We start from the raw sequence: 144,179 nt of genomic DNA, 5'->3' as shown, positions 1-144,179 counted from the left end.
AAACCTGTCAAGTCTGAGCCCAATCATGGATGCTTGGGGACAAAGACAGGTGTTACTCACTTGAAATTCCTCCAGAGGTCACTCCCTCCAGTGCAGGGTCTTGTCCAGGGCTCTGTGTCCAGAACACAATGGTACTCACTATGTGGCAGATGAATGTGGTTGGAACATTTTGAACATCACACAAGGATGAATCATATCTGACCGAGTCTTCTATGTAGGCCTTCTGTGCAGGTGACTTGGAGCAATCAGGGCAGGGCTGTACTTCTCTAGGAGAGGCTGCACCTCAGCAAGATCAGCCTCTGGCCCTGGTATCTACCATTTCTTACCTGACTGTAGTATGAGCTCTGTCACCTGGCAGGGAACATCTAGCCCACCCACTAAGCTGCCCCCTGAACACAGGGCTTCTGCTTCACGTGGTGTCCTGCCCACAGCTGAGGCTGCAAAAGCTCTGGGGAGTTGCCGTTGTCTCAAGAAGCTTTGAGAACAGGGGCAGGAAAACAAAAGGGAGGGCGAGGTTTGTTTGTCTTGACTTTGCAATTACTGGTTAAGCAGCCATAAACAAGGAAATTTACCGCAGCCCTCTTTAAGTGGGTAAAGAACAACCATGTGCTTTAAGGTAGTTACTTTTCTCTCGCTGTGACCAAATTCCCAGTGAGAAGCCACTGGAGGGGAAAAGGGTTCACTTTGACTCACAACTTGAAGATACAGTCCAGCATCATGGTGACGAAGTCACGGTGGCAGGAGATGTGTGAGGCGGCTTGCTCACATCCAGGAGAACAGGAAAGCAGAGACGGGGGGGGGGGGCAGGAGTGACATCTGCTATAACCCCAAAGCCCACCTCCCAGTCACCCACTTACTCCAGCAAGGTCCCTCCACCTCTTAAAAGTTTCACCCGTGAGCCTGTGTAGAAATCACACCCACACCACGACCGATGATCTGCAAGGCCAAATATTTCATCCCCATGGCAGACATACAACTAGGAAAGGGTTATTGAAATGCTGTGTCAGCTGGATCTCAGTAACAAGCTCACTGTTTCCTCTTTAGGGATGTGTACGTGGTAGCAGAAGAGATGCTAGCACATGGTGACAAGCAAGGTGGAGTTTCCTGTGACCAAGTGGCTCCTCACCCCTGTAGTGGCTGCACCAGAAACAACTGATGTTAGGCTTCTGAGCCCCACGTTTGGACAAACCCTTCCAAAGCCTGGTCCCTAATTTTCTTTTTGGAATTCTCTTTCTCTAATGGCTCCACATTGTGCAAGCTTCTGACAACCACAAAAAAACTACCTCTAAATATCTAAATACACTATACTCTGTATAATTGCTTGTGTGCGCATGTATTATATTTAACAACAATTATTGAAAAGGAGGCCCTGAATTTGAAAGAGAGCAAGTATATAGGAGAGTTTGGAGGGAGGAAAGGGAAGGAGGAAACGATGCAATTATAATATCAAAAAATAAAAGAAATAGTTTTTAAAAATCCTGCTTTGCCCGTTTTTACTGCCTCATGCTACCCACACTCCAGTCCAGCACCTCGGAGTAAAATGAATCCAACTCTTGAACATTTTCCTTGCTAGCATTTGCATAGCAAGATGCTTAAAAGCTGAGCCTATTTTAAGCCTTACCATATCAACTTCTACTTAGAAAGGTGGGCGGGGTCCTCTCCCGTTCCCACTGCTAACACACGTGCGTAGACGCATACACACACACACACACACACACACACACACACACACATTTCTCCTCCTGTCTTCCCAATACGGTCATATTATACATGTTTGGGTATATTGCTCTTTATATGTCTTGGACCATGTACATGTTGTTCATGACTGAGACAAAGAGCACATTGTAATTACTTTATTTTCTCACATCTTTCATTTTTACTGGCATTGAAATTAACCTTACCTTTTCATTTGCTTAAATTCCGGGATTTTGCTTTTTTGTTTGTTTGTTTGGTTGATTTTGTTTGTCTGAGCGTCGGTCACTAACTCAAGCTAAGCGCAGTCCAGATGTAAAGCAGTTCTCATTAGAGTCAAGTGCATAAGACAAATCACTAAGTTTCAGGACTTTTCTGGTCATCTCCTGGATCCCTCTACCTGCTGCCCTAGTCTGCAGAACAAGTTCCTTGCTCTTCTGCACGACTGTCATCCCAGCACACACCTGTCACCAACCTGCCGGTCCCCTCCTTCCTCCTCAACCTCCTGGATTTTATTATTTATTTATTTATTATTTATTAGCATATTTTTACACCCTCCTTAAAATTCAGAGGGATCCCCAAGAGGCAATTGTTTCATTCTTGACAGTTTGGTCACATGGAGAATTCTAGGTGGGTAAGAAGTCCCTTTAAGGATCTTGAAGTATTATAGCTTATCTGCCAACATTCTGGGCTGCACTTTTAAGTCTGGTGCCATTTTGATTCGCACTTATTTTTAGAGGACTCTCCTTCTCTCTTCTCTCCTCCTCTTGTCATCTCTAATACTTTAGCCATCATATAGATAATTCATCCACAGTACTGAACACCTGCCCAGGCCTTCCTATCTACAACACGGGTCTTGCAGTTGTGTAAATTATATAAATATATTTATATTAATGACTCCGCAATGATTTCCTCCCACCAATCCTTTGTTCTCTAACTCACTTTTGTTCTCCCTGGCCCCCTTCTCTCCTCTCCCATTAGTTGAGTTAATATCTCAGAATTCATACATCATATATTGAGCCCATAGCTTCCTTCTCTTTCCTCTCCTCTTTGTTTTATTGTTGCTGTTGTTGTTTTAGTGAGAGTATTGTGTCTGCGCTTATTCTCTGTCCTAGAATATACCTACACGGGAAATATTTAGAACCACGAAACGTTAGAGACCTGACAGCTAAGCAGTCAACATTCCCACGGGACCTGGAAATGGAGGGGGACGTTCTTTCCGATCTGTCTCTGGTGTCATCCTTAGAGCCCCTTCCCCTCAGTATTGGATGATCTTATCAGGACTTCCCTATTAGGGTTTCTACACACTAATCTCTCATGATTAGCTAAAGAAGACAAGGTCCAGCATCCACCAGCAATCCAGCAATCTGTACATACTTGGGGATCTGTCCGTCTGCTTCAGACCGGGCCTTGGAGGCATCTGAGCCTCCCTTCCTGAGCCCCTTACCTCTATGTGAAGAGGCATCAGGTCCTCACTGGTTCCTCTGCAGTAGACAGAACATTCCCACTGTCTCTACCACCCACGTTCCCACACTCCCAATCGTGTGACCCTTTTCCTTTGTGGTCATCTTTGTTTCCATTCGCTAGTCTCGGCAGATTTACATCATTTGAATTTCCTCTTCCTGCCATTGTATTGGTGTCTCAGGAGAGACTAAGAAACACGCATGTGTGCAAATCACCCTGCTCAACTCAAATCTCTATTTGTACTTCTTTTGTTTGAAAAATTGCAATTTTATGTTGCTTCATACCAAACAGAGTTGTGATTTGTGTTTAACAATTTAAAATGCCAGATCTCTTACTTTTGACAGTTCTAGCACATTTTAAAGAGCTTTTTAAAAAAGTCTTTTCTGGGAATTTCACAGATACATTCAGTTCTCCCCACCCCAATGAAAACCCGATGTGTTCCACATAGGATGCAACCATCAAACGCGTGCTAGGAGCCAGCAGAATTGTCATTATATCATTAAACTAGAATCCTGGACTCTGCAAGATCTCAGGGGGTACAGTGCATATGGAAAGATGGGTTCCAGGCTGGCACAAGGAGCCACCTGATGGGAGTCTGGATGGGACATAAAGCAGAAGGAGCACACAGGAGGGACGTAACATCTGTCCGTCCACTGCCACTCTCACTTGGCCTTCAGCAGGTGAGCCAACCACATCTGTAAGGGAAGAGTGGAGATGCTGAGTCTAGCTGTGTCTGACTTCTCCAGAAAGGAAGTGGTCCATCAGTTCTTAGCCACTGGGAGACTAAAGTGAGCTTATAAATCTAAGTGTTCTTGGAAAATAAAAAAGTTATATAGATGCACAAGGTCATTATCAGTCCCAGGGCAAGGCAAACAAGTCCAGTATTAACCTATAGCATTATCAAGTATGCCACAATAGTCAGTTGTGGAGAAAGGTCAAACCTCTGGGAGTGTCTGTGAAGAAAGCTGGAATTTATTAAAGAACTTAAAATCCATGGCATCTGAGACTCAGGAAGAGGTCTGTCCCAACCCTCACCTACCTGTGGGGAGCTCTCAGAAGACATTCCTGAAGATGATGGCATCTTAAAATGATATACTCCATCCCTTGAGTGACCAGGTGGTGCTTCTCCCTGGCTAACCTGCATTAGACTTTGAGTGAGAAGTTAACTCACGCAAGGCTAAGCTACAGAGATTTGGGTAGGCTTGTCACAGCGTGGCCTGTCCTTCCCCAGATGAGGAGCCTGTTTCAGAAGGCTGCTGCAAGGCCCTGGTGGCCAGGGGAGGGTTGTAAAGAGAGGAGGGTATGAGGGTTCTGAATGGAAAGTTCTTCTCTTCTCCCTGGGGATGAGGTGAGAACAGGAAGAGACTCCCAGGGTTTTGGCTTCTTAAACCTTCCTGGGTAGATAAACAAGGAGTAAGGGGTCTAGAGACAATTCATCATGAAAACATTGTCTCCTCAGTGTAGAGCCCCAGGCAGAGGGACTGCCCCATCTCATGGTCCCTCCTGTGGAAGAAGTCCTCCAGTGCCCTCTCTTAAACGTGTCCTCAGAGGTCCTTTTCTGGCTTACCTGTTTAGGCAGAAGGCATGGCATCTCTAGAAATCGTACCCCCTGGCCAAGGATAAACTTGTCCTAGAGGCAACTACATCTCCAACTCCTGGGATCAGAAAGAGGAGCACACACCTCCTTCCCTCCTTTGGGTTAGGTTTAGGATTTCCCTAGGAAGAACAGAAACTTGAAACTGGGTGCAGCATCTAATAACACCTGGGAGAGGCAAGAAAGTAGTGGAATATGGGTGAAGGCAGAGAAAAGAAACCATGATTATCTTTAACTCAGTCCAGGTGAATTAAGACTGTTCAACCAACCACACAACCCTCTAAAATTTGCCTCTGATTTCAATGTCTTTATAAACAAGCCATTTTAATAACACACCTTGTTTTGAAAACTCCACCCACTCATTTTATAGTTGAGTCAAACCAGAGAGGATATGACATAGCCAATGATACATGTCAGTTAGGACTCTGAATAGCTTTCACCCATTGATGCTGGACAGAGCCAACAAATGTGCCTGTGCTTGACGTGAAACTCGGCCGATGCAAGGGTAGCACTTAGCATCCAAACCACCCAGCAGCTTCTCTCATCCTGGATTAGTCTGCCCAGCATAAAGCAAGCCTAGACTGCAGAGAAGTAGATGGTGCTTTGCATCCATCTGAGACGTGAGGCCAAGGATGTGGGGCGGTCAGATAAGTGCTTCTGTGCACAAGGCCCATGATACTCACATCCTTATCCATACAGACAGAGTTGCCGCTGTGTTGGCTAAAGTCCAAAACAAACCCTAAACTGTGAAGGGGTTTTAGTGCTTTACCACTTGGGACAATCTACCCACTGAGTATTGAATTTTAAGATTCGATTTCCCAAGACCTAATTAAAGAAAGAACTAGAAGAAATTGTGAATAAAGAATAGAAATCCCAAGCCCAAATCTTAGAGGGGGGGGCATAATGTGTTTTCAAGTTTATCATAAATATCACAGAATTGTTTCATTTTTCAAAAATTACCAGCCTGCTTCCTCTTCCTGTAGAAATTGAGCAAGCACAGCACATCTCTGGCATGCCTTGCTAACCACAGATTCCATTATGTGTTTAATAATTGACTATTCAATAGAGCATTGATGCATTTTTGTCTGGAACTAATTCACCTTTGTCTGTGCCTCGGCATGGATGTTCAGAGAATCCCAGATGGGATGGTGGAAGTGTTCTTGCTCAGGCTGCCCGACACAGGCCCACATCCTGGGCATTATTCACATCAGGCCCTGCGCTCAGAAATGCTCTAGCATGCTAAAACCACCTGAAGATGTGATTTATGAACGCCGTGGAAAGTGGGACTACGTCTCTCCCCTTCTAATGAGAACTAACCAATCTCGGTCTGCGGGCATCTTAAACCGGCAAAGAAATTGTCAGCTGCAAAATTAACAAAAACGAACATCCTTAGAGCCCTTTACGGCCCTGGAGCTACCCAGTTGGACGCGGAACTATGGTGGGTTGACTGGGGGAGGGGACTTAGCCAATGTGTGTGTGTTGACTTCTTTGTGGTGAAGGGGAAATCCCTGACCCCCTGAAGAGTTTCTTTGCCTTTCTCTGTTGGGTTTATGAATTTGAACAGCACAGTAAACAGCTCAATCATTTAGAGCTTTGAGATGGCCCTAGTGCTCCATCTTGCAGGGAGTTTGTGCATGGACTCAGAGGCTGAGCAGGGATGCTGTGGCCTGGATATCTCAGATTTGTAAAGGGCCAGGAAGAACATACTCCATGGCAGCCACCTTGGCTGTGTCTGCAGCAGAGCCGAAGACACAGCAGGGACTTGTGGGAAATCCAGCCCCTGAGAGAGGGAGAGAATGTACAAGAGAATAGTGGCCCGGGGTTACAGTCAGCTGTGAAATATTTGGGATACAAAAGGCAAAGTGACTTTGGGGTACTCACTCTTCTATTGAGCCTTCTTGGAAGCTAGGTATATAATTTGGTAGCTTATGTATTATTTTACAAAATTATTTATTTGCTTCAAAAGTCCAGGCAGACTTAGCTGTCTGGACTTCCTCCTTCCTGCAGCTTGAGTTTTCTGATGAAATTTCCATTGCTTGAGATGCGGAACCTGTTTTATTCCTTACCGAACGCCCTAAAGTAATAACAGCAGGATCTCTTTATCCCACCAAGGGATTCAACGCATTTCTCTCCAGGCTCTGACCTGTTGTGTTCAGTTGACTCAAGTGCAGACGTGGAAGTCAGCACACACCCTCAGGCCAGCGCTAAGGCGGGCTGTAGTTCCTGAGTGACCGGGAACTTGGAGACTCAAACATGATTACAACCAAAGCTAATACCTGAGTCAAGACTGGAAAGATTTGGCCTGATGATCCCTTTCCTATTATTTTCTTAAAATATTCTCAAATGCGTCGCCCCAAAGGTCTCTTGAATGAACAGGAAACAGCTACCTTTTTATCTTTACTAAAATAGCAAATATCTTTGTCAAAATAGCAAAGTCAGAGAGCTCAATATCCCCAGCTATAGCAATAACTTCAGCTGGGTGTGATGATACCTGCTTGTAATCATGGCACTTGGAAAACTGAGGCAGGAGGGTCACCATGAATTTGAGGTTACGGGGCAACAAAGCTATATAATGAGTTCAAGATTTGCTTCTCCTCCCGCCAGACTACACTGATAGACAATTTCTATAAATAAATAAATAAATAAATAAATTCAATTTGTATCGTGCTTTCTAAAGAGAATGTTCTGCTGTTACATGTGTGTGTCTATTATTTAATCATGACAACTATATATAGTACCGCCCCTAAAATTACAGAAACAGAAACTGAGGCATGGAAAGGTTAAGCAACTCGCTCTAGGCTGTGCAGTCAGTGATAGAAGAGCTTGGTACCCAAGCCATCTGTAGCCATAGTCCATGCACCAAGACACGGCTACCTCTCTTGGGGAGGGAATCCTGCCCCATCACTAGTGACCTGAACTGGGCCAGAAATACCTTTATTCAGTCTCTCCTAACTGCATGACATTGTGACAAGCCTTAAAAAACAACAATAAAAGATAGAGAGTACCATCTTCCTCTCTGAGCTCCAAATGAAAGATGAGCACCACAGCATTCTGAAGGGCGTGTTGCCGGCCATGCCTCTTGGCAGGTGGATGAATTTGGCAGTGTACCTTCCATTTATAAAGGAAGATGTTGAGCATGCCCCATGACATCCCTCTCCCTGGTATCAGGGCTGCTCTGCCGAAGACCCGCAGTGGGAGGTCCCTGCTAGAGCGTGCTTGAGCTATGACGACAGCAGGTCCAGTCTGGGATAGCTGTACCTCATGGCCTGGCTGTAGGATGCTGGTATTGGGTTTCTTTAGAAGGTATCGTGAGCCTTTCACGGGAGACAGGGAATTATGATTTGAACAGAATCCCTGGAGTTGTACATCATGGAGGCTTTCATATAAGAAAGAAAGGCACACTTGGAGAGGCTGAAAAGGGAAGATTTAGGGAGAGGGGGGTGGGGAGGACAGTCACAGAAAGTTTTAAAGGGATACCTAGAAGAGTTTGTAGCAGACACAGGGTATGACTGTCCCCCCATGACATCTTCCTGTGAGACCATCAGGGGAAAGCGTGCCACTTGTCAGCGCTTCTTAGAGTTGAATAGCTGAGTGACTTTCAGTGGGAAACAGCAAGAGTTGGAACAAAGTAAACTTTCAGAAAAAGCAGAGACATCCAGAAGCCCAGCCTCAGTTCGCCACAGAGATGGCTGTCCAATCACACCCGGTATCCGTGTATCTGAGCTCACACCAAGTGTCAGCATGAGTGTCTGAGATCACACCAGGCATCAGCACAAATGTCTGAGATCATATTGGGCATCAATGTATGTTTCTGAGGTCCCACCAGGCACCAGTATAAGTTGTTGAGATCATACTAGGCACCAGTGTAAATTTCTGGGATCACACCAGGCACCAGTGTAAGTTGCTGAGATCACTCCAGGCACCAGTGTAAGTTGCTGAGATCACATCAGGCACCAGTGTAAGTTTCTAGGATCACACCAGGCACAAGTGTAAGTTTCTAGGATCACACCAGGCACCAGTGTAAGTTTCTGGGATCACACCAGGCACCAGTGTAAGTTTCTAGGATCACACCAGGCACCAGTGTAAGTTTCTAGGATCACACCAGGCACCAGTGTAAGTTTCTAGGATCACACCAGGCACCAGTGTAAGTTTCTAGGATCACACCAGGCACCAGTGTAAGTTTCTAGGATCACACCAGGCACCAGTGTAAGTTGCTGAGATCACACCGGGTATCAGTACAAGTATCTGGAAGCCCATGCTACAGAAAGGAGGAAGAAGACTGGGAGAAATCAGGACAGGCTCCTCAGAAGAGGACACATTGGGTGGAAGCAGAGAGTAATGTACATGGCTTTCAGAATATTTGGAGACAAAACTGTCCTGCGGTGTGAGCTTTGGAAACTCAGCCCCCATCTATCCCAGGCCTCAGTGACCTAACAAAACGGTGCCATTCACCCTAAGCATGAAAAGAAGTTCTTCTAGAAAGATATGTGTGACTAACACACCTGACCAAACCTATCACCGTTTTTTCTAGATGTAATAAAAAAAATTAAAAGGCAATAGGCAGACAATTGTAGGATTATGGTGTCCCCAGTCCTATAATTTAAGCCTCCCTACAGAGTGGAGTTGGTAACGATTACTGGGAAGAAACAGAAAATGGGGTGGGGGAGTATGAGGAGCAGATGGCACATGTGCTGATTCAGTCACCTACTTCTGAGCTCTGAGTCAGACTCTGAAAGATGCCGGGGTGCAACCTGGTTCCCCTCAAAAGAACTTCTGCTCTAATACAATACATAGATACAGCCAGTACATATGTGCACCAACTCTGTGATCCTAGGAGAATGCCCGCCCTCCCTAGGGTGGTCACACAGCATTCTGCCTGGTTCTAGAGCCTACTCTAATCTGCACAAATGCAGAAGAGACCCTCCAACTTTACCCCAACAGAGAGGTTAGAAGTCAGAGACCACCAGCTCTTGGTGAGTTCTCTCTGGTTCTCATGTAGCATGGATTTCAAAGGACTTGACAGTTTCAAAGGACTGGTCCATTATCCTTATGCCTTGGTTTCTAATCCCACAGTGGTCTACTAACCATGCCTGGGGAAGAGAAGGGGGTACTATCTATAAAAGTCTGTGTGAGCCACACACTGCCTTGGAGGGGTGCTATACGCCTGACAAAAGCAATTTAAGGAAGGGTTTGTTTTGGCTTAGGGTTTGAGGAATACAGTCCAATAGGAAAGTCATGGCAACAGGATGTAAGGTCACACTGGACCAGTTGGAGGGAGGCCGCTTGTTTGTTTCCCAGCCTCCCAGACCCAAAATAACCACACAAAAACTGTATTAATTAAATCACTGCCTGGCCAATTACTTAAGCATATTGCTAGCTAGCTTTTATATCTAGAATTAACCCACCTCCATCATATTATATTTTACCATGAGGCTCGTGGCCTACAGGCAATGTTTCAGCATGTCTGTCTCTGACAGCGGTTCCATGGCTTCTCTGACTCCACCCTCTTTTTCCCAGCATTCAGCCTAGTTTTCCCCACCTAGCTCTGTTCCACCCGGTCAGGTCAAGCCAGTTTCTTTATTAACCAATGGTATTCACAGCATACAGAGGGAAATTCCAAATCACTGGGCCCATAAACAGCAGAGTAATAAAGGCTCATGTGCAGCTCATTTTCTCTTTTTCCTTATTTTTGGCATGCGCATACATGAGTGGTATGCACATGTATGTATACATGCTTGCATATGTGCATACATGCATATAGTGTGCTTGTGCATGTGGAATCCTGAGGCTGACACTAGGCATTTCCCTTGATGGTTCTCTGCCTTATACATTGAGGTAGAGTCTCTCACTTGAGTTGATAACTTGCCAGTCTAGCTAGCCTCACTAACCAGTTCGCTCTGGTGATCCTATGTCTGCCTCCCCAGAACTGTGGTTACAGTCAACTGCCATGCCTGCCTGGCATTTCCATAGGAACTGGGAATCCCAACTCTAGTCCCCGTACTTACCTCGCAATCGCTTCACCCACTCAGCCAATTCCCCAGCACCCTTCCCCCCTTTTTCATTCAGATCAGGTTCCAGCACCCAGGATAATGACACTCATATCCAGGGAAGGTCTTCCTGATGCAGTTAAACTTCTTTGGAAATACTCTTAAAGGGACGCCCTGAGGTGTGTCTGCAGGGATTCCAAATGCAATCGTGCTGACATGAAGATGCACCATGCCGTGTGTGTTATGAAGCAGAGGTTGGATGTTAGACTTGCCATTGGGAAACCGAGTGTCTCCACATAACAAACACACTCACACATCCTTCGGCCTGACTTACAGATTCTCCTCTGGCCTCACCTTTTCTACGCTGTCCTTCTGCCCTTCATTCATGCCAAATGACTTCTATCTCCCGTGTGTCATCAGGCCATTGCTCAGGTTCTTCGAAACCCCTCTGTGTCTAGCCGGTACTGCTAATAGCTCGGTCAGTATGACATTTCTCCTGAAATGTTTGGCCCTGTGGCGTTACCCACCAGCAAGGTCCACTGTCATGACTGGTCAATGGCAAGACATGGTCCTTTGCTTCTCTTGAGACCACAGCCAGGTGGGATTCATCCCTGACTCAGACCCTAGACCAGGACCTGGCTAAATTGAGACTCTATAATTCTTTGTAGGAGAGAAGAAAAGGAGGGGGAAGAAGGAAAACTCCCCTCAGCCACTGGTGTCCTATGCCATCTGACCTTCCACTACGACCACCACCTCGCTCTCGGATCTGACAAAGACAACGACGTCCCCATCCCAGCATCAGGGCACAGATTCCCGGGCTGAGGCAGTAAATTGACTCCGCAGTCCATTTTTAGTCTTCCCAAAGGGCACGGTGTGTTAGCTGGGGATCTGCAGCGAATCTGTAATCACAGATAAGCCACTCCCCCACTCCCACTGCCCTGACAGGTCTCGGTGCTGCTGTGTGCTGAGTGAGGGACCAGGATTCTGTTTGACTAGGTCCTGCGGAAAAACTAGTCAGAAAGGGGATTGTTGCTTAAGCCTCAACGCTGGCTGCTGAAGCCTTGTGCAAACATTTCCTCATGATAACTGCTCTCTCAGCCCTGAGACAATGCAATGTGGAGAGTGTAGGGACTCTGAACTACAATGGAAGGTGGCCATTAACACCACAGGGCCATAGAACCAGATGGCATTATGACAGGGGTCAATCTGGATCTAGGGCTTCCTGGATTTTAAAGTCTTTTGTGTCTGTGACCTCAGTGAGTCCTAATAACAACATCATGAGGGATGATGTCACAAAAGTTACTGCCCCTCTGGATGTTTAAAAGATGCCAGGTGGGACAACAAAATGGCTCAGTGGGTAAGGGCACTTGCTGCCTAGCCTGGCAACCTGACTTCAACCCCCAAGATCCTCATGGTGGCAGAAGAATCTAAATCCTGTAAGTTTTCCTCTTCTCTACACACACACACACACACACACACACACGTAAAAACATTCACCAGGCACTGCATACACTGCCTTTAGAATGCTGTCTCTTTTAGGAACAAGGCATTTTGGAGGCAGGTGTATTTATATTTATTTGTATTTATAGTGGGTACTTTGGAGATGCTAAGTTCTTTGTCTGAAGCTGCACAGCCAGAAGAGAAGTCTAAAGCTTCAAGTCTGGTCTGTCTGAAAACAAGGGCCCTGTGCGTGACCTCTTTGACAAGTTCTAAGTCCATTTCACAGATGAAAAGTTAGCGTCTGGAAGTCAGTACGGGATTTGAGCAAATATGCAGAGAAATGAGCATGGAGGCTGGGCACATATGATATGGAATTTAAATCTATGTTCAGCCACTGACAAGGACTTGGGCAAGTTGTTATGCCTGCATAAGACTGGAACAATAGTTCGTGTAAGATGATTCACTGCAAACCCTTTGAAAAGAGCTGTTCTGAGAAAATCCAGACTCCCGTTCTGATGGTCTTCTAGGTTTCTGGAAGTCCCTTTGAGCCAATTAGGCCCTGTCAGCTCACATTCTTTCAATGAACTCACTCATCCAATGGTTACAAAACAAATATGGAGAGCTGCTGAGGCCTGACGGTGCTTCCATGTGGTTGAAAGCAGCATGCAAGGTAGGGATATTTATGCACAGATGAGGAAAGTGAGGCAGAGAGAAGTGAGATGCTAGCCTTAAGTCTTATCTGGGCAGTGCCCACCCCCTTGGTTGACCCCTTTGCCTGCAATTTGTCACATCAAATGTCAGTCATCTCCCCCCAAACTTTCCCTAGCCTTGTTCAGTGCACTTGCTCTCTTGCTAACAGAAAATCTTCCCTGGCCAAGGTTTGCTAAATTCTAAACAGCATGACTCCAGTATGTTAAGAACTTAAATACTCACCTTTTTCTTTTCATAGTTCAAGATAAATGCATTCCATGTGTGGAGGGAGGAGGGAGAAGTAGGGAGGAGGGTTCTTCTGTTTGCAAATAGTATTACTCAGCCTTCTTGTACCAAAGGGAATTTACTAGAGAGTAGAAAGGAAAGAAAGAGGGAAAAGAGAAAAAGAGGAAGAAATTACAGTGAACAAAAGACCTGGGGGACATAATTACAGAAACCCTGCAGGTTCCGCACTAGCTGGAAAATTGCAGCCATTTCATCTTGGGAGCAAAGCTATTTTCTTTTATTTTAAAGTGGATTCTTCACCTTCCAAAGGGCTAATTATGGTACTACCTACATGTTGTGTTCATAGGCTCCAATTTCATCTTTTCATTAACCACGCCAGCAAATAACAAAATTGTACCTGCTCTCTGGAAGCATCTTCACGCGAGTTCCGAAACAGGGAGAGGACATGGAGATCGCTCACTTGTGACTCGGTCCATGTTTTCCATAATTGGCCTCCCCAAAGACCTTATCAATGGTTCCTCCTCCAACTCAGCCAAGAGAAAGTCATAAAACAAAGCAGGTGGGTGGCAAGAGCCAAAGGAGGTATAGTGAGGGTGATCTTTCCTAAACACTAAATGATAACGCAATGTTCGTGGAGGGCTTTTGATGATGTAGGCGATCCTCAATGTAACACATTCGGAGAAGAAGCAGACTACACATCATGTAGACAGAAGGGTTTCAGCTGTGTTGATCACACTTATACACATGTCATTGCAGATCATTACAATGCTTTGTGCTTACATGTCAATGAACAGAATTCTTCATTTTTTTTATACACACTCAAGCGCCAGCCACATAGGAAAGATGGCATCCAAAGCCTCTACCTTGAGTTTTCAAGGACTGGGCTCCTCACTCCCAGTGAGAGACCTCAACATCCATTGAGTGTGTGTCTTGTCCCACTTCACAAACACTTCATCCTTTTTAGGATAAGCGTCCCTCTCCTGCATTCCCCCAGGGCACCTTCCACATCAGGTTGCTGGGTGGAAGAGGCTTTACAAAAAGTCTTTAAACTAGCAATGACTAGGGCTGTGACCTGGGCAGAGAAGGAAAGCTCTTTCCTGCCACCGTCTTAGGATTTCTATGTTGTGATAAAAAACACTATGACCAAAAGCAGCTTGTAGAGAAAAGGGTTTATTTCACTTTAGAGCTTGCAGTCTGTCATCCGGGAAATTAGAGCAGGAACTCAAGGCAGGAACTTATGTGGAGACCATGGGAAAGCGCTGTTTACTGGCTTGCTCCTCATAGCTTGCTCGGCCTGCTTTTTCAAGTTCACAGATGGTCCCACCCACAGTCATCAATCAAGAAGATGTACTGCGAGATCACACAAACCAGTCTGGTGTGGAACGGGGGAGCATTTTCTCAATTGAGGTTCCTTCTCTAAAGTGACTGTAGCTTGGGCCTAGTTGATGTAAAACTAGCAGCACGGTCCCCTGTCCATTCCCAGTCTATCTTGACCTCTGCCAGGCTCACCCTCTCTCTGCATCCCTCACCTGCTCCCAGCACACCTCTGTCTCGGGTATCTTTTAGGCATCCCGGCATGCTCCATCCTGTCTTTTCCAGTTTCCAGAGCCCCAGCTTTGGAATATCTCTGCTTTTAACAGAGGACTGAAAAACTTGTTTGATTAATATTCAGAGAACTCAGAAAGCACTTTTATCCAATGCTTCCCATGCAGACTAGCCAAGCAGAACAAGAGAGGGGAGCTAATGAGCCCATTAAGGTGTCTTCCCAAACAAATGCTTTCCTTGTCCTTCCACCCCAAAACAGAAACAGCTGCAGTTTTAAAAATAGCATGCTTCCATCCTTTAACGGAAATATGCCAAGTTTTTAACACCCGCTATCTTTAGGTGACAAGGAACAGTTTAACATCATTTATTTCTTCCTATTTTTCTGAATTTTCCAGAGTGTCCCTGGCTAGCATGAACTGCTTTATCATAATAAAGTCCCCAATGGTCAATGCATCTGTCCAATATCTGATTGAATTTTCACAGAAGCCCTAATCACGAGGCACGTCTGCTCTCGTTTAGAAGCTCAGAAAGGTGAGGCAACTGTTCAAGGTCAACAAGCAGAAGTAGGAGTCAGACTCTTTGGCCTCTCAGCCACTAAAGGACAAAAGTGTTGTGCAGAGCCCTCTGTCTCCTTCACCTGCAGGTGGCATGCTCAGGCAGGCCTCACCAGATCGCCTGGGGCTAGTGGCAAGTGTGAGCAAGTCTATGCAGTGAAACTCACAAGATGGTCCCCTCTAGAGATAGTTCTGTCTTCCTATGTCATCCAAATCAGACTCAGAATTGGGTGGGTGGGTGATGGTGTGTGACTGGGTACCTTGATGTGGGATCTATCAATAGCACCGGACTTGATTAACAAAAATGTAGAGGAAAATGACATGTCACTTCTGTGCCAAGTGTTGGGGGGGGGGGGTCAGTTTATGCTTCTCCACGCTCCTCTCCTGCTTTCACAAAGCAATGTCCCCAAGAAAGGCAGTGTATAGACAAGGGACAGGTGACTTGTGTTACTTATGTGTCCTCAATTAGAAGGAGAAAGCAGGGACGTCCTCATCACATCATTAAAGTGAAACTCTACTTGTGCCTTTTGAAAATGATCTCAGGACAACTAACTTATCACAGCTACACTGGCCCAGCCGGCTTCCTGCCTGCCAGCACCCGTCCTATCACAGGCTCTGGAAATGCCCAAGGAAGAGCATGACAGCTAGCGAATGGCTCTAAGTCATCCCCAGACTGTGAGGAAGGAGTGCTTGGCCCCTCTCCTCCCTTCCAGGGACATGAACTCCCACCAGCTGCAGCCACAACTGGAAACCGCAGCCTCAGGTGCCATCTGGACACAGTGTGAAGCAATGAAGACCAACATAAGGAAGTGCTAGGTAGCAGTCAATTACCACTTTCTGCCTGCAACCAGGGGAGCCGCATGCCCTCCCAAGCAATCTGTGCTCTCTGTGCCATTAGCCACCACTGTCTTCTAGGGAAGAGTGGGCGATTTAAGCCAGGAGCCCCATGTTTCAGTCTGAAAACAAGAGCCCTCTGCACTGAGAAGAGAAAGCTGGCTCTGCCCTGCCATCAAAGGAGCCAGTCCACTGATCCTGCTAGGCATCCCCAGCAGGGGGATTCAATGGCCTCATCTGCAGGCACTAGCTGGTGGTCGGCTGCTGAAGCGGCTGCAGTAGATTTGCTCTTGTCTCATCCCTTCTTCCAGTCTTTTGTCTGGACCATCACTCCTTGCCTCATTTATTTTGTGATACATTCATTCCCAAGTTTACTTACCCAGCAGGTGATCTGAGCACTCCATCAGGAGCACTGAGCACCACGGGATGATGGAGGGAAGAGGTCTGGAAGAGGATGGAGCCTCCTGCTAGGTGGCAAAGTCTTCTGTTCTAGCATTTGGAAGGGAGAAACAAAACTAAACATGTTTTCACTGCAGATATAACCCCAACTACCCCATTTGTCAGGAAACCCCTTGGCTAAGAGCCATGTGCAGGTAGTGACCAAGGCCCCTCTGTAAGTGCCTGTGAACATTCCCTTTTTGGTAGGTGTGGCCCACAGAGATACTCCTCATACCTGCCTAAAAGGTTTGACCTGAGAGCTGAGTGGTCTCCTGCTATGAGCGTCTTCATATCTCCCTTGCTTTCACATCAAGGCCATTAGGCTACTGAGCAGCTAGTGACCAAGCATGGGTGAGGTCATGGCCAGGCCACAGCTGCTCAACACAGGTCTTCTCTTGGGGGGTCTGTATCCAAATCCCCTTCCCAGTCCTGATTTCTTCTTTTGCCTTCTGAGTGAGTTATCCCTTGTAGACTTTTTGGGCGTCTTTGTCCACCTCAGCACCTGTCTCCTGGAGAATCAAGCTAGCCCAGGAGGGGGTGATAGAAGGAAGAAAAACATGAGTTGCTCCTTTTTTTTTCCCCAAGAGCTCTATAGTTTGAGAGTGGGTACTGCTGCTAATCATAAAGTATTTTTGTTGGTCAAGGATATGCCTTGATGGAAGCAAGAATCTTGCAATCTTTTTACACCTCTTGCCTGAAGCAGGACAAGGCCAAGTGCTCTGAGCTGGTAGGAAAGATCAGCACAGGTCTTGTGGCCCTTCCAGGTCTGGACTGACTGGACAGGGTCACACTTCTGTGTGAGAATGAGTGTCAATAGGAAAATGGTTCCCGAGTGTTCCAGGTCCTAAAGGATCATTGGTTACTAAGGGCCTTGTCAAGGCAGTAGAAAGCAACATGACCTGTCCACAAGCATGTGGCTCTTAGATGGCTGCATGGAGGAATGGGGGGAGCAGGGGAAGGTATATTGGAACACAGTCCAAGAACGGAATCCTGTCAAGAGAAGTCTGAGTGCTTGTGAGAAAACTCCAAGCAAACAAGACATGAGTCTTGTGACCTCAGTTTCTCCAAAACTATGTAATTGTTCCTGGATTATGCTTTCATGCACTTCCCAGGAGTAGCGGACAGGAAGGAGTTTACTTTAGACTGTTCATCACAACCAGCTATTGGGATTTGTTTATATGCCTCTATGGAAGAACATGTTTTTGCCGCATGCAGCTTGTCCTTGTGGTTGTACGCTTTACTCAGGGGACTTCTTAACCCTCAGAGTATAAACTATCTGATGCTCTGAATAAAGTTAACTACTGCGTGAGACTTTAGTCGGCCTCGTTTTTAGGCTCCATCCTCCCAGATTCCTCCGCCTCTAGAGCAGTAACAGACCTGTGCTTTGATAAGGAGTTCCTTCAGGACCTAATACAAACCAGGGCCTGTGGTGTGCTTTGTATCCGCATGTTTAGATAAAGACCAAATGATCACCAGGGCTTCTCTAGACACCAGCAAAAGAAGCAGCTTCTGGCTAAAGAAATAGGAAAGGAAAGTTTCTAGGAGGTCATTGAGAAGCTGAGGCAGAAGCAGGCAGAAGAAACCCAGTAGCTTCCACAATCCCACCAGAGCATGGTGTGGAAAAGAGTGAATGTCACCATTTTTAGTGTCTTTGTTTCTGTGTTCCTGGCTTGATTTCTAAAGAGGGGTACAGAACCTTGCTAGATAGGGTAGATGTGGGACTTTGATGGACAGTCTTGATGCTCTGTAGGGTCCAGAGAGTAATCTACAATTGCCAGACTTCCCATTTTGAATGAGTGAGTTTATTAACTACATAGAAAGCAAAAGTTAAATAAATAAATAAATAAATAGCTAGTAATAAATAGATAAAAAAAATCATCAAATCAGGGGCTTGCAAGCATCCATCAGAAACCAACTAGGAAAGCCCTATTAAGGCAGCCAACTAGAGGGTTGTATCAAGGGAGAAGAGCAGAATGTCCCCTCTGGTAAGGTTTCCATGTAAAGTGACAAATAGTACCACAGAAAGACAATGTTATCAAATTGGGTGCTCACAACACCCAACAGAAACTTGAGGCAGTCAACTGGAGTCCTCAACTGAGCTTTCTCTCCACAGATGAGCTCTATGGCTGGACACCCAGCTTCTATTTGCCGCTGGAGGCTCATTTTTATCATGGGATAAATAATCGTAACCTTTGTAGCTTGCCTTCTAGCTGTGTTTCAAGGCTGTGATGTTTTCACTCTTGGACAGTTCTACTGTTTTGTTCCTTCCCTGTCGTGGAGTGAGGGGCCCCAGCCCACACTCAGACAAGGAGGATACTTTGAGATGAACATACCTGGGTCTGAAACGGGGTGAAGTAACCTTGTTTCCAGAGCCAACCTCTCAGGGAACTCAAACAACACATGACAATTTACCAAGATCATGTATAATTTGATAAGATAAAGGGCATCTCAAGACACAAAAAGAAGAGGAAGAGAATGCAAGGCCACAGCTAAAGGAGGACTTGTCACCTACAAAGCCAGGGACCACCGGGTGTGCAGGCTCAGGGAAGGGAGGACAAGGATGTACTGGGAGGAACCGACAGACACCAAGCAGGGCTGGGTGCAGGCAAGGACAGTGGATAGATGCTGGGAACCAAAGGATTAGGTGGAGGAGAGAAGATGTGGGCAGAGCCCTCCTCTGCAAAGCAAAGATTAGAAGAGGAGGTGAGGATGGAAAGAGGTCTCTGGTAAAGGGAGGGTTTTTTCCCCATGAGGTAGGAGAGACTTAATCCTCTTTATGAGCTGCGAGGAGAGAACAGGAAAGATGAAGATACATCAGAGAGTGATCACAGCAGACAGAGGACAGGACCCAGAGAAAGGACAAGAATGTTCGGGTCAGTGCCGCCCTTTGAACTCCGTCATTGCCATTTTAGTGTATCCTAGCTGCTAAGGATGGATTGTAGGAGCAAAGGGAGTGACTCAGCAGATTAACATACCTGCTGTCCTTCCGGTGTGACTCCTGGCATCCATGTTAGGTGACTCACAACCACCTATAACGCCAGCTTAAGGTGACCCAACACTTCCATCTGAGCTACAAGGGCACCTGCACAGTGAGTTTGTAAGCACACATTTTCAGAAAATGGATTGTGAATTAATTTCTTGCTTTTTAGTTTCTTTTACTTTAACCTCTGTGATGGGCAACTTTGCCTGTCAATTTTACTTGAATACATGATAGCCAAGGAGTAGGTAAAACATTATTTCTGGGTGAAATGAGGATGAGGGTACTTACAGAGGAGACTGCATTTGAATCAGGGACCTTCTTCCCTTCCTCCCTGTTCCCTCCCTCACTGCCTCTGTCCTTCCTCGAGCAGACTCAGAAGCTTATCCTAGTATTCTTGTTGTCCGACCCCCACCTGCTCCCCACCCCCACCTGTTCCCCACCCCCAGGTGTTCCCCACCCCCAGGTGTTCCCCGCATCCTCTCTGGCTCTCAAACCTTCAAACTCACACTAAATTCCACCAGTTTTTCTGTCTCCCCCAACTAGCAGAAGATCGACAGATTGAAAGACTTCACAGCTTCCACAGTCACGGGAGCCAATTCCCATAATAGATCCCTTCTTCTGTAACTCCAGAAATCATTCTGGATCTGATCTGATAGAGAACTTTGTATAATGCAACCTCAACTTGACCTTAAAGTCAGGAACTGTGTGTCTTTCTAAGTAGAAAGAACGATACTCCCGTCTTAGGGTTTCTATATCTGTGAAGGGACACCATGACCACAGCAACTCCCTTATAAGGGAGGGGACAGACATTTAACTGGGGTGGCTTACAGTTCAGTGCTTTAGTCCTTTATCGTCATGGCAGGGCATGGTGGCATACAGGCAGACATGGTGCTGGAGAAGGAGCTGAGAGTTAATACGCCCTGGTCCAAAGGCAACAGGAAATGAACTGAGACACTGGGCAGTATCGTGAGTACAAGAGACCTCAAAACCCACATCCGTAGTGACACACTTCCTCTAACAAGGCCACACCTACTTCAACAAGGCCACACCTACTTCAACAAGGCCACACCTTCTAATAGTGCCACTCCCTATGGGTTTATGGGGGCCAATTACATTCAAACTACCACAACTGCACAGAGTCAAAAGACCAGAATTCTAGGACCCGTTTGTATTACGGGATCCTTCTCGACTGTGGGTTACTAAGTTCGGTGACTTGGTCAAGAACACGTTCAGTTTTCTTGTAAGAAATCACAAGGCAGGAAGTTCGAGGTGGTGCATCTGCGTATGCTGTTTCACCCACGTGACTTCAGTCACCCACTCCTCCATTCTCAGCAAAGAGCTGTAGATGTTGTTTGCCATCACATTGACTTCAGATGGATGGATGTCTGACCAGGATCATATCCACAGTCCATGGCCAAACAACCAAGAAACAGAGCTAGGCACCCTGCCTATGGAAAGCAAAGCCTTCCTGATTGACCTACCAAGTCCAGTTTGCATGTAGTGGCCCCTTTCAGCTGCAAGAGGGCTGTCACTCTAAACTAAATAAGGTTGTCATTGCACCTGGCTTCTCTAGTCCTTGTCTTCCTCTAACCGCTTCCTGGGCTTCTGCTGGGGATATCCCCCAAACTACCCCCGCCCCCCAACTACGCCCCACCCCCGCTGTCAGCATACTCCACCCACAACGAGTCTCAGAAGGAGAGTAAAGTAGACATATCCCACTCAACATCCAAAGCCAAACACCTTTCCCAGGCGGTGGAGTGGATCCTAGTATCCATCTATAGATCAGAGGGCCTCTCTCAGGATTTACCCCCATGTGTGAGTGTGACAAGACCAGAAGAAGCACCTGGAGATTAACTCTCTCTCCTTGTGCATATCCCAGTTAGGGCATCTCCACTTAGGGCTCCTTTCTTAACAGTGCACATTCCAGCCTTCCAGAACTGCTTCCTCCCACCTCTTTCTCAGTCCAGATTGCCAGTCTGCCTGTAAGTGCTGAGAGGACATTCAAACCAATATGGTCCCTTCTACTCTGCTGCTTGGAATACACAAGCAAATTCCCTACTGGCACACGAATGCCATCCCTAACCACTTGTGCGTGACCTTGAGAAAAATCGCCTTCCATCATCTGGCGCGAGTGTTCGTCTCCAAATGATAGGTTGGCCCCAACCTGTCTTCTTCTCTCTCACAGATGACGGTATCGGTAACAAGGGGGTCCGAATGAACGTCAAAGAGAGGATGTGGATTTCAGCAGCGGCTTCATCAGGAAAGCTAATTCAGAAATGGGGTATTGCTGAGACTAGAACAATTCTGTAGGACAACCAAGCCTAGGTAGCGTCTACGACCCTCTTACCACAGTCCAGGTTTCCCGGAGCAAATCTGCACTACTTGGTGCTTTCCTGCCTTAATTGCAATGCAATCATTTCAGCGGTGTCTGATTGTAAGCGTCTGTATTACATCCACGGGCAGGTCTCAGGGAGCATGTGCTGTCCGCCGGAGGGTGTCCTCCTCAGCTGACTTCTGTCAGAAAGCCTTATAAAAGCTCAGCATGGAAGGAGAGCGCCTCCCCTGTAAACTCGGAGTCTGAGCCTTCAAGGAAAAATTATTTTGTTAGAACAGCCGAGCGGCCTCAGTCTGGCCTTATGTTCTAGAAAAGGCTCACTGCTTAACTGCATTTAATAATCCATGAAACATCCTATTAGCTTTGGTGTGAACTGTGCGATTGCAGGGGTAAAAACAAAGCGAGAAGCCGAAAAACAAAATATGCAAAAATGAAAATAAGTGAGATAATAAATATTTGATCAGGCCTCTATTTTCAGGTAACCAGTTACCATCGTGGGCTCTCCAACGCCAACAAAAGTCATAGAACACCGTGCTGAATTATTCAAAGGACCAGGGGAACCTTTCTTTTTTTCTCTCTCTCTTTACTACCTTTAAATAAGTATGCAGCCTTCCAAGCCAACCTTTACTTAAATATGTAGCACAGACACTGGGTCAAATATAAAACAGCAAGATTTCTCAAAAACTCAAGCTGTAATTCTAAATCAGATCAGGGAAGGCAGTTCAGTCTCTTCGTCTTCCCCTTTGTGCCCCCACAGATTCATCTAGTGTGTGAAGAACCTGTTGGCGTTAGTTGAAAGTCTGATTTTTAGCATGACTTTTATGTTTGTGTTTAGCCATGATATTTTTAATGTCATTTACTCTATCCACCCAGTTCTTCATTCATTCAACACACACTTTTTGAATACTTGCTGCTTCCCAGGTGCTGTCCTAGGTGTGGGAATACATCAGGAGGGGCCTGACCTCTTGACCTTATACTACAGTGTGAGAGACAGATTAAAAGGTAGAAATGTGCTCCAAAGGCAGGTAAATGAAAATACTATGAAAGGGTGGCGTGTGGGAATGCTCCCTGGTTTTGAGGGCAGCCTGCCTGAACGGAAAGCTAAGGAGTGGGTGGTGGGCTTGAGAGTGGGAGGAGCCTATCCCACCCATGAGTGAGAAGTGCCATACTGGTGGGGACAGGGCCAGAGTGCCTGTCTTAGTGACTCTTCTCGACGAGACTGTGACTACACGCCTGACATGGACGACTTAAGGGAGAAAAGAACTACCTTGGCTCACGGTTCAGAGGGTCAAGGCAGTGTGACGTGTGGTGGGGAGGCACAGTGGTCGAAGCAGATCACGGCGGAGGCTTGTGGTGTGGCTTTGTTCATAGCTTGCCAGATCAAGAGAACAGAGGAAGGCCCAGAAGCCCGTTACTACAATAGTCACTGTCTGCCCTTCATGGTATGTCTGCTGGCTAAGCACCATGTTTCTAAAATTTCCACAGCCTACCAAAAAGACACAAAGTAGGGATCAAGTATCTAAAACACAAGTGCTTGGGGGGTGAGGACCATTTCCTATTAAAACCCTCTACAGTGTCCGAGAAAGAACAGCAACATCCAGGAGACTGAAGATGAGGAAGGGCCGGTGTGCATGACAATTCATATGGGCCATGTGGGCCGTGAGGAGCCTTGTGATTTTAGACTAATTGTGATAGAAACCAGTAAGGCCTTCTGTGTGGTGTGAACTGATTCAGGGTTTGAAAGGATTGGTCTTGTTCCAGAAAGGCTCTCTAGTGAAAGCCTGCTTCAATAGCTAGAAAAGAAAGACTTGACATGAATATCATCTCTCTTGTCTTTGGTTCTAAGTCCGCACCCACCTTCTGAAGCACTTGCAGTGGCTGAAAAGCCTGCCATCTTTGGTCATTTTAAAAGTCCACCAATCTCCTTTCACACATCCTTTTTTTTTTTAATTCAGCCACAGCTTGCTTTTCTGAATGAGGGCTTAGAAGACAAGTTAAGAAGGGCTCATCCAATGGCAGAGGTTGGCCAGGCAATGGTCCCATGCACAGTACTTCTAAGGGCCAGTTCTTCAGAAGGTCCTCAGAACACAGCCTAAGACCATCACTCTGAGCTAGCTGTACCTTGCTGGCCTCCTAAAGAGCTCCTACAGAGGGAGACAACCTCAGAACCTGACGGCGACAGAGGACAAGATCAGGGCAGCGTGGGACAACTGTTGCTCTCATCTGGTATCGGAATTTTATGCCTGGAAATAATCTCCAAATTGTTCACAAATACAAGCTAATTTGAGAGCTCGTTTCTATTCCTTGGGGACCTGCCTCCTGCAGATTCCCCTGGGAGGGATAACCCCGAGCCATGTTCTACATGCTGCTTTCTAGAACATTCCTTCATGATCACTCTCTGACTCTAGTCACCTGTGAGACAGAAGTGCTGGCTTTACAGGACCTCCTTCCTGAACATTTCCCTGTCCTCTATGCCTCCTCCTTACTTGTATTCTCATCCATACCTCATGAATAAACAGCTTTTCACTTTCCTTGTGCTGTAGATCGCTTATGAAGGCTCAGACAGACACATCCTCTACAGCAAATCCCTGTCCTTCTGCGAGGTCATTTCCTAGGCGTCTTCCTTTAGTGAGCAGAGCGGTAAGAGACATTATGTTTACCCATAAGCCCCATTACACGTATACCCTAGTAGTCAGCTGTGACCACAGTCAAGGGATGCAGTTACTCCCCTTCAGAATGCCCAGACTGGATTTCTCAGGCCTGTCTCTCTCCTTATGTTCGCTAAACCTGGCTGTTCTGTGAATGTTATGGCTGTTACTGCCTTCCAAAAGCACACACTACTTCTTGCCCAGGAAGCCAGGGTCCTCTTCAGCCAGGTCCTGGTCTTCACTGTTGCAGGATAGAGCACTTGCTCTGCAGGAGTCGTTGCTCAAGATCTCCTCTATCTAGTCTCTGCCTTCCCAGCCCCAGGTCCTGACTCAGAAAGACTTGGCCTTTGATTAACTTACGGAATTAACCTTAAGTGTCTTTTGGCCATTTGAAGTTCTTCTGTTGAGAATTCTCTGTTCAGCTCAGTGCCCCATTTTATAATTGGGTTGATTAGCCTTTTACGGTCTAGTTTCTTGAGTTCTTTATATATTTTGGAGATCAGCCCTTTGTCAGTTGCGGGGTTGGTGAAGATCTTCTCCCAGTAAGTGGGTTGCCTTTTTGTCTTAGTGACAGTGTCCTTTGTTTTGCAGAAGCTTCTCCTGAGAACTCAAGAACAATGGCAATGGGTTTTTGATCCTACTGCACGTACTGGCTTTGGGGGAGCCTAGGCAGTTTGGATGCTCACCTTACTAGACCTGGATGGAGGTGGGCGGTCCTTGGACTTCCCACAGGTCAGGAACCCTGATTGCTCTTCGAGCTGATGAGGGAGGGGGACTTAATCAGGGGAGGGGGAGGGAAATGGGAGGCGGTGGCGGGGAGGAGGCAGAAATCCTTAATAAATAAATAAATTAAAAAAAAACCAAACTTACGGAATTAACCAACCTGCTGTAGCATATGCTACCTATATTCACAAAAATCCCCAACTTGTGATAAACCACCTACTCTGCAGGCACAAAAACTAGCATCAGTAGGAGACCAGCCAGAGGGCACTGTACACTCAGCTATTATGCCGCTTAAACCTCCAACTCCAGTGTGGTAGGGGGTTGTGCCTGCTGATTACAGGGAAGAAAGCAGAAACCTGCGTAGGTAAAGCTGCTTGCTCAAGGTCACCTTATGGAGACACATTGCATCCTGTGACCTGAAAAGAAACCCAAAGGGCGTAGAGTCTACTACCTGAGTGGGGAGGTACCCTTTTCCTGGGTACTTAGCGGGGGTTGCCTGTGTGCCCACGTACTGATTAAAGACAAAGGTGTGACCCTTTCCTGAGCATGGGAAGAGTGTAAGGGGCTGGGGGCAGAAACACGGTCCAGAGCCAGCTTCATAAAGCACTGCCCACAGCCAGGAGCTGATTTGTCGCTGTGGTTACAAAGAGGGGGAGATTAAGAATTCAGCAGTCACAAAGCCTTGACATTATCCTTGATGTCATTATTATTATATTTATATTTTGTAGTTCCAACTCATTCCATTAGAATTGACAGACGCCAGTGAACTTGATCTTAGAGACTCCTCTCTGCAAGATCCCTGTGAGTATTGGGCAGTTATAAAGGGTTATGGGGAGGCTGAAAAGCTACACTGTATTAGCAAAGCAAATTAAGGTCCTAAATTACACACAGACCTCAGGGAATAAGAGCTGATCTCTAAGGATTTGGTTGTAATTTCTTGCTATGAATAAATACACTCACTAGAAAGCCCTAATTGTATCTTCTTTCTAAAACAGCTCTGATGTCTCCATCCCCCAAAACCATGTCATCTTAAGGACCCCACCCCCCCAACCTTCATCCTCACCAGGGCAGAGCTGGAGAAGAGGGGTGTAAATGTGTCAGAAAAGGGAAGTGGGGACGCAGGGAGAGTAAATCCTCATGTAACACGGCAGAAAGTCAATAGATAAATCAAGAAATCGCTATGTAAGCTCTTTTCTCTCTTTTTTTTTAGCGACAAGAAGTGACCATCAAAAGAAAAGAAGGAACTGATCAAAAAGGGCTATGGGTAGAGCGGAGCAAGAGGGCTTGTTGCTTTCATTATAAGTGGTTATTTTACACTTTTACACTTTCATTATAAGTGGTTATTTTAACATTTTACACTTTTATTATAAGTGGTTATTTACATACATTGCTTGATAGATTTTTAATTCAGACCTTTAAAAAGGAGAGTAAAGTTATCTAAAATAAATAAACGGAACACAAAACCGAAAAATAAAAACAAACGCGGAGCAAAGGCCAACCGTTGTGGGTTGTAACTACTGTGCCCCTGAGGAGCAGGGGCGGGGCATTGGGCGTGGCCTTTGGCCTGTGAGGGGGCGGTGCTTCATTGGACAACCCCCCCCCCCCCCCCCCCCCCCGGTGCTGGGGCCAAGCTCGGAGCCTACTTCCTCGGGCTCCGCCCACAACGGGAGCGGGGAGCTCAAGGTCAAGTTCACTCTGGGCCCCGCCCCCAGCCTAGGTCAAGGCGAGTAACCCGGGTTGATCGTTAAGTCCACGGTCTCTGTTGACCCCCCGAGATTCTCCGGGTGCCGCTGTGGAGCCCAGCGACGCGCAGGTAAGCACAGCCAGCGGCCTTGGCCGCCTGCTTGGGTCCCGCGTTCTTCCGGGACCCACGTGACTCGAAGTGTCTGCTGCAGCGGCGGTGCCGTTTTAGGCGCGCGCGCGCGCGCACACACACACACACACACACACACACACACACACACACACACACACACACACACACACACACACACACACACGGGCGTCAGGTTACGGAGCGCAGAAACGTGCCAGTTTCACGGTCACGTTTCTGACCCACAGGATCGAGCTGACACGGGTTCGGATCCCTTCTGCATCATGTGTATACCCAGTTAAACATAAGCGTGTAACAGTTACGGTGTGTTATGCGGTGTTCTCCTTCCATTGGCCTAAGTACCGGGGTCCCAGGGATAATGTGCAGCGTGCCACCCGGTAGAGCTCAGGGGAGACCCGCTGCGAAGATAAACCACACACGTTAAAGTATGAACGTTCTAGTTAGTAGGGGCTGTGGAGATAAAAAGCCCAGAGTGCTGGAGAGGTTTTATCCAGTTCACTACCTGCAAAACCTGTTGAATTAAAGCTGCCTAGTGAATCTCTGAATTCCTGGGTAGAAAACGCAGGGACACATTTTCTCAGGTGAAAAAATTATGGGCTGGGGAAGGAGGGTCAGTAGGACCGGCCTGCAGAAAGCTGGGATCTGCAGGGTCCTGTGCTGGTCAGTTTTGGTCAACTGGACAGGAGCGAAACTCATCTGGAAAGAGGTCAAAATGCCCCCATCAGACTAACCTGGTGGCCAGGGTGAGAGGGCGTCTTCTTGTGTAAGATAGACGTGAGAGAGTCCAGCCCATAGTGGCGGTTCCACCACACCCTTCCAATTTCCCTCACCCGGAAGGTGGTCCTGGGTTGTATAAATTGTTCAAGCCCTGGAGAACAAGGCAGGAAGCCGCAGTCGTCCATGCCCTCTGCTTCAGCTCCTGCCTGGATTTCCATCATCTGATGAACTGTGATGTGGAAGCATAAGCCAAATAAAGCCTTCCCTCCCGAGTTGCTTTGGACTTGGCGTTTGTCACAGCAGTTCCTTAACCTCGCCTCTGTCCTAGAGTGGCATTGCTTGTACCACCGGGAAATGGGTTTGTGGAATGCAGCCGCCAGAGCTGTTGAGGCAGATGCAGCATGGGGTACGATGTCTTGCAAGGAGGCTAAGCGCCTCAGGACTGAACTTGGGTGTCTGTCCCTGAGGAAGCATGCCTTCCCTTCCTTAATCCTTTCTCCTCTGACGCGGAAGACACACAGCCTGCTCTTTAAGTTGAGGACAGGTTCAGTCATTCCTTTCTGAAACACTTGACCTTTCCTTGGCTCTTAGGCTTCTGAGAAGCCCTCCTGGCGTCTGTGCAGGGTTGGCCGTGTGGCCATGCTGACCCTGAGGCTTGTGAGGAAAGCTGTCTGCCTTCTGTCTGGCAGGTTTCCCAGCAAGCTCCACCTGGTTCTGCCAGCCCCAAGAGTCCCAGAATACATGCCCCCACACTTTCCCAGGTGACTCCCAGCTCTTTGTGTCGCTCTCTAAAATTGCCAGATGACTCCCCAGAGGGAGCATCTCTTCTGGTCCCTTCCTGAGGACCCCTTGGAACTTGACACCAACACAGATTTGAGAGAATGCTCGGTACTTTGAGAAACACCTGTCAGCCACTTGCTATCTACATGTGTGCATTTAGATTATTTCCTTTATTTTTTTAAGATTATAATATAATTACATCATTCCCCCTTCCTTTTTCCCCCTCCAAACCCTCCCATAACCTCTCCTTGCTGTCTTTCAAATTCATTAATTGTTGTTACATAATGTATATATGTATGTAACAATTAATACATAGATAATACGTACATATATGTCTGTAACAACAACTAATAAAGAAAGAGGCTTGGTATATTCTATGCCTTGAATGATCCTGATGTCTTCTTGTCCACACTATTGATATAGACTTGTGGTTTTCTAAAACTAAGATAAGAGAATGGGGAACACGGTTAAGGGAGGAACCTGGTAGCATTGGAGGGCTGTGGTCAATAGATGATTAATAGGGTGTTGGAAGGAGAGAAGAAAGAACAGCCATGGTGAACCCCCCCCCCTTGTTCCCCTCACAAGCCGTGGAAGCATGCTGGCCAAGACTGGAAGAGAGGCTTTATCGTGGCGGCCATAGACCTGCGGCTTCCCAGCTATGCAGCTGGTCTGAAGAGGTTGCTTGTCCTCTGAGTCATGAGGAGCATGCAGGTTCTTGGCATATAGTTCTGCTCTGAAGAAGTACTCATCCTGTCCTTTTTCTTTCTCCAAATAAACTAAAACAAGAATGATGGTGCCTGCTTTAGAGGCCACTGGGATCTCGAGTACCCAGAATACTTAGCGTTGTATCCAGCATGTAGGAAGTTACTACGCTGCTGGCGTTGCCCACTCCTTATCTTGGCAGACACTGATGAGGTGGGGAGGGAAGTGTGGTGGGGGGATGAGGAGCTGGGCAGGGTGATTAGTGGCGGGTGAGTTATCTGTGGCAGTGGTTTCCCCCAGAAAGCAGCAGCCTCCAAATGAGAAGCGTGTTCTACCTGATAGTGAACCTCTATCCACCCGCACTTCAAAAGACCCAAGAGTCTGAGAAAACCTGGGCCAGAGAAGAAATAGAAGAAAGAAAAAAGTGGAGAAATTAGTCAAAAGGTCTAGAATTGCCTTTAGGGCTTGTCTTTAACTCCCGACTGGGTGGGTCCCCTGCAGTGGGCTACTGTTGCTCTAACTGACCTCTGTAATCTTTGTGACTTAGGTAGAATGGCTATAATAATTGCCTGAGACTGATCTCATTCACCAAGTGGCATGGGAGCTGTGGAACATTATAGCCCCTGCACTAGGCAGTCATGCTCTAAGTAGACACACAGATGAATGAATGAACAAGTCTGTGTTTGTGTGTTTGTTTGTGTGTGTGTGTGCTTTAATTAAGAGTATGAAGGCAGAGAAAAATAATGTGCTTTAAGCATTTGCAGAGGACGGAGCCCTTTCATGTAGGAGGCAGCCTCATGGATAACTCCTTGGCTTTCCAATCACATCGCACAGCCTATGACTGAAGCCTTAGCATCTATATTTTAATCCGGAATTGTACCCAGCTCATAATAAGCAGGTTAAGTACCTGAAGGGCTTACCTCAGCACACAGACGGGGTATGGAAAAATCCTCAGTCAGTGATAGCTATTGGTATTGTGTGGTGTTTATTAATCCTCCCATAGACTGCCACTACCACAAGGAAAATAAAGGTCACAGATGGGTGACCCCAGTTCCGAACCAGGCCTGTGTGGTAGCAGAGGCACTTTAGACGACCAGACCATGTGTATGAAGTGCAATCAGCCTCATGTGTATTTCTTTTATTACTTAAAACACCTAACTATGGGATTTCTTTTCTTTTTAAGATTATAATATAATTCCATCATCTTTCTCTTTCCTTCCCTCCCTCTAAGCCCTCCCATATATCCCTCCTTGCTCTTTCAAATTCATGGCCTCTTTTTTTCATTAATTGCAGTAACATGCATATATATATATATATATATATATATATATATATATATATATTCCTAAACATAACCTGCTCAGTCTGTATAATGTTACTTGTAAAGGAAAAATAAAACCTGCAAAATCATAATTTATGTGCCTTTGAGTGCAGGTGTTTTATCATCTAGATAAATCTTCCATGCATCTATGTTAAACCACTTTGGGCTGTCAGAGCTCTTAAATAAAGTGGCTTGTCCTGACCAGTGTCTGTCTGTGCTCGTTTATCATTGCTCCCTAGTAAAGATGGACAGATCCCATTGCACAGGGCAGGCCTCGGGCCAGCAGCTCCCACCCCATATATTAGCTGTGCAGACCCTGAATGGAGTGGTGTTTAACAAGTCACAGTGGACTCCACCCTCCCTTGTAGATGGGGATTTTTCTTTCTTTTTTTTCTCTGTGGTCCTAGGGATTGAACCCATGACCTTATGCATCCTAGGCAAGGGCTCTTCCACCGAGCTGCATCCCCAGCCTCAGACAGCCAGGTATTCTATGACCAGTGTGAATGTGGGAACACACAGTGGGGAAGTCTTAAGTTCTTTGAGGTGATGGGTTTGAGGGTAAATGTGCCTGACTGGAAGGTGCCCACATCATCTAAAAGTCATAACTGTCTGGTCTTGCCAGCCAGAGGCCTGGCCTCTTGCCCAGGGAGGCCTACCCTGCTCTTTGCTGCCCTGCCTCTGGCCACAGTTACTCCTAAAATCTTGATTCATAGGCAGTAGAGAGGCACAGCTGAATCAAGAGAGCCTTCCTCAGTCATCTCTGACTTCATGGTGATGGGACACCTGTCTGCAGGCCGCAGAGCTGCCTCTGCTGGCTGGAACTCTTCCACTGCAGTGCAGGGTCCTAGCGCTGCGCCTGACCCAATGTCCTGCCTCCCTCTATTGTTTCCTTGTACAGATACCTTAGCCAGTATCCTAGGGATTTCAGTGGGGACTCAGAAATGGAAGACTTGACCCTCATGAAGGCCAAGTACAGGAGGCAGGTTTAGTAAAGACAAATGTGAGAGCCCGTAAGTGGACAGACAGCCTCGAATTGTCAAGGTGGTCATGTGCTGAGCAGGAGAGGCCTGGGGAACCAGGTCAGCCGGTGAAAGCAGGCCTGTAAACACTGCTGGTTGGACATGGTCACACACCTTCGAAGAATACTGCAGGGCATTTTTCTACAGATGCTGGTGAGCAGTGATTTGCAGACCGACCGAGAATGTACGCTTTTAAAGTGGTGTGCCGCCAGCTTCCAAGCAGGCCTCATGTTCCCTGCCCGCGTTGGTGCAGCTCCTGGTTCCCTGTTGTCTCCTCCTAAACCCCAGGTGTCATTACTGCCCGTCTCAGGCAGGTGGCACTGACTCACCCAAGGGCATATCTGGTAAGCTGGCTACTAAAGCCCTCCTTCTTTTGAGGAGCAGCATGTCCAGAGACCCTGTTGTATCCTATACCTAGGCCTATCAGGCTAAAGGCCCACATAGATGTTAGCATATGGTGGCCAGTGGCCTGTTGTCTTAGAGGAAGGGAGGGCAAAGGTACCTGCTGCTGACCCCCTGGGTGGGCCTTGTATGTCTGCATCTGTGTGAGCTGGCTAGGCTAGTGGTATCAGGGTGAGGCTAGCCTTCCTAGAGTGGTCACTTGTGAGGGACACCATGCCTACCTTCAGCTGATAGCTCTGACAGAAATGCCTATGGAAAACATTATCTCTGTATGCCTGAATATTATTAGACTAACATAATTTGCTTGTCCAGGGATGTTGACAGGTGGCAACTTTATTTAGAGAGCTGAGCCGCCTGTTTCACTAGAGCAAAGGACAGAGGCACCGGAGGCCCCTGACTCCTGGTGGGGAGTGTTTGACTGCCACACAGACCAGTGGGGAAGGGCTGGATTCCCAGGGCACAGCTTTAATAGGATTGTAATTGTGTGGCTCATGGCCATGGAGCAAAGAAATAGCTCTGGCAATCTCCCTTCCATAAAGGCTGACATACAGGAGGTATTTATGCCTCCTGAAAGTGCATGTTAAGTGGTAGATATTTATGAAAGGGGTGCCGAGGAGTAAATGTGTCCATCAGTCAACCTGGAACTCTTTAAAGCTCCTAAGATGCTTTTAAATTAGAGCCAATCTTCCCCCTGCCTTCCACCTCCATCACCCACCCCCACCCCTGTTCCTCTTGTAAAAACCAAGTGCCAAGGCAGGGCCAAGCACAGGCAGGAGGTTGGAATTCCCGTGCAGAAGAGAGTGAGCACGTGTGTGCTGATTCTTCCCCATCTCAGTGCTCCGGAGATTGGCAGAATGTGGGAGGGACAAGGCTGACAAACAGGGTCCAGCCTAATTGCGTCCTACCCTAGCCATCCGCACTCTGCCATCTGCACTCCACCATTGGCCAGGGCCTTTGCTCCTGAGGCTGCAGAGGGAGATGGTGAAAACAAGTGATACACACAGCCTCAGTCTGAGCTCAGAGAGGGGCGGGTGGGAGAGAGAATGTCGTTGTTGTAAGAAGCAGCCGTTGACAGAGAGAAGGCTGCAGAAGGCTGGGAGTTTGTGAGCAGGTGATCATTAGCACCAAGTACCTGGCATGAGGAGTCTAGCTAGAAATTATTATTGACTTCTCAGTGCTCATTTTAAAGATCAGAGGTAGGAGTTTGTCATAAGAAGCCTATCCTTAGTAGCCAAGCCTGCTTAGCGTCTAATTCCCATCTGGCCTCTTTTATGAAACTATTATTGGCCACTTTTTGTCTTACTGCTTTTTTGTGTGTGGGAGAAAAAGGATGCTAATGTCTGCTCCCCACTACATGTTTTGTTAAGAATTGGAAGAGCTGTAGATGGTGGAAGGAGAGGGGCTCTCAGCTTCGCCTGGGAAACAGTCTGAAAGTGGAAAGTGTCCTGCATGATGACTCTCTGCGCATCTTCACTTGTCATGGTGAAAACCTGGGCATGACCTGAGTTAACTGTTCAGGGAGATGGTGAAATTATGGGACACCACACTGGTGAGGCCGTGTGCATGAAGCTGAGTACCCAGCTGCAGAGAGAGCAGAAGGCTGTTAGATTGATCATGCTTAGAAAAACAAGTCTGCCAGGAGGTCCTGGAACAATGGATACTTCATTTTCATGACTTTACATTTTCTGTGTTGCTATAGCAGTTCTGTTAGTTACTTTTGCCTCTCTGTTACCACAGATTCTGACAACTTAATGGAGGGAAGGTTTCCTTTGGCTCGTGGTTTTGTGGGTCTCAGTCCATCATTGTGGGAAAGGTGGAATCAAAGGGTTCATGACAGTGGGAGCATGCAGTAGTGGCTGTTCACATGACCTCCAGCCAGGAAAGAGAAAAGAAACCACCAGAGTTCCTTCATAGTAGAACAGTAGCTGAGGGGGAGGGGAAGAAACCAGAGCGCCGGGGTCTAACCTTCAAATCTTTGCCCTTTTAACCTGCTTTTGCCAGTTTGTTCCTACTTTTTCAAGGTTCCACAACCTCCCAAAGTACTGCCCCTGGCTGGAAACAAGAGGAATGGTGCCGTAGAGAGGAGTAGTTGCCGCTAAGCAAGGCTGAGATGCAGCAGGGCAAACTGAACTATTGCACCTCCACTGCCAGCTTCTGGGGCATGTGGTGGCATCCACTGCAGCCCCACCCTCATGGACTTGCTGTTTGAAGACTGCATGGCCTCTCTCTTGGGCTGACTCCACTTGGTGCCTGTGACTTTCATCAACCCATGCCCCATATCCCTGGCATCTCTAAGATCCCTTGGGTTTCCCTGGCGTAGGCTTTACCTTCGGGTCTCTATACATCGCATTATCATGAGCTTCTCTCTGTGTAGCCTGACCCACTAGACTTTCCTTAAAAATCTGAGTGCAAGTCTACATGACTTTGTAACTTACATTCCGCTTGCTTATAAAACTAAGACTATATGGACAATGCCAAATTCTGACATCACCTGGGTCTCTTTGGACCATACAGTGGTTTCTGTGTCCTTCAACTGCTGGGCCAGGAAAAGCACTTCTCTAAGTATCTCTGAGTGAGCGGGGTACCCTGGAGTCCATGATAGATGAAGGAGTTGCCATCAATCCCCAAAATCTTCTCAAGGCACATTTCCTGTGGTTCCAGTACAGAGCACAGAGTGTTGGCCTCTCTTTAACGGTGCTAATCTTTTGAACACTTCCAGCCTCATTCTCTGTAACTGTAAACACTCCCCTTTCCTAGCCAAACTGCTCTACATTTTCATCCCAGTTTTCATTGTAAACTGGATATAAGTCAGCAATAACCATGCTAAAGCCTAAATGCTATCCTGTTTTGAAATTTCCTCTTGTCAAATTAATCAGTCTATTACTTTTTAAAACCTTGCTAGTAATTATTATTTTATGTGTATGGGTGTTTTGCCCATATATGTGTGTGTATGTACAACACGTACATGCCTGATGCCTGTGGAGGATATCGGATCCCCTGGGGTTGGAATTACAGACAGTTGTGAACTGCCACATGGGTGCTGTGCTTCGAGCCTAGGTCCTCTGCAAAAGCAGAGCCCACTCTCCAGCCCCCTAGTTTATTACTTGTTTTTTAATCGGGAGGGAGTTTTCAGGGATCTCTCATGAAATCCTGAGTTCATATTTTGAAAATTTCACCTGTGATTATTCTCCAAATAGCTTTTATACAAAAATGTAAAGTAAGGGGGAAATTCATTAGCATTCTGTTTCCTACCTGCGGGACTTAGGTCATGTCTGCAACTATGGCTGATCTGTCATGTAGACTGAATTAACGCCTCTTTCCCAGGTGTCCTCCCAAGTTACAAAGAAGGAGCTGAGCGCCATTAGCATATTCTTACCCTTTGTTTAGGATGGCGACAGTTGGTCTGGAAAAGTGTGGCCAGGTACAAACTGTGGCCTGAAAGTCTGGCCACCATATAGAGTAGAAATATGGGCCTGTATAATATGGCCCTACAATCCACTCCCTCTTATTAATTTTAATAAAACCTGTGCTTCTGCAACAGGACAGATTATCACTTCTGTCTTAGGCAAAGACTCCTTCATTTACCCAAATTTACCCATCCTTGGAACAGGCATTCCATTTATGCGAGCTCCTGTCTTAGGCATCTGGGGAGAAGAAACTTCAAACTGGTCTCTGACTGCCGACCTCTGTGAACAAAAGAGATTAAGGGAGAGAGATACCTTTGGGCTTTGTGTCTCGGAGCCATACTTTCTTGTCAGGAGAAATCCTAATCTTATGTGAATAATCATGCTCCTAAAGACTATAGTCTCCTAGTTAAAGGAGAGGAGGATCGCCTGAATTGAAAATGTTTCTTCAGCTGGTTGTATCAAGATCTAAAATTCTTAACATATTCATTAAGCCCGAACATTTACAGGGTGTGTCAAACTTTCCTCGACATCTTATAAGCAGTTATAAGCATTATCAGGTCAATACGAAAATTAACAATAAATCCACAATTAAATCCAAGCATTTACAGGGCACATCAAACTTTTCTCAACATATTACAAGCAGTTATAAATATTATCAGATCAATACCATAATTCTAGAATGGGAATTAACAATAAATCCACAATTTAACATATCACAATTTTCTTAAATCCATATTAATCAAAAGACAAGAAAAGCTTTTCTGATGGCTGAGAGTACAATGACATTACTGTTATCAAATACCAGTTCCTGTCTCTGAACAGCAGTTAAACCCTTAGGCTGCCCCCCTCTTAAGTGTAGAGGGGCTTCATTCATTCATTCTTTCCTGAGGGGAAAGCTTAGGTCTTAGTTCTCAGGTTCAGTATTTTAATCAAAATGAGTTCTGTGTCCCAAAGAGTAAAACAGCAAATGATCAGCCTGCGTTTACTGTAAAAAAGTTGTCGTCATCGTGCAGCTGGGCCTCTGGGACTCGTCTGCTACTTTCTAAACTCATCCTCACTCAGATTTTCTGGACATGGACAGAATGTAGACTTTGCTTCTTTCCCAAAATATTATACAAATGGCTTCTGCTGTTTCCCAATGGAGTTTGTAATCCTGTTTGAACCCACATGAACCCTCACACTGTATCTGACAGAAACAACTTAAGGGAGAAAGACCGACCACTCTGATGAGGAAGTCATGGTAACGCAGTTCAACTCCTGGTGATGCGAGTATGTTACACGGGCTGCACACGTCATGGTGGACCAGGAAGCCGAGGGCCAGGAAGAAAGCAAAGATTGGATATAATCTCCAAAGGCCCATCCCTGACATTCTCCTCTGTCCGCTAGGTGCTACCTCCTAAACATCTCAGGCCTCTTAAAATAACACCATAAACTGGAGATTATCATTCAAAACATGAGCCTATGGGGGCCATTCTAGATTCAAAACTTAACATTATTTCTATAAATGTTTTAAATGAGACAGGTTAAATAATGTTCTTTTCTGCTGTTTGTACCCAGTTGTGGCTTTATCCTGAATTAAATCTTCCAATCAGCTATTATTGTGTGTTTGAATTAAGGTAGCAAAGCTTTGTAGTCATAGCTGGGCTGTAACTTGCTGTGTGCAATAAGCTAGTCTTGAACTTGTGACGATCCTCCTGCCTCAGGCACTTGAGTGCTAGGATTAGAAGTGTGTACCACCACATCCAGCTCAATCAAAGCAGGTGTGGCTTTGTGTCTCCAGGTCTATAATTCGAGGTCATATTCTGTGTTCCCTGAATGTATTAACTGTGGATGTGCCCAGCCCCATGAACTTAGAGCCTTGGGGTTTTAAGGTGAAGAAGGCTAATGCCTGTCCTGGTATCCAGTGGTTTGGGAGGGGCTAATTTGTGTTTGTAACTTTTGAGAGCATCATTAGTGAAGTTTTAGCACTCCCTGTCTCCAAGATGTGTACAAGTGTGCACGCAAATGCACAGACACACAGAAACAGCAGGAGCAAGAACGCTGGACCACACTTGCGTAATTCTGTCTTATGGTGCAGGCTTTGATACCGCAGGAACTGAATGAATGCCGTGTTCTGTAGTCTTTCATGTATCCATGTATACCTGTGCTGCCTATTGCTGGCCAAAGTCTAGTGCACAGTTTGTCCTAAGCAAAGTGTATTCAATCATCCAGATGCTGGGGAGTTCCCGTATGTCTTTATTTGAGACATGGATTTGAGTGGTTTATTTGGGAGTCCAGGAAGTGCTAGCACGAAGCAGGGGACTGAGCCAAAGATATCATGAGCCCAACCTGAACAATTAGAATCTAACCAGAGGCTACAGATTATCTGTCCAGGGGTTATCATCTTGGAAAGGCCCGAGACCGAGCTTACCCACCCCAATGCTGTCAGTCATTGGTCGGGCATCATTTCTTAGGGGTGAGTTAGTGGTCAGATTCTAGGTACCAGGGAAAGCACCTAGACAAGGAGCTGTAGGTCCTGGTGGTTGGAAGTCAAGCGGGTTTGCCCCAAGGTGGCAACGCCTGAAGCAAAGGCCATCTCCCTGGCAGTGCCTGCTGCCGTGCTTAAGCCACAGCAGCACCCGTGTGCAGGCTGAAGATAATCCAGTCCGTCATTCTGCACTAAGTCACAGCCAGTCACGCCAGGTTGAAGGCCACGTTAAGTAGTAGGTAACACAACATGTATGCGAAAGACAACCTTAAGAAGAATGTGATCTTTCCCAGCGAATAGGGCTGGAGTCCCAATATTGACTTAAGAGGCAGAATGCTAGTGTTCTTCAGCTGTACGGTTTGAGACCCAACACCTCAAAAGCAGGCCTGGTCTAATCAGATTTATCGGTTTCGTGGCAGTGTTTCCCCTTCTGTTGATTACTCCTGCTATTTCTCTAGTACATTGAGATGCATTCAAAAGAAAAATTCACTGGGAGAAAACATTTAACCTCATTTGTATCAACTCACAGTTAAATCTCCCTTGCCATGTTTTCCTATTTACTGGATTTACTACACTGGTGCTGATTCCAGAGTGTCAGGGAATTTCTGTAGTTATGGCTTTTGGTGCCCTGATAAATGATTTGTAGTCACTGCCTCTCTACTGAAACAGTCTGTCTCCAATTAAAGATTTAGTCAGTTCTTTATTGCAAAATGACTGTGCACAGTTGAGGTATGGGCTATGGTTATGCTGATATTTTGACTTAATTCTCCAGGTAGTGGTGTGTCCCTAACCCTCCCATCTGTTTTGTTTTCCTAAACATAGAGGAGGAATATCAATGGCAGCTTGAGACATAAAAAAGATCCTAGGAACGCCACATCTGCTTATTATAATTGAGTCCACCGGAGTATTTATTACCACAGCAAGGGCCTTACTCAGTGAGGCTAGCGGCTAAAGTTCATATGCTTTAGGTTATGGATACTTTAGAATTTATATTGGAAGATTTCAAGATTCCACTGTTTTAGAAAAATGAAGCCATTTCCCTTTAAATTGTGTTCTGGGGTACATTCCACAGAGACCAAGATGACAAATATTCTATTTCATGCCCTATTGCTATGCCCTGTGCACACGCAGACAGCACTGACTGATGCTTGGGCCCAAACCCTGCTCTGCAGAGGCCTCCAGCAGCCACTTAGTAAATCATAACTGGCTCACAAGCTCCAGTCTGTGGCTGCTCCCTGCTCTACTCTGTACCCATCCTGACTACTGGTTAAAATAGTTACTGCAGGACTGACTGAAAACATATATACAACTAACATTATATAGGCCGAGCAGGTTGTGTTTATGTGTACAGGAGTGTGTGTGTGTGTGTGTGTGTGTGTGTGTGTGTAAAACAACAATTAATAAAAAAAAGAGGCTATGAATTTGAAAAAGAGCAAGGGGTATATGAGAGGGTTTGGAGGAAGAAATGGAAGGGAAAATCGTGTAATTATGTTTTCAAAAATAATTTTAAAAATAGCTACTGTACACACACATATAATGTATACGTGATTGCATATATATCTGTATAGAATTAGCTGTGTGATGGGGGTCTATGTATGTGCTCTCACCTTTCCTTTGTGATAATTATTCAATTTGCCATTGTTTGTATCCCTTCATTTTTTTCTTCTACCATGAACATTTTATTTCTTTTTCCTTCTTTGCTTCTTTTCTTGTTTAGCCAAAAGATTAAACAGTCAGCCCCAATATTACATGCTCTTGTTTCATACAGACTAGAGTTGATGGGAATGCACTGAGATGCTGAATGCTCTGACTCAGGGTAACACATCTGCTGGAGGTCACTAGTGACCCCCAGATTGCCAGGTCTCACGGTCATTCTCCCATCCAAGTCTTCCAGCAGCATTTAACCCCTTAAGCTGTTCTTGTCTTTGGAGCCATTGTTTCTGGGCCTTTCTCATTCTCCCTGGCCATTCCTTCTTTGCCTCGCCAGCATGCTCCCTTTTCTTTGCTGTCTTCAGTGGGGACATTCTCACAGCACCCTTTATCCACTTCATCTGGGTGACTTAATTCATCTACAAGCTGGGTATTAACGGCCATCTTTCCATGAGTGCCTTGGACATCCTATGGCCATCACCTCTCCTCCTTAGAGTCTGTGTCCAGCAGCCTGTTGTGTGCTTGCTCTCGTGACACCCATGGGCATGCACAGTCAGAATGTCTCATTTGTTCTAGTGTATTCTAATGGGGTGTTTCTGCTACTACTACATGAGGTGGTCAGAGGTAAACGTGTTAGAAAGCTCCTGCCCTAGGAAGTCAAGCATAAGTTACAACTTAGAAATTCAAATAGTCATTTTACTATTATGTCACAGTCTGGGGAGGTAGGGTTGGCTGGGCTCAGGCAGTTTTGCTCTGGGTCTCTCATTCAAGTAGGTAATGACTGGCTGAGGCTGGAGCCGCCTCACAGGCTTTCTCACTCTGTCAAGATGACAGTGGCTTCCATCTGGAACCTTGTCATATGACTTGGATTTCCCTAGTGTGCCATCTGGGGTATGGGGACAAATCCCAAGTGTGCCAGGTAGAAGCTGGATCAATCTTCTCCATCTACCCTTGGAAATCTCATAGCATCACCTCTGCCATGTTTACTAGCCTATCTGGTTTTAAGAGGATAGAATTAGACCCATCCCTCCATGAGAACTATCACTTTGAAAGAAAAGTTTGTGCATGGGAAATTATGTCATTGGGGTAGTATAAAACCCATAACCCCTCCACCCCCATATCTAAAAAAAATAGAAGGTTTCTAGTTGGGTTTACTTTTTGTTTGCTTTCGTCACTAGCGTACAAATGGGAGCAGGAGAGATGACCCCATGCTACTCTTGCAGAGGATTTGAGTTTAGTTTCTGTCACTCATGCTGGACAGCCTACAACTACCTGTGACTCCAGATCCAGGGTAGCTGATGCCCTCCTCTGGCATCGGCAAGCACCTGTGCAATGTACACACACACACACACACACACGCACGCACGCACACACACACACACGCACGCACACACACACACACACACACACGCACACACACGCACACACACGCACACACACACACGCAAGCACAAACACACGCACACACACACACACGCACACACACACACACGCACACACACACACACGCAAGCACAAACACACGCACACACACACGCACACACACGCACACACACACGCACACACAAGCACCTGTGCAATGTACACACACACACACACACGCACGCACGCACGCACATGCACAAACACACACACTTAAAAATTTAAAAAAAATTTAAAAAAAAAGGAAAAGCGTACAGACGAATACAATGAAAATGTTCTGCCCCTGCTGCTCCATGGACAATCACTGTTTATTTTTATATCTTAGGAGTTTTTATTCGCATACATCACTTTGTAACTAAGCGCTTCGCTCCCCCCCACCATCTAACAGTGTATCTGGGATGGGCTGTCTTTTCAGTATGCAGAGGATCTCTCTCCCCATCTCCCCCTCTCAATTACAGATGCACTCTATTCTGTAATGAATAGTGCTCTACCTTAGCTTATTTCATCAATTCTGTGGGTGTGTTCTGAGCTGCTTCCAGTCCTTAGTTACTGCAGACAACACTGCAGTGGATCACATATATATGCCCTCCTCCCTGAGGAAGAATAAATCAAGATGCTTCCCTCAAGTGCCCCTAGACATAGGCCTCTCTTCGCACCCCCACCTTACATCTGATCCCATCACACAATTTTTGTTGTTGTTGTTGTTTGTTTTTCAAGACAGGGTTTCTCTTTGAAACACCCCTGGCTGTCCTGGAACTGGCTTTGTAGGTCAGGCTGGCCTCGAACTCACAGAGATCTACTTGCCTCTGACTCCCGAGTACTGAAATTAAATGCATATGCTACCATCGCCGGGTCACACGATTCTTGTGATGATTAGTGACTTATCCTGTTGTCACCAGGTCTCCAAAGGAAGCAGGTTTACTTTGGCATACAGTTCAAGGAAGTGTAGTCTAGGGGTGGTGGCAGGAGTGTGAAGTGGCAGGTCCCATTGCCCCCACAGGAAGGAAGCAGATGATTGCTTGTGCTTGGTTCATCCTTTCCATTCCTCTGGACTCCAGCCCACGCGGGGATCCTCTCTCCTCAGTTAAGCCTTTCTGGAGACCCCTTGTAGGCATGTCCGGAGTGTTGTGTTTCCATAATGGCTCCAGTCCCATCGACAGTGAAAGCTCACCCTAATACCAGGCCTCCACTCAGTGGCCATGAGCTTCCAGAGATCATGCAGTATGTCCACCATAGTCCATGTCCTTGCCGTCCAACACAGGAGCTGGCGGTTCACACCGAACAGAGGAGGCCAGGCAAGGAGGAGGGGCAGGTAACAGGACACAGGTGACTGGGTGGCTATACTGCCTAGTTTCTATGTCAGCTTGACACAGCTAGAAGAGGGAACCCCGAAAGAAGAAATGCCACCGAAAGATCAGCCTGCGGGAAGCCTGTGCTGCATTTTCTTAATCAATGACTGATGTGGGAGGGCCCAGCTCACGGGTGGTGTCACTTCTGGTTTGGTGGTCCTGAATGCTGTTAAAAAGCAGGCTGAGCAAGCTATGGTGAGAAAATCAGTAAGTGGGACCCCTCCTTCCAGATTCCTGTCCTGACTTCCTTCTAGAATAGACTCTGATATGGAAGTATACTCGACATAAACCCTTTCCTCACCCAGTTGCTTTTGGTTATGGTGTTTTATCGCAGCGACAGAAACCCCAGCGAAGGCAGTGGCTCAGGTTTGGCCTCCCTGGTTGTGTCTTCACTGTGTTTCAGGAGTAGTCGACACTTAAGGCCTGTGTGGCTCCTTCCTTAGTTCATTCCTGAACCTGCTTTGTTCTCATGCATGGGCTGAAGGAGGTTCAAGACCAGTGTTGATGCAGACAGGCTCCTTTGTCAGCTCAGGTGCCAATTGTACCACACTGGACTTGGTGGTACTTGACAGTGGAAATGGTAGACCTAAAATATTGAGGACTTGCTGTCCTCTATAGAGCCAGGAAAATGAAATTTCTGCTGGGCTCTCCTGACCCAAGCGTTTGGAGGTGTGCAAGTCTTCAGCCATTTTGATGTCAGACCCTCCAGAATCGTAAAGGGCTGCTAGCCCGGCAGTTCATACACAGCGGGAGGAGCTCCACACACAAGGGAGGCTCACATCCTGGATGGTGTTCAAAACCTGAGTGCGGACTGGAAAATACCTGAATTGCAGATGCGAGTTGCATGCATGCGTGTATGTATGTGTGTGTGTGCATTTGTGTGTGTATGTGGTGCACACGCACGCGCGCGTGCGCACACACACACACACACAAGGGGGGGGAGCAGCGGGGATCAAGGAAAGACTTATTATGTTAATCTTTTGGCTTTGGTATCTGTTTTAAAAGTTCTTTCTTAAAGTGTCTTAGCAAGAAAGGGAGCCTTTTCTTCCTTGAAATGAGGACTCTCAACAAACCAATCTTCCTGGCCCAGATTGCTTACTGTACTGATTTTCTCACTGTTTTCCTTTTGATTGTACAAAGAAACCTTAATTCTTCCTTCCGTCTGGCTGAGGACAGGGAGAAAAACACAGTGCTTGACTTCAGATCTTTGCAGTGTGCTTACAGCAGTAGAGGAGACAGAGAGGGGCCCTCAAGCCGCCACAGGTTCTGGGACAGAAGTGTTGACATTGGGGAGAAGCTGAGCCAGAGTGCCTCACCTGAGCCAGGTCAGCGTGGAAGGACACACAGGTGCGTGCTTGGTTGTGTCCTGGACTTTCTGCTGCAGACATGAATGCACCCTGATGCTCAGCACTCCGTGACATTTGCTGATGCCAATGATGGTTGCTTTCTTACCTAACCTTCATGGCACTGCCCAAAGTAGGTCCTTTTTTTAAATTTATTTATTTATTAAGGATTTCTGCCTCCTCCCCGCCACCGCCTCCCATTTCCCTCTCCCTCCCCCGATCAAGTCACCCTCCCTCATCTGCTGGAAGAGCAATCAGGGTTCCCTGACCTGTGGGAAGCCCAAGGACCGCCCACCTCTATCCAGGTCTCCTAAGGTGAGCATCCAAACTGCCTAGGCTCCCCCAAAGCCAGTACGTGCAGTAGGATCAAAAACCCACTGCGATTATTCTTGAGTTCCCATTCTTTCTCATTGTCTGCTATGTTCAGCTAGTCCAAATTTATCCCATGCTTTTTCAGACCCAGGCCAGCTTATTCACATTGAAAGGCCTGACCCGAGGCACCAAGAGTTCATGCTCAGGGTTACACTGGGGTCACCAAGTAGGTGTGCCTGGCTGTAGAATCAGCCTTGACAGAACTGGTCACTGGTGTGTTGGTAGAGGGAGACAAGTGTCATATCTTCCACTGCCAAGTGCAGGATCCTGGAGCAGTTGAAGATGTTGTAGCCTATGCCAGGCAGTGCTTGTGGCCCTCCCATTTTCCTGCATCTGGGAATGATGAAGCCTAGATGAGACAGGATGGGACACACGTTCTTTTTAGGGACTTTATGGACATAAGTCAAATCTTCCATTCACTGGATACTCAATGACAACTGTATCTACATCTTATTTTATATAAGACACACAGTAATATTTAACTCGTGTTAGATAATACTGGAAAATTTTGTGAATTACTAGTTTTGTTAGGTGTGAGCATGATGCAGAGATAAAAGAAAGTTTGATGTAGGAGGGTCATCTGTCTATGTGTTACTTTCATTGGTTAATAAAGAAACTGCCTTGGCCCTTTGATAGGACAGCAACTTAGATAGGTGAAGTAGACAGAACAGAATGCTAGGAGAAAGAAGCATATTCAGGCAGTCGCCTTGATTCTCTGACCCAAGACAGATGTAGTCTAGAATCCTTCCCAGTAAGCCACCACCTCATGGTGCTACACAGATTATTAGAAATGGGTTAATCAAGATGTGAGAATTAGCCAATAAGAGGCTACAGATAACGGGCCAGGCAGTATTTAAAAGAATATAATTTGTATGTTGTTATTTCTGGTGTAAAGCTAGCTGTGAGGGTGTAAAGCTAGCCATGTGGGAACTGGACGGGAATGCAGCCGGCCGATCCTTCCACAAAAGTTTCATTATTTTAGGGTGTATCTGTGCTTTTGAAGTATTTAGAGACAAAAATATCACACTATTTTTAATGGGCTTTAATATACTTTAGGCACAAACAGTAAAGTTTAACATGGAAGTATGTTTGTGATTATATGAAGACCTTTTGTCACATTCATTATACTGTTTATTTTTGTATGCTGGTAATTTTTTATAATAAAACACTGTAAAAGACATTCTCTGTCCCTTAGGATTACCCTGTCCAAAATAGACACGGCCCCCATTATCAAGGAGAAAACACACAGATACGTCACTTTGCTGTGGTGGAAGAAGCACCTTGAGGGACTGTGGTTAGATGGTGGCTGGGAGAAGAGGTGGGACATGGCCTGGGAGAATGGGCTAGGAAAAAGTAGGTGCCAGAGGGGTTCAATTCCAGGTCTCCCAGGCGCTCTGGCATGTGTTGAACAGTTTTTAGTCAGTCCTGAATCTTATAAGAGAAAGCAGTTGCTGCTTTGATGCCGGATCATTGTCCTCCAGGAAGGGCGGACCCTTGCTCCTCTGCAGCGACAGGTATTCATGTGCTTTGCTGTGACATTAGAAGAGTTCCACCATGGTAGTTTGTCAGACACCTTCCCGGGTGTGTGCCATCTCGGATTCCCCATGCTTTCTTTTTGGGAGGGGAAAGATTCTGTGATCTCATCAGCTTTATGTGAATGTTCATTTTTCAGACATAGCCCTGCAACCGAAAATCAGATTCTCCCATCTCCGAGTAGCTTCTTACTTTGTGTTTTCCCTTATCAAAAAAGCCAGCAGGAAGAGGCACAGCCCTGCAAGTGTTGCACTTCTGTTATCTTCTCTAACTGTAAGCTTAGAACAATGCCAAGGACTCTACCAAGTTGAAGAACTGTGTTGGGCATCTTTGAGTAGAGAGAGCACTGCTAACCGAGAGGCCAAGCTTCACGCGCATTTGTTTAGCTCTCTAAATTTCCTGTTAGCCTTCAACGGGATTCCATTCTCTTCAGCTAAGTCATTGGCATAGGAACACAAACCCAGCAATCTCAGTAGTGATTTCCTAAGTTCTTGGGGGAGATGAATTGTGTGAATTGTATCCACAGATGTACCACACTTTTTGAGCTGTGGGGGACTACAAAATGAATCTGGTACAGCTCTGTTAGTGGAAGAGACATTCACTTTTACTGCAGAGTCAATTCTCAATTAACAAGGGTAATGGGGTGGAAGGAGGTCACTGATAATCAAAAATCATGGTGAACAGAAGATTATAGTCAGCACTCGGTTTTCTGGGGCCTGATTAACTGGTTTTCGGGTTAACTGTGGGTAAGGCATAGTGGACCTTAGGATGCCATCTGGTTGCTAATTGGCCAGCAGCTGCTCAGCACCTGACACACACACACACCTCCCTTATCCCAGAGAGAAGAGAATTTCCCTTGGGGAAATCATAGTGGAGTCAAGTGGGACAGAAGATCTTGGATGAACTGGACTACTGACAGAGATAATGGTTGGGCGGTAAGGAAGAGATAGCGTTAGGGTTTGTCCCATCAGCCACTTGAGCAGTGACTTCCAGTGCTATCCATCAGAATTGCTAGAGGGCTTTGTAAAGCTCCAGACTGCTGGACCCAGCCCTGCCTCCTGACTGAGTAGATGTGGGCTGCGACTTCGGTATTCACAGTCCTCACAAGTGCCCAGGTGATGCTGATACTGCTGGACTTGGAAACCTGCTGTAGGGAGAGAGAGCCTCTTGTTGGTTCCCAGCCACTCAGCCCCGAAATAATCACACAGAAACTGTATAATTAAATCACTGCTTGGCCCATTAGCTCTAGCTTCTTATTGGCTAGCTCTTACATATTAATTTAACCCATCTCCATTAATCTGTGTATCACCACGTGGCAGTGACTTGGTAAAGTTCTGTCTGGCTCTAGCAGGGCTACATGGCTTCTCTCTGACTCCGCCTTCTTTCTCTCAGCATTCAGTTTAGTTTTCCCCACCTACCTAAGTTCTGTCCTGCTATAGGTTCAAAGCAGTTTCTTTATTCATTAATGGTAATCACAGCACACAGAGGGAAATCCCACATGAAGTTGCTGCTTCCTAACACATTCTTTCCATGCAGGTTGTACATTAGCATCCCACAGGAGCTTTTAATAGCTACCACTAGCTGATGCTCTTGGCCAGTTATATGAAAGGCTCCTGATGTGGACCCGGGCAGAACCAGTGTCAGCACTCCCTGGGTTTCTGTTGTGCAGCAGACATTGACAGCCATTGCTTCACTGAGTGCTGCTTACACTTTAGACATCCATACGCCATGTCCACAAATCTGCACCTCAGACACTCAGACCACATTTTGTGTTATTTTTTTCCTTTCCATGGGTTATAAATGGGGGATAACTGTAAGTACAATAACCAGCTGTTGATGTAAGGTCTATTTTGGAACTACCCTGCACCTCATCACACTTTGGGGGTCTCTACTCTAGAGCTGTGCTTTTCAGTCCCTCTTCTATCACAAAGGTGTGATATACACCATTTGTGTTCTTTGTCCAGGAAGGGCTGTGCTAACAGACACCCGGCCTGCCTCAGAAAAGACACATAAGAATGGCTGTGCCCAATAGGTCAAAACCCTTACTGTTTAAAAGGGAACTACCCAGTAAGAGCATAATTATGGTATGGCTGAATAGTGGGATAGCACTCAGCAATGAAAGACCAACCTATGGATTCAAACCACCGTGTGGATTGCCCCAAGTGAAATCAGACAAACGGAACTGTGTGTGCAATTTTACTTCTGCTTAAGGTTCTAAACAACAAATCCATGATGGGAAAGCAGAGTAGTGGTGGCATCTGGGAGGGGGACAGTGATATTGAATGGGACTGACGTGGGGTCTCCGGGATGATGTGTGCCCATCGGGAGGGGCGGCGGACATGGATGTATTGATCAACATTCATAGAATGCTGCCTTCCAGATTTCTGCATCCCATGGTAGGTAGAAAGGGCAGGAGAGTGAATGCCAGCATGTAGCTGTTGGGAGCATGCAGGTTGTAGGGCTAAATGTACCACTGTCAGTATCTAACTTTGTTAAGTGTAAAAAAAAAGTAAGCTGGATTAAAGAATGGATATGAGGCAGATTAACAATGAAGTAAAAGTTGTGTATGTTGGGACAAGCAGGCATTCACTTTACAAGTCTTTGAGCTTTACATTGTGTTTGGAAATCTTGTCATCAGCTTAGTGAAAATTGACACATGTATTCAAAACAAGCCCTTCACCCACCTGCCTCACCTCTTCTGGGTTTGCCACCTTCTAAGTCATGCCAACAGTGGCTGTACATCCAGGTATGTATGGGCGAGAGACACAGGGACTGAGCCTGGAGTGCAGAGCAGAGTCATTCATGAAGAGCTGCCATGGGGGTGAGGGCAAGTGTCTTAGTTAGGGTTTCTATTGCTGTGAAGAGACACCATGACCAGGGCAACTCTTATAAAGAAAACATTTAATTGGGGTGGCTTACAGTTTTAGAGGTTCAGTCCCTTATTTATGGTGGCGAGCATGGTGGCAGGCAGGTAGACATGGTACTGGAAAAGTAGCTGAGAGCCAACAGGAAGTGGACTGAGACACTGGGTGGTATCCTGAGTATAGGAAACCTCCAGGGCCACCTCCACAGTGACACATTTTCTCTAAAAAGGCAATACCCACACCAACAAAGCCACATCTCCTAATTGTGCCACTCCTTATGAGATTATGAGGGCCAATTACATTCAAACTGCTGGGACTCCGCTGCAGAGAGAATTTCAAGGGTATCTCCTTCTGTCACCCCTGCTGGTTCCTTAGGGGTTCCCAGAGAGGGCCACCTGGACAGCTAACCCTGGAGGAGGATCAGAGAAGAAGCCATTCCAGGTGTGAGCTACACAAGCCCATAGGGTAGTGGTGCTCAACTTGTGGATTGCGACCTCTTTGGCAAACCTCTATTCCAAAAATATTTGCATTACAATTCATAACAGCAGCAAAATTACAGTTATGAAGTAGCAACGAAAAAAGTTTTATGGTTGGGGGGGTCACCACAATGAGGAACTGTATTAAAGGGCCACAGCATTAGGAAGGTTGAGATCCACTGTCCTAGGGCTTTGTTACAAATGGAACTAGTCCCCATGCCTCTCCTAAACTCAGGATATGCTAAGGCTAGCAATGTTACGGTGGAAGTTTCCTCGCCTGACGATTAGGAAAGAATGACCTTAGGCGCAGTTGGGTGCTTCCAGTGTGATACTGTCGCACTGCCCAGAGACCACACTGAATCCCAGCTGCTACCTTACCTTCAGCCTATCACAGCTCGCCCACAGACACCCACAAACTCACAGCACACCCATGCACCCTACAGCATGCTTGCACAGAACTCCACAGCACCCCCCCACACCTACCACATGCCTGCCGCAGCCCATCAGACTCGCTTGTGTCAGACTCTCCTCCTTCCCTGCTATGCTCCCAGAATGTATCCCATTTACTGTGCACAACGTAATACCCATAGTTCACAACAGAGCATCTCTCTCTGCCCTCTGCTCCACACCACGCTCATAGAACACCTTCCATGGCACACCCGGAAGACCCATCCCAGCCGTCCTTGTCAGACTCCTACCCCATCCCTCTATACCGCAGACTCCTGGGGGACACCTTTGTGACTCGTGCTTCCAGCAGGTCACAGTACATTCCCCGTGGCACATCCCAGAGAAAGCATGAGAGGCCCCTGGCTGCACCCTTGGAGGAGGCATATCCTGGGATCCAACTGCAGGAAGAGCTGCCTGCTTTTCCATCCTTACTTTTGCAGAGCCTGAGGTACTCCTCAGGGAAGAATTTATGATTGATGTCTAAAGGACTGTTAACATGCTGATTACATCTTTTGTTTCCGACAAAAATGAATGTGCCCATCATGAATAGCAGAGAGCTGATAGCTAGGGTGGGCATCTGGGCTCTTCAGGGCTCCTATCACCTTCAGAAATAGTGGGAGTAAGTGGTCCCTCGGGTGCACAGGAACTGCACATGCTCTGTAGAAATGAATCTTTGAGCCAGGCCTTCAGCCTCTGAGCTTCCATCAGAAAGAAGATAGCCTAACCATTTTCTCTGCATAGAGTCAGCACAGAGGGAAGATAAAATGCAGGGCAGTGTAGGTACAGGCACAGAATATGAGTTCAAAACCATAAAAGTACCTCTTAGATAGCATAGCGTTTAGCTGGTTTTCCTATTGTTGTTTATACCGTGATTTGTCTTTATTGCCATAGGAGTTCATTCCTGCATCCCATTCCCCTTCTACAAGACACCCTGAGATCAGGAACTGGATGTACCCTAGTCATCTTCATCCCCCAGGACCAAGTAGTTGCACACAGACCTTAGGAATCTGGATGGTGTGTGCAATGGCACAATTTCTTGGTGAGCAAGCCATCCCAGGAACAGCATCATTTAGCTTATCTGAGCGACACTTAACAGAACGATGGAAGCAGGAATTGGGGTTCCTTTGCTGTTTTAGGCTGATTTGAAATTAATTATTCAAAATTATATATCTTAATTAATATCTTATTTTTTTGTTACACGATAAAGTCACTTTAAAAAGAAAAAAACCAGCTGTCATCAGAGCACATTCTGTCTTACATCCGCTCTGCCAGTTAATGTCACATGCTAATTAAACGGGTCATTAAGAGGCCAATAGGTCTGCAACTCCATGTGGTACAATCTTTTCACTTCCAGCCAGTGACCTGAACTCGGTGCTTCCTATCCATTACCAAGGCTTGTCCTCAACCCCATTCCCAGCCACCCCCTACCACACATGGCCCTGCCCCAGACCTATGGGGAAGAAGCCCCATAGTAGTTTGCACGACTGCTTCCAATCATAGTATGGACCAAACATTGGAGTTATGAGCGTGCATCTGAGTTATAGACATAGGCGTCTTTAAAATGCCCCCCTAGAGGGAGAAAACACAAAATCTAGAGTGCCCATCTCTCCGGGGAAGGCTTGCTTGTCACCTAGGGAAGTCCAGCTTCCAGTGAACTGCTCTTGGAGTTACAGTTCCTGCCAGCAGCCAAGCCTTTAACTCGCTGCAGACTCGATTAGGTTTAAGGCAAAGATCGCTGTGAGCAGATGCAGTCCTCTGGAAGGCTGCTCCAGTGCAGCCCACGGCTTGCATGGCATTTTTTGAACTCTTGCTATTTTATTGCCCCGGGCACAAGGATGTGGCGGTACTTACTTCTTCCCTCCCTCTGTGGCTCGAGCACTTTAGTAATTTAAAAATGCATTCCTCCTCCTTCATCTAAAGAAGTAAAAATAATTATAATAGAAAATGGGTAATTTGCAGCTGCAATGCCAGGCTGATAATCAAAAACTTGTAAATGGAAACATGAACATATGTTTATCACTTCTTGAAATTAGAATGCAATTGCACAGAGCTGTGGCCTCTGAGAGGGCAGGAAGGCAGGGGAGGCAGGTGTAGCTGTTAGCTGGAGGCCCGCCTGCTAATGAGGCTTTCAAGCTGCCTTTGCCTCAGGAGCAGTGAGTAAAGAAGGCGTCCCAGGAGAGACCCAGCTGTCCAGTGGACCCTCAGGTCCCTCAGGGGACAGCTCACCAGCCGCTGCCCCCAGGATCAACGTTTGCCTTAGCAAGCTAGAACCCTCTCCGCCTGCCTACTCTGCCTGCCCTTGCATTGTCCCCAAGCCCCAGAGCCTCCCACTTTCCCAGATTTCGCAAACCGTGCATCCCTTATGTATCTGCCTCAGTCCTCTTCCTCTTCAAAGCACCTGTCACTTCCTCCTGGCCTCTCTTTCTCAAACTGACTGGGCCACAGCCCTCTTCCATGCATCCGGCCTCTCTGATTTCACTGTGCCAGCTCTTTCCCGTGCCCTGACCCTCTAGCAGCTGGCCTGTCTACGTATTACTGTCACAGACAAGCTGCTGGGCAGAGATGCAACTTACCCTCTGGCTCCTGGCACCTAGTAGGTACTGTGTGAATTTTGTGATATGAAAAGCCAATTAATGGCCGCTAAGGACTTTGAAATGATTTTAAAGTCCTTCTTTGAGAAGGAGCTGTGGAGACTTAGTGTCACTAATAAAGTAAGCCCACAGTGCATTCCACAGCCAGGTGAGCAGTTCAGAGCCCCCATGTCCATCTTCACCTTGGTGTTGGACAAGAGACGGATCATGAGGTGCACCTGCCCAGTCTTCAAGCCAAATAGAAAATTGGGTGGTAAACGCCTCCCGCCGTTCTGCTGTAATCAGGACAGCAATGTGTTTGTTGCTCGCCTCTTCTTGTGATATTATTAGAAGCCTGAAGGGCTCACAAATGCTTTCAGCATCTGAAGGAGGTCAGTCCTATTACTGAATTGGTTGCAAGCCTAAAAAACTTTTTTTTAAAAAAAAAAATCCTATTTATGCCCTTGCTCTGGAGCCCAGTGCTTAGCTCGCTCTCCCTGATGGGTCCCCAGACTCAGTGTCTGTCTGTAAGAGGCACGTCTGTCTGTGGACTGGCTTCTCACCCCTGCCTATTGCGGTTTCAGGCCTGTGGATGAGGGAGCAACATGTTTACTTCTCAGTCCACCCTGGTTTGCACTCGGCTTTATTTTTGTCAACAGTTCATTACATGCGATTTGTTCTTCGTTCCGGCCTTCTGTTGCTCTGAGCCATGGAGAAGACAAGAGTGTTGAACCAGGACTCCTGCTTTTATCATCTCACCCCTCAGACCAACAGCGAGGACATTCCAGAGTCATCCTTGCTGGATTCCTTAGTTAGGATTTCTATTGACCTGATGAAACACCATCACCAAAAGCAACTTGGGGAGGAAAGGGTTAATTTCATCACACATGTTCTGACCACGGTCCATCACGTAGGGAAGTCAGGGCAGAAACCTGGAGGCAGGGACTGAAGCAGAGGCCATGGAGGAGTGCTGCTTGCTGGCTTGCTCCGCCTACTTTCTTGCAGCACCCAGAACCACCAGCCCACAGGTGTAATCGCCCACTGCCATCTGGTCCCTCCAATATCAACTGTCAATCAAGAAAATGCCCACAGGCTAATCTGGCAGGGGAATTTTCTCAGCTGAAGTTCAGTCTTCTAAAATGACCCTAGCTTGGGCCAAGGTGACACAAATCTGGCCTGCACACTTGTTCACTGCCCCAATCCAGAACCCTGCTGTGTTAGCTATCAGAAAAATTAATCTGAGGGGGAGGAGCTGGTATCATGTACTCTTGGTCAGATACTTACCTTGTCTCCAGTGTGCTGACATACAGACCAGCAAGAGCCAGACACTGCTGTGGTCTGGTCACTGTCCCGGCCCAGGATGTCGTAGCACTCTGGGTCTGAGTCAGAACATGTACCCTCATGATGCAGGCATTCAATGAATGGATAGAAGATGTGGAAGGCCGGTAGCCAGTCTGGATCCATCTGCTGTAGGGGTTCTGGGGAGGAACTCAGCTAGCATTCCCAAGCCCAGGCTTGGAACTGTGCCAGTTCTGTGCAGGGCACAGAAATGGGAAGGCAGCAGGCTGAGTCCTCTGCCCACACCCTGCTGCTCCTATCGTGTGGGCTCGTGCTTACCAGGCAAATGTGTGGTTTCAGAGTGTGTGGGAGCCAGTTGTACTTAATAAATGTAGTCATACAACCTTATTAAATATCACAGAAGCTGATGACCTGTGAGTGTGGAAAAGGGGTTCTCAGCACTGAATTGAATGCGGTGGAGTCAAGCTGCGAGCGGCTGCCCTCTTCTGCCCCTTCTCCCCGCCAGGGGCTCGTGAGGGTTCTAGTTCAGAAAGATGGCTGGAGATAGAGGAAGGGGCTAGGAAGCCTCATGTAGACTCTGGTCTACTGTCGCTTACATTTCTGTAGGCCACTTCTCTGTCTCAAACAATCTGAAGCAGGGAATTGCTGCCGATAGATAAGATTTGTGAAGTCCCATCCTGGTGTAACTCAATACCTGGCTCTGGATCCAGTGGTCTTCTTGTGTCTGTTTTAATTTTAATCTAGAATTCGCTTAGACTTTCTAAAGAATTCTCTATTTTTCCCATTTCCTTCTGCTGTTCTAGTCCAGAGGAGGGGGCAAGTGTCACTGGGGTGGAGCTGAGAGGCTAAACTGCTGAGAGCTGAGGCTTTTACGGGGTCACCAGAGCCAGCTCAGGGCTCTCCTAGGCGCTGGACTAGGAACGTGCGATGATGAACAGTGTTGAGGGGTTTCACAGAGTGGGAAGCCCCAGCCCCGGGAGGAAAAGGGCCTGGCCTGGCATTGGGAGGGAGTAGAGGAAAAGGAGGACAGATGTCCCAGAAGGGGATATGTCATTTGGTATGGAAGCATTGAGAAAAGGCAAGTGTGGTATGGTGGATATTCTTATGATGGTGTTTCATTGTAGCAATAGCAATTCTAAGGGTCCAAGATGAAGGTGTCATTTATTCAGGATGCATTTATTAAACACCTTGGAAGGCATGGATACAAAAACAGTAGATTGATCTCAGCTGCAGGACAACAAGAGACAGGGAGTCCACTTACTGTGCCTTGGGCAGAGTGGATCAAGGACAAAGCCGTCATAGTGAAGGAGTGCATCGTGGCAGCTTGAGATGTGGGGTGTAAGGGGCGGCCAGGGCCTGGGCAGGGGCCCGAGTTGGCAGGGAAGTTTGGCCTGAAGGAGGACTCATAAGGACTAGACCTTGTTGGTGTCTCATAGTGCAGATGTTTTTATGTTTGAAGCTGATTTAGGAAGATAGTAGCCACTAAGTTATCTAGTAGGTACGTAGAGAATAACGGCTTCAGTTCACACAACTATTTTATGACTTCTGCTTTCAATTAACTGAACAGATTTTAAAATGATGATATTTTTTAACAACACCCCCCCTTTTTTGCTGTTCTTTGACCCACTGAGAGGTGTGAGATTGTTTGCACTTGAATTTAAAAATAAAAAAAAGCATTCCCGAGTCCCATTTTATCTGCAAGATGCGTTCTTAAGGACCAGTTCATCCCAACGTGTGTTTTTATAGGATGCAGTGGGAACGGAAAGTTACAGAGTGACACCGATCAGTTGTGACATTTGTGAAACAGCCAGTCCTTGAACACCGACATTCCTGGCTTCTGTCTTTTCCTCTAACATTTGAACTCTGCCATTTTGGGAAGATAGGAAGAGGGTCCTCTCCATGACACCCATTCTGTATTTTTAATTCTTTTCTGGGCTAAGGACCTACTGCCCCTCTGTGATGAGCATCCTGCAGGTCTCTCTCCACCTTCACCTTTGAACACGAGAGTTCCAGCAAAGGAAAGCAAAGCTAGACTTAGTTCTACAGCACCCCCAGCCTCTCTGGAGGGTGGGTGGGCAAACATGGGTGGGGCCTATTGGTCTCTATCCCCTCTCCTAGGGAAAGAGGCTATGGGGCATCTTTATGGTCTTGCTTTCTAAACTAAAACGGATTTCATTTGTTTTGGAGAGTTTTGTGATTTCACTGAAGCATGGTGTAGTTGAAAACTTGGGAGTAGAAGCAGCCACGCCCTCCTTGGAAGCTGAGAGGAACAGTTGCCATCCCTAGTGTCCCAGCCAGCAGACACCTGGAGAACCTGCCAGGTAGGGTCCAATCCTAGCTCATCTTATCATGCAGCCTTAAGCAAATTAGCTCACAGCTGTGGGTCCCAGTAGCCTCCTGCCAAGGTGGAATATCGGCATCTCGTTGAGATGGAAAGTGTAAAGCAAGGGCAGAGTGCCCTTTGTGTGGCTGGTAAAGGCTCTGCCCAGGTTACATACCAACTCCACAGCTTTCCTCCTGGACTGAGAATTACTCTGCCTTTAGTCACTGACAGCTAGGCCATACCGGAAAATGTGGGCCACCCTCATTCTGAAATTGGGCTTGGAGATGTACCTAGGATCTTCAGGAATCTGGAATCTCATCATTTCTGATGGAAAGTAGTTCAAAGCCGCAGAGGGTCAGCTGCATCGTCTGCAGATAAAGTGCCACATGTCACCAGCATCTGCCCTCTTAGCATCACAGATGTTAGGCTGACCTCTCAGCACAACCTCTGGCTTTTTAATTATTGGAATCAATGGATGTGGAATCATTGGTGGAGTTTTTAATCTATGTGGTTTTTACTTAGCACAGACACTACCCTATGAAAAGTGGAACCTTCTTAGTCAAAATGGAAGCCATGTGGTGGTTGCCATTATTTAGTTTCTTACAGGCAAGTTTTCATGTCTGAAGTACTTTGTGCTCAGCGGGTGTTCATACCATTCCTTCCATGCAAGTTCTCATACAGTGACCCGAGTGTCCTGTGTCCTTACTATTTCCTATAAAAACCCAGTTAAGCTTTGAGAACATTTGAGATGAAGGTGCTAAATTTTCTTAGTTCCCCAAATGTCTTCCTTTTACAGCTGAAATGCTCGTGCTGAATTAAAGCAGAAATAATCATTTCTGAATTAGCAAAGTGAGAGGGATTTTTTTAAAAAGCCACGTAGCACTTTGCTCTGGTTATATCTTGAATCCTGCTGTTGAGGGGAAGTCAGACCTTTCCATCTGTAAGTGGTTGTGAAATCTCTGCAGGGCTTTAGATGGACCGATCTCAGAGTGATGTCAGCAGCTTCGCTTTCCAGGAGGAAGGGAAATGGAACAGCATTGCCCTGGGTCCTCTTTATCCTTGTACTTCTCTCAGTGTCCTGCCTTCAGGGAGAGGCTCTTCTGTGTGTGTCCCCAGGTGCCTGTCTCACTGGGCCTGGTGTGGGGGCATTCTGCAATGACATGGCCCTCAGATGTAACTCCCACAGTCTAGAACTGAAGCGCTTGCTTCATGTAAGGCCATGTCACCTGTGGTAAATTGCCAGTGCTGAACCAGAACGCTGAGCCTGGAGCTCCGATCTCACTGGCTTCTCGGACAGCCCAGACCAGGGAGCATCACGTCAGTTCTTCAACAGCAAGATGGGTAGAGTGTGACTCCGGCGCCAATGCTGTGAATGGAAGCACAAAATAAACAGGGCTGAAAAGTTAATTCATGCGATTCACCCTTTAAGATGGAGTCGCTCCCCCATGGAAAAGCCCAGATCCCAATCCTGGGTGTCTGTGTGACAGTTTTAAATTCGGGAGATGAACGTCTTGAAATTTTATTAAGGAATCTTCAAGTGTCACTGCTTTTAAGATGTGTGGCAAATCTTGGCAAAATATACTTTGAAGAATAAACAGTTCATCTTTTATGGGAGAAAGAGGGCCTTGGTTTCTTTCAGTAGGCAAAACTCAATGATTTCACAAAGTGCCGTCTTAAGCAGTGTGTAAGGACTGTGTCTGTCAAGTGGATCTGTAGCTTGTGTTGCAGACAGCAGTGATGCATGTCCTAATGTATCCTAAAGGGACTAGAATCATAGTTTTATTTATTTGTTTTGAGGCAGGGTCTTCCTGTTCTACAGTCCTGGTTGGCCTAGAGCTCACCGTGTAGACCAAGCTAGCTCTGAACTCACAGAGATCCACATGCCTCTGCCATGAGAGAGCTTAGTGTCCTTTTCCTGGCCACAACTATGGAAACCAAGAAGGCTATATACAGTGACCAACCCTGCAGGGACTGTTGGCTTACTAGGGAAAAAAAAGCCTTCCTGCCTGGGGATGAAGGGATCTTCAGAGATATCACAATCATAGCTCCCTTCAGCTCTGGGGCGAAATTGCCAAATCAGTAACTAGGGGTACTGGGACACAGTCACTGGGAGATCTCCATTGTTCCCTGGCTCTGTGCCACACAAGGACCAAAAGGTTTCTGTTTATACCATTTTTATCTTTCTGTTTCTTCAAATATATGGAAAGACTTTGGCAAGCCCCCCTACTGAAGTGATGTGTTAAAAGACACCCAGTGGCCACTTTAAATGGCACAAGGCACATTGTGCTGCCCTCTAGATGTGATCTGGCTTCCTTCTTAACCAAGCACTTCCTGGGTGCTGTGGCCAGGACTGTTGTTCTTTGATGAGCAACAGCAAAAGCTATCAAGGCTTTCTTACTCCTACTTCAAAGTTTTACAGAGGACATTTGTTCTCACTGTAGATCTCTACATGGCTTTGTTTTAAGATTTATTCTTATTTATGTGTGTGTGTGTGTGTATTTGTGAGTATATGCTACATGTGTGCAGGTACCCACAGAGGCCAGAAGAGGGCATCCGCTCCCTTCAAGCTGAAGTTACATGCAATTATGAGAAGCTTAGAATGAGTTCTGGAAGAGGAGCAAGGACTCTTAACTGTCTCTCCTGCCCAAGAATTTTTTGGGTGTGTGTGAGGGAGGCATGTACATATGCATGTGTATGAAATGTTTATGGGGGGCAGTGCCCATGCCATGGCATGCATGTGGAGGTTACAGAACCTCAAGGGTCAGTCCTCAGCGTCCACTCTGTTTAAGGCGGGGTCTTAGTTCACCTCTGGATGCCAGGCTAGCTGGCATGTGTCTCCTGGGCATTCTCCTGTCTCTGTCTCTTATCTTGCCATAGGCATGTTGGGATTACAGACAGACACCACAGGTACTTTATCCACCAGGCTGTCTCCCCAGGTCAGGATGGTTTTTGTTGTTGTTTTGCTTTGTTTTTTTTCTTTATTGAGAACTTTCACTGTATCAGTAAAGGAAGCACTATGCAGCTTTAGCATACCCGAATGCCAGCCACCATCACTCCACTTATACATGGGAGCCATTACTTGAGCACAAGCATTGTGATGCTCTAAAACCAGACTGATAGAGCAGATGGCTACTGAGTGGGTGGTGGGCAGGTAGCACATACAGGATAGCTGGTCTGGACGAGGAGATGGTTCCTGTGATGGTAGAATGGAGCGGAATGGCACAAAATGGCATATTTCACCACGTACCACAGAATAACATAAAATAGAACCCCATAAAGGATTTCTATATAAAGAAAACGCATTTCAGTTTGAAATGACATGGCTATAGCCCAAGTGAGTCCACTCCTCTTGCCTTCTCCCAGCAAGCCTGCTGCTTCTGGAGAGACAGTGAGTTACTGGACATTGGATATATATAAATTTACCTACCCAGTGAATTTATAAATGTGTGTAGATATATGTATGCTGTGTATCATTTCCATATATTATACTAACATAGATTGCTTTGTTTAACATGAGACAATGCTATAATTCTGCTTCTAACTTGCATTTCTTAATCTAATATTTACTCTTTAATAATCTGCCATATCAATATATAGAGAAACAGGTCACTCTTTTTAACAGCTATATAAAACTCTATGTAATCAGTCCTCTCCTGGCAGGCATACAGGTTTCTGACTTTTCATTATTGCAGACAAACCCCCAGAGAACAGCCTACTGACATATTCTTATAGCTAAGTGGTCGTGTTTATTAATAATTACACTTCATTTGTTGAAGATGTGCTTCCTGCGTAGACACCCACACCCACATACGTACACAGACATAGCTGCACTGTGAGGTTAACTTGTGGGAAGTGTCTTAACTCTATCCACTTCACATTCACCTGTTGAGACGTTAGCTTTAAGAACCAAACACCCTCTCTTCATGCTCTCTACTTCCTGCTTCAGGGGAGACCACACCCAGAGCTGGGAGGTAGGTGCCTAATGGTCAGCGCCTCGTAGCCCACTTGCTAGAGACTGAAGCTGAGTTGTGTTAAAATTACCAGAGAGGGCCTGTGGCATCGGCTCAGCTGGCAGCATACCTGCAACATTGTATGAGACTCTGATTCTAGACTGTAAGCACCCATACGAAAAAGCCAGGCATGGTCATGCATTGCTAATGCTAGCACAGGGAGGGCAGAGATAGGAGGCCCCTAAAGGGAGGGGAGGAGATAGGTGACCCCTAAAGTTAAGCCTGGAGATAGGAGACCCCTAAAACTAAGGGTAGAGATAGACCCCTAGAGCTAAGGGCAGAGATAGATACACCCCGATATCTATGGACAGAGATAGGCAGAACCCTAAAGCTTGTGGGCCATGTGGTTGAGCCAATCAATAAGTACTAGGTTCAGTGAAAGACCCTGTCCCAGGAGATAAATAGACAGCTACCAAAGGAGAATCCTGACGTGATCTCTGGCCTCTACATGCACCCACAGCCATGTGGTGTGTAAGCTTCCTCCAATGACAACATGACCTGATGGGATGGAGGGTCAGGAGACTTGGGAAGTAAACTCACAAGTCTCAAGAAGTTCCTGAAACAAGGTTCACAAAGCCCTGCTCAAGGCCACACAGGTGTAACAATTACTGGGAGAGGAGACTCTAACACATCTAGTTGCCTGTAAGTTTTGCAGAAAGCTCCATGGTAGCAGCATCCCAGAGAAGTCACCCATACTAGAATGGACTTTTCAGTGACCCTGCTGCCTCTGAGTCATTCAGAGTGACCCCTTACCCATACTTCTCTAAGTAAACCCAATAAAACCTATTGGACTTGGGTGAAATGGTTTCTTTGTTCTGTCAACAGTGCTCTATCTGGAGTGCGTAGATGTTTGTTCATCACTCCTGAGAACACTCAGTCATGCAGCAGCAGCGTGTGTGTGTGTGCATGTGTGTGTGTGTGCGCACGCATGCGTGTGCACTCACATGCACATACATACATGATCACTGAGGAATCACAGAGTGTTTGGGATAGCTGTTATACGAAGTGACATTCTTCCTATCAACATCTCCGTGATACACAACAGATAGCTGGTACAACAATGACCACAAACTTGGCAGTTTAAAACAACGAAAACATACATATTTACTCACAGTGCTGGAGGCCAGAATTCTAAAATCAGGACCACAGAACAAAAATCACAGTATCAGGGGACACAGTCTCATGGGAAGCACCAAGGGGCATCTGTCCTTTGTTTCAGCCTTGATGGCTTCCAACATTCTATCTTGATCAGGGTTTTCTGGAGGAGTAGTACCACAGAATGGACGTGTATTGTAAGAGGGAATTTATTAGACTGACTTATAGTACAGGCTGGAGAGTCCAGTAATGGCCGTTTGTACACTGGAAAAGTTGGAATCACCAAGAAGCCAAGGCAAACAGGCTCACATTGCTTTTTTCCCTCAGACCTCTATATCCAGCCCCCCAGTTAGATGGTGCTGCCTACTGTGAGGGAAGAAGAGCTTACCCTCTCAGCAAATCATTTTTGGAAGATTCTCACAGACATGCAGAGTGTCTTTTAGCTGACCTCACACTCCATCAAGTTGTCAGTCAATATTAACTGTCACACAGCCCTTAGTGTGTGACCTTGTCCTCAGTACCAGCAGTCCCTAGTCTCCCCTGCTGTTTGTTTACACAGCCTCCTCTCTGTGTGTCAGATCCTCTTTCCTCTCCCTCTTACAGGGATACACAGCACCCCCATCCCAGTAGCCTCAATGACATCTGCAAGACTTTGTTTTTTTCAATAAAGTAGTGTTTGGTCTGGGGTCTAGAGTATGGTATCTTTGGGGGATGCCATTCTTTGTGGGGCTTTGTGTCTCAGTTTCCTGTATATGTTGTGACAGGGACATTTTGCTATTTCCTTTGAGCCCTTTGGAAGAATGCATGTTCGTTCATGGAGAAGCCAGGTGCTCTGCTCTCTGCACTGAAAAGTTGGCCTCAGGGGTGAGGTGGCAGAGCCAGGGTCAGATAAAATCTCTGGCTGACACACTCCTTGAACCAGAGAGTGCTGGCATGAGCAGTGTGCACACCTCAGCACACGGCTTTCTGCTCTTCAGTTAGGGCTTCATAGCTAGCTCCACACTGTGTGTACAGACTAAAAGGAAGCTGAGAAGCTGCCTGACTCTTTTCTTGTAGAACAAGCTGTGCTCAAACAATGAGGTAGTTTTCAGACTATCCAGATGGACACAGGGGTGTTCTGCTGTTGTTAAGAAACAATGGAGGGTACTAGACAGTAGTGAGGGCAGAAGGCCAGGAGAAGTATATGCCTTGTTAGGCAGGAAGCGCCATTAAAACATAGGATGATCTTGTGAGCACACATCGATCTGACAGTGCTCAGCGTCTGCACCTTCTACCTCTGATCCTCCCCAGGAAAGCCTGGTTACAGTTTTGGAATTGGCCCTGCCCTAATCACGTGAAAGCTAATGTCTTATGCTTCCACTCCGCAATTTCACAGCAGACCCACATGCTCCTAAACTGTGAAGCTCAGCACACTGCGTGCATTCTAGGATTTGGTCCAAATGACTCAAACTATTGCCTATTTCAGCAGAACTCCCTTTGGCCATGGCTTGTTAATACATTATAGAGACATTAGGACAGCCGTTCAGGAGTGTGTACAGGCAGGTGCAGAGCATGTTTCTCTAAAGAGCTTCCTAGCCAGACAGGAGTGGTCTGAGGGATGAAGGGAGAGAGATTACTGACCATGTCAGTTCAGAGGCTGAAGCGCACAGGGACCCCCAAACCAGAGGGGGCTCCTTGCCTGAGCCCCCATATTTGTAAAGAGCCTTGGTTATGAGGCTGAACTTTAGAGATACTATATCATCTGCAAGACGTTTGTAGAGGGCTGGAAGACTTGCTCAGAGACATGGGTCTTGAGAATGACCACATCTGCCTGTGAAAGGGCACAGACCATTGTGCTCACGAGAAATGTGGGCCTCTGCCTAGGGTCTAGTGGCATCAAGTGTGCATTTGTAATCTCAGTGAAGTCAGGGCATGCTAGTGAGTATCGCTAGTGAGTCCCAGAATAACTGAGAAAGAAGCTAAACTGGTCTGCTTCAGGCTCAGGCTGCAGTCACGACTGAACTGCCCACCAGCCAGGTCTCATTTCCATACAGCACAGCAGTTATGCATAGCATTGAATAAATGTCGGTGAGCACAGTTAAAATTGTTAATTAATCACAGCCCCAAACTGGCTCAGGTCTCTGATTTCATAGATCGTTGTGTGGATTTGCAGCTGTCTGCTCATCACCATGGCAGTCTGTTCATAGCTGCATCAGGAGAAGGTAGGCTGCGGGGCTTCTCATTTCTAGAGGAAATGGTGTTGTGGAATTCTGGAGAGAATGACTCTGTCCTTGGTTATGTTGTCCCCAGCAAAGCTCTTAAGCGAACACCTATGGTTGAGCATCAGGCTTTTGTCTGCTTCTCCACCACTGTGTGTGATGCTCTGTTCTGCCTTTATGGAGAGCGTGGCTGAGTTTCTACCTCCCTGGGATTCTGAGGTCCTTGTACTGTCTTCTTGTGGCCATGAAAATTTTGGCAGCAGTAACAGTTTGTTTTATATTGGGGCAAGCAAAAGAATGAAAAAATTAAAACAAAGATGTTCTTTTTAGAATGTGTGTGTTATGTATAGAGTATGTGCATATATATATATATATGTTATGTATAATGTGTATGTGTATATGATGTATGCGATGTATAGTATGTGTGATATACAGTGTGTATGTATACATGTGTTAAGTATAGTGTGTATTTGTATGTGATATGTGTGTCATGTGTGGTGTATATGTGTATATGATGTGTATATAGTGTATATCTGTATGTTTGTGTGTTATATATAGTGTGTATGTGTATATGATATATGCATTATATAGAGAGTGTATGTGTATATGATATGTGTTATATATAGTGTGTATTTGTATATTGTATGTGTGTTATGTATAGTTATGTATAGTATAGTATGTATATTATTTATATAGTGTTTATCTGTATATGATTGTGTGTTATGTATAGTGCATATTGTATATATGATGGGTATTATGTATAGTATATAAGTGTATATGATGTGTGTGTAAGAGTGGGTGTTCTCATGCCACAGAACCTGTGTGGAGGTTAGAGGACAGTCTTGGATGTCCGTCCTCCGACCTCACCATCCCCTTTGTTTGTGTATCTTGCTTACAGCTGGGCACACAAGGCTAGTTGGTCTGCAATCTTCTAGGGAGTCTCTGTTTTCTTCCTCCCATCTCTGTAGGAACACTGGGATAACAGACCCACACTTCAGGTCTGACTTTTAGGTGGGTTCTGCAGATTCGAAAGCAGGTCCCATACTGGTATGGCAAGCATTTTGCTCACTGAACAATCTCTTCAGCCCCTCTTACTTATAATTCTTATATTTCTCTCTTAGGGTCCTCATTGTTGTCTAGGTTCTCTGGAATTGTGAATTGTAGGCTGGTTTTCTTTTCTTTATGTCTAAAAACCACTTATGAGTGAGTACATTTGATAATTGTCTTTCTGGGTCTGGGTTACCTCACCCAAAATAATGTTTTCTAGCTCCATCCATTTTCATGCAAAATTCAAGATGTTATTTTTTTTCTGCGGTGTGGTACTCCATTGTGTAAATGTACCACATTTTCCTTATCCATTCTCCGGTCGAGGGGCATTTAGGTTGTTTCCAGGTTCTGGCTATGACAAACAATGCTGCTATGATCATCTACATGGGAAGTAGGAAAAGATAAGATCTCATTAGTAAATTGGGAGCATAGGAGAGGGTTAAAGGGGAGGGGAGAGAAAGGGAGGGAAGCAGAGAAAAATGTATAGCTCAATAAAATCAATAAAAAAAGGATTCTTACATTTCATTTTAAAGCTTGTCTGAAAATAACCAGTGTAAGAGGATTTGAGATCATATAGGAAAGACGGCTGTCACACCATATCCCTTGGCAGTTTTTGTTTCTTCATTGCCAGAATCCTCCTTCCTTAAAACAAAAAGAAGCCTTGTTGACCTGTGAGTTCATGGGACCGACATGGCCACCAATGCCTTCTGTCTGTCAGGGACCCACATGACCACCAATGCCTTCTGTCTGTCAGGGACCGACATGGCCACCAATGCCTTCTGTCTGTCAGGGACCGACATGGCCACCAATGCCTTCTGTCTGTCAGGGACCCACATGACCACCAATGCCTTCTGTCTGTCAGGGACCCACATGGCCACCAATGCCTTCTGTCTGTCAGGGACCGACATGGCCACCAATGCCTTCTGTCTGTCAGGGACCGACATGGCCACCAATGCCTTCTGTCTGTCAGGGACTGACATGGCCACCAATGCCTTCTGTCTGTCAGGGACTGACATGGCCACCAATGCCTTCTGTCTGTCAGGGACCGACGTGGCCACCAATGCCTTCTGTCTGTCAGGGACCGACATGGCCACCAATGCCTTCTGTCTGTCAGGGACTGACATGGCCACCAATGCCTTCTGTCTGTCAGGGACCGACATGGCCACCAATGCCTTCTGTCTGTCAGAGACTGACATGGCCACCAATGCCTTCTATCTGTCAGGGACTGACATGGCCACCAATGCCTTCTGTCTGGCCCCATGCTGTGGTCTGGAACCCACTCACCAACAGTTGCTCTAACTCCTAGAAGTGTTTGAGGTCCTGGAATCAAGGACAGCTCTGGGTGCTCTGTCTCCTCTCTAGGCTCAGGACTCCCTATTCACCTTCCATACATGGACAGCTGGGCCACACTTTGTGTACAGTCTCTTTCTTTCTGTCAGAAGTAAAATAATTGTGTGGCATCTGGAGCAAGTGTGGTCACAGCCTCGAAAGGCTCTCCTGACGGTCCTCCTCAGTTGTCCTTAGTGGGTCATGGGGCAGTCCAGAATTTATTTTCATGTTTCTCAAGAGTGGTAAAGGTGCTAAGAGTTCCCTATCCTTACAAATCACTAAATTGGCATACAGCGGCCTCGTGAACTGGAAGAAGACACAGGAATCCTGGCCATGGACCACGGCATTGCAGCCATAACAACGGCTGGGCAACAGGATTTTCTTGTGCCACTAACCTTGACTGCAGTTCCTGAGGGTGAAGGAAGGTCAGGTGACATCTCCATAAGTAGCGGATTTGGTTACAAAAGAGGAGCCCTGTGCCAGCTAGTTTTATCAACTTGAAACAAGCTAAAGTCATCTGAGACGGAACCTGAATTAAGAAAATGCCTCTAATAAGACCAAGACTGTAAACAAGCCTGTAGGGCATTTTCTTAATTGGTGATTGCAGCCCATTGCAGGTGGTGCTATCCATTGGTTGGTGGTCCTGGGTTCTATAAGAAAGCAGTAAAGTAAGCCATGAGGAGCAAGCCAGTAAGCGCTCCTCTCCATGTCCTCTGCATCAGCTCCTGCCTCCAGGTCCCCATCCTGTTTGAGTTCCTGCCCTGACTTCCCTCAGTGATGAACTGTTACCTGGAAGTGTAAGCCAAACAAATCCTTTCCTCCCCAAGTTGCTTTGGTCATGGCTTTCCATCATAGCAATAGACAAGCCTTATGCTTAGGGAGTCCAAATATTTTGAGTAGCAAACTTGCCTGTCTTTTGTTCCGAAGATAGACATCACCTTTATTATACCATTCAGTAACCACACCTGCTTCTGTCCAGAAAGTGACAGTGTCTCCACGTTCCAAGGCTGCTGGTCACTGCACAGTGTCCTTGAGCATTTGGTGCCCTGCATCTAAAATGAGCAGAAGCACAGTGGTGATGGGTAATTGGCCCTCAGTGCTGTCCTGTCTGAGCTGCTCCATGCACTCCTAGTCCACACGTACTGTTCTCCTTTACCTCTTTGTTGCTAGGATAAAGCACTAACCAACCAAAAGCAACTAGGGAGGAAAGTGTCTAGCTTACACTTCTAGGCCAGAGACTGTAACTGAGGGAAGCTGGGAGGAACTCAAGCAGGGACTAGAGCAGAAACCAGAAGGAATTCTGCTCACTGGCTCACTCCCTGGCTCATGCTTAGCTAGGTTTCTTACCCAGCCTGGAGTCCCCTGCCTAGTAATGATGCTGCCCACAATGGACTGGGTCATCAGTCAAGATAATCCCTAACAGACATGGCCACAGACTGATCTGAGCAGTCCTTCAGCTGAGACTTCTTCCGATGACTCTAGGCTGTGTCAGCTGACAGCTGAAGCTAACTAGGGCATATCTTACACCTGCTCCAAGCATGCCCTGTGTTTAGAACTGGGGATAATAATAAAACACATTCTCTGCCCTCAAAGAGTATACTGTCAAATTGATAGAGAGTAAAGTATTATGGGATTGGTTATAAGGGGAAGGATTCAAAGACCTGAAGACCAGGGGAGGGTCCCTGCCTCAGCCTGGAAGGAACAGGCCTTAGGAGCCTCCTAGAGTAGATGGGCCCTCAATGCTGTGGCCATTATCCTTGTCTGGATATATATGAGTGGACCCAGTGCTCAGGGCGGGCAGTAAGCATAGAGGGTGTCAAGGCAAGGGAAAGGTGCAGCTGGCTACCAGTTCCACTTTGGGCGCCAGCTGGCACATGGCACCATCCCCTGCTGACATGAAATGGCTACTGCATTTCTCTGACATACAGAGAAAACCCAGAGGTATAGAAGTGTGGGGCTTCTTTCCTAATAGTAAATATGGCTTTGTGCCCACTGCTGGACCAGAGCAGAGGCCCTATGCACAGGCTCCAAGATAGAAATGGGCATAGGCAGGAGAGGGACAGAGACTCTGCTAAGGCCTTTGGCTGTGACTGGGAATCAAGGTCCCAGGATGGGGTCACCCAAGCAGTGACCCATTTATAAAATTAGGACAAAGTGTAGGTTCAGAAAGGAATTGGCTCTCAGCTTAGGAGAGAGGAACACTAGAGGAGTAACACAAATTGAACAAGGTGTGTATGCCCTGTGTTGAAAGTGAGCTAGAAACAGGAGGATGTTTTGATTGGGGGACATTTCTTCCTTGGTGACCCCCACTGCTCCATGAAGGTCTTCTCTTAATGGACAGTCATTCCAACTAACTCATCTAGGAAGCTCGGTCTGGCTTGTTATTAAGTTGGTATGGACCTGTAGGGACTTGTAAACAGAGTCAAGACCAGAGCTGTCTGCCCTGGTGTCGTCTGCACAGATGTGGTGGAGAGCAGGTAGAAAGGCATGTGGTTTATTCCATGAACCTTGGAGCCCGACTTCTCTCTCCCCCAGCTGATGGTCCCCTCTGCATGGCCCTCTGCCAGACATGACTGCTGCCCACAGGCTCTGGTGGCTCTGAGATTTGGCTGGAGCTTGTGGACAGCTGAACTCTCAGAACATTGCTAGAAACTGCATAGTCTCTGATGTCTGGAAATAGCCCAAGTAACTTGAGGTTGTACTCACTTGTAAATGTTTGAGTATCGTGTCCACAAATTGAGAATTGAGTAACTCAATTCTGAGGCACAGCTGTTATTTAGAAAAGACCCATCTAGGAGTACAAGCTCCTTGCAAAATGATTGTGCTTCATTTTTGTCAAGTACCAGGAAATGATTAAACCACCACGCCATATGGCAAATGCCCACTCGAAACAGTGCAACAGCAGTGTGGAGCGAGTCTGCTTTGGGGGAGTCGGTGGGGCAGCGTCTGTGATGTACACGGAAACAGACTTGCCTCTGCACAGTTCATGTTTCTACAGCCCTGAGTAAGGGCTTTTCCTCCCATGAAAAATTCATAGAAAAAATTAAGTTACAGCAGACTTTTTTCCTTAGGTGTATTTTTCCTTTTAAATGATATGCACTTGGATTACTGCATATAAAATGAGTTTAACTAAGGCCACAGGAACTTGTAAAAATTTTACGTTTTCATTTCTTTCTATGCTACTTAGATCAGCACTCTAGCTATCACTCTCTCGGTTAGAATCATGTTCAGTTGGACACAACAGGAAAAAAGAAAGAAAACAGTAGCAGCTTAGAAGATTATTTCTCCTCCTGATGGAAGACAACAAGAAGTAAACAGCCTCGGGCTAGTGTGGTATTGGGATCCTGGTTTTTCTTAGTTTGTTTTCTGCCCAACTGGAGTTGACCCTTGTCCTCAGCATCCGGTATAGCTGCCATGCTCTGGCCGTCACAATGCAGGCAGCAGGAATGGGGATAGAGGAGACGTGCTTTGTTGGTTTTGCTTTGCTTTGCTTTGTGACAAGGTCTCACTATATAACTGAAGACAGCCTGGATTTTGCAGGATGTGGTTCTGGCAGCCTCAAGCTCACCGACCCACTTCCACAGCCTCCTGAACACTAGGAGTATAGGCATGGGCCACCATGTTCAGCAAATAGCAATAAATCTCTCATTCTCCCAAATAGGTGTACTAGTCAGTCATCCAGCCTACCCCTGCCGCCCAGGGGATTGGTACAGGTAGCGGTTGCCCAGTTAGAGGCAGGTTCAATGACTAACAGGAAAAGGAATGAGTCTATGGGGGTTTCTTGTTTCTTGTCTTCTTGTCTGTTAAGAGACATAGTCTATGGGCTGGTGAGATGGCTCAGAGGTTAAGAACACTGATTGTTCTTCCAGAGGACCTGAGTTCAATTCCCGGCAACCACATGGTGGCTCACAACCATCTGTAAAGAAATCTGGTGCCCTCTTCTGGCCTGTAGGCACTCATACAGACAGAATGGTGTAAACATAATAAATAAATAAATAAAATAAATAAGTAAATCTTTAAAAAAAAGAGAGAGAGAGAGACATAGTCTAGGGGAAGGATATAGTTCAGTGGTAGAACACTTGCCTAGCAACCACATGGTCCTGGGTTCATTTCCAAGAGGCAGAGACAGTTGGAGGTTTTGTTTTGTTTCACTTTTTGTATTTTTTTTTTGCTTTTGTTTTTGCTTGTTTTGTTTTGTTTTAAAGACAGGGTCTTACTATGTAGCTTTGACTGTCCTAAAACTTGCAGTATATACCAGGTTGGCCTCAAACTCGCAGAGATCTACCTGTCTCTCTCTCCCAAATGCTGGGACTAAAGGAGCTTGCCACCATGCCTGGTAAGACATTGACAGTTTAAGCAAAGGTATACTTAGCAGATCAAAGCATACATTCTAAAGTCAGATAGGAGTGGGCTACCCTAAAAGTGGGAAACAGCTCAGTAAGTTCTACAGTGTGGATTTTACAGGTGTTTATGACTATAAGGTGATTCCTTTCCTTCTAGATCCCTGGGGATCCGAGCTCCCTTTGTGGTACTTATTTCCATGATCCTCTAGAATAGCCCATGGTAAGGGGCAAACCACAGTCCAAATGATACTCTAATGAAGTCAGGGTTCTCTAAGGATGCAGACCCTTCATTAGTGCGTGTGTGGTAACTGGGTAAGTGCCTTGCACCTTAGTTTCAAATTTAGCAGGAAGAACCTATCTGAAGCTTCAAGGATGTTTAAAGACAAAAAGAGCTAGGAAACAGGGCTACCAACTGCAATGTCCCTTGGTCACTTCACATCCATCCCCCTGCCTACCTGATGTCACCAGGCATGCAAGTGTGAGTGGCCTGTGTGGCAGCAGGAGGATGCAGGGTGTGTGCCCAAGGGCTGCCAGGCTTCACACACAGGCAACTGGAAAATTGATGGGATCTTTTTCAAGCGGAATAAACAAGAATCTGGAGGCAGGTGCAGAGAGGGGGAGTTATGCGTTAGACATCATTAAAGGGAACAGGAGAGGGCTCTGGAGAACCCTGAAAGGGAAATAGGAGGTAACCAGACTCCAATCAGGAATGGAGTCACTTTCTCTTTCTTCCACCTTCTTGTCTTTAGTCCATCCTTTTTGCATCCTTTTCCCACCAGGACGACCCTGGAAGGTGGGAATTTTAAACTTCCCTCCTCTGCAATACCTAGTCAGACCCCCTCCTTTAATTCAGGTCACCCAGTTAGCAGTGGAATCCTGCCAGTCCACTCAAAAGAAAGAGGAGAACCCAGCCCTCCCTGACACCCTACCGAGAAGGACAGAAAAGCACAGGTTCTCCAGCCAGGTAGAAGCCTCCAGCTCTGGGTCCCTCCTCTCAAAGCCAGGTAGAAGCCTCCAGCTCTGGGTCCCTCCTCTCAAAGCCAGGTAGAAGCCTCCAGCTCTGGGTCCCTCCTCTCAAAGCCATGTAGAAGCCTCCAGTTCTGGGTCCCTCCCCATAGAATCTGTCTCCCTGCATGCTGGGCTGTGGATAGTGTGACTTTCACTTTAATGAGTCTTGACAGAGTGCTGTATCTTCAGACTTCTCAGCTTGTAATTCTTTATTCCAAAAGAAATGAACCCAAAGAAAGACCCCCTAGACAATGTAATTCACTCAGGACTTGCAGGAAGCTCATCTTCCAATTAAGGTCAGTCCCAACCAGTTCAAACTACAAAAGGGGCTGAGAACATGGTCATGATTGCCTGGCTCCTCTCTCACCCTAAAGGCATGAGGGGAGAAGGCTGCCTCCACAGGAAGACTGAATTTCTGGGCCAGTGTTGCTCAGTTTTCTTGGTAGGAGGCTCCCTCCCCATCCCGAGGAGCCTGACCCAAAGCGTATTTTCAGGTGATCTGTGGGGTCTAACCCAGGAGCTGGTTTGGTCCACCTCATGCCAAGAAGGTGCTCACTAGTGACACTGAAAGCTGCAACCCTAGAATTAAAATAAAACTGGAAAAGAACGAGTAAAGATGTCCTCTTCCCTTCTCTCTAGTCCCCTCTTTCTTTCTCCCTCCCTCCCCTCTGAGACCTTACCACATCTCCTCATCCTAAGAACCAGATGGATTAAAACTCTAAGGGAAATGGCCGAGAAATCTATTGCCTGTTGAAGGAGAGAGGGCCTGCTTTTCATCCCAGCCACCCAGCTAGCTTACACCTGAAATAATCACACAGAAACTCTATTCATTTAAACACTACCTGGCCCATTATCTCTAGCCTCTTATTGGCTTACTCTCACATATTAGTTTAACCCCTCTCCATTAATATGTATCGCCACATGACTGTGGCTTACCCACATGAGTCTAACCAGCGTCCATCTAGGGCAGGAGAACCATGATGCCTTGACTCTATCTGCTGCTTTCTTCCTCCCAGAATACAGTTCTGTCTTCTCCTATCTAAGTTCTGCCCTCCACCTATCTAAGTTCTGCCCTATCAGGCCAAGCAGTTTCTTTATTGATTAACCAATGAAAGCAACACAAATACTGAAGGACCTCCTACACCAGTTGCCTCTGAAATAAATGGGCAGCATTCTTTAGAGACACCCAGTGGCCACTGTTAGTTCACAGTCTGAATACCTCTGGGGACATTTTTATATTCCAACTTCCCCCATCCTTCTGTGATCCAGATGGAGACTGGATGAGCCTCCAGAGAATCCCCGTGACAGGACTTCCTGTCCTTCCTTTACCATCTGGGTCATCACACTCTACTCCTGCATCCCACACACCCCGGCTCACTGAGACCTCAGGCCTTATATAAACCCTTGAGAATATGGCCTGTATTGGCTGGCCCATCACCTCTTTTATTTATTTGTTGGTTTGTTTTCTTTTTTAAAAAGAAAACAAACTATCTTTTTCATTTTGCATACCAATCCAAGTTCTCTCTCCCTCCCTATACCAATCTAAGTTCCCTTTCCTTCCCTTCCACCTCCCCTCCATCCACTCCTCAGAGAGGGCAAGGCACATTGCTTTGGGGAAGGTCCAGTGCCCTCCCTACTATATCTAGGCTGAGCAAGGTATCCACCCAAAGAGAATAGGTTCCCTAAAAGCCATTACAAAGAATAGGAATAAATCCTGGTTCCACTGCCAGTGGCCCTGCAGTCTGCCCCAGCCATACAACTGTCACCCACATTCCGAGGAACTAGTTTGGACTTATGCTGCTTCCTTCCTTGTCTGACTGGAATTGGTAAACTCCCATTAGCTCAGGTAAACTGTTTCAGTGGGTGAACCCACCACGGTCGTGACCTCTTTGCTCATATTCTCATTTCTCCCACTCTCCCACTGGACTTCGCTGAGGGTCTCTGCCTCTGTTTCCATCAGTTGCTGGGTGAAGGTTCTATGGTGACATTTAAGATATCAGTCCTACCTGGCCTGACCTGGAGATGCACTTCCTCAGTGGACAAGAAGACCATTTTGAAGGCATTTCCACAAAAACATGTGCCAAAATCCTGTCCCAAGTTCAAAGAGATAGTTGTAGGGTTCAGTGCTCTGGGAACCAATTGGCTTCCAAATAGCTCCCCTTAACACCACCCTGGGTCATGGTTTTTCTTAGACCTGTTTACCCAGAGGATCCCAGGACATTGGCTGGGGAAGACTGACAGCCACTTCCTCACAAACACAGAAGCACAATTCCCAGGCCTGCCCTTCTCCCCTGGACTGTGATCTCCCAGCTCTGCACCCATTCTGCCATATGGATCAGGCAAGGCCATCAAATGTTACTTTACCCAGCTACTTGTTTGCTCATGGGGAATATTTATTTCTGTCATTCCTTTCTGATACTACCTGTTACACCTGCTCTTTGCTGGGGAGGGGCTTGCTGTCCCAACTTAAGGTTTGGCTGTTGCTTCCCCCCAGGATAGGACTGCTGTCTGCACTTAGTAGAGACCAACATTTCCCCATCAGTGTGAACAAATGGGGTCACAATCAGCAGGGCTAAGGCAGCCACCTGTCTTAAAGATTCCTCATCTTTCTCCCAATAAACCCCACTCAGATCCACATCAAGGGAAGGGTTAATTCCCATCATAAAACCTAAAGAAGCAAGGGCTACTAATTGAGTGTTGTGGTCCCTATAACATTCCAATCTTAGGTGTCCAAAGGGTCTCAATAAATGGAGGTTAATCCCAGACCTCTGGTTAGTTAATGAAGCAGTGCCCCCACCATGGTCACTAATCCCTAGGTCGTCATGACTCAGACATCCCCAAGACAGCCTACTATTCAGTGCTTGATCATTTATTTATTTGTTTGTTTTTATTTACATGCATTGATGTTTTGCCTGCATGTATATCTTGGTAAGGATGTTGGGTCCTCTGGAACTTGAGTTGCAGATAGCTGTAAGCTACCATATGGGTGCTGGGAATTGAACCCAGGGCCTCTGGAAGAGCAGATGGTGCTCTTAACTACTGAGCCATTGCTCCAGCCCCCAGTGCTTGATCTTTATTTTATTTTATTTTATTTTATATTTGTTTTTTTTTCTAGACAGGGTTTCTCTGTGGGTTTGGAGCCTGTCCTGGAACTAGCTCTGTAGACCAGGCTGGTCTCGAACTCACAGAGATCCATCTGCCTCTGCCTCCAGAGTTCTAGGATTAAAGGCGTGCGCCACCATCACCTGGCTCCAGTGCTTGATCTTAAGGGTACCTTTTTCCCGCATCCTACTTTACCATATTAAGCCAAACAACATTTGCATTTGATGCTCTCATTTGGAAAGCTTGCCAGGTTAAATGGACTGTCTCATCTATTTGACCCAGTCCTTGCCCAGTATTTAATGGAATAGACATACCCCAAACCACACTAATTCTTTATGTATATGACCCCCAGCTGTATGGGCCAACTGAAGAGACTATCACTTAAGGGACAGAATTCATCCTTTAACTTTCTAGATGATGGGGCTACAAGGTTCTTGGGAGAAGACTCAACTACGTCAAACGAAGGTCTTGAACTTAGGTCTAGTTTTATCACAAGAATCTGGTGCTTTGGGACCAGAATGAATCCAACCAATCTTTATCCTTCCCCTCCCAAGCCCCCAATTGGGAGCCTTTTAGGGGGAGTTGGGATGTTACAGGATTTGTATTCCTGGATACAAAGAGCTACTAAGCCCCCTCTTTCAGGCTCTCAAGAAGGCCCCGGGGAGAAGGTCCTAACCAAACAGAATGGTCCCCAGAATTATCAGGGGACCCTTCCAAGACTTAAGGATACTTAAGTTTAAGGATTTTAAACCATAGGCTATCCAAGGGGTAGATGGACTCAGCTCTGGATCCCCTTCCCTCTCCGAGAGACTGTGCTGTGCGGGGCTGTGCCGGGCTGTGCGGGGCTGTGCGGGGCTGTGCGGGGCTGTGCTGGGCTGTGCGGGGCTGTGCCGTGTTACTTTCTCTTTGATAAATCTTGACCAAGTTTTGTGTCTTTGAGCTTCTTGTCTTGTTATCCTTTACTCTGGTAAGAAATGAACCTGAAGAAGAAAGGAACCTGTGGTGATGTGAGTGAGACCAACCCCCATAGGCTCACGTATTTGAATGTTTGGTTCCAGTTGAACTATTTGGAAGGATTGGGACATGTGGCTTTGTTGGAGAAGGTGTGTTGCTGGGGGTGGACTTTGAGGTTCCTAAAGCCCACACCAGGTCCAGTGTCTCCTCTCTACCTGCAGCCTGTGGATCAGGATGTCAAATTCTCAGCTACTGCTCCAACTCCATGCCTGTCTGCTTCCTACCATGATGATAATGGACAAACCCTCCAAAACTGTAAGCCCCAATCTAATACTTGCTTTTTTAAGAGTTGCCTTAGTCCTGGTGTCTCTTCATAGCAATAGAACAGTGGCTAAGACAGACCCCTAGATAGCATCTCCTATATGGGCCAAGGCTTAGCCCCAGTCCTCAGGAGAGTTCTATGCTGTAGGTGCCCTGTAGTCATCTCTACTTTCCATGGGGCTCACTGGAGCTTGGAGAAGTGAATTAGGCTGTTTACCAGAATGTAGGCACTAACCTTTCCCTTCCAGGTGTGTTGAAGACTTAGCCTCGATGTGTGCAGCGTCTTTAGCGCAGTGTGGAGCCTATTGCTCAGTAAACCCACTAGCTATTCCTCAGCTCCCCTACAGTGGCACTGAGATCAGTCCCAGACTCTCACAAGTGTGGCATGGCAAGGGACCTCCTCCCATTTCTCGTGCTCCTTCAGATCTTTGGAAAGTTCTCAAGACTGAAGCTGCCTGCTTCCCTGGGAGTCTCATAATTAGGACGAGTGCTTGATTGGCATGTCTGTTTCCTCCACAGGGAGGTTGGCACAGGATCTTCCCAGCGACATAGAAGGCCTGTGTTGCTTTTGTTCTTAGCAGGACTGGGTGCCCATAGCAACACTGGGCAGAGCCAACAAAGTTAAAAAGGAAAAGTGGCTTAGCTCTCATGAAGGTTGATTGCCCCAGAGAGGTTGACACATCCACACAGATAAAAACGGTCACCTAGGGTCCTGAAAAACATGGTTGCCAGCCTTTCCCCACCCCAAAAAACAAATTGTGTCTTGTTTTCTGAAGGTAAGCATCCTGGTCAGGCGGTCTGTGTAATGACAGACATGGAAGATTCTTGTTGAATCCATTTCTATTCTGCCCGAAGCCGTCTGCTTTATGTCTACAATAAACAAGACATTTGCAGCCCAGGGTTGGCTGTCAGAGGCACTCAGTGTGTGGAAAGGGAAACTGACAGCCTCCCAAGCCATGGGCATTAACACATCATATCCTCAGTGATGGCTCTTAACCTGCCTGGCTCACTTCCCTTTCTGTGTCTCAGTGAGGACCTGAGGCAAATGACCACAGGATGGGTGCTGGGTTAGAACTGAGTATGTGGGGACAGCGGCCAACTTTGAATTACCTGGCAAGTAAGGTCAGATGTGTATAGCAGAAAAGGCTGGCTTCCTGGATATGGCGACCACCTGGCCCTCATCAAGACCAGGGCAAGGTGGGGTCCTCCCCTAAAGGCCCCTTCTGGAACACATGAAACTGAAATCTGAACAGGTCATTCCTGGTTTAAAATCTTGCGAAGGTTTCTCCTTGCCAATGGGGTAAAATCTCTACCCCTCATGTCTCTGAACCTGCAGGGTCCTCCTGCCTCTGCATCCTCATGTTGAGCCCTCACATCAGCTTACACGTACATGGGGGCCATGCTGACCCCTGTTTCTTCTGGCATCCTGTTGCCCTGTTTCTGTGATAGTATGTCCCTGCCTCACCCCAGCTACCTCCTCCTCACCACCTGAGTTCCTGATCTCCTCCGCCCTGACTGGGAGCTCTTGGGCAAGCTGCCCCTAGACAGCGAGTGGCTGCCATAAGTCCAAAGTGTGCTGAGAGAGTGGTAGCAGGCCTGAGATGCCTGTTCCCCTCCGAAGGCTCTGAGGGTCAGATTTCCTTGCCTGACCTTGAAATCTGGAGGCCACGTACAGTGGTGTGGGCCCCTTCCTGAAGACTCCCTCCTTTTTTGACCACTGTCTGTCCATATATCATCTCTCTCCTCCTGTAAGGACTGCCTTGATAAAACTGGATAATTAAGATATGCACCTTATGTCCTAGCTGTGGTAGTTTGGATGAAAATGGCCTCCATAGGCTCAAGGGCATTGTTTGAAGGATTAAGACCTGTGACCTTGTTGGAGTAGGTGTGGCCTTATTGGCAACAGGTCACTGGGGATGGGCTTTGAGGTCTCAGAAGCTCAAGCCAGGCCCAGAGACTCACTCTCTCTTCCTGCTGCCTGCCAATCTGGATGTGAACCTCTCAGCTACCTCTCTAGCACCATGTCTGCCTGCATGCTGCCGTAGTTCCCGCCATGACAATAATGGACTAAACCTGAACTATTAGCCAGCCCTGAACTATGTTTTCTTTTGTAAGAGATGCCATGGTCATGGTGTCTCTTCACTGCAATCGAAACTCTGAGACAGTGACCTTGTGTTTAATCACTTCTGCAAAGTCCCGTACCATGTAACTCAACATAAGTCAAAGGATTAGGATGTGGGCATCAAGGAACTGTTACTCTGCCTCTTGTGGTGAGCTGTTACACTATAAGCCCTCCCCTAATGATGTTGTTTCTCCCACCCTTGACTCAAGGATCTGTGAGGGCAGGGTACATATATTCTTTGCCTTCTCTTGTACCTGATGCCCAGAGGACCAGACACTAGCATTTGCTAAATATAGTTATCTGGTGGGTACTTGGAAGATGGGCGGTGGCAGAGGCCTGGCTGTGGTATGAAAACTGGATAATGTCTAAAACTTGCAGTGACATCCCTTCAGAATGTCAGGACAGCACTTGGGGAGAGTGATCTGGAACAAACTGGCTGGACTCTGGGACTGCCGGGGCAGAATGACCACTATCAATTTTCACTTCTTCAAAGCAGAGGAGTGGCTCTGGGGTTGGTGTGTTGGGGTGGGGGGCAATATTCCTATTGACAGGATCATTGTGCTGAAGACGGCACAGCATGGTAGATTTGTTTAGTTACAGTCTAACCTGGTTGGATGGGTCTGTTGCATGGGGTGTCTTCAGTAATCTCTAGGTCAGCAGTTCTCAACTTGTGGGACATAACCCTTTCACGGGGTCACCTTCAGAAAACACCAAGAGATTAACATTATGATTCATAACAGTAGCAAAAAACATTTTATGTTGGGGGTCACAAGCCATGAAGAACCGCATTAAAGGGTCACAGCTCTGGGAGGACTGAGATTCGCCGCTCTAGGTCCTCTAGTTCTGTTTCTGTCTGCAGAAGGCCCAGTCCAATAGCAGTTTGCAACAGAATAAAATAAAACAACAAAAAATAATTAACCATGTAACAAAATGACCCATGCCAGGGACATTGGCCCTCACTGATGTTACAGGCATTTCCTGAGTCCTGGGATGGGCTGGGACTTGAAAGTAAGAGGTTGGAAGCCAGTAGAAATCACACTCTAGGACCCACCTTCCACTGGGGAAGAACCACGGGAGAAAAGGCAGCCTCCGTGATTCTGTGGCTGATAGAAAGGGGGAAATGCCTGCAGGTGCACATTCACTAGGTGGAGGAGGGGCCGTGGGTAAACACCCCAGAGCACCTTTAAAGGGAGCCCACAGCGTGATGGGGTGAGGAGAGCATTTCAGGGAGCCTTAACCTCATTACAGAAGCAGCAGGTCCTAATTGACAGGCAGATGAATCACTCTCTGAGCTGACTGTAAGGTGGGAGACCATAGCTGGAGACCGGAAGGGGGGCAGAGGTGGAATCCACTCTGTCCCTGGTTAATGATGAATTCTAGGAAGGAACCCTCAAGGTGTTAAATCCTCCAGCAGCAATTATTGCTCACTCTGCAGGCCTCCGCTGAGGGCTTATTGATGAGCAGTCTTTCCCGATTGGAGAACACTCCCACGCGTCCTCACCCCACGAGACACCCTTAGAAGTGAGGGCAGAGGATCTCCTGTCGCGTGCATCTGATGAGACTTGCTCGCAAGCCAGGCTCAGATGTGTCCTCCTGTCTGACCCCTGGGGTGAGTCATTTTGACCTGATGCTTGTCTTTTCTCCAGGTTTGTGAGGAAGAGTGTAGCTGAAGTCAGGAGGCACACACGAAGGGTACACACTGACCTTGTTCTTGAGCCAGGGTCAGGTGCAGCTGGCCATGTGCTGTTTCCTCCTACTCAAGATGGGGCAGAACAGAGTCACTGTTGAAGCAGTTATGCCCATGGCAAGGAAAGAAAAAGAGAGGTCCTTAGTACAAGCCATTTGTTCTTCTCAGCGTGACGCTCTTCCACCACCGATGCCACCTTTCAAACAACTGTTGTAATTTACCTTTGGAAAAATGAACCAAAACCCCAGGCAACCTGACATGTTGTGGTTACATTTCGGTGGCTCTAAATATTTATATTTTGTCAAAATGAAGTAAGATATTGAAAGAAAGGCTTCAAAATAGCTGTGAAAATAAAAGTCTTCCTTTCCGGGCACCTCGTCATGAGCCTGCTCTTGTGGATAGCTGACACACTTTGCATACTCCTCACTAAACTGCCTCACCCACCTGGGGAGAAGCCAGTAGCAGACTGTAGCCAACGTTCTTTGCGCACAGTAGGTAGTGTTCCTGCTGCTTAAATGAAGCTCGGAGAGCCCAGATGTGCTACATCTGGACTATGAGGCTGCATCCTCACAGGTAGCTCAGGATACATCCAGAACAACTTCCCTGCATTGCAGAGCACACTAGGCCTTTTCATGACCAGAGGCAGGTTCCTGGCTAGCTGATGGAACCCTTTTCAGTGCCTACTGAGCCCCATGGCAGGCCAGACTTCTTGGAGCAGAGATCCACAGAAGAAAAGGCCGCTCCTGTTCACATGGGGTGTACCATCCAGAGAGCAGGAAGCATACTGACCTTCTGTTTTTTCCTCAGTAATGTGGCATGGGACTTACTTAAAGGTACATCCCAGACCAGCTGCTCAGGCTTCAGGCAGAAAAGCCACGTTAGTTTTCTGCCCTCGCAGCAGCTGGGCAGCTGTACCCCAGCCCTGACTCAGTCCTGTGGATTAGCTCACCCCATCCCAATCCCCCTTCCATGCTGATTCCCACTGGAAAACTGTGAGGCTAAATTCATACCTGTCCAGCCTCCCTCATCCCTCATGACTAGGGCAACTGTGAGACCTAGCTCTGACCAATGACACAGAAGTAAGTAAGTAAATAAATAAATAAATAAATCAAACTGGTGATCTGAATAGGAGGGACAGCCATTCTAGTCCTTGGTCCTTTAGATTGCGTTGGCCTGAGGTCATGACAGTAGCTATAGGCAGCTGCAGCAGCACTCTTGTGACCTTGAGGGAAAAGCCAAGAGACCTGCAGGTCCTCACTGAGCCCTTCTTCCAGTGCCGTCACCCAGACGAGTGCTTTCTTCTAGGCTTTCTGTCCTGAGAGAAATAAACAGCCCCTGTTTGTTTCCACCCCTAAGGTTAGCCTTCTGACTTGGACTAGCACCCTAGGAGGCTGTCAGTAAACAGGGAGGAATGTCCTGGGTGCTGAATATTATCAATTGTGCTGGGGGATGTTCTGACTGGGGGAACTGGAATAGCTTTAATCTGGAAACTTTAACAGAAGGTGTCGTAGGGATCTTACAGGGAACCCAGTAACGTAAAGCTCACTGTTGCTAAGATTTAAGAGTAGCAATGCTTGGATACAAACCTGAAAATGTCGACAGGAGGGCGCAGGTTACACACAGGCTTCAAGTCCTGTTGACTAAGAGCCCTCTCTGTTCCCTGTGAGCCGCATGAAGCGTGGCCAGCGTCACCATGACAGGTAGAGCCAGAGAGGAGTGAATGCCTCCTGTGGCCAGGCCACTGTCAGTTACTGTCGCTGCAGGCAGACTGCCCCAAATGTAGCAGCTTCAAATAGCATGCCATGAATGTATCATAATTGTTTATACAAAAGTTTTTTGCAGCTGTTTTACAAGTAACATTATTTCAAAATACAAAAGTTTACCCAGCACTTGGGAGGCAGAGGCAGGCGGATCTCTGTGAGTTCAAGGCCAGTCTGGTCTACAAGAGCTAGTTCCAAGACAGGCTCCAAAAACTACAGAGAAACTCTATCTCGAAAAAAAAATAAAGAAAAGTGCCACCTGAAATCTTTCACAGATGACATCATGAAAACCACGCAGATCTTCTTTCAACCAGAGAACCCAGGCAGAAGTCAAAAAGAGCAAATATAGACTTGAGTTTGGGCTGCCTCATTTCCAGGCCTGACCCAGCAGCTCCTAAGGTCTCTGAGCCACACAGCTCTCATGTGAGATGACAGAGGGTGTGGAGAAAAGGTTTGTGTCACAGTATGGTTTGTAACACTAACACGGTACCTGGACTGTTATTGCCTCCTTGTATATCTCGGAGTCATGGCTGTGCGTGGCTTAGATGCTGGAATAGACAGTTGTCTCCATACTAATTTCCTAACTAACATTTTTTTGTCCCTGTACAGGCAGGGTGGCCGCTGTGGTGGATGTGGATGTATGTGACAACATGAAGAACCGAATCCCGGTGGTGCTCCTGGCCTGTGGCTCCTTCAACCCCATTACAAACATGCACCTGCGCTTGTTTGAGGTGGCCAGAGACCACCTGCACCAGACAGGTTAGTCGGGGTTGGGGCTTTGTTTAATGGTGTCATTGTCACTGTGAGGAAGGCTGTTTGTTTGTTCATTCGCCACTAAAGCTGTAGGCTACATCTCCTCCAACCTGGGCAGAGGGCTCATGCCCTCTGCTGTGCGGCACATGCGAGTCCATCCCTAGCCACACAGTTGATGTCTCAGAGGCCCTCCCCCTCGGCTACCTGGCATTGACCACAAATACTGTGAAGACACAGGGAAAAGGGTAGTTTAGGGAAAACATGCCCCACCCAGGGCCTCCTGGATGCTCCCCACATTTACCATACAGCTGAGAATAGGCCTTTGAAAGTTCCTGCTACCTGCAGCAAGTAAACCAATGTTCAGTTATGGGAATTGACATTTTTCTTTCTGAAGACTATGTCTTTCCCTGTAACAAACTGCTTTATGTATTGATAAATGTATTTTATATCTGCTTTATGTTTTCGTAAATGTGTTTTGTATTACTGTGTTGTCCAAAATTTTTGCCTTTAAAGGCATTTTTACACCAGAATCAATGCCTATTTATTTTTAATGTAGAAAAAGTATTTGAGTAACGTGTCAGTCATTTCTTCATAGAAATCATACACAAATGTTGGCTTATTTTTTATAGAAAATGACTTTGTTTACAAAACATACTTTTATTACTGAACAAATGATCATGTCTGTCTATTCATCCAAATAAATGGCTTTTACAAAGGATTTTTTTTGAAATACAAACAATGCAGTTAAAATTGCTCATCTGACATTAGTAGGCAGTATACCAAAGAACTGTAAATAGCCAATAAACTTGAGGATGGATACTCCAGATCCCTAGGAAACAATGAAAATGCAAATAAAACATGGGAGACATAGTCAGGGTATACATATCACAAGGGCAGTGCTGTGGCTGCAGTGGTCCCACCAAAGTGTCACTTCCTGTCACCGGACTGGTAGTTGTAAACATTAGTTGTGGGAGTCAGTAGTCTCAGCCTGTGAGACTGGGAAAGGTTAAAGGTTAAAGACTGGCAGAGCCCAGCACTACAGCACAAGGAGAAAGTAGGCCGTGTGTTCTGGTAGTGATTCAGTCAACTATGAAACAGCTTTAAAGGGCAGTTTGCTATTCTATGATCAAAATGTATAGAACCAACATCCATAATCATAAAAAGTAGATAAATCTGTCACTGAAACCAAACCAGAACCAACAAAGATTGAAGCAGATGTTAGAATTAACAAAGAGACGATGATAATCGATAGTTATGTGCCATATGTTCAATGTTTAAATAAAAGCACAGAAAACATTTAAAATGGGCCCAAATCAACTCCTAGAGATGAGGAAAGTGTGCGAGGTGAACGCACAACTGTTAGTGTCAGTGATACCTCAGACTTCACAGAAAATTCAAAGGAGCGGGCGGATAAAGCAGGGGACCAACCAAAGAGAAAGCAGAGAAAAATCATTTTAAAGCAGGAGTAACCATGATCTGTGTGACAACTTCAGGCAGCATTATACACCTGTCACTGGAATATCAAAAGGAAAAATCAAAAAGAGAATAGGAAAAATGTTTGTAAAGTCACGGCTGCAATGCGTCCTGATGGAAACAATCCCCGGATCCAAGGGGCCCAGCGAAGCCAAGCTTAACAGGCAGGAAGGAAACTGCCCAAGGGATGTGACCATCAGATTGCTTAAAACCAGAAGGAAGATGAAAAATCTTAAAAGCAGCCACATAAATAAATAAATAAGGATGACAACAGATGCCTTGTTACCAAATTCACTGGGAGAATTCAGTACAGTGACTTCCTTAAAGGACAGAAAGGCAGTCCCTCCAGTCCAGAGTTCTGTAACCAACTCTACATCCAGCAAAAGTACCTTTGCAAAAGTAAAACCAAAGTGAGGATACTTGCACAGACACAGAAGCTGGAGGACTGGCCATCAGCAAACCTGTTCTTCATGCTCCTAATTGCCATGGGCAGGGGGTTGTCAGCTAGGAATGTTCCCCTGAGGGGCTGCAGAGAGTGAGAAACAGTGACCACAGGCTTCTTGCCTAAGATGGGGTAAGGTAGACACTGTTAACATTTAAATGTCTTTGAAGGGAGTAGACAGTTTAAGTGAAAATTCAATATCGTGGGATTCTAGACTGCTGAAGTAAACTCAGGACAGCATTAGTGCACTGGTGGGGAGGGGCAAAGCCAAGTATTCTGCCAGTGAAATGCCTCAGTGTTACTCAAAGGTAAACTCTGAATGGGTGCGCATGCGTGCGTACAGGTTCTTGTGAGCACTTGTGTGCATCTGTGGAGATAAGAGGACAACCTCAGGTGGTGTTCCTTAGGTCCTCCCCCCCACTTATTTTTGAGACAGGCTCTTACTCTTTGCGGGGGGTGGGGGTCCAGCTCCCAAATAAATCACACATGGAGGCCTATTCTTTCTTATGAATACTCGGCCTTAGCCTGGCTTATCTGTAGACAACTTTTCTTAAATTATCCCATCTACCTTTTGTCCCTGGGCTTTTATCTTTTTTTCTGTATCTCTTTCTGTCACTCTTACTCCGTGGCTGGCTGTGTGAGTGGCCCCTAGTGTCCTCCTCTCCTTGGTCTCTTGCTCTTTCTTTTCTCAGATTTCTTCTCCCATTTAATCTCTCTGACTTCCAGCCCTGCCTATCCTTTCTTCTGCCTTGATATTGGCCATTCAGCTCTTTATTAGACCAATCAGGTGTTTTATACAAAATAACACAGCTTCACAGAGTTAAACAAATACAACATAAAAGAATGCAACACATCTTTGCATCATTAAACAAATGTTCCACAGCATAAAGAAATGTAACACATCTTAAAATGATATTTCATAACACCCAGGGTTTTACCTGTCTTTGCCACGCCAGCACTAGATTGTGAGTCCATGTGAAACCATGTCTAGTTTTTTGTTCGTTTGTTTTGTTTTGTTTTGCATGGACTCTGAGGCTTAAACTCAGGTTCTCATGCTTGCAGACACGCTCTTTATAGATTGAGCCATTGTCCTTGCCCTCAGCTCCAAAAGATCAGAACAGACAACTATGACTAATAAGTATACAAAGGAGATAACGTAGTACCCAGATATACTCAGTTAATTCAAAAAATGAAAGAGGGGACAGAAACAGGTGGACAGACAGAAAACAAGATGAGACTTCAAAACCTAAGATAGCAACAATCACTTTAAATACAGACTAGAGGCATGTGTTAATTGTCAGATTATAACCCAGTAAAATGAGCTAGTCTTGGCTATCTAAAGCTGCCCTGTCCCCTTGGAGATGTGTTCCAAGACCACTAATGGATGTCTAAAGCTGAAAATCACATCAAATTTGATATTCTGTGGTTTCAACACACACTTATTGTAGTAATATGAGCGGCGGCAGCGGGGCTGCGTCCCCAAATCCCCAGCCGCCTGGCCCGGCTAGCTTATGCCCCAAATAATTACACGGACACTGTATTCTTTTAAACACTGCTCTGGCCCATTTCTAATCATCTGTGTAGCGCCCCTAGGTGTGCTTACCGGGAAGATTCTAGCCTAAGTCCATCCTGGGTCAGAGCTTCATAGCGTGCGTCTTCCCTGGAGCGGGCAGCATGGTGTCTCTCCTGCGTCTGCTCCGGAGAGGAGAGCTGTGGAGTCTGCCTCACTTCCTCTTCCTCCCAGTGTTCTGTTCTGTTTACTCCACCCACCTAAGGGTGGGCCTATCAAATGGGCCTAGCAGTGTCTTTATTGCTTAGCCAAAGAAATCAACAGATTGATATATGACACTCCCACATCACTTCCCCTTTTTCTGTTTAAACAAAAAAAGGAAGGCTTTAACCTTAACATAGCAAAATTACATATAACAAAACAGTTATCAAGTAAAGTTACATCAGAAACATTTATACATATAACAAAATTGACCGTAAATCTCTATCAATAAAGCGAAATCTATACTAATACAAATTATTCATGTCTATATCATATCCCCCTTTAAATGTAAAAGAACGTTTATAAACCATATTTGGGAACATGGGCGCAGTTTTTTCTCTCCAAACTGCTTCCTGCTGAATGGGGGCGTCGTTAATTAGGTCTTTCATGGTATAACCTGTGTGCCAGGGTCATCTCAGTTGGCAGTTGAGCAAAGCAATTTTCTGAAGATGTTCACAGCAACCCTTCAGGAGGACGTGGTCCATCATACCAAATCGGAATAGAAGAAATGAACAGGGTCTCATCCTCTGTGAAAACAAAAGAAAACTCTCTCCAAAGCATCATATCCTTAGACCCAAATTCTGAAATCGTAATACCCTTATATCCATTCTGGTTTAGCTTGGCAGCCCATGTAATGAAATGTCTCTCTGTACTTAGCTCCTTCACAGTCAAAAATTTTAAAGAAAACACAATAATACAAAGAATCCAGACTCTCTGTGAATTTTTCATCTTTTACGTAGCTTATTTTTATTTATATCTATAACTATCTGTACTCTGTCTCTTTAAAGACTTTACTTTTACTTTTTTCTTTTTAAACCATTAACTTTATTCTCTATATTCCTTTTCTTCTCTCTCTCTCAAGCCTACGTACATTCATCCAACAGTGTGACTCGTTTAGTGGTCTGAATCTGTCCTATTGTGAATCTGCAATTTTTTACTATCCAGGAGCACTTTTGATTTGCGCCTTTAAATCACTAGGCGCTTAAGAATCTAAGCTGTGACATTCCTAAATTAACTTTTTGCTTTTTAAGCATATATCTGTAGACCAGGCTGCCTTTGAACTCTCAGAGATCCGCCTGTCTCTGCCTCCCAGGCATTGGGATTAAAGGCTTGTGCTACCACACCTTGAAGTCACAGAGGTCTATCTCCCTGTGCCTCCCAAGTGTTGGGATTAAAGGTGTGTACACACAACAACTCTCTTCCTTTTCTTTTTTACTTTAAGAACTTCGACTTTTAGCTTGCGTATATTTTTAACACACAGTAAATCATTTAAAATTTTTCTTTGTCTTTGACGCTCTCTTTACTGTATCTCTCTCTGTTTTTCTGACCACATGAGTCTTTAATTTACCAAGCAATATCAGTAGGACTAAAGGCGTGGCTTTGACAGCTGGATCCTTAGCTTTTCAGCCTCATGGCATTTCAAGGTCCCTGCCAGCAAGCGAGCTACAACAGACAACACTCAAGTCCTCTCTCGGTAGCCGGCCCTCCTGCCTCAAACAGTCAGAGTTTGCCCTGGCAGGATGGCCCAGAAAGCCTGCATTTTTAAACAGTGCAGCTTTTTTCCTGCTACGGCTGAAAACCGAAAAGCATGCGTTCAGCTTTTAGTCACCACCGTTTAAGTGTTTCGTGGCAGGACCTCTTAATGAGCTGCAGGGATTTGCAGCTGAAGCTGAGTCAGGAAAATTTCAAAATGGAGGACGTACCATTTTGTGCTAGCTCTGGGGCCGCCAGGTAGGAGCGGCACTCAGCACTTTAATTCTGAGACTGAGCACACAGCACAGAAATTCTTTTCATCCAAGTTACATCCAAATCTGACACGCAGAGCACTGTGCAGTCTGAAAACACGTCTCTGTATGGCGGCAGGAATCCGCCACGCTCTTCCGCCTGCCTAAGCCTGATTCTTCCTTCTGCCCAGGAGCAGGCGGGGAGCTCTGAGTCATCTTCACGGTCTCAGAGCACTCTCCTTCCGATCCCAAGCGGGAACACAAACATAAAGCCAGAGTTTGCACTGGCGGCACAGCCCCGGGAAGCCACACTTTAAAATAACGCAGCTTTTTTTCTGCTGCTGTTGCTGAATCAGGAAATCTCTCTACAGCACGCCACCAACAAACAGCAAAAATCTGTGTTAAATGCTCTCTCCCTTATTTTTAAGCCTTCTCAGGTTTTTTAAGTGGGTTTAGTTAGCCACACGTCTGGGCGTCATTTGTAGTAATATGAGCGGCGGCAGCGGGGCTGCGTCCCCAAATCCCCAGCCGCCTGGCCCGGCTAGCTTATGCCCCAAATAATTACACGGACACTGTATTCTTTTAAACACTGCTCTGGCCCATTTCTAATCATCTGTGTAGCGCCCCTAGGTGCGCTTACCGGGAAGATTCTAGCCTAAGTCCATCCTGGGTCGGAGCTTCATAGCGTGCGTCTTCCCTGGAGCGGGCAGCATGGTGTCTCTCCTGCGTCTGCTCCGGAGAGGAGAGCTGTGGAGTCTGCCTCACTTCCTCTTCCTCCCAGTGTTCTGTTCTGTTTACTCCACCCACCTAAGGGTGGGCCTATCAAATGGGCCTAGCAGTGTCTTTATTGCTTAGCCAAAGAAATCAACAGATTGATATATGACACTCCCACATCAACTTATCTATAGTAAGTTGAATTTATTTATTAGGCAAAGGAAGATATTAACAGCAATAGCTAATTAAATGGAATGACTGTATAGCATTACACAATAATAAGAGTTATTTAAGATATATGTGCTATTTCTGGAAATTTCCATTTAGTATTTTCAGAGAAAAGTTTACCATGGGTTGAAATGATGAAAAGCAAAATTGCTAATAAGAAATGATTATATATAAAAGCCACACTTTCATGTAAAAATATAGACATGTTAAGGGGAAAGGAATTGAAAATTATCCCACATGAGCAGCAATTAAAGAAAAGCTGGAATTGCTATATCAGAGGACGGAAATTTCAGAGGAAAGAGCATTACCAGGGATAAGATAGTTTTTCCTTAATTACAAACTTAACCTCAGTTTCAAATTACAGAGGCCCACAGCCAGATAGTATCAGAGTGAGAGACCATGTAACACTCAGCCCTAAATGGTTGTCTCCATCAAACCCTCTCCTCGGGGCCAGGGAACCTACAGAAGAGGAGGTGGGAAAGAGCACAGAGCCAGCGGGGATGGAGAACACCAAGCAAACAAGACCCTTTAAATCTATGAGATCATGCGAGCTCTTATGAGCTCACAGTGACTGAGGCAGCATGCACGGGGCCTCCACGAATATGCACCAAACAGGGTCCTAGAGTTGAAAGAAGTGGACACATGCCCTCATCCCTAACCCAGAAACCATCTCCAATTGATAACCACTTGCAAATGAAAATTTAGTTTTCTCTAAGAGTGTCTCACTAGGGAAACAGGAGTTCCTCTTATGGGTAGGCTGCCTGCCCAGCTGTAGATAGCCAACACTAAGTGAACTCAACAGCATCTTTGGAGGGTCTTTGTCTCATAATGTCATGTCAGAGCTTTTTATTCTCAGTTTTTAAACTTTATTTTGTGTGTATGTGTGTGGTCGTTTGAATGGAAATGGACCTATGGGCTCATAGCGGCTGGCACTATTGGGAGGTGTGACATTGTTGGAGGAAGTGTGTTCACTTGTAGCATGCTCTGAGGTCCCAGAAGCTCAAACCAGATTTAGTGTGTGTCATTCTCTTCCTGTTGCCTGCTGATATAGAACTCTCAACGACTTCTCCAGGACCATGTCCATCTGCATGCAACCATGCTCCCCACCATGATTGTAATGGACTAAACCTCTGAAACTGTAAGCCAGTCCCAGATAAATGTTTTCCTTTATAAGAGTTACTGGAATCATGGTATCTCTTCACAGTGATTGAAACTCTAATGAAGACTATATATATTTACCCTACAGGTCCTTTGAATATATGTTATTGTATTTCTATATAACAGTAACAATAGATTCTAAATAGAAATTTAAAGTTACACTATTTACAATTATATATAAAAAAATTCTTGGAACTTCCAAAGTGTGAAAAAGTATACAATAAATAAGACATTGATGAAAGAAATTAAAGACCTCCTCATTAAAGTGGAGAAAACTTTGTATATGGGTTAGAAGACTTGAGATGTTAAGAACTTATTTTTGTTGACTTTATTAATAATTTTATTAGTATGTACTCACTGCTCATGGTACTGGGTTTTATAAGGACATTTTAATACAAGGTATATAATAGAGTCAGCACGTCTCCCACACCCCCTCCACATTTTTACTCAGGAAAATCTCCAGATTTTTCTATAGATTCACCCTAATGCAATAGGGTTTTGGTAGCAATAAGCTGATTGTAACATTTATGTAGAATTCGGATCGCTAGGAGAGTAGCATAACTGGAAGAAGCACAGGTTGGAGAGACTGCATAGCTAATTGTCCAGCTGCACCGCTCGTGACAGTACCACACTGCTGAGGACAAACGGACCAATGGAGCCGTGTGAAAGTACTAAAGACAGAATGGTCGAGAAGGGCAGGTTTTCTGTAAATGGTAATGAAATAATTAGGTATCTCTATACAAAATGCATTTAATCCATAGATCAACCATGCACTCTAATTCAAATGGATCATAAGCCTTAATATAAAAGTGCAAACCCAGAGAATTCCCAGAAGAAAGAATAGAAAGCAACCTTGGTGACTTGAGGTGGAGATTTCTTATATAAAACACCCAAAGTGTGGTTCTTGATGAAAAACGATGGTTAGGTGGAGTTGGTCAAAACGAAGAGATGCTCCTGAGGGACACAGTTAAGAGAAAGAGAGGACCAGCCACAGGCTGGAAGATCTGCAGTGTTGAGATCTGATGAAGGACTGGTGTCCAGAATGTAAAGGGCTCGACTCAGTGATTAAATAAACACAAATTCACTCAGTATAAATTAATATATCGATATTAAGTTTGATTTAAGTTAAAATTTTTTAAATTCACCCAAAAGGTGTGTGAATGGCAAGTGTTCACATGAAAAGACGCACAGAGGACGTGCAATTCGGCCACAGTGTGACACCACCACCCTGTGAGGAAGGTGGCTGAGGACAAGCGACAGGAGAGCTCTCATCCCAGGCTGAGGGATGCAAGTGGAGCCATGCTGTGTGAGGCGGCACTGCAGGGTCTACCTCCTGTGCACCACCCACATCTGTGCAGTTTGAGCTGCTACACAAGCCACGAATACATGATCAGATTGTGACTTTGCAAAATTGTACTCAGCAAGAAACAGATCAAACCAATAACAGAGATGAATCTCAAAAATAATTACGCTGAGTGCATGAACTCGGCTCCAAAAGAGCCTATTTTATAGCCCATGTCTAGAAAATTCTAGAACAGCCAAGTTTTCTAGTGTATAATCTAGATGACATCAAATACAATAGGACCTGAGAGGAGGAGTGTGTGTGTGTGTATGGGGTGGAGACAGATGGATCCTGGGAGCTAACTGGCCAACTGGCCTAACCAACACAGTGAACTAGTTCACTCTGTTTCAAGGCATAAGGCAGAGAATGATAAAGAGACCCCAAAATCCTGCTCTGGCCTGATATACACATCCGTAAGCATGCACCCCTTCGTATTCCTGTATGTACAACCCCATCCCACAAGCACAAGTGCACACACGCATGCACGCACACACACACACACACACACACACACACACACACACACTTACTAGACTTTAAAAAGATGACTCCACAGAGTTGACTTGAGTTTTATATAAAATTCTATAAGTTCTTTAGGACAAATGACCCAATTTATTTAACAAATAAATAAAAAGAAAGAGGAATAAGAAACTGTATTATTCAACAGAGACTCCAAAACATAAATGAAATATTGTGTAGTGTATGGACCTAATTTGAATCCTGGTTCAAACAAATCAGCTATAAAATAGTATTCATGGAGAAATTTAAACCCATGTGGATATTAGATGTTATTAAAGAATTATTTTTCTCAAAAATAGCTATTACTTACATTTTAAAAAATTGTCCTTTATTGTGCAGAAAGAAATGTACATAGCTGTGGTCCAGTATTCCCTGCACAGTTTAAAAAGGGATATAGAACATTGTTAGTTATCCTCAGGACATAGAGCTTCTCGGGCTACACTGTTGGTGTGCTATACGTGTGTTATATAAGTGTGCTACAAACATCTGTCTGACTGTAAGACCTGGCCACTGAGTAGCTTTCCCGCCAACCATGACTCATACAAAAGGCCTCTGACTTTAAGGTTGATGTATTGTAAAGTTCTTAGGGCAAAACAGTTAGACATCATCCCTTCCTACCCTCAGCCCAGATGGCTGCTACCACCTCCCACAGCCAGATTTGTGCACCAGGCTTGACCCGACACAGCCTCTCTAAGAACAGACATTTAAATGGTACATTTTCTCTCCGTCCAAAACAGATCACCATTAAGGCTGTGTGAAAATCTGTCCCCACAGCTGACTTTTGTTTTCATAACAAGAACAAAATCTCTCTTCTGTTGGTATAGTCACCAGAAACAGCCCACAGAAACAACGCTCTATATGGTATTGCATACATACAAATTGTATTAAACAGCCTGACACCATTTGTTTATCCCTTTACATAGACATTATACTCTCCTCCTGTAGCTCTCTCTGCCTTCCCTTTCTACAGCTAGCCCTTCTGCCAGCTGGAAGGGCTTCCTACACTTATTTCTCCCTTTTTTCATGAACAGAACCTTAAAACCTGGCAGAAGCACTGTAGTATGTCCACAGCAAGTGCCGCTGGCCCTGGGATAATGTCCCCGATGACGGACAGTGAGTGCAGTGGATGAGAGAAAGTGGAAACTGAGTCTGTAGATTTGTGTGACCAGTCATCCCCTACCAGAGTCCCCTCTCCGTGGATGAATGCCACACCCAGCGTTCAAGCTCCTTAACCTAAAGACTGTTAGGGAATAAGTTATAGGCCGGAAGAATGAGAAGTGCCCATGGGTTTTCTGTGCCTTTTTCCTTGGGCACACCCTGGCCTTGCACTGTGTGCTCCGGGCACCACAGAAACTCTCAAGGCTTCGTGGATGAATTTGCATAGTGGATGTCAGTGGCTCTTAAAAGTTTGTTTGGAATTTTTTTCTTGTTTTCTGAATTCAAAAGAAATTGTTCAGCCAAACACATGGCTGGTCAATAGCTTCATACGTACCTAAAGCATTCACTGAAGCTATTAAGAATTCAAGAGTGTGTTTCTCTGAAGATGCTGGATGGATTCCCAGTTGTAAGTGGTTGTTTCCCAACATGCAGTCACAAACTTACAAATGGAGGCTGAATAAAATTTAAATGTTGTTTTCTGCTATTTAGATGGTTTGGTGTTTCTGATCAATATGTTTGGCCATTGGCCTATGTTCCAACAAGTCTACTTGTGTTTCCTTTTTCGCATCAAACCTTGTCAGCTTAATTAAGGCACTCCTTTAGCTGTGAGTTAGTACCCATTCATTTCTTGTCTTTAACCACATTTGTGTCAAGCTTACTACACTCTGGTAGGTGCCCGGTGAGAACTCATTTACCCTTGGTAACAGCCCTGCGGTGTGGTGTTACTGATTTGACAGATGAGGAGACTTGGGCAGAGGCTCAGGGAGATGTAATGTCTTGACCGAAGTCACACATTTAGCCGGTGGCTCTCCATCGTGCCAGGCTTCTTCCATACACCTTACTGACCGCCTGTGCTGGGGGCTGTGCTAGACTGAAGGGCACGGGGGCGGGGGGAGAAGCAGTCCTCATGGTGGGGACAGACAGAAAGCAAATCTCATAGAAGTCAGAATTACCAAGGTGACATATGCCACTATCACTGTGGACAGTGTGCTGATTTGCCATGCACAGAGAATCCAGGGAGGTGCTTCCTAAGGTTGGGAGTGGCTGAGCTGGAGTGGAACCATGAGGCATTACTTAGCTTGCAGGTGAGCTTGGTTAGCTGGGGCCAAGAGCTGCAAGGACAGTTTGTGCCTGGGGAGTTACCTGTGTGAAGACGCTGCCGCAGATGACAGTGTAACTCTTAGGGCAATGAGATGAGAATCAGTTGCTTGCACATCTTTCTCTCTCTATAGTGCATGTGAGCCTGCCCACTGAACAGGGGGTGCCGGGAAGCCAGCTGGGGACAGACAGCTGAAGCAATATTTGTAGCATAGTCTTTGTCATGGATGCTATAAACTGCCCCTCATAAGCTCATGGATTTGAGAACTTGGTCCCCCACTGGTGATGCTGTTTTGGTACTTTGAGGACTATGGCCTAACTAACAGAAGCTGGCCCAAGCTTCTGTTTCCTGATCTGCCAGGATGAGAACAAGCTGCAGCGCAAATCCCTACCACCAGCCAGACTGCTCCAGCCACTGGGCCTCACAGCTTAGCACTGGTTGTAGGCTTTCAGCCCCTCCTCCTGAAGGTCCCTATGGGGCACCAGGAGATGGGACTGCAGCTCAAAAAACCTGGAGTGGATGAGCAGGGCCAGGATGGGTATTGGAAAGTGGGGCTTGGAGCAGGGGAGAGAGGCTGCTCCACTGTTCTTCAGCCTGGGCGGCACAGTCCTGAGAGAGGCCTGCAGAGAAGGAGCATGCTGTTGGTTATGCTGTGTGAGACCATGTGAACCAGAACCTCTAATGCATTCAGGGTCAGTGTGGAAAGTCCATCTGAGGACATTTCTCAGCGACCCTAGAAGGTGGCTTTTTCCAGGGGTCTGCTCTGGATAATGTTAGGAAAAGAGAGAGTAGCAGGGGGGTATGGTACTGAGGTGTGGTGGAGTGGAAGTGGCGGTGTTGGGGCCTTGTGCAGTGGGTCTTGCTGGGAGTATCCATAGAAGGACTGCTCGGGATCCCAGAAAGATCAAAAGTGAGGACAGAACCGATGGCTGGGGAGATCGGCACAGGCTGAGCCCCAGAGAGGCGGAAGCACATGGTAAAGAGTGACTGGGAAGAGCTGACGCAGTGAAGGTTCAGTACATGAGGGGGTCTCAGGGTCTTCTATTGACGGGGGACTTCTAGAGACCAGAAAGTGGGACTCCAAATGGCTCTTCTGGGCAGACTTGGAAATAGACTAGGTAGTGTTCAGATTAGTGGTGAAGAGAAACATGCCAGAGTCTAAGGCCAATGTTTGACTGGGTTTTGTCTGTTGGTGGTTGATCCCTAAGGACAAGGAAATGGTCGATGATGGAAAGGAGTGTGGAAGAACAGTCTAGGCAGAGGAATGCGGGACTTTAGACGTGACAACGTGACTGTGGCGTAGGTGGGAGAGTTCCCGCAGATGGTGCTCTAGGCTCAGTTGCATTTTACAAAGACAGCTGCTTCTGCTGTCTCAGGAATCCTTGAATCAAATGAGCCACAGAGGACACTGAGATACCATGGATGCTCAGAGCAGCTTCACCCAGGGAGTACAGGAGGGGGTGTACAAGGCTGTGCAGTAGTCAGCAGGCAGGATGCCTACCCCTTACTCTGTGCTAGGGAAACTGAGGCATAAAGAAGTTACACTGAGACCTGTCCTCAGCTCTCTGTCCCCAGGGCCTGTGTTCTTTTCATGCCTCACCCCACACTGTAGAGAGGCAACAGCAGGTTATTGTGAGGTCCCCAAATGTGTAATCCCAGGGACAGATGTGGACAGGGCAGAGTCTGGGTCAGCTAATGAGAGTGGGAAGTGGTCACGTGTTCCATTTGCAGTCCAAAGTGCCAAATCAAGATGGACTTTAGGAGAGGGGACTAAAGGAGAAGCTTTTACCAAGTACCCACTGGATGGCATCTTTGCCATGACACGGGAATGCACAGTCGCCAAAAAGTGCCTCTTTCAGACCTGGATTGCTGCCCATGAGCTCAGCTGAGGCTTGGTTGCCCCCAGGTACCAAGAGCTTTCTGATATCTCTTAGATGCCCAAACTCATAGAACAAAATATGGTGGTGGTGAAATACAGAGCAGCTACTGCGCCTCCCTGTGATTATGGGTCACAGAAAGGCCGCTGGGTTTACAACTAACCTTACTCAGTAGCCACCTGACTTTGAGCAGTTCGCACCAGCCAGAGTTTAGGTTCTTCTGTTGTCACCATGGGACTAGCATCTCCCACCCTTGCAGGGTTATTTATTTTAAGGCTTAAATAAAAGGCTCACACTGTATACCAGTGTGTATTTGACCTTTCTTGCAATGCACGTAAGCCCCAGCTCAGGGCTGGCCATGACCGGAGGGGTTAGCATAATCTTCTCATATCTATGCATGGAAGAGCAAGAAACCACAGAATGGTATCTCCTGTTTTCTCTTAGTCCTTTCTTGATACTTTATGGTGTTATTTCCTAACGATCTTGCCCCACATGCTTGTGGCATGCCAGATTAAATTGCATCGTAAAGATAACAACTGAAGCCCAAAGCCTTGTCCTTTTTTGTTCCCCTTTGGACAACCTTGAGGAGGGGAAAGGTGTTTTATGGCTCCCAGTTTTTCATCACAGTGACTTGCATTTTAAACGGAGGCATATTTATCATGACATCATTTACACTCACAGTTTTCCATGCTAAGTAAAAATGTCTGATCAGTGTTCGGTGAGCAAATCCCCTCTGCTCTCCTTTCCGTTTGCATTTTCATTCTCTGTTGCCCAGTGCATATGGAGAGAATTAAATGCATCATGATAAAGCAGTGCGGTACAATCTGAGATAAGGGGGAAATTAAGCTATAATAATTCCATTTAAGCCAGTGACAGCCCCAGCTCTGGGTCTTCTGGGCCTTCAGAGATACCGTGAGAGCATGAGTAAATACTGTACAAGCCCAGCATGTTCCTTTAATCTTGGGCTCACACGGATGCGTATTAATCAAACAGAGTGATCTTAATATATATTCATGGGCAGTGTTCCAGCTTGGTCTGAAGGGGGAAAAAAAACCTTCATTTCTATGTTTCTAATTTAAAAGAATTTTCTGGAGAAGATAGGTTTAAGAATGGTGAATTATTCCAGCAATTGTTTTGAACCAAGATAATTTTTCCCTGTCACGTGAGACTCAAGGATTTGAGATTGTATGTATTATATTCTTTCAGAAGGAGGTGTTTTTCTGATTTAATAACACCTCAGCATTTTTCTTGCCCTTCTGTTTCTTCCTTGAGATACATTAAGGGAAACAAATCTTAAAGTGTCCATGAGGAGGCAGCCTCTGTGGCGGGTGTCATAGCATCGACTCTGCTGCTCCAGGCTCAGGTGTGGACAGCATTGCATTGACGCTTGTGCTTCATGCCCTCCGCTCTTCATGGAGCCCTGCGTGTGCCCATTCCTGTCCAGTGCTAGAAAAATGGGGGACCCGTCATTCATCAGCTCAGATGCCCCCAACTCCTTCTCCTGCCCTCTCATCTCCTTCCTCCCAAACAAATACAGAACTGAGATATATCAGTGTTCTTTATCCACATAAAGAGCTGTGTAAGCCGCATCTGATAAGACACTAGTTTCTGGGATAGATAAGGAACTCTCCAAATTCAGCCATCAAATCATTCCGCCCATCCAGGAAACAGGCACGGGGAGACACTTCATCGAGGAGCATACACAGATAGGAAATAGTACGAGGAAGGATAGTTTGCATTCGCCTGTAAGAAAATATGGCTTTAGAACCACACACGACATTATAGCACACCCTTCAAAATAGCTAAAATGCAAAGTCTTGGCATCAGCCAATAGATGCCAGGAGGAACGCTGAGAACTGAAGGCCTCCTAACTGATGGCAGGAGGGCAACCTGGCCCAGCTCTCTGGAAAGCTCTCATGTCTCACGGCTTCTTATGGAACTAAACATGCAGTCACCATATGACCCAGCAGTTGTACTTTTGGGCATTTGTCCCAGAGGAATGGAAAAATGTTCACATAAAAGCTGGTACACAAATGTTCATTACAGCTCTGCTCATGCAGCCAAAGCCCAGAAGCCACCCAGCTGTCCTTCAAGCATTGGCTTTATTCACGTGGCAGAATTCTCATCAGTAAAAAGAGATGAACCAGCACCTTAGCTGGATCTCCAGGGAATAGGACTGAGTCAAAAGTGCCATTCCTAAAAGGTCATGTGTTACATGGTTACACTTCTATAATACTCTTGAAGTGACAAAATTGTATAAGAATAGATTAGTGGCTCCAGGGATGAGGAGTAGGTGTTCAGAAACAGGGGAGTGGGCACAGTTATTAGCAAGCAGCATGAGACCAAGACGAGACAACAAGGTCTTGTCCTTGCAATGATGGAAGTGTTCACGTTTTGATTGATGGCTACATGGAAATTGTAATGAGATAATCTCTGCAGAATTGTTCCGCACTCACACCTGCTTTGTGCGCACCCTTGAATGAGTGCGTGTAAAACAAGGAACGTCTGAGGAAGGTCACTGGATTATGCCAGTCTCAAGATCCTGGTTGAAATATTGTAGTATAACTCTGTAGGTTGTTCCCATTGAGAATAGCAGTGTGAAGGGTACATGAGATCACTGTGTTAGTTCTTTAAAATATGCAAATCCATGATGATCTCAAAAAGTTTAACAAGGAATACACATGGAACAGCAAGAACACACTGGGTGTCTTCCAGCACACCCTCCTCTCTGCCTGTGCCTTTCTTGCTCCACACCGTCCTGGAGCTTCAGTGTTAAGGGCCTAGGACCTTGTTTTGCAGATAAAGGAGCTGGGATTCGTGAGTCTCAGGCATGCAGAACCGGAACTGCTGCTGTACCAGCCCATCACACCAAACTCTCCAACCCCTAAGAAGGGAGCTCCAGGCTTCAAGTGCCAGGGCTGGTAACCCTCTCTGCCTTACAAATGGGAAGCAGCCATCACTCAGAGTCAGGGGCCAGCATTTGGCATCTTTGCTAAGAAGACCAACACGACAACCCATGCAAAGAGCATTCAGCAAAGCCAGGGCAGTATCAGATCAGACAATCAGTGAAGCAGAATTCCCAACAGCACAGAGGGCATTAATTAAAACGAACTGAATAGATGTGTCTGTATAAATATTCCTAAAGATGAGGTTGTCAGGGTAGAGTTAGACCTTGGGGAAATTTATGAGTTACTGATAATTATAGAGAAAATAAATTTACAAGGACAAAATCATTTAAGAATAGATTTTATAAACTAATGAGATTGGTTAGTTAGGGGACGGATGGGAGGAAGTGAGAAAGATGAGGGATGAGACAGGTAGGAGAGATGAGCAGACTACTCTGGGTGCTGTGTTTCACAGCCCTGAGTTTCAGAAAGGCTAAATACATATTTAAAGTCTCCCAGGATGCCTTGGGAGAGCTCAAGATGAAATACAAACAGTAGCAAATGAGCCTGACTATGTCACAGATGAATATTTAACTGCCCAGAGGAAGAGAGGGGAAGAACCTAGCCTTGACTCTTTGAAAACAGCACCAGGGTGGATCCTGCAAAGCTCAGGACAAGCATGCGCAGGTTCGTTCTTTTCCCTTTAGGGAGTGATTGTGCAGCTTCGCAACATCTGTATATAAATATTAGGGTCCAGCAAAGGAGTATGTGATTGTGGGTAATAGCCAGGTTTATTGCTACTGAAGGAAGCCATCCCAGGAAAGAAGGGAGTCTAGCATGGGCTCTTGTGTTGACTTGAAAATTGAGGTTTCAGTATAAACACATAGTTCAAACACACACACACACACACACACAGAGAGAGAGAGAGAGAGAGAGAGAGAGAGAGAGAGAGAGAGAGACCTAAGCCTGAGACTGGTAAGATGGCTCAGTTAGTAAAGTGCTTGCCACACAAACATGCGGACCTGATTTTAATCCCCAGGACCTACCTAACAAATCAAATGCAGTTGCAAACACCAGTAATAGCAGTGCCAAAGAGGCAGAGACAAGAGGATCCCACCTCTGGAGTTCACTAGCTCTAACTGAACACACACAGACAAGGCAGGAGGAGGAGGGAGGGAAGGGAGGGAAGGACATCCCAAGTCTAGAAACAACAAAACTTGCGTAGCAGTGGGTGCAGTTCGGTCCCTCTTCTAAATACCATTCTTCTGTAAAAGACGAAAGAGTGCCTTGAAATGTTTGAGCTGCTCCCAGACCTGGTGGCAGAAGGCCTGTAAATCCTGTTGCTCAGACAGCTGAAGCAGGAGAATCAAAAGCTCAAGGTCAGCCTGAGCAACTTAAAAGATAAAGAGAAGACTGGGGATACCTCAGTGACAGAGCATTTGCCTTGCATGCCTACAGCTCTGAGTTCACGCCTAATACCACAAAGAAAGGGAGGAAGGAAGAGGGACAGGAAAAAGGCTGGGCAGGGAGATGATGAACTAAGCCTGGGCATCTTAGTGTTCCAGAAAACAAGGACATGCTTCATAGATCATGAACTCATGTCAGAAAAAGCTGCAGAGCTAACCCAAAGGCATTCCTATTATTAGGCTCTCCTAGGATAGTTTAAGAAACAAAGTAAGAAAGAATGCTAGATTGCACCCTCATAGAATAAAATAAATACCCTGAGTCCATGTTGATAAAAATAAATACATGAAATAATGTTGATAAAAATAAAATAATGAAAAAATGCAGGTGAAAGGACAGTTTTTTTCTTACAGCAGAATTATAATTAATATGGTGGAAAGAATGTTGGAAAAAGAAAATCGCCCTTCCCAAAACATCACAGTAATGATTGTTGTGGATCAAAATCACCAGTAGATGCTAAAATTAGTAAGCGAAGACATGATAGGAAATAGGGTGTTTGCATAGTCTTGTAGTGTTTTTTTTCCCCAAGAACTTATTAATAACAGATCCACGTGAGAAAATAGTAGCTTCACTGCTGGGATCTGGCAGATACCAACTTAGCTATGCATCAAGGTTAATACACCCAGGTTAGTACACTTCAACATCCTGGGCCCTCTGATGAGAGGCGCTGAGAAAGGCTCAGCCTGGCTTCTCAGGTACTCTTGCCTAAAGCACATAAGAATCACAGAACCCTGAGAAAGCGTCAGGCAACACAAAGGCACTCCACACAGTAACTGGCCGGAGCATTTCCAGAGTCCAGATTCTGGAGAGTGAGCAGCTCGTTGAAGGAGACTTAAGATGCAGGGCTACTATGTGCTACTGGATCCCAGATTCAACTGTAAACCAAAAAGGGGATGTGGTGGGACGTTCGAATCATCAGTAGGTAGTGTTGGATTCTTGTTAATTACCTGCTTTAGGAGATCTGTAGCTTGGTTATTTAAAATGTTAAAATTAGCAGTAGCTGAATGAAGAGTATATGAGCATCCATTACACTTATTATCTTTGCAACCTTATTAAGTCTAAAATTAGGCAAAGTTAAAGTAAGTAGGATTGCAAAGGATGTCATTATGTTGGACTCATTATCTAGATATTTAAGCAAGAGTGTTAGTCTAAAATAATTTTATCATGAAACCAACACAATATTAATAATAATGAGAATAATTTCTTACATTTCTCAAAATACTTTTTTACCCTTTGAATATCCAAAATAACCCCATGAGGTTGACTTTTCTCTCCTCCCATTCCTCTCCCCTCCCCAGCCTTGCCTCCTTCTTCTCGATTTCCCTCTCCCTTCTTCCCCACTTTCCCCCCTCATTTTAGGGATGTAAACACTCATGAGTTTTGATCTAAGAGGGTTCTTGGTATAGTTAAAATAAGCACAGAACACATAAACATGCAAAACATCCAAAGCCGGACAAAGAACCGGCTTTCAATGTCATTGCTACTTCTCCAACCTTGAAATGGCCTCCTTGAGCTCCTGAGTCAGGAAATGCAGAGGAATGTTTGGACACTTGCTATTTGAACTTTTGTTGGGATGTAAACCTGTAAGCCCTGAAGGATAGACCATGATCTGACCTGGGCACTGACAGAAAGGATGGGAACTCTGAGCCCCGAGCGTCTTTGAGTTAGCCCTGCAGCCTCCTTCAGCACAGGGTCAGAGCAGCCCTGACAATGGTTGGGACGATTTTGGTTGATTATTAGCATGGGCCACATCTTACCACTGCATGAAGATATCTATTTCCTTTTAAAATATATAGTGTTTACTCAGGTCAGTATGTGTAAAGGAATGTACATACTGTAACAGAGCTTTGTGTATGTCAAAGAGTTAAACATGTTATTTTAATATTATTTGCAGCCTAATAATTTATACCAGCCTGTAGGAGAAATGAACAAGGATGAGAAAGAAGGATTAATGCCCACTTGTTGGCATTCTGGCAATCCCCTTAAACTTCCCCCAGTGTATATGTCTCCTCTGGCTCTTGCTGTTGTGCAAGTGCCTGGAATGCAGACAGCTCTTTGACCCTGAGGTGTTTGTCTGGAGGCCCCTTCTAGATATCAACCCGGCAGTGCTGTGAGAAAGGGCAGGGGGCTGGCCTTGCCTGGCACACTGTGGCCTCTTGTTGTAGGGAGCGGAGGTGAAGTAATGAGGATCCGTTTATAAATCGTCCTCTCTCTATAGTTGAATCACATTGCTTTCCCCTGTGCTCACAATGCAGGAGGTCTGGAACTCTCATAGATCAGTAATCTGCCCAAACATCTCTCGGTTCACAACCTGCATGGGAGTGTGTGTATACAGCTGGTGCTTATACACTGCAGCAGTGTGGTACAGTATTTTTGTTACGACTACATGGACCCAGTTCTCTGTCCCGCAATTGGTCAGCTCTGTAATGCTGGAATAAATAAACGTTCTGCATGATGGCTTGACGATAAGGAAAACAGGCATGGCAGTCACAGTTCTTCCAGAGGACTGGGAAGGATTAAGAAGATAGTAAGTCTAGGGCTGAGGAGATGGCTCAGCCAGTAAAGTGTTTGCCTCAAAAGCAAGAGGACTGGAGTTTGATCCCCAGTAACCACGGAGAAAAGCCTGGTGTGGCGGCTCATGCTTGTAATCCCAAGACTGAGAAGGTAAACATGGAAAGCAAAGACTTAGTATTTTTCTACCACCATTTCACAATGTGTTTGAAATTATTCTGTCTTTGGGTTTTGCTATTTAAAATGGCTGATTTTCAAAATTCCTATTTGAGGACCATCCAATGGCTCAGTAGATAAAAGCATCTGCTGCCAAACCAGAAGACCTGAGTTCAATCCCCAGATCCTGCATGATCAAAGGAGACTCTGACTCCACACATTACCAACGCACATACATACAAACATAAATAAATGTAAAATGATTATTTTTTAAGTGCTGTTCAAGTTGTTGACTTGAGTTTGAGTTTACAAAGAGTCATTCAAGAGATGGAGAGATGTTTAGCACTTAACAGCACTTGCTGCTCTTCCAGAGTTCCCGGGTTCAGGAACTAGCTAGCAACCATTTGTAACTAATTCCGGGGACTCTGACGCCCTCTTCTGGCCTCCACAGGCCCTCTGCTCACATGGTGCACACACATATATGCAGGCAACACACCCATAGACATAAAATAAAATTTAAGTTTTCAGAAATTAGAAATCGCCAGTTTTAAGTTAGAATTAGTAAATAATTTCTAACAATTTCTGAAATAACTTTAAACATACTTCTGGCATATATATTTTTATACAGAACAGCATTCTCAGCATTGATTATTATAAAATCTCATGAGTTAGCAGTTTTGGTGATCAGTGCATGGAGTTTTCTGTAATGTAAACCAGCATCTAAATCTGGATAACAGAACTGAGATGGTCATATAGACATCCACGGTTATAGAATAATGGAGATGACAAGTGTGAGGACCTGAGTTCAGATCTCCAGAAGCTCGGCAAAGCTAATGGAGGAGCATACCTCTGTAAACTCAGCACTCCTATGTTGAAGTGGGAAAGAGAGACAGAAAAATCCCTACCAGCTTGCAGGCCAGCTACCCTGGCCTATGTATCAACAGACACCCAAAGGACTGACACCTAAGGTTGACCTTTGACCTCTGCACTTATGCTGTGGCAAGTGCATGCCCCCCAGCCCACCCCTCATCTCTCTCACACACATACACACAGGAGTCCTTTTTAAAAGGAAAAGTAAAGAATTTCTTGTCATCTCTTAAGCAGTACATCCAAATAGAAGCAGGCTGGCCTCTTGGCACTGTCTGTAGAGACCTCTGAATACTCTCTCATCCAGCAGAACAATCCCTGAACGCTAAGGAGCTAAGGAAACCCTGGGGCTTCTGTCACCTCTTAGTTACTGTGCACATCCACATGTTCAGGACTGTCAGAGGATCTGCAGCCGACAGAAACATCCAGTGTTTGCCCAGCACATTCCCTCCGTGAATGCTCTCCTCAGAGGAGGCCTACAGAGCAGACAGAGAAGCACTGAACAGCACTTGAAATGAGAGGAAAAATACAACTTAAAAAAAAAATCTCCCTACAGGGACCAGTTGTTTTAAGTGTTTGTTGAGAATGGTTTGCTTTCGGTTAGTTTAAAGTGTGTCATATATTATAAGTGGAAGGATCATCCCAAATTTACATAAGCAGAATTGGCCAAGGTCTATATTAGGCATGTAAATTCAAGGGTATTATTAGAAACAAAGCTCAACAGTGAAATTGTATTAAGTCGGGAAAGCATTTACGACCTGAAAACCCAGGTCCTTTTACTCTGCACTCAGAATTGTTAATCTGAGCGTTATACAAAGTGGTCCTTGTCTCCTTTGGGAGCTCCGGTCTAGGTGAATAAAATGACTGGGTGACTGAAAAGAAGCAGTCTGTCTCCATGGTTAAGGCTCTTCTGATTCCTGCTCACCTGGGAAAGAGGAAAACTCCTCCAGCGCCCTGTTGGTGAGCAGGCGCACCACGAAGGCACACTAGTGAGCGGGCGCACCACGAAGGCACACTAGTGAGCGGGCGCACCACGAAGGCACACTAGTGAGCGGGCACCACGAAGGCACACTAGTGAGCGGGCGCACCATGAAGGCACACTAGTGAGCGGGCGCACCACGAAGGCACACTAGTGAGCGGGTGCACCACGAAGGCACACTAGTGAGCGGGCACAGCACGAAGGCACACTAGTGAGCGGGCGCACCACGAAGGCACACTAGTGAGCGGGCGCACCACGAAGGCACACTAGTGAGCGGGCGCCCCACAAAGGCACACTGGTGAGCGGGCACCACGAAGGCACACTAGTGAGCGGGCACAGCACGAAGGCACACTAGTGAGCGGGCACCACGAAGGCACACTAGTGAGCGGGCGCACCACGAAGGCACACTAGTGAGCGGGCGCACCACGAAGGCACACTAGTGAGCGGGCACCACGAAGGCACACTAGTGAGCGGGCACAGCACGAAGGCACACTAGTGAGCGGGCGCACCACGAAGGCACACTAGTGAGCGGGCACCACGAAGGCACACTAGTGAGCGGGCGCACCACGAAGGCACACTAGTGAGCGGGCACCACGAAGGCACACTAGTGAGCGGGCGCACCACGAAGGCACACTAGTGAGCGGGCACCACGAAGGCACACTAGTGAGCGGGCGCACCACGAAGGCACACTAGTGAGCGGGCACCACGAAGGCACACTAGTGAGCGGGTGCACCACGAAGGCACACTAGTGAGCGGGCCTCCTTTGAGCCGCGCATGCTGACGCCAGAGCCGCCTCGCCCGCCTCTGTTCGTCCTCCCCAGTGTCTGTCTTGAGGAAAATCCTGACTCCAGGCTTTTGTTCCTGCCCAGTTTCAAGAGCACCCAGGTGGGAGAGAGAGGTTGACCACTGGGCCACTGGGGTCTCTTCCCTGATTCAATGTCTGTTAACCTTGAGGGCAGAGTCCACAGCCTTACCAGATGTTCTTAAAGAATTAGCAAAATGGTGCCCTGGCTTCTGTACCCTGGGTAATTATTAGTCTTAACACGACTAAGGGGGTAGGGGACAGCTAAGCAGTTTAAATTTTATCCATAAAATTAAGCCCCATGTTCCGACCCAGCATTTAACTCCATGACCTATTTTATTGAATCCCCTGGCAGATCTTGGATAGTTTCCTTAAGTGTAAATTACCATGAAGGTAAATTGAAAACTTACCGAGAACTGGCCAGAGATCCTTGTGCAGTGTCAAGGAGTCATCAGACTTGAGATGTTCTGGAAATTTTCCTCAAACTTTCCCTTTCAGTATAATTAAGGTAGAAATAATTGATTAACAAACCTCCACCTTTCTTAGGTTGCTGTCTGCACTGGGTGGCCCACTTATCTCTCCAGCCTCCATAAAAAACCACTCCACCCTTCTCTGAGCCTCTTCTGAGATCCTGAGGCTGGCTTGGGTGCCTCTGCCCAGCACTAACTACCCTGCGGTGGCAGCTTGCCTCCCTGAAGCTGAGGACCCAGGTCCGTGAGGACTGCCCCCCTGTTTATTTATGAGTGACCAAGAGGAAATGGTGCTTGTGGTGACAAAAGGGGCGGGGTTAAAATTCAGACTCAGTAGTATTTCCTGTACGCCATCCACCAGGGCTGCCCATGACCTACTTTCTGTCCCCTGTGCTCATGCATTTGACTGCTGCGCCAAGGCTTGGGAATAGGCGCCATCCTTAATTCTCATCATATAGGCAAAGGACTGGGGTACAGAGAAGTGACAGTTTCTTGAGTTCTCTAGGAAACCTGACGTTAGGGAGCAGACAAAGTGACGGAGTCCCCACCATTCATGTTCACAGAGAGCAGAGCCACTTTGCATGGGTTCCACAAATAGAGGAGGACAAGACAGAGGTGAGCTGCTTTCCCATGAGTTAAAGGGCCACACACCCAACCAAAACTGCCTGCTGACAACCCGTCCCCGCTGCTCCCTCACACCCACGTTTCTTTCTAGGGAAAGTTCAATAAAGATCTAAGGCCCCTGAGGAGACAGTAGTCAGTTCCTGAGAAGCCACAAGACCCTGACATTTTCCAAGTTCTTAAAAACTCACAGGCACACACCTATATTCCCAGCACTTAGGAGGAAGAAGCAGGAGGATCATGAGTTTGAACCCTGGTGCAGGCTAAATAGTAAGGTTAAGGCCAGTTTGGGCTACATGAGACTTGTCTGAAAATAAATAAATGAAACAAAACAAAACAAAAAATCTTAAAAAGCACCCACCTACTCTTGAGACAATGAACCTAACCCCCACGTCTTGTGTTAAATACTGTGAAGAATGTTATGTTTCCTAAATCTTTACTATAAGTACCTGTAGTCAGAGGCCGCTTGTTCGTTCCCAGCTAACCAGACCACAAAATAATCACTGAGAAACTATATTATTTGCAGTACTATTTGGCCAGTAGCTTAAGTGTACTGCTAGCTAGCTCTTACATCTAGAATTACCCCATTTCCATTATTTTATATTTTACCCCGAGGTTTGTGGCCTACTGGCAAGGTTCCAGCAGGCAGCTCACATCTCTCTCCTCTGGCGGCTACATGGCCATCAGTAGTACTATCTATATCTATGTCTATGTCTATGTCTATGTCTATGTCTATGTCTATATCTATATCTATATCTATATAACTATATAACTATATATATAAGTACCCTTTCATTTTTTTTCTCAAGTGAACAAAACTGGGGGAGTAGGCATATGGCCCCTGTAGTGACATGGAGAACTTTCCCTTATGCCCATATGCCTAATAGGAAGCTCTCAACCGGGAGCCACTGAGAACTAAGGGCCCTGCTATCCAAAACAGCGTTGTAGAGAATTACTACGGCTAAGAGCCATGATACCCAAAGTTCCATAGCACTAAAGCAGCCCAAGAGCTCCCAACCTGGGGCAGAATCTGGAAGATGCTAAGACTGTCAAGGTTGACAAAGGGCAAGAAATGCCGGAGAAGCTGAAATTGTGGAAGATGGAGGGCGCTGTAAAACAGCACATGGTGGACCTTAGAGGGTCAAGGGGCCATGTGGAGGGCGAGAGCCCATGAGGTGCAGACACGCCATGCAGGCAGAGTTTATGTGGGAGTTTTACTGAGATAAAGGGAGTGGGGGAGAAAAGAGGGAAAGAGAGATACAGAGAAAAAGAGGAAGAAGAGGCAAGGACCACCCTGCCTCTTCAGAAGGAGTGGGAAGAGAGCTAGAATGGGTGGAGCTTGTCTCTTAAAGGGACCTTTGCACCTGCAGACATAAAGTAGATATGGAGAAGCCCTAGGACCCTGGGCGGGCCAGGATACTGCCTGGTTCATCCTGCCAGGTGACAGGGTCCAGCATAATGCCTGAATCCCAACAGAGGGCTCTACAGAGGCAGTGCTGTGAGGACTTTAAGCCAAGGTCCCTAGAAGAATTCAAGAGTGTTGCCAAGGGTTAAAGACCCCATCAAAGCTCTGGAGCATTCAAGCATGCCTTAGCCTCTGCCTTGAGCACCTAGAGCACCAAGCCTCCAGCTTGGAAAGCTTGGAGCCAAAAGTCTCTGGTTCTCAGGGCTTGGAGACAAAAGCCTGTAGATGTGGGGGCCAGCATGTGAGCCCCTGGAGCTCTGGGACATCAGTGTGAGGGGCTACCACTGTGCCAATCAGCGCTGTGTCCAGATAGAGTAGCAGAACTGCCAGGCATGTGTGGCATTCTTAAAAGACAGACGTTAGATTCATCAAGCACATCATCACTAGATGCACACAGAGGGTTGTGGGGGCTGCAGAAGGAGCGTTCCGGCCTTCGTGCACATTAATGGGTTCTAATAATCTTCACATATGCAGGACCCCAGCACACAACCACCACACCCTACAGGGGCTTTGTAACCACTGATTCAAACAGAAGCACTGTCATCCAGCCAGGGCCACGTGTCTGTAAATGATTACAGAGGATGGGGTTGGAGAGAGGACCAAAAATCCTTTCTGACTAAAAATAAATAAATAAGTAAGTAAGTATTTTTAAAGGACCAAAGAAATGTCTCAGCAGGTAAAGATGCCTTCCACCAAACCCGGTAACCAAAGTCTGATCCCCAGAACTCTCGTGGAGTAAGGAGAGAATGGACTCAGGAGCTTTATCCTCTCCGTGATGTGAGCACCTGCCTCCCAAATAAATACAAACTTTTAAAAGGGTTTTAATCCCTTCTACACCGGCTCAGAAGGAAAGTTTAGACAACAGGAAATACTGCTGCCTTGTTTACTTTCCCCAATTGTAACAAAGGTGTTTACAAAGAAAGCAGGCATTTGAAAATGAATGAAAGAGAAAACGCCCACTGGTAAGCTTGGGCTTTGAAAGGTTCTGGAGGGGGCTTTACAACTACCTGCAGAGGTTGCTTGTTGAAAGGAAAACACTGCCTGACAGAGAGATCAAGAGCGGACAGAAGAGCAGCAAGCACCTAGAGCACCAAAGAGGGTGGGTGGTGCACACACTTGAAGCTGCAGACTCCGCTTGGGGGCTGCAGGCTACCTAGACCTGCTCTCCTCTGTACCCCAGGCCTCCACAATCCAGGCACGCCACGGTCTTCTGAAGGGATGAAAGCCGCCTTTCCCCTAGAGCACTGGGCTGCAAAGGGCTAGAAATTCTGGCTGAAGAAACAACCATATGCAAAGTGTGTTAAACGCACTTGGAATCGGATAAGGAAATGAAAGAGTGCCCAAACGGCCCCACGGCCTCAGCAGCCTCGGCTGGAGCATGCTCTCCGAGCTTCTCTTGGAAGCCAGGTTTAATCACCATAATCTCTTTTTAAAAGCAGGCTTACCCTGTGTGGTTGAAATCCTGGCTTTTTAAAAACCTGCTATCCTCCAGCTCTCTTCCCATGTTTCCTGAACTCCCCGAAGCATGCGCAGCAGTTCCTGTTGATCTGTCTTAGATATTTCCCTTTCAAGGTCTTATTTCCAGGGTACTTTTCAGCCAGCACAGCCAAAGAAAGAGAAAAATGAGCAAGAAGAGAATGCTGATGTGGGCGGGGCTGGCTGCTGGGAACTCTCAGGGACCCTGTGCTTCTGCTGAGCCCAGCACTAAGTCTTTGAAAGAGAAAAGGAATCAGCCCTTGCTCCTGGCAGCCACATCCCAACATTAGCCACCCCTTATCTCAATTGTTTTAGTATGTGTAGTTTTGTTTAAAATATGTACGGTAGGTCTTAATAAAATGTGATAAATGTGCCAAGGCATTCTCTGTGGAAATAATGCAGTTTTTAGTTTGGAATGTCGTTAAGGCTTTGCTCCGTGGTTTGTGAGGCTGCCAGTGTTTTAAGTGGCAATAATGTTTTATTAAAGCCCAGTCTTGCTGGCAAAGATGGTCCCATTTTTCAGGTCAGCTCCAGAGAGGCCTGTTTCTCATCACATTCCCCAAAGTAGCCTGGTGTGAGGGCCACACTCGGACAGCTGAAGAGTTGAGTGGTATCCTTCTTAGCCTTGGCTAGCTTAGCCACCCCATCTTGACTTCACTGCCCCTCACCAGCATAGTGAAATCACCAGCATTGGGAAAGTGGAGACAGACCTAGTCTAAATCCTATATTTTCTGGTAGTGCCTACAATCAGATATTATAGAGGCATATTCTCAATTAAGGCTCCCTCTGCTCCTGTGGCTCTAACTTGGGTCAAGTTGACATAAAACTAGACAGCACCACTACCATATGAAAAACCACACCAAAATTGGTGGCACAAATTGACCATTTTGTACTGTTCCCCAATTCAGTGAGTCAGGAATTTGGACAGAGCACAGTGGACATCACACTCATCTCTTGGCCAGTTTCTCGGCAAGACAACTCAAAGACAAGACACTGTTTCACTCTCACCTGACAGACAATGCTGAGAGTTGAGACCATAACATGGACATGTGGCCACTCAGCTCTCTGCAGGTAGACTGGTTTAGAAACTATAGCAGGATACCTGGATTGAAAAGATAAAGCGTCTCCAGACTCTAAAATGGAAGTATCTAGTTATCAAACAGTATCACTTCTATCATATTGTAACATAGTCACATAGAGGAATAGCCAGGTTCTCATAAGATGTTCTGCTGGAGGATAACACGCCCATGTTGTATGGAGGATAACATGCCCATCCATGTTATGGGGACGGTAACACGCCCATGTTATGGAGAGTAACATGCCCATGTTGTGGGGGGATAACATGTCCATGTTGTGGGGAGGATAACATGTCCATGTTGTGGGGAGGATAACATGTCCATGTGGGGAGGGTAACATGCTCATGTTGTGGGGAGGATAACATATCCATGTTGTGGGGAGGATAACATATCCATGTTGTGGGCATGCTTGGCCCAGGCAATTGCCCCAGTCCCCCCCCCACCTCCCAGGCCCACTGGACCAGGAAAGAGGAGCCCCCCATACTGAGCTGGGTTTGGAAGTATTTAAACAGTATCCCCCACATTGTTTTGTTACATTTGTGTTACACTGTTATTTTTGTTACATTTGTTAGCATTAGTTACATCCAAATCACAAGTTCTCAGTGACATGACAATTAATGGTTTATTTATTTTTTCTTTTTGAGACACCAACTTGTTTTATAGCTCAGATCTCAAACTTGTGATCTTCCTGCCTCAGCCTCCAAAGTGTTAAAATGACAGGCCTGCCCTGCATAGCACACCAGACTAATGGTTTGTTAATCACAGATCAGTTGATCAACAGGACAATGAATGTTGCCTCTCTTGTTCTGGAGACTAGGAAAATAGGAAGCTGCTGGCTGACAGCAGAGGTCCAGGGTAAAAATGTAACAAAGTGAGCAGATTTCACATCACTCCCCACAGTCAGAGGGTGGAGAAGTACATTCTGTCTTTGTAGAATGGTATAATGGGAGCATGAGGAGTGGGGGCCATTGATTCAATCTACTATAGCCATTTTCTAGCGCAGAGAAAATTGGATAAGGAGATTGTGGCATTACAGCTAGTGTTAACAGCGTAATCATGGATACAAAATACCCACATAAAGTAGAAGGTTATCAAATTGCTAATAAAAGAATAATTCAGCAAGACCAGGTATCATTTAACCCCGGTATTAAAGGACAGTTTCCTATAAAGATGTCTATTCATGTATCATATTAGTAAGACAATATATTTTTATGAAACCTAAACCATCATTTCGATACATACTGAAAAGTCATTATGTAATATGCAATACCTACTCAGGTGGGGGTTTTTCATACTCTTAGTAAATTAGATCTATAAAAATACTTCTCTATCTGATGCACAGTGGAGCCTTGCTTCAGGAGCATCACCACTGAAACAAGGAAGCAGAAAGGAATACCTTCCCACTGCCATGTTTCCAATAGTGTGAGTCCAAAATAAGAAACACTCGATAGAGGCACAGTCTTCATTACTTGCCGGTGATATCACTGTACCCCTTGGAAACCTGGAAGTATTTGAAAAAACCATTAGAACTAATAAGTTCAATAAAGTAGACTAAAGTGTGGGGTTGCCTATGTAATGGTTATAATACAACCTAATGAAAAAGATATAAACCATAACAGGAATGAAAATCAAACATAGAGTTAATACCCCAAATACACATTTTTGGAGGTAACCTGAGCCAGACAGGTGAGAAACATGCCAAGTGGAACAGTCTGCCTTTGAGATACTTGACAAAGTGGAAATATGACCTAGTCTCCATAGAGATGTCTTTCAATGTTCTGAGCCCCCAAAGTCCAGTTGAAGAGTGGGAGGAGTAAGAATATGAGCAAAGAGGTCAAGACCATGATGGGGACACCCACTAAGACAGTTTACCTGAGCTAATGGAAACTCACCAACTCTAGCTAGACAGGGAAGGAACCAGCATAGGACCAAACTAGACCCTGTGAATGTGGGTGACAATTGTACAACTGGGACAGACTGTGGGGCCACTAGCAATGGCAACAGGATTTATGCCTATTGCTTGTACTAGCTTTTTGGGAACCCATTCTCTTTGGATGGATACCTTGCTCAGCCTAGATATAGTAGGGAGGGCCTTGGACCTTCCACAAAGTAATGTGCCTTACCCTCTCTGAGGAGTGGATGGGGAGTGTGGTGGGGGGAAAAGTGGAGGGAATTGGAGGAGGGGAGGGAGTGGGAACTGGAGTTGTTATGTAAAATGAAAAAAGATAGTTTCTTTTCTTTTTAAAAAAATAAAATGATGTAAATAAAAAAAGAAAAGAAAATACCAATGGGTATGTTTATTTAACTTTTCAAGGTTCTCCCGGAGAGCTAAGCAGGTGTTGGGGAGCGCTCACAGACAGTCAAATGTAATTCTTCAGGTAGAGGACTGAACAAATACAGTGCTGACTCCAGGCAGCAGAGCAGAGCATACAGTCTGCATTAAAGGATGGGAATGGGGTGGGGGTAAAGATGCACACATAATGCCATGCGTTCGAATTCGCCACCCATGCCAAAACACACAGGGTCTCACACTCCTGTCATCCCAGCTTGGAGGAGGCAGAGACAAGATAATCAATTCTTAGAGCTTGCTGGCCAGTCAGGCTAGTCAATCTGGTGAGCTCTGGGTTTAGTGAGAGATCCTACCTCAAAAATGAGGTGGAGCAACTGAAGAAGAAGCCTGGCATCAGCCTCCACCCTCCATGTTCATGAGCACACATATGCATAGTCACGAACATATGCAGAGAGAGAGAGAGAGAGAGAGAGAGACAGAGAGAGAGAGAGAGGGAGAGAGATTAGAAGTTGGACCCAGGCCTCACATATGCTGAACAGATACTACAGTGAGCTACAGCTGTCTGTTTGTTTGTTTGTTTTGGAGTTTGGGTTTCATAAAGTTTCCCAAGCTAGTTTTGAAATTCCCATCCTATTGCTTCGGCCTCCCAAGTAGCTGGGGTTACAGGTCTGTCTGCAAGGCTCGCATTTGTTCAGAATTTCTAAGAAGTGGTGTAGGGAGAAGCAGCTCCTTAGGTTTTTGCTTTTGCTTTTTCTGTCTCTTGAATTATCCATAAGTTGGGACAATGGTCTACAAAGATGGTCAACACACATTGATTCTAGTACAGATTTGTTTATTTTTCTTTTAATTTCCATTATTATGAAGATATGTAAAAATGATATTTTCAAGAGAACTCTTACCCAAGAAGAAATGTTGTCCATACAGTGAAGTTGTAAAGCAGATATAGATAGCAAGTATAACAGTAGACTTACACAGCAGGAAGGAAAGCATAAGGGACCAGCTGAACCAGATAAGCAGGGTAACTGCATGTACTTTGTTCTGATCCGTTCACTTCTCAGATTTAGATCCTGTCTCTATATACTATCTGCTTCCCATATGAAAAATGAGGATTTGCTCTCTCATGCCTCCATCCTCACATTCCTCCACACTTAAGCCCCACTGAATGGACTGGCTCACAACATTTGACTGATATCTTTACTGCAGACTTTTGGGTTAGTGTAAAGAGTGTTAAGTAGACCACATAGTTCCCTATGACTCCATTGTCTCTCATAGAAGCTTTGTTTTTATCCTAGAGTTAGCGACTGCTTCTTTTGTTTACCTGGGTTCCTTACACCTGTCACTAATTCAACTCCAGGTCCTCCAGAAGATCTATCAAATTTTTCTTGTGGATGCCTGGACCCCACCACCACCACCACCACACATACCCAGAGCTACACATCTGGGATTCCAACAGCCAGTCCCCCATGCTGCCAAACACACACTGTCTTCCTGGGGGGTTCCTTAGTTTCCGCAGGGAGCCCCTTGCCTGGTTCCTGGTCCCGAACACTCTTTCTTGAATGCTTTCTGCTTTTATTGATTTACATTCTCATTTTAGAAGAGTCTCATCCTCAGGCATCTTCTGAGGAAACCTGCATAATAGGTGCATTTGCCAAGACCTCGCATATGCATGAACAAAGTTTAGTCAGTGTTCCTGCGGGCTGCAAACTACAGCCCACAAGCCACATCTGGCCCATGGGCTATTTTTCATTCATTTTGTGAAATAAGAGGGTTTTTATGTTTTTTTTCTATTTAAAAATTTTTTTTACAAAAGAAAGAGTATCAAGAAATATTGTACATAGTCTAAATCCTAAAAGGCCTAAGCGTTTGCCATCTGTTCTTAGTAGAAAACGTCTGCCAGTCCCCATTTTAGTTGATTGGTAATCAGCCAAATAGAGAACTGTACTTCGGAAGTCGCTTTCATTTAATGTTTGGAGACTTCTCTCTATTGTCTTCTGGGTTCCCCTGCTACCAAGAAGCACAGCACTTCCCAACCAGGCATGTTCGACCTATAGTTTCCTCTCTGGAAATATCTAGGTTCTTTACTTTCAAACTAGTGGTCTGAACTCTCATTAGGGGCTGCCACAGTGCAGACCTTCTTCCGTTCAGAATGCTAGTGATGAGCCTGAAATGTGATTTTCTAGTCTAGAAAAAGCATTCTCTCCCTTCTTTGATTTTCTTTCAGTTTTTCTGCTCTATCTGGAGTTTCTGTTAATGTCAGTCTACTTCCTGGTTTGAATGTCTGGTGCTGCCTTTTTCCTAGCATATGATTCTCTTACATTTTTCTTCTAAGTCTTCTACTAATTGATGTCATTGCCACTGTCATCCAGCGGAATGTAAGTTCCAAGAGTGCAGGGTCAGCCTATGGCATCACCACCTGATCTCCAGCATCAGCACCACAGCTGGCCTGTGCTAGGCAGTTGATGAACACTGTTGGTTGGATGAATATTTTTTAATCTCTAAGAGTTGTGTCTTATTTTATAGTTGTTTCTTTATGAACTCTCATTCCTATTTCATGGGTGGGATATAGTCCCTGAAGTATTTTTGACAATATTACTATAGGGTTTTTTTTAAAAAAACATTTTTGAGTTTGTGTGCTGTAGGGAGCTAGTTAGGTCCTAAGTGAATGAGTATTAATGACATGAGCATAGCTATGTCAAGGACCCCTGTAGTGATATTTCATTTGTATTTTAATAAATAAAGCTTGCCTGAAGATCAGAGAGTAAAACAGCTTCACTGGTCAGCCGTACACATCAGAATAGCCAACTAGTTTGCCATAGAAACTGGGCAGTAGTGGTGCACACACTTAATCCCAGCCCTCGAGAGGAATACAAGACGGGAGGAGACAGCTCTCAGACAGTCTCATTCTCAGGATTCCTGGAGGCAGTATTGCCATTCAGACTAAGGTAGAGGTAAGAGCCAGTGACTGGCTGTTTTGCTTTCCTGACCTTTCAGGTTGGACCCCAATATCTGTCTCTGGGTTTTGATTAATCTACTACAGACCCCAATGCCTTGTACCCATGGGAGTGGCAAAGCCTTCCCTGGTGAGGCTCAGAGGGAGGGCAAAGCCGTCCTCTGGTTCTTGTGTCAGGGTTGATGTATGTATAGAAAATGTCCACCGGAGCTTCCCCTAACCTCCAGATGCTTATAACCCAGTGATTGCCTCTACCAAGATTAGCTAAACCTGCCTCCCTAATAAACCCCGCCTCCCTAATCAATTGTATACCCTAAACCCTACCTACCTGTTCAGTTGTATACCTTAAATCCCACCTCCTGCTCAGTTGTATATAATAAACACGCTGAGCTTTCAGGGTGCTGTTGCTTCTCCGTCCGAAAGCCCAGACTGTGCATCTCTGTGTCTGTCATTGCTTCACTCCATTGTCACCCTAGTTAGAGTTCGAGGACCCAAGCCAAAGTGTGTGTGTGTGTGTGTGTGTGTGTGTGTGTGTGTGTGTGTGTGTGCAACCTGGCCAGAATCTGTTCTTTTCTTCCATGATGTAGGTCCCGAGTATAGAACTAAGATTGTCAGCCTTAATAACAAATGTCTTTACCCACTGTCCCCTGACCCATCTGGTTCTCCTGGAAGATTTTTTTCTTTAATTCTCTGTTGCTTTCTGCATTGCCTGTGACTTCCAGAGACCTTTTCTCCTAGCATCTGTTTTCGTCTTTTGTGCCTGGGACTGAGTTGTTAGAGTTTTGGAGCCTGGAAGCTCAAGAGCAAGTTGTTCATCTTCTATTAAAGGCCTCATGTAGGATATGACATGACATGAGAGATCACGTGACTAAGAGGAGCACTGGAGACTGGGAGGAGCGGGTCTCTCCTTTATAACAGCTGTCTCGATAGCTCATTCTGAAGCATCTATCCCATCAGGCTGTGACCCGATTGCCTTGTAGGCCCCTCCCCTTAGTATGAACTACACTGATGACCAAGCTTCTAACATGTGAACCTTGGGAAGATGCTTTTAACCATAGGAGCTTCCAGGCATAGTTGCAGATCAGGTCCCAGTGCCAACCGAAACTCCAGGCACATGTGTGAAGTTGGCCTCACAGCTGCACTCCTGCTTGTGTAGGGGTAAGGTTCCCAAATAGGAGAAGATGCCCTAGGAATCTGGATAACTTCCCCCAGAGACATCGCTACTTGTGTTCTGGAAGAGAAACTTAAATGATAATATCTAGATGTGGCAGATGTGCCCCCCCACCCTGCTTCAACTGGACTTATACCCATGAATCAAAGTTCTCTTCAGTCCAACCTAGGCAGGAGGCTCATATGTTGCCTAACAGGGTGAGAGATTTAGGGTAGGCAGCGGGAGAATAGAACATATCTAAGGCTCCTTAGAAAAACTCTCAACTGCTCCTGCTTTCTCCCTGTCTGGCACCCCGAACTATAGAGTTTACCACCACTCCATTTCCCAAGTCACTCTGGGTTTTGGCTGTGGGTATAACTTGGCTTCTGTTAGGTCCGCTGCCTACTGGCAGCGATCTGTTACCAGTCTCCAGATTCCAAAGTCTTCTTGACTTTGTTAGCCATTGCTTTCTTTTTCACACCTCTATCACCTCTGTGATCTCAACTTTATTTTATTCCCCTTTTTCCATCTTACTCATTTCCAGAGGGAGCAGAAATAAAAAGGAGCCCTATCTGCCGCGGTAAATTCACAGCCCTATATTGCTTTAATAACCCCTAGATGAGGCCAGTAAAACTTCTTACTAACTGATGCTACCCAGGAAGAAATGACAATTGTGTGTCCTTTAGGAGCTCTCAGTTTCTTGGGGAAGACAAGGGCGGGCAGATGCAATCATATATGAGCTATAACGGAGGTGAGGCTGAGCACCAGGGGGTCGCAGGAGAAGAACTCGCACGGAATGGGAGAGCAAGGCCCTATTCATACGTAACAGGCAACAGTGATGTTGCAGCCAAGAACAGCACAGAAGGGAAATAGCTCAGACTCATGACCCATTTGGAAGGCACGAAGGCGTCTTAGCTCAAAGTGCTATTTTGATTGACTCTCCTCTCCTGGCTACTGTAAAAGAGCATCGATTTCTCTGTGTATGACCGGCTGTCCGAATGAGCTAACACACCAGAGACACACCTGGCTGTCCAGGATACCCCGCAGAGCGGCACGTTGGTCTCTGTCTTTCCGTCCTGCTTTCCTATATACGAGAGGTGAACATGAAGGTCAACTGTATGTATGCCCCCAGATATTCCTCCTAGGCTCCCGTTTCTAGGAAAATAGACAGGAAATAACAGGAAAATAGACTGTAACACACCTGTCCTCCGGAGAAAATGGGACACAGATGTGCAGAGATGTAACATCCTTTACTTCCCACGATGCTTCACAAGTGTTGGAGAAAAAGACTACTCTGTTACAAGTCAGATATTAGTGAAGTTTATCTTTCTCTGCCAAGCTCTCCAAGAGCAGCTTAAGCATCCTGCCTTACACTCAGCCTCTGAAAAGATGCACCCGGTCCTTACTGCCCCAGGTCACAGGTGTGAGCTTCAGTCCACTCTGCCTCCACCGTTGAAGCTTCCTCGGCATCTTTGGCTCAGGCTACGTCCCTGCTCTTGTGCCTGGGCTCACCATGGTCCCTGTACTTCGTACCCTCGGATTGCTTCTTAACCTCCTTCACCACTGCATTTGAAGAGCCTTGAGAATCTGTGAAGGTGAGGGAAGGGTGTTTTATGAAGTGCTCTGCCTATACATGCCACCCTGACATTCTGTTCACACTGGTTTGGGGTAGTGTGAGATGCCTTTCTCACAGAATTCCAGGAGGAAAGCAAAACAGGAGCCTACCTGCCCTATAGCTTCCAGACTCAGCTGGGCCCCTTAGCTGTACCCATTGTCCTAGTTAGGGTTTTCTCTGTGATAAACACTGTAACCAAAAGCAGCTTGGGAAGAACAGGGTTCTTTTGCCTTACAGATTACAGACCATCTTCAAGGGAAGCCAAGGCAGGCACCTGGAGGCAGGAACTGAAGCAGAGTCCATGGAGGAATAGTGATTACTAGGTTGCTTCTCCTGGCTCACCCAGTTTGCTTTCTTATACATCCCAGGATCACCTGACCCTGAAGTGGCACTGCCTACAGTAGGCTTGGCCCCGTATCAATCATTAATCAATAGAAAGCCCTACAGATTCGCCTACAGGCCAATCTGATGGAAGTGCTTCCTCAGTTGAGATTTGTTCTTCGCAAATATGTCAATGTCTGTGTCAAGTTGTCAAAAGTCAGCAGGCATACCGCCCAACCCTGTCACCCGGCATACCGCCCAACCCCGTCACCCGGCATACCGCCCAACCCCATCACCCGGCATACCGCCCAACCCCGTCACCCGGCATACCATTCAACCCCATCACCAGCGTGGCTCGTTACTGAAAGGTAACAGCCTAAGGAGCCATCTTCACACTGTGAAGTGTGAAGTGGCTGTACTCTGTGAACCACAAGCACTTCCAGGCTCGTCTCTGCTCCTATTGTCCAGTCCATCGAGCTCCAGATCTCTATTTCTGTGTTCTCCTATTCCTGCCGCTCTCTAGACTCTAGTAAAATCCTGTGCTCTGGGTCCTTGGGTGCTGGTGTGTGTCGTCTGTGCACAAGCACGGCTCTTGCAGCGAGAGCACTCACACAGGTTTCTCCTCTGAAATGAATTTAGGAGCCACTTCTGGAGTCAAAAGCCGAGGCTGCTGCCTCGTTCTCAGCTCTTTTCTCCCCGCCTTGAGACCATGGAACATCAGAGTCCAGGACGGCGGGCCTAAAGCAGCCAAGCTGTTCAGGGACATAAAATGCATCTGAGAGCTTCCGGTTTCCAGGAGGGAAAGCTGCACTTTCTCATCCACTAGCACAATAAGAACATCTTTCAAGCTTTACTTTCAAAGCTAAAATGATGAGCTATTAAACATTTGTAACCACAACGTAAGCAGCTTAGTGTGATAGCATGGGCCTGCCACTTACAGATGTCAGTCAATTTAGGAGATCATTCTGATGAGACTGACAGCCTGGAAAATTCAACTTTACTCCCACCCTGCAGTGCGCTCTCTCTAGCTCTCTGTTTCTCTCTGTCTCTCTCTCTCTTCCTGTCTCTGTCTCTGTTTCTCGCTGTCTCTCTGTCTTTCTCTCTCTCTGACACAGAACTAAGAAGTTGAGTGCTATAATGTGGCCCCACAGCCCCTCCCCTTCTAAGCTTTAAGGCCCTACCAAGTATCTGGTTTCATGCTTAGAGTTAAATAAATAGACTAAATCAAACTGAATTAGATAGTGGGGTACTTACCACCAGCCCCCAAAAACTTGTAAAAGCAAAAACATCGCCTTTGTTCGTCCCCTTTGTTCACGCTCAGTCTTTCTCATCCTCCTGAAGAACCCTGTGCCTATCATGTCCACAGCGACTCTCTTTTACTTTAAGCTGTCTCTCTTAATGAACTCATCTCCAACCTTAAAGGGGACCTCTTTCCATCAATGCCTGGTCATGCTGCCTCTGATATGATGGGCTGTCCCCTTTTCATGTCCTCTCACTTCACAGTCCAGTCATCCCTCAACATGCCTATCTTAGTTCTGTCTTACAAGTCCAAAGAAGGAACTGTCAGGGACATTATCCAGCAAGCATCTAAAGTAAGCACAAAAGAAGCAAAAACATGGATGAGAACAAAGGATGTAAAAATAGCATGTGCAAATGCTGAAAATGTGTTATCAAATGAAGATACTGAAACACTTGTATTTAAAGAAAAAGAAAACTATGAAAAGTGACATACCAGATTTGTTGAAGAAGCGACTAGTAATTTCTGCCAATTACTACAACAAAATTAAAAGCTCAACAGTGACCCCTAAGACATAGCAACCCTAAACATGTGCACACTAAGAACAGAATTATAAAACACAGGAAGTGAAAATGGAGCTAAGAGAAAATTATCAAATTTGCAATTGTAAGTGAACACTCGGCTCCCAGCTCCCAGCCTTCATGACATCTAGGCAGAATACAAGACGGGAAAGAATTCAGGAAGGATACAGGAGAAGTGTTCTCCTGTATCTAACTGAACTATATAGAGCTCAACAGACAGGACTGGTAAAATATGCATTTTTTTCAAGCACAATTGGAAAATTCAGTAAAACATACCATAAACTAGAAAGCATAACTTAAGAGATGTAAAACTATTGAAATCATATAGTACATGGTTTTAGGTCCAAGTGGGTTGCAAGGAGAGGCTGCTTGTTTGTCCCGGCTGCCCGGCTAGCTTGGCCCCAAAATAACCACACAGAAACTGTATTAACTAAATCACTGCTTGGCCCATTAGCTCTAATTTCTTATTGGCTAATTCTTATATTTTAATTTAACCCATTTCTACTAATCTGTGTATCGCCACATGGCAGTGGCCGGGTAAAATTCCCAGCATCTGTCTTTGGCGGATCCATGGCATTTCACTCTGACTCTGCCTTCCTTCTCCCAGCATTCAGTTCTGTCTTCCCTGCCTACCTAAGTTCTGCCCTATCAACAGGCCAAGGTAGTTTCTTTATTCATTAACCAAGAAAAACAACACACAGAGGGGACTCCCACATCACCAGTGTGTCAAGCTGATAGCAAAAGAGACAACATAAACTATTAAAACATTTGGGAAAGTTTTAAATATATGGAATTATGTGGAAATAAAAGCATGGCCAATCAAAATGTTGGATGCATTTTGGAACAGAGAAAAGATACCACTAAACATCTATATTTGTGTGGGAAGTACACACATCAGGGAGGGAAACATAAAACTTTACCTACTTGCATGTGGCAATGCTTGCCTATATAGCAGACCACAGTTATATTGTAGTTTAAATCTGAAGTACCCCCCCCCAGGCTTTTGTAGTTTGAATGTTTGCTGCCCAGCTTGATAGCACTATTTTGGGAGACTCTGGAAACTTTGGGAGATGGGAGGAAGTAAGACACTAAAAACAGGTCCTTGAAGCTTTCTTGTCTGCCATGAACTAAAAGCTTACCCACATGTGTGTGTCATCATTAACTAAGCTGTTCCACCATGAATTCCTAGCTATGATGTACTAAAACCTAATGAAATCTTAAACCAAAGTGAATCCCTCTTCCTTTAAGTTGACTATGTTACGTTTAGTCACAGTGAATAACCATAGAACAAGCAATACAAAAATCAACCAGTACCAGGAGTTGGGTTATTATTGTGATAAACCTGATTATGTGATTCTTTGGCCTGTTGGGACTTTGGTTTGGGGAAGGAAGTATCCTACAATACTTTAAGCAGAGCTTTATGAGTGATTCTTATGGGGTTCAAAATACCAGTAGAAATGGTTCAAAATGCCAATAGAAAAGTATATAATAATGACAATGTTTATAAGGTTTCAGATTTAGACAAGAAATTTGAGGGGGGAACATACCAGGGGTTGTTCTTGTTATTCTTTGTCAAATACACTCTACATCTTATTGGTGTTCCAAAATTTTAGTTATGGCTGAACTCAAAAGTAATGGACTAATTAAGTTGGTGAAGGAACTTTGAAGATAGGATAATGTTCCGCTTATGTGTGGTCTGCTTATTACAATGCCTTTATCTAGGTTTATAGTGAAATTGGGAGCAAAAAGCAGAGCAGAATGGTGTGGAAAGCATGACAGTTAGCCAGAAAAGAGCCTTAAAGTTGAAGCAAAAGAGACCATAATTAAATAGATTAGAACCATTAGAAAGAAGCCAAGTACTTCAGTCTGGGACAATAGGAAGGATGCCTTGAAGTTATTTCAGGATTTATTATGACCTAATAAATCCAGTTCCAAGGTGTAAAACTATAAACTTATTTAAAAGGTCTTATTTTTTAAAAATTTACTCTTGTACCTGCTCACACAGAACCTCCTAAGGAAGTGTTTCCCCAGGTTCTGCAGCCACAGTCCAAGAGGGTCAGGGGGTCTGACTGCTGCTTAAACAGCAACAATTGCATGTGCTCTCCATGATGACATGCAGAATACAAGTTACAGGTTCCTAGAGGCTTTCACCAGGACTCCGGGGGAAGCCTGTGAAGCTAATTAATATGCAGATGGTCAGACTCCATGAAGGAAGCTCCTAACAGGTTAATGAATAAAGCTGGGCAAGTGAAGCCTACGTTGTAGAAGAGACCCCAAGATATTCAAGAGTCCAGGCATGTAGAATATTTATAAGCTTAGAGTCCAAGTCATGCCACCACACACCTCTACGTCAGACGTGAATCTGTAGGAGTTGCTGCTTGCTCTAATGGGTTTCACTCTTGCTTTGGTCCTCACCTTGCTTTCTGCCCCCATTCCTCCTTGGAAAATGTGTTTTTCTTTTTATTTGTACAGGGACTCATAGCTGAGAGTTGGCCTTGAGTCTCAGTGGGGACTCTGGGATTAGACCTTTGACATTACTGGAACAGTTAAGACTATGGGGATGTTTGCAGATAGACTGAATGCATTTGTGTTATAAGATTATCATAAGCCTTTGGGTGGCAGTAGTTGTAAACCAAACGTCTACTCTACGCACTACAGTACAATCCGCGAGCCTGGAAAGGGGCCTGGAGATTAAACACATGCACACACAGAGACACGGAGACACGGGTCATTCTTGAAAAAAGAATGTCAAGAATGCCAACTTTATTGTGTTCAGCAGGGGCAACTTATATAGGGCTCTGGCCATGCCCCAGTTCTTGGGATCTTCAGCTGCAGCCACCAAGAATACAGATTGCCTGCCTGGAAGTGGCAGACTTACATGGTGCTTCTCAACAGCAACAATATAGGAAGGACAGCAGAACAATGGTTGAAGAGTATTGAAGAAGAATAACATTTTAGCCCGTTTATTTTATACTAAGTAAAAGTATCTTTCAAGATTATAATCTAAAATAAAGTCACCAACTTAAAAAAATCCTACTGTTCTGCCAGAAGGAGGGTGATTCCAAGATAGAAAGACTAGCATACAGGAAGAAAGGTACAAAGAAATCGAAATTGTGGGCAGAAGTTTAAGTATTGATGACATTAAACCAAACAATATCGTCTAACAGAGTAAGGAGAAATACATATTTAAAGAAGCCACAACAGTAACCAGTAAGTTAGGAGAGTGCCATATAATCACAGCACCCCAGAGTCCTACTAGCAAGGTGGTAATGAGCTTGGTCTCCTTGGATTGTAAAATTGTGCAAATATTGTCTACTCTGAAAGACAAAGAGAAGGAAGTAATAAAATAATAAAAATCTAAACAGTCAAGAAAAAAGAAAGAAGCATAGAATGTGTGCAAGGAAGATAAAACACAAAACAACATGGTTCCTTTCAATGAAAATACATCACAGTATGTGAGTTCACTGTTCCAATTTAAAGTAAAAAATTGTCAGACTTGACTGAGAATGTCTTCATGGGCTATAAACAAAGGCTTGCCTATTTTTTTTTAAAAAAGGTGTGGAAATATTGAAAATTAAAAGGTGGGAAAATCTCCAAGTGTGGTGATATATATCTTTAATCCGTACATTAGGGAGGTAGAGGCAAGTGGATTTCTGTGGGTTTGAAGCTAGCCTTGCTAAACAGAGAGTTCCAGGGCATGCAGGGCTAGATAGAGAGACCCTATCTTCAAGAAAGAAAAAAAAAAGAAAAATTATATGTCATGTGTATGTTTTTATCAGACAGACTAAATTTCAACACAACCTTACTAGCAATTTTAAAAAAGCCTCCTATAAAGACATGTTATGATGTGTATTCACACAGTCATGTAGCATTAAAATATGTCACGTAAATGTTTAAAAAAGAGAAAGTAAAGGAAAAATCGAAAAACCCACGTATTAGTGGAAGATTTTCTAGATTTCTGTGGCTAGTACCATAGGCAGACACAATACTAAGAGATGTAAACAAAGCCACCACTTGGCTTGCCTGGATGGACACTGAACACACACAGGATGAATGCACCTGTTTTTGAAGCACAGCATTCCCCAGCCCTGCTCATGTTCCAGTTCATAACATACAGAAAGGAAGACGCAACCCAGTGCAAGAGTTCGGATCCATTTACAGTGTTTCTCTGACTATGGTGGAACTAAGCCAGAAATGAATACCAAAACTACAGCTTCCCAAATCATGATATGCCTGGAAATTAAGAAAAATGTTTCTAAATAGCTGATCAAAACAGACATCACAATGGAGCTTAGAAAACGCTCTGAACTGAGAGATCATGAAGGCACAGATACTAAAACGTGCGGGGCATAAGGAAAGATGGGAATCTTACAGCCTGAATTGTTTATTTTAGGGTATAAGACAAACTTCAAGTTAATTAGCTGGGCAGATATCACAAGAAGCTAGAAATGAACAGCAAGAGAGTTGCAGGGTAGAGTCCATAAAAAGAAGAAAAGACATTGGTGAGACAGAAAACAAACATTTAGCAGAGAAAAATCAATACTCCACAAGTTGGCTCTTCAAAAAGACTAACAAAAATAACAAACCTTGCAATCTTATGCAAGGAAAAAGAAAAGGGCCCAACATTAGGAATGAGAGGGACCCAGATTGCAGATGGTGCAGATGTTAAATACTTAAGAGAAGGTTGTGATGAACCTTATGCCCGTAAATTGAAAAGTTTAAACACAATGGGAAAAATTCTGAAAAAATATGCAACTTACCAAAAATCATAATGGAAAAATGAAAAAATCTGTATCATCTGCTAACCAGTAAGGAGATTAAACCAGCATTACAGACTTTTCATACAAATTATAGTCCTGCCTCACAAGACTTGACCAATGAGGTACAGCCTAAGGGCATGGTGCTTGCACTGGATAACCAAATATGATCTCCAGGACAGAGAGAGAGGAGGGAAGGAGGAAGCAGAAAGGGAGAAGGGGAAGAAAGAAAGAAGAGAAGGAAGGGTTGCACTGGTGAGTTCAGTTCTTCATGCTGTTTTTTTAGAATATAAAGGAGGAGGAGGGTGTAGCCTTGATGAGAAACCTGACTAGGTGAACTACAGACATGTCTTCATCTCTAAAAATAACTAGCAACCAGAACCCATCAATACACACAAAGGTAAGACAAGGCCAATATGGTGGCACACACCTTTAATCCCTGCACTCAGAAGGCAGAGGCAGGTCAGTATCTGTGAATTCCAGGCTAGCCTGATCTACGAAGTGAATGTCAGGCTAGCTTGGTATACATAGTAAGTTCCAGGCTAGTCAAGGCTACAGAGTGAGACCCAATCTCAAAGAATTATGTGCATAAACAAATATTTAAATACACTAATAAAGCCGGGCGGTGGTGGCGCACGCCTTTAATCCCAGCACTCGGGAGGCAGAGGCAGGTGGATCTCTGGGAGTTCGAGGCCAGCCTGGTCTACAAGAGCTAGTTCCAGGACAGGAACCAAAAGCTACGGAGAAACCCTGTCTCGAAAAATCAAAATAAATAAATAAATAAATACACTAATAAATCACACTTCATTTGTGACTGAAGAGTTGGCTATAAATGGTTTACAGCACTAATTGTTCTTGCAGAATCTTGCAGGTCTCATTTCCAGTACCCACACTGCCTGTGGCTCCAGCTCCATGGCACCTAATGCCCTCTTGTGGCTTCCACAGGTTTTCGCACACACATGGGTCTCATATTCTCCTACAGGCGTGCTCTCTCTGTCTCTCTCTCTCTGTCTCTCTCTCTCTCTCTCTCTCTGTCTCTCTCTCTCTCTCTCTCTCTGTCTCTCTCTCTCTCTGTCTCTCTCTCTCTCTCTCTCTCTCTCTCTCTCTCACACACACACACACACACACAAATAAATAAATAAATAAATCTTAAAATAATAATAAGATATCTTTCCTTAACTGAGATTGTTTCAGGAATGCAGTGTTTGTTAGTTTGTGATTACAAATTAATCAGAAAGCTGGAGAGAAGGCTCAGTAGTTAAGAGCACTGCCTGCTCTTCCAGAGGACCCAGGGTTCAATTCCCATATGGGAGCTCACAATTGTCTGTAACTCCAGTTCCTGGGGACCCAACACCCTCATTCAGGCCTACATGCAGGCAAAACACCAATGCACATAAAATAAATAAACCTTCAATTCTAGATGGAAAAGCTATTATTCACTAAGAAAGAAAGAAAATTAATCAGTGCTATTCCCCTGTAGTAACTGACCAGCAGAGAAAAACCACACAACAGTTTGTGAAGGGTGACAGAATATTTTAAAATCTTACACACTCACCGTGCTGGCTGCTTTTCTGTCTACTTGAAGCAAGCTAAAATCATCTGAGGGGAAGGAGCCTCACTTAGAAAATGTCTCCACAAGACCAGGCTGTAGGCAGACCTGTAGGATATTTTCTTAATTGGTGATTGATGGGGGGGGGGGGTCCAGTTCATTGTGGGTGGGTGCCATCCCCTGTCTAATATTCTGGGGTTCTATAAGAAAGCAGTCTGAGCAAGCCATGAGGAGCAAGCCGGTAAGCAGCACTCCTCCATGGCCTCTGCATCAGCTCCTGCCTCCAGATTCCTGCCCTGCTTGACTTCTTTCAGTGATGAGCAGGGATATGGAAGTATAGCTAGAATAAACCCTTTCCTCCCCAAGTTGCTTTGGTCTTGGTGTTTTGTCACAGCAATAGAAACCCTAAGACTCTTCTGAAAAGAGCTCTTAAGCTGGAAGGCACAAGGAATGTCTCTTAGCATAGCATCATCGGAGTGCACAGGCTTGGTCAGTTGCCCTTGTTTCAGGGACTTAACACACCAGTTAGTCTTTCATCAGTTAAATTCCACATAGGCGCCCAATGTCCTTAGGCAATACCCACCATTAACCAGCTCAGCCTTCCCATCAGCCTCCCCTTCTGTCTGGCTTCCCTTTCATTGGCCACACAGCACTGCAGAGTCACAGAGTCACCAACCCCGCCTCTGTCCAGACTCCCTCTGGCCTAGTTTGCTTCCTTTTGCTGTGATAAACACCATGACCAGAAGCAACTTGAAGGAGGAAACAGTTTATTTTTCTTCTAGATGTCAGTCCGTCATTGAGGGAGGCCAGGGTAGAAATACGATCTGAGTAGAATTGTGAGTTTGCTTTAAATAAACTCATTGCCTTTTCTAGGAAAAGAAGCAAGTGTCTCAAGGTGGGAACCTAGAGGCAGGAACTGAAACAGAGACCATGGAGGAGAGCTACTTACTGACTTGTTCTCATCCAGCCTGCTTTCCTGTGCCACCTGTACCACCTGCCCAGGAGTGACACTGCCCAGTGGACTGGGCCTTCCCATATCAAACGTTTAATCAAGGAAATGTCCCACAGACTTGCTTCAGTCCAGTGTGATAGTTTGGACAATTTGAGGTTTATAGCAAGCTTTTTTTTTCTTGTCAGACTGTCTTGGACTGCCAGACCGTAAATAATGACATGGAGACTTATTTATTAATTATGAAAGCTTGGCCTTAGCTTAAGGTTTTTCCCAACTAACTCTTATAACTTAAATTAACTCGTTTTTATTAATTAAGAGGCTTTTGCCTCTTCTCAGTACATCACATCCTACTTGTTCTGAGTCTGCTGGCAAAATCTGCATGCCTAGATTCCTCCTCTCCTGCCTAGATCCCTCCTCCTCTTCCTCTCTCTCCCTGGGAACACCAGCTAGCTACCCTCTCCTGCCTAGATCCCTCCTCCTCTTCCTCTCTCTCCCTGGGAACACCAGCCACCCTCTCCTGCCTAGATCCCTCCTCCTCTTCCTCTCTCTCCCTGGGAACACCAGCCACCCTTTCCTGCCTAGATCCCTCCTCCTCTTCCTCTCTCTCCCTGGGAACACCAGCTAGCTACCCTCTCCTGCCTAGATCCCTCCTCCTCTTCCTCTCTCTCCCTGGGAACACCAGCCACCCTCTCCTGCCTAGATCCCTCCTCCTCTTCCTCTCTCTCCCTGGGAACACCAGCCACCCTCTCCTGCCTAGATCCCTCCTCCTCTTCCTCTCTCTCCCTGGGAACACCAGCCACCCTCTCCTGCCTAGATCCCTCCTCCTCTTCCTCCCTCTCCCTGGAAACACCACCTGTCCTCTCCTGCCTAGATCCCTCCTCCTCTTCCTCCCTCTCCCTGGAAACACCACCTGTCCTCTCCTGCCTAGCTATTGATCACTCATCTTTTTATTACATCAGTCACAGAGACACATCTTCACAGTATACAAAAAGATTATCCCACAAAGAGGTTTCCTCTTCCCAGACGACTTTAGTTTGTGTCAAGTTGCCAAAGACTAGCCGGCATTTCCTCCCTTTGTTTTCCAGCCCAGAATTCTCTTCTTGGGATAAGACTAAACAAATACAATGCCCTACAGAAAGGCACCTTGTGATGTTCATCAAATGCATCCTGATGCTATTTGTCCTATGATCTGCTGCCCTAGCCCCCACCTCACAGCTTCCTCTCAATAAAGTACCACCCTAAGTTGTTGAAGACACTAGAGGGGAAGCACAGGTCACTGGTCCGCCAGGAGGCCATGTCTGCTCACATGCAGGAAGAGGTGTAAACACTGAACAGCCTACGCTGTGCTGCCAGGTGGCCAGTGTCTTTCCTCATGCATGGCGTCCCCCTTCTCCCTTGCCTAGGACTGTACCAGGTGGTCGAGGGCATCATCTCACCTGTCAATGACAGCTATGGAAAAAAAGACCTGGTGGCCTCCCATCACCGAGTAGCCATGGCCCGGCTGGCCCTGCAGACATCTGACTGGATTCGGGTGGACCCGTGGGAGAGCGAGCAGGCCCAGTGGACAGAAACGGTGAAGGTGCTGAGGTAACAGGAGTTGTGTGTTTTTGTAATAACAAATGCAGACTGGAATGTTGTAAGAGCTGCGGGCCTCTTCCCACGGCCCGGCTCCTGGCCACTTGGCTAGCTTATGCCCCAAAATAACAACACGGAAACAACACTGCTTGGCCCATTAGCTCTAGCCCTTACTGGCTGATTCTCATATCCTGATCAACCCATCTCTAATAATCTGTTTAGCACCAGTCTTACCAGGAAAGATTCAGCATGTCTGACCTGGTGGCTTGCTTCATCGTGTCTGCCCAGGAGAGGGGAGCATGGCATCTGTCTGAGGCGTCTTACCTCACTTCCTCTTCCTCCCAGCATTCTGCTCTCTTTACTCCACCCACCTATCTTCTAACCTATGAGGGCCAAGCAGTTTCTTTATTTTTTTAACCAATGACCTTCCTCCATCACTGGAAGGATGGGACAGATTGCAGAGGTGACCCCAGCCAGGACTTCATAGCTAAGACCAGAGAAATGCCTCTGCTTTCAGAGAGAGAGAGACCTGCTGAGTCATGTTTTCAGAGGGGTCCCTGGGCAAAAATAAATGAGCAGCTTCTGGCTTTGGGGACATTCTTGATTCCAAGGGCTCCAGCCTCAGGCCCACTGTTACCATGTAGCACCTCTGTGACCTTGAACATGTGACTTAACCTCTCTGAGACCTCTTTATCACTTGCAAAATGAAGACAGTATAATTGAAAGAAGATTTTTAAACAACTTTCCTGTCCTAGAACCAACATATTGCCTTCGGTACCTGGGGCCTTAACTTCTCGTCATTGACAAGTTTGAAAACTGAACCTATATAATAGCCATCTTCTCTTCTTGTTTGCTAAACATAGACTCTAATGTAAAAGGGAAGGGCTTGGGAAGGGCTTTTTTTTTTTTTTTGATTTTTTTGAGACAGGGTTTCTCCGTAGCTTTTGGTTCCTGTCCTGGAACTAGCTCTTGTAGACCAGGCTGGCCTCGAACTCACAGAGATCCGCCTGCCTCTGCCTCCCGAGTGCTGGGATTAAAGGCGTGTGCCACCACCACCCGGTGGGAAGGGCTTATTTTAAGAGCATAAATAGTCAATAGATAGATTATCTTTTGTCTTTGGAATTCTTAGTAGTGTTCAGCATAGTCCACAGCCATTTGGAATCCCTGGACCAGCCCTGTGCATTAGGGCAGCAGGTCACTGCCCTGGTTGTTGGAGGGGAGTAAGGCGGACCTGCCTCATCACTGGTTACAGGCTGCTCTGCTGGAAGGCACTGTAGGGCTGTGACCTGTGCAATCATACAGGTCCTACACCTTCTGTTAGGGAAAGGACCACAGAGCATTCAGCAGCCCCAGTGCCATCTTAGAACCTGCTACCAAACTGGTAGGACAAGTGGTTAGTAACCGCGTGGATGCATGACCTCTTCCTTTTAACCCTCCATTGGGATAAGCCAACTCTCACACTCACACCTGCACCTAGAACATCCTTTTAAAATGTGCCTTTCTCACCACTCACTTCTCCAGGCTGGGAACAGAAGCAAGACAGCAGATTATGCAGCAAACCACTTAGCTTTAGTAAGTACTCAGTGACTAGGCCCTTCTCCCTCTCCCTGTGAGAGCCACAGTTGCCTGGGACGTAGGCTTTGAAGCCACATTTGACTGAATGGCTTGATGAAAGTGATTTAGCCTCCCTGAACCTCAGTTCCTCCCCCAGTAAAATGAGAATAGCATCACCTAGCTCACAGGACACCATGTGGGTTTGATGAGATGGTGCAGGCACGTCAGCTGGTGGGTGGTAGGTGCTAACTAATGCCACCTGCCCTCCCTACAGCTCTACTGCTGGCTGTGGTTTGTCCTCAAATCCAGAAAACCATTCACAGACAAAGAGGTGATGGCATAGCAATTCTGTGTCACTTCTGCTGCGGATTGCCCGTGTGAGCAGAGCCACTGCCAAGCACTCATTCTTCTCTTTCCCTATGCCCTTTGCTCAATGCTTCTGGACACTGGACACACAGGGGACATCTGAGGTCCACCACCCATGTCCCACCCACCCCAGAGGTTGCCATCTCACCAGTCTGGGTGACGAGGGGAATGATCCAGTATTTCAGCCACTCCTGGTGGTTCTAATAGCTACCTAGGCTTGAGTCCCACAGCTTCAGTCACCAAAAGAGAGAATCAGGATTCTGATCGGTGTTGAGATACACTTAAAGAGCAATTGACACATGGTCACAGCCCTGGCTGCCAAAATCACTTGGAAAACTTTCTTTAAGGTTCTCTGCCAGGCCAGGGCTTTCAGCTCGCTGGCACAGACACTAACCACAGGCATCTATCAGGGTCCCAGATGATTTAGGTTGTGCTGTTGTGCTTGAGACTTAGCCAACAGAGTCAACAGTTTCTTTCAACAGACAGCTGATTAAGACTTTTTCAAAGGTTAAAAATCAGGCTAAAATTGTAAAGTCAAGTGGTTTTAGGATCGTGGTAGAACTCAGCCCGAACATCTGCTGCGTTTAGTGTCCTCTTGATGTGGTCACAGTGGATTTACAACACGGCATTCCAAAGGTCACTGTGCTATCAGCTCACTCAGGGACTCAGTGGAGACTCTGTATTCTGATGATGTTGGCATTTTTGCCAGTGCCATAAAGTCTCGGCCAACTTTAATGAGAGAGCCTTTGGTGCTGGGCGTGTCACTTTTTCCTTACAGTGGGAAATGACTAGAAGAAACCGTTTAGTGAGAAATCGTCTTTTTCCTTACACTTTGAAAGTTTCCAGCCCTCATCCAGCATTGCTATCTCCACCCCATCGTAGGGTAGGACATCAAGGTGGAGGGGTGTGGTGGAGCCAACTAAATCATCTCCCGGTGGCCAGGAAGCAGAGAGACAGGAGCCCAGAATAAGGCCCAGGTCCCCAAAGTCATCTCCCCGAGTGACCTACTTTCTCCAGCTAGACCTCACCTTCCAGAGCTTCAGTCATCTCCTAAGAATGCCATCAACTCACAAACCTGCCAGTAGCCGGCACTGGTTAGGTGAGATCTCATCTTTTAGTGACTAGATCTACAGCTGAGGCCCAAGCCTTCAACACACAGGCCTTAGACACGTAGTCGCCAGCCACAACAGTAGCTTTTCCCCATGTTGTGGAAAAGGCCTTAGTCACAGGGCCACTTCATGAAGTCCGTCCTCCACCCACATCACCTCACAAACCCACTGCAAACATGACTAATGTCTTCATTTTACAGATGAGGAGCTGGAGGCTCAGAGATGCTCAGATGATCACAGTCACACAGCGAATAAGAAACAAAGCACCAACCCCTAGGCTCTGAAACCATAGCAGAGCCAGCCTCTAAAACAGAGGTTCTCAACCTGTGGGCCATGGCCCCTTAGGAGGTCAGATGTCCCTTTCACAGGAGTCACCTAAGACCATCAGCAAGCACAGATATCTACATTATGACTCATAACAGTAGCAAAATTACACTTGTGAAGTAGCAATGAGAATAATGTTATAGTGGTGGGTCAGCACACCATGAGGAACTGTATGGAAGGGTCGCAGCATTTGGAAGGTTGAGAGCCACTGCTCTGAACGATGATGCTGGCTGGGAGTGTGAGGTGACTGACTTTTCTCTGGCCATAGCTACCCTTTGCTGGGGCTTCCCTGGGCAAGCAAGAAGCCACGCTGATAGGGTCAGTTTAGAGACCTAGGACTGGGCACACTGGCATACCCCTCAGGCAGGCAGCAAAGAGCCAGCCAGGACCACTACCACCCCAAGGAACGGAGTCCTGAAAGTAAATGGCCTCTCTCAAACACAGCCGTAACAGTGCTCCCTCGAGTACAGGGACGGTGGAAGATAAATTGGCTCATATGGGAGTGCTGAGGTTACCTGTGTTTGGTGAGAAAAGGAAGTGCCGGAGTCTCATTTAAGGATAGATTGCTTAAAATTGAGCATGTCAAATTTGCATAAGTCTGATCATCCCTAACATGCTCTGTGACTTCGCTTGGATTAACTCCCTTCATCTTCATAACTACCCATTGTGGGTGGCACTGCCGTCACTCCCCATTTGCACGCGAGGACCCATCCATGCTGACTGGGACTTGAGGTCATTCATTAGGGTGACAGCCAGCAGTGTGGGGGTTGGGATCCAATCCCAGCTGTCTCTCTCCAAGCCCAGGCTCTTAGCCACCACACATAGCATTTTAAAACACAACTTTATGATCAGAGTGTGTTCTGGAGCCAGTTGGAGGCCACACCTTGCCAGGGCTTACTGTACACAGTTCATTACCTTCAGAATTCTGAAATCAGGCATCACCACTTACTGCTTTCCAAAGGAAAATGCATGTTCAAACTTACATTTGTCTGTTTTGTTTTTTGTTTGGGGAGGGTTGTTGTTGTTTTGTTTGTCTTTTGGTTTTTTTGAGACAGGGTTTCTCTGTGTTGCTCTGGCTGTCCTGAAACTCCCTATGTAGACCAGACTGGCCTCGAATTTACAGAGATCCACCTGCCCTTGCTTTCTGAGTGCTAGGCTTAAAGGTGTGCGCCACCACCCGGCTTACATATCTGTCTGAGAGCCACTGCTTTGGGCACCTAACTCAACGCTAACACCTGTGTTTCCAATAGGGCATTGCTGAGCTGCACGGGCGGGGCAGCATCAGGCTGCCTGCTTCCCCCACCTAGTTTGTGCAGAATGTGGTAAAGAGAACGGAATAGGACTCTCTGTGGCATCTGCTTCCTGTCTTACCCCTGGAGCACTGCCTGACACGTGGCAGATCCTCCATATTCAGGGAATGGTCTAAGATGTGTAGGAGCAAGTCTTAAATTCTGAGACTCTGGGATGGTGTTGGGGGTCTGGAATACAGCACACCTGAGCCCTTGTGTTTGCACAACAGGCACCATCACAGCGAGCTGCTCAAATCCTCAGCCCAGATGGAAGACCCAGACCCCAGCAAAACACCATCGGCCTCCGCAGGTGGGTGCTAACTCCCTTGTCTACAATGGGATTCAGGTGAAGACTGATGAACCTATGGGGTTTGTCCAACCCTCTCAGCATCAACTAGAACTTGAGCCCTGCCTGGTAGTGCATGGAGATAGATAGATAGATAGATAGATAGATAGATAGATAGATAGATAGATAGATAGACAGACAGACAGACAGACAGACAGACAGACAGATGAGAGAGAGAGAGATCTCCAAGGTCAAAAGGTCAATTCGGACACCCTGCCGTCCCCACTTCCACCCCAACCCCATTAATTGTGCTAATTTGAGATTTACTTCCCAAAGGAGTTTAACCACCCTGTGACTTGTGCTCGTGACATGAATTACAGTGAGGGCCACACAGGGACAAACTGGTGACCGGTTCTGGGGTTCTTTATAAACCTTAGCCTTTTGAGTTGAAAAGGATAAGGTTTGGGCGAGAGACTAACAGTTCCTAGCAGCCACTCAAAGAAAGAAGCTTAATTTTAGGGGAGCTTGAGGCTCTCTTGGGTTATCTTCTTAAACTGGAAACCCTGAGCTCTACTTTCACTTTTCTTGCTTGGTAGAGGCAAGTCCTGTGATTTCGGAGTAGGCAAAGTCCCGGTGTCAAGGGTCAAAGGCATGGCTCTCTCCTGCAAATACTCGGGAGTGTAGGATGGGCGTGGGAGGGAAGGATGTAACATAAGCTGGGAGTCACTAACCCCACTGGCTGAAATTCCAGCAGGCCGTGTGTGATTCAGGGTTCCCAACTCCAGTTGGTAAATATTTTCATAGGAAAAGGGTTCAAGACTTCCAAGGGTAGATGCACCTCCAACAGATCTTCACTGCAGGCTTTTGCAGAAGCTTTGCCATGTCTTGGTGCATTGTGCCTTTGAGAAAAGGACAGAGCCTACCCCTTTTTAACCATGGCATTCTTATGATGTCTGCTGGTCCTCAGAATTCTGAGAGCACTCCCAAACTCACCTCAGAAAAAACTTGAGGATGTCCCCAAATTCTAAAGTTGCCATGGAGCCCTCAGATGCTGATCAAAGATTATACACAGCAGAATCCGCACCAGAAGTTTCAAGAAGGTGGAGAAACCCTGGGGAAGTGAAAGAGCCATCATATAATCATGTGTGCATAACTTCAGAGGGAAACAAGCGCAATTCCATACTGTTGGTGTGTCTAACTCAATATGGAAACCTGCGAACATACACCAAAATGTTGATGGCTGTGGAACCAGAGTCAGCCTGATGGATTGCTGTTGTTGTTTTCAGTTTTCAACACTTAGAGTTTCCATATGTTCCGTCGGGAACATACATTTCATGTTCATCATCAGAAAAGGGAAAAAATTAAAAATGAACATTTTCAAACAGGAAGGTGGGCTTTTCTCAGCATAAGCTTGGATTTTGATGGGACAGCACATATGTTACCAGTGACATATTTATTTCTAAGGGGCACTTTGGGAGCTCTGTGTTGTATTTTACGTTGTCACAGTCTGGGATGGCAGATTACATGCTGAACTCAGCACTGGTGGCAGCCAGATCTGCGCCTCACTGTCACCTCTGCAGTTGGCAGCCTCCTTGGACTCACCTGTCCTCACATGGATTGCTGTGATCCTGGCTGCTTGGGTGACACCTCAGGGCCTTTTACAACAGCCTGTCTTTGGTCTGTAAGGGTGGCCCTGCCCTGGCTGGTAGGGCTGAGCCTGGCTCAGAGAGCTCTCTTTGTGTAAAAACAGCAAGTGCCCAAGCTTGTGCCTATTTCACTGGGGATGGATAGTTTGGGTGCTGACTGTCAAGTGTCCTTCCTGGGGTCAGCTCTGTTGCCCTCCTATGTAGATCTCCCATAGTGTGTCAGTTGCATGTCATCGTCCATGGCTGTAGTCGTACCTCTCAGCTGACAAACTTTCTCTCTGCCTGTCACTTCCTGTCCCTTCCAGGGAGCTTTTACTATCCCCATCTTATAGCTGAAGAAATAGGCCCACAGGCAAGGTCACTTTCCCAGGGTCCCAAGAAATCTGAAATGTACACCCAAGACTGACTCACCTTGAGACTGCTCTTTGTCAGGGCCATCAGCTAAGAACACCAAACACTCACGCTCCTAGGTTCTAAGGTATTTTTCCTGCTGCTTGTATAAGCCTAGCCCATCTGCTTTTCAGAGTCTGCAGCTACATCAGAGTGGACTGCTCACCAGATACCCACAGACCTCCCACTTGCATCACTGTGTGGCTGTCAGGCAAGTCACGCTGGCAACCTTGATTCAGTTTTCATTGTTTATTTGGTGGGGAGTAGTGCCTGCATGTATGTCTGTCCTCCATGCACGTGCTGTTCCCGCAGGGGCCAGAAGAGGGCATTGGATCCCCTTAGAACTGGAGTTAGAGACAGTTGTAAGCCATTCTATGGGTGCTGAGAGTAAAACCCTGGTCCTCTGGAAGAGCAGCCAGTATTCTTAACTGCCGAGCATCTCTCCATCCTCCAGCCTTTATTCTTGAATTACATATTGGACTTGGACACTTACTTGATCTGTTGCATGTATATGAATGAATTTGAAGGGGCGCTATGAGCCCGGAGTTGTAGCCGTGAGAGTTGATCACTTCACTGTCTTGTCTCAGGGGATAACAGGGACTTTCCAACCTCACAGACATGCCTTTAAGGGGCAGATCTCAGTCCTTTCTAGTCACAGCTCAAAGTGAATATTATTTCTTTCTGTCGATATTAATAATCCGTATCTAATGTGGAAGCTGAAATGTCAAAAATTTCACCACAGAACCCACTAGGAGAACCTGGGGAGGTGGCCGTATGCTTGCCGTGCCAGTGTGAGGACATGACTGTTCAGGTCCTAACACCTAGGTAAAAAGACAGGTTCAGCTATGTATACCTGTAGCCCTGGCCATGGGGGATGGGAAACAGGAATATTGCTATGGCTTGCTGGCAGTGAGCCTAGCTCAGAAGTGATAAGCTCCAGGCCCTGCCTCAATGGAATAACACAAAGAAAGTAATAGAGAAAGAAATTCAACATCCCCTTCTGGTGTGTACACATGCATGCGTGCACACACACACACATAAATACACAAAGAGGGGGAACAGTAGGAGAAGACAAAGTGTCTTGTCTATTCCATGACCTGTAGAAACAGCAGATATGCCCCAGGTCCCAGGAGATGCTGAAATCAAATGAGTATCATTGAGCCAGTTGTTTGAAAGGCCAAACCCTGGTCTCTTACTATCCTGCAGTGATTCAATAAATAAGAATTAGAGCAAATCCTCACAGCTGTTGGAAAATACAAACCCATACCAAATTAGTAAGGTGTGAGTTACTGGATAATTTGTAGCACAACTTTATTGCTTTAGAAATAAGGAGATAATTCATACTTATTAGATGGATATTTCTGCGGAGATGGAGAATACGTGGATAGGAAAATGGATTAGCGACTGAATGAAAAGCCGTTAAAAACATAAACAGCTAATCCCTTCCTTTTCTAGTGTTCCCAGGCTTCCTGTTCGTGACGAACATGCAGATTCTCACCAGCAGGCGGCAGCAGAACCCCGCAGCTACAGGTGCCCCACCTGGAAACTGGCTGCCAGTTTGCATTCATTCAGTCTTCCCACCTGAGGTCATGAGCTCTCTCCTAGCCTCTCTGTGCCTTGGTTTCTCCCCTGCAGAGTGGGCACACCTCGTATGGTTCCGGAGGGTCACATGTTACCTCACACATTGTGTCTAGTAGTATACCATGCTAAGAACACACAAATGTTAGAATAGACTCCACACGGCTGCCACTCTGCCCATCCGTCCTAGAGCTCTGTCATCCTGCAAATGAAAACGCAAAGGCCACCAGCGGGATCGTAGAGACCTTGTTGTCTTCCAGTGAGCCTGTTGATGATGAAATGACGAAATGTCAGGAGGTTTTGTATGAAAATGCTAGGTCCTCGGGGGCTTATAATAACAAGGGCTGAATGGATGCTGGGTGGTGACTTGACCAGCGCTCACATCTTCTTGATATGGGGACTTTAAACGTCTCATCAGATAATGGACGTCTGGGGACAGTATGGTCTCCTCTAGGACGCTCTCCGCCCTGGTCCAAAGCAACCACAGACAGACCTCTGTAGTAGTAGCACTGAGTGCTAAAAGGCAAAATCCTTTTTCTTAGCTTGACACTTTGCCAATATTAAACAAAAGCGATGTTGCCAAAATCATGACTTATAATGTTACTATATCACTTCAGATTCCTGTAACTTCCCTGGGATCCGCCCTTGTTCTGCTGCACGCCCCGAACTGAAACTCCTCTGTGGGGCGGATGTCCTGAAGACCTTCCACACCCCCAACCTCTGGAAAGACGAGCACATCCAGGAGATAGTGGAGAAGTTTGGCTTGGTGTGTGTGAGCCGGCGCGGGCACGACCCAAAAGGGTACATCTTGGACTCTCCCATCCTCCGACAGTTCCAGCACAACATTCACCTGGTCAGGGAGCCCGTTCAGAACGAGATCAGTGCCACATTTGTGAGGAAAGCCTTGGGCCAAGGGCAGAGCGTGAAGTACCTCCTCCCTGATGCCGTCATCACCTACATCAGGGAGCATGGTCTCTACAGCTGTGGCAGTCCCTGGAAAGGAAAAGGAAACACTAGCTAGAGGGCCTCCTGAAGAATGGGCAGTCAAGGGCTTTGTTTGGCTTTGAGGTCCGTGTTTCCCTTTCTGTTTGTTTTGTTTCTACCATGGTGATGCCATGGGTGACTTCCTGCTGCAGGGAGAGATTTTTTTCTGTCTCTGGGACAGAGCAACTAAATGGCTTGGCAGGTCTTCGGATTAGGCAAAACCCCTCTACCTTTGAGGAGACCTGCTTACTTGGTGCTTAGAGAATGCACACTGATGCTATTCTGAACACGGCAGGCCCCTGAGGGGTTGGATCACAGTTGCTCTCTGCATTTAAGAAAAACTCAGACCAGGTGCAGCATGGTGGTCTTGACTGGCAGGATTTGACAGGGTGCTAATTACTGAACAGGGGGCCTTTGCAACATCCTTTTTTCAAACAGAATAATACCAAGTGAGGCTTCAGAAATCTGGAAACGGTGCATCATTGATTTCCAGTGTAGACTCTCTTACCAACCATGGCCTGTCTGCCTGTGGTATAGCATAAAAAAATTTTGACCACATTGTTTCTATTTTGTAGCCAAGCAATATGTGTAAGATTGTGTGTGTGTGTGTGTGTGTGTGTGTGTGTGTGTGTGTGTGTGCGTGAATATGAGGAGAAGTCAGAAGGACCTCAGAGTTCCTGAAGATGGAGTTATAGGCACTTGTGAGTCACCTGATGTGGATGCTGGGAACCAGTCTTATGGAAGAGCAGCAAAGGCTCTTAACCACTGAGCCATCTCTCCAGCCCCTCAAGCAATATTTTTGATACAGCAAGTATTTTTATACTGCTATCCTCTAAACACTAGGGTTCCCGATATCCTGATTTCTAAAGAGGAACTGAAGTAAAGCAGATGCCTAGCTGTTTTAGAAGCTCTTTTGAATGTTTTATGACTGCCTGACTGTTTGAATATTGGCAAAAGGATAAATAATAAATTGACATCAAAAAGTACTAATGAAAAGTTTCTTTTTTTCTTTGTTATATTATTAATGCCCAGTGTTCCAGCTGTTGCTCCTCTTTTTAACTGCTCTGAAATTTGTTCCTGTTCCAATCTAAGTGGCGTGAATTTAAAAGTTTGTGTCCTAAGTACTAGAAATAGAGAAATGTCCTAGTCAGATTAGCACAGCCTAGAGTTGCCTAGAGGTCATCTCAATTAAGGATTATCCAGATCAGAATTTGTCCTGTGGACACGTTTTGGAAGCAGGCATCTTAATAGTTAACTAATGAAGTGTCCAGCCCACTATGGGCAACATCAATCCCTAGGCTGGTATTCCTGAGCTGTATAAAAAAAGGGAGCTGAGCATGAGTTTAAGCAAGCCAGCAAGCAGCCTGCCTCCACGGTTTCTGCTTCAAGTTCCTGCCTTGACTTCCCTCAGTGGCAGACTGTGTTACCTGGAAGTATAAGATGAAATTACCCCTTTCTTCTCTAATTTGCTTTTGGTCCGAGTGTTTGATCGCAGCAGCAGAGATGAAACTGGAGAAGGGAATGAATGGCTTCTCAGCATAACCCAGATTTCTAAACTAAAGCAGGGGACTGTGGTTTTGTTACTGTGTACCCTAAAAGATGAGAAGAAAGTTTGGGATTTGCCACTCCACTCCTGGATCAATCTTTGGGAGTCTGCTCTTTGTGCCTGCTGAAGGATTGGCACAGACTCCGAGTCTCCACCTTCTGTACAGGTCCATCTTTGCTGCATAGTTAGTGACACAGGAAAGCAATAGGGCAGACAAGGAGGATCTAATACCCCCTGAAAACTCCCGATATGCATGTGAGTCATGAAACACGGAAGAGGAAATACAGAGCACAGTGACCATTCTGTGAGTCCCTGCAGACTCCCTCCTTGATTAGGTTCTGGCCTCCAAGAGGTCCCTGAGAGCCTTGCTCACTCGGGGAAATATGGAGCAAATAGCTTGTCTAACCACACACAGTAGCCCTTTAGCTCCTTCCACCGCTGGAGGTGCGGGTTCTCAACTCCAAAGTGGAGAATGTAGTTAGGCCTGCTCTAGACTCTTCCAGCTCTAATTTTCTTTCTCTTTCTTACTTAAAAAAAAGGAAGGGAGGGATGGAGAGAAGAAGAAAAAGAAGGAAGAGAAGGAGCGAGGAAAGAAAGAAAGAAAGAAAGAAAGAAAGAAAGAAAGAAAGAAAGAAAGAAAGGAGAAAAAAAAGAAAAGAAAGAAGAAAAGAATATAGTTTGGGTTTGAGCTTTGATTTTGAGGTTCTGTTTTGATTTGGTTTTGTTAGTTTGGGGTTGTTGTTGTTCGACAAGATTTCACTCTTATCCCAGAATGGCCTGAAACTTGCTAGGTTAGCCATACTGCCTGGCCTTAGTTTTTCATCAATCCTCCTGTCTCAGCCTACCAAGTGTTGGGACTCCAAGCACATACCACGCCCCCCCCCCCCAGGTTTCAGTTTCTATGCCCTTCTTTGAGTCCAGCACCCGTCTAGTCAGACTGGAAGCTTCCAAAGTTCAAGAAAAAAAATCTTGTCATTTGCAGGTAAGAGTTGCTATTGCACTCTGGAGAGCTAGTTCCAGGAAGACTTGCGGGCCCCCTGCAAATGAACCAACAGAATCTACTTTCTAATGAGATTCATTGGCCTCAGCATCACTCACTCCAAGTGATCAATTGTTTTCTTTAAGATTAATTTATTTATTCATTTTATATGTATATGAGTGTTCTATCTGCAGCATGCCTTTATGCCAGAAGAGGGCATTAGATCCCACTAGAGATGATTTTGAGTCACCTTGTGGTTGCTGGGAACTGAATTCAAGACCTCTCTCTGGAAGAGCAACCAGTGTTCTTAACCACTGAAGGTACCATCAGAACTACTTGGCACTCTGATGGGTACCACCCCTTATCTGAACCACATTGCCCCCACTCTTCTGTGTGGGTCAAGAAGGAAAAGACCAAAAGCCTACAGATGGTGAGTTAGAGAAGGGGTCCTCAGCCTCAACAACAGACATTCTGGGCTGTGTAACTCTGCCTGGATAATTCTTTCCTATCCTGTGCATGGTAGGACTCCTTCCTGGCCTCTGTGCACAAGATGCTAGTAGCATCATTAGTAACCATAGCAACACAACTTCCCAATACATTGGTCAAACATCCAGCACACCAGTTCCAGCCGCAGCTCAGAGCCACTGGTTCAAGGCTACGATGCAGATGCTGGGAAGAGTGGGGCTTCTTTTCTCTTTCTCATTGAAGACATCAAGATGCTGCAGTCTCCACCTGGAGCATCTGTCAGAGAAGGCTAGTGAGCGAGAGGTCCTCTACCATGCATGAAGTCACGTTCATTCTAGGCGCACAGTGCCATTGCACAGGAATTGGAACACCACACCACTGAGTCCCAGGCACCCCAGCTCCCATTCTCCTCTCTCAGCACTCACAGTGTCTTTCTGGACTAGGTTTTTACAGCCGAGGATTCCAACGTAGCTGAGCCTTCTGTGCAGGCATCGAGGGCCTGATAAGTGGAGGCTCCCCGCTGGGAGTTGATTGTTTCCTTGTTGTTAATGAACTTCAGGAGTCATTTGTTCAAATCACATTTATTGAGGTCCTCGTGTTTGCTAGGGGCATAATGGTGAGCAGACACGGTCTCCATCCATAGGAAGCTTGTAGCACAGTGGAGAACCAGCAGTCCAATGATCACAAGCTAACGTGATTGCCAGCGATGATGGGACTGCTAAAGGCCACACTGATGTGCTGATGGCCAGAGACAGCAAGTTCTCTGTGGCGCTAGAGAGGCTCGGGCTTTGGCCTTCCACTTTCCAACATCCTAATCATATAGGAATCCGAGTTCCTGACTCTAGGCCCTTTTTTGAAAGGGTTTCTCTGAACCTGTACCAAGAATAGACTCTCATAAAGTGATTTTCCCTGGTGAAAGTGTTCCAGAGACTTTGGGATGGGTGGAGGAGGCAAGAGGTTTTGAAGAAGAACGTCAAGTGCAAAAAGCTGAGACAGAAGGGGCAAAATGGGCACCATGGAGACCTAGAGTCATTATTACCTCCCAAACAAGGTACCGGTTACTCCACTGCACCTGACAGCAGGTGCCCTGCATGCCATGGTCTCCCTGCCCAGCCTTTCCATGGGTTTAATAGCCTTTGAGGGCACGCCGCCTTCTCCCTGATCCATGTCTGTATTGTGTAGTTCCCACCAAACATCAGCTATTTCTATAACAAAGTACAGTAAGACCTATGCTTTATATATATGTGTGTGTGTGTGTGTGTGTGTGTTATGTATGTATGTATACGCATACACACACACATATATCTTGATTTCTGTCACCTGCTCTGTCTCACTGATTCATGTCACCTTAGTAGCAGAAGGGAAAATATGTACCACTGCTCTGCCCCTGATGCATTGCCTGGCACCACCCTGTGTACTGATTTCACATTCCTCTCCGCTCCCTCAGGTGTCCTTGCATCTTGATGCCTGGGTATTTTGTTTGTTTTGCAAAAACAGAACAGTGGCTCAGGCTCCTGGGTAAATAGAATTTCCAGCCTTAAATAAAGGTTCTCCTATGACACTCTCCGACACCCAAATGAGAACAGTGCTGTATCTTTGCCTGGGGAAAGAAATTTTCATTTCTAATACTGTCTGTGTCACTTGGGACAGAATGATGTGAAATCCCATTTCAAACCAATGGAGCTTCGGCTTTGCAAGGCACGTTTGGTAATTGGGCTAATACATAAATATGTATTTCCTTAGCTTTGTCCTCACCTTCTGTGCTGTCAATGTTGCTGCTCCTCCCAGTTGTAGAGGTCTTCATCCATTATAGTATCCAGTGTCAGTCATAAAGTTATCTTCTTAGCCCAAAATCTGACATTGTAGATGCAGGTATGAGTGACTGATGAATATATCTCTGTAGTGATTCATACAGGCACATGCCTCTGAATAGTTTAGTATTGGTTAACATTGCTCTTGACAGCGCAGGCTGCAGGGACTATAGGAAGCACCCTGGAGTTTGCTGTGACTCGTGTTTCTGAATTAGCAAACACTGCATGAGTGGGAGTTGGAACATGAACAAATGGTATGCTCCGGGACACATTGGGGAAGCCCTGCATTACTTCCTGCTGGAACCGCAATGTACCTGCAAGTCCTGTGCATACTGCCTTCTGTGCACCCTTCATGTCACCTCCTGCTCTAGTTGCTTTTCTGTGGCTGTGATGAACACCGTGACCAAAAGCAAGTTAGAGGTGTGAAGGGTTTATTTCATCCTATTCTTCCAACTTACAGTCCATCAGGACGTGACGTCGGGGAAAAACTCAAGGCAAGAACCCAAAGGCGAGGTGGCTTGCTATTCTATACAGCTTTAATTCTGACCAATGAATGACCTCACAGCAGGAGGAGGATGCTGGTCAGTAAGCTTATAGGGTGCACAGCAGGAACCATGGAGGAGGATGCTGGTCAGTAAGCTTACAGAGTGCACAGAAGGAACCATGGAGGAGGATGCTGGTCAGCGGGCTCACTGGCTTGCTGTCAGCCTCATGCTTAGCTAGCTGTCTTACACAGTCTGGGGAATAGCACCACCCACAGGGTGCTGGGCCCGTGTATATCTGAGAACAATCAGGATAATTTCTCAGGCACGCCCACACCACACTTATCTCCACAGTTGTATTAAGGCTTCTCTTAATACAACTCTAGGTTGTCAAGTTGCCATAGTCAACCAAGACACCTAACGACATCCAAAGCATCCTCAGCTCTTACCTTGACCAGTACAGTGACCAAAAAGGGTGTCCCATCCCACTTCTGGGTCCTGCAGTCAGGATCTTCTTCACCTAGGAAGTATGTGTGCAGTGAGCTTCCATGCATGTGTGTTCTAACACAGTCATATTCCCTACTGGTATTCCTTCTGGAAGAAGCCATTAAGAAAATAGAAAGATAAACCACAGACTGGGGGGGGGAACATTTGCAAAATGTATATAACTAACGTATGTATCTAGTAAATGGATTGTTTCCAAAGTATGTCAAGAAGTCTAACAATGAAATAGCAGAATCAATAACCCAGTCAAAGGCTGATCCAAAGAGTTCCAGGCTGGAAAGGATAAAGCTTCCAGACCCAGCAGTGTTGGTCAGAGGGTCTGCAGGTGAGGCTCAGCTTGCTTCGCATCTGAGAACTTACCTTCTGCAATGCTGCCTGTGTTTCTGATAGGTGCTGTGGGACAGTGGTCTTGTACC

At 46.0% G+C, this 144,179-nt stretch overlaps 1 protein-coding gene across 4 annotated transcripts; it reads left to right on the top strand.

The window, feature by feature from the left end:
• The first annotated feature begins 26,794 nt into the window (after positions 1–26,794).
• Positions 26,795–138,962, top strand: Nmnat3 (nicotinamide nucleotide adenylyltransferase 3). 4 transcript variants are annotated; one of them, XM_075964912.1, is made up of 6 exons: positions 26,795–26,983; positions 78,432–78,605; positions 81,053–81,202; positions 128,279–128,462; positions 133,323–133,402; positions 137,610–138,962. In XM_075964912.1, the coding sequence occupies exons 3-6, from the start codon at positions 81,094–81,096 to the stop codon at positions 138,011–138,013; spliced, it is 777 nt and encodes a 258-aa protein (XP_075821027.1). In that variant the 5' UTR covers positions 26,795–26,983; positions 78,432–78,605; positions 81,053–81,093; the 3' UTR covers positions 138,014–138,962. The 4 variants fall into 4 exon arrangements, with proteins under 4 accessions (XP_075821027.1, XP_075821026.1, XP_075821028.1 ...); XM_075964911.1 differs by lacking the exon at positions 78,432–78,605; XM_075964913.1 differs by lacking the exons at positions 78,432–78,605; positions 137,610–138,962 and adding an exon at positions 135,549–135,858.
• Positions 138,963–144,179: the final 5,217 nt, after the last annotated feature.

Source organism: Microtus pennsylvanicus, chromosome 3 (assembly GCF_037038515.1).
Source record: "Microtus pennsylvanicus isolate mMicPen1 chromosome 3, mMicPen1.hap1, whole genome shotgun sequence".
NCBI classification, from domain to species: domain Eukaryota; kingdom Metazoa; phylum Chordata; class Mammalia; order Rodentia; family Cricetidae; genus Microtus; species Microtus pennsylvanicus.
Note: the sequence above shows the minus strand (reverse complement) of the source record. Positions and strands in the feature narration are given on the sequence as shown.

Excerpts from the sequence above, each read along its gene's own strand:
- Nmnat3 (XM_075964911.1), top strand. The coding sequence starts at position 81,094 with ATGAAGAACCGAATCCCGGTGGTGCTCCTGGCCTGTGGCTCCTTCAAC. Across the intron at positions 128,463-133,322 it reads GAAACGGTGAAGGTGCTGAG|GCACCATCACAGCGAGCTGC; the intron begins GTAACAGGAGTT and ends TTTGCACAACAG. Across the intron at positions 133,403-137,609 it reads AACACCATCGGCCTCCGCAG|ATTCCTGTAACTTCCCTGGG; the intron begins GTGGGTGCTAAC and ends ATATCACTTCAG.